This window comes from Melanotaenia boesemani, chromosome 1 (assembly GCF_017639745.1).
Source record: "Melanotaenia boesemani isolate fMelBoe1 chromosome 1, fMelBoe1.pri, whole genome shotgun sequence".
NCBI lineage: Eukaryota > Metazoa > Chordata > Actinopteri > Atheriniformes > Melanotaeniidae > Melanotaenia > Melanotaenia boesemani.
In genome coordinates this window covers 34,458,747-34,580,642 of record NC_055682.1, presented here as the reverse complement: position 1 = coordinate 34,580,642, position 121,896 = coordinate 34,458,747, and the positions used below count along the sequence as shown (strand labels likewise).

Below are 121,896 nucleotides of genomic sequence, written 5' to 3'. Positions count from 1 at the left end.
TTAGTGCACTGATTCAGGTAATGTTGATTGTTATTGCAGTAAGGACAGTATATTCTGGTTTTCTGATGAATGTTACCAGGCTCTGTGGAACTGGGACTAGCCAAATGTGGAGCAACTGCAGATGTACCACTGGGACCGGTGTTAAGCAGAACAGTAGAGGACTTTAGGTTTGTACGTTTATCTGGATAACGCTCTTTCTGCCGTCCCGATCTTTCTCTCACAGCAGTCATTTCTACTTCACTTTCTTGCACCTGTACTTCAAATTCCAACCAATCTGAGAAGTCATACAGCGTGGGCACCCTTATCTGCTGGGATAGGGCATATCGACGGAAGTCTGTTCGAAGGGCATGTGGCAATTTAGATGTAAGTCGAGTTACATGAGAACCACAGTTCAACTCAATTTTCCCACTCTGTCCCAGTTGATCCAGCATCCCCACAAGGGCAAGCAATAAGCAAGGCATCTTCTAGCTTGAGATGGTCAACCAATATTTGATACTTAAAACGCTCTGTAGCGTCAGCAGGTAAAAGATTGTCCAAAGCCAGCTTTAGTCTGGAGAATTCTCTGGGATCATCTCTCACAAAGGGGGGAATTGTAGGTTTAGGCCCTCTGTACATCTTCTCTTGTTTGTTAGCAAGATCACCACAATATTGTCTTTGATCCCCAGGATAAGGAATCTCACCAGGATCAAAGGGGTGATGGTTTACACTGTGGTGAGCTGAATTATGCATGTCACTGGCGGGCTGATATCGCTCTGGTTGACTGGGGTTCTGATGATAAGGTGGCTCTTTACTTGACAGGCTCATAGATGCCACTCCTTGGCTAACATACTGAGTGCTGTCATGCTTGCTCTCTTTGTGACTATGGTGAGGTAAGGAGAATGAATGTGACTGCTTTGGAATCAGAGACGGTTCTGAATATGGGCTGTGTTCTGCCTTCTGGATTTTCTCCTTTTCTTCATCTTGCTGATTCCATTCAAACTGAGATATCATGTCTGACTCAGAGTCTGATAGATGCAGGGAGGTGGCTGCACTCATGGCATTATGTGGTTCCCTGTGGGTGTCACTGGAGGATGCTTGCTGTTCTTGGAGTTGGGCAGGAGGAGCTTGCTGTAGTTTACTTATTACTTCTGTGAGCCGCAACATGTTCTCATGCAGCTGCTTATTCTCCTGTCTTATCTCCCTTATTGCGGCAAGGACAGCGTCATCTTGTGCTTAGTATGAGCTGCAGTTATTCTGTCACCTGCAAACCCATGTGTGGGGAGGGGTGTCATCCTGGCAGGTCCCTCATAATGTTGTGGACGCTGGCTTAGAGAAGGGTAATACCCATCTGTGTGAATAGGGCTCATCACACTGAGTTCTCTATATCTGACAGCTTCTTGGCGTTCACAGTGAATTGGTGCTCTATGTTGACTTGCATACTCCACATTAAAATCCTCCAGGTGCAATGGCCGACGTATCTGTCTTCTGGGTCTAGTACCTTGTTCATCACCCTCCATCACATTTCTAGAAAAGGACATCTTGTTGTCATGGCAACTGAAATCCGGCTCGAAGGACCATTAAATGTTCTGACGTTTATGAACTACAAGGTTCCAGTTTTCAGCCGCCACGGGCATCCGGTCAAGGATGAAAGAGGAGTTCAGTTCCATTGCAATTTCTTTATTGAACTCTAGTTGTAACTGAGTGTGGTCTACAACAAAGAAAGAATGAAGGCAATCAACAACATATTCAGAACAATAAGTACTAAATAGTCATCGCTGTATTCATGTAGTCCAGCAGAGGGCACTAAGTGACCATAACTTAACCTCACATTAACATTCTGTACATAATTCTTCTTTTAGATTCAGTTCAAATTCAAATAGCTCAGTACATGAAATAACATAAATTCGGTGAGCTATAGGCACATTTATTACAATAAAGAACTTACTTTAGTTTCATTTACTCACGCTCAGAACAAGGGGAACTAACTGAGGAAGAACGTTTTACACTTAGCATGCTCTGGCCATATTGCACATAGACCTGCTAAAAGGTGTATTGTCATTGGCTACCCAAGATACATATGAACCAATCCTGTAGGCTTATACTCAGTACACTGTGACAGGTCTTAAAGGGGCACACACGTCTATCTAGGGCCTTTTCAACAGTAACCTTCTTTGTTTTCTATCATCTTTAACCTTCTGTCTTGTGCACATTTTCAGTATGAATTAAAATAATTAAACGAAAAGGCAAATGTTTAATACCATTTCTGCTGTTGCAGCTGTTGCTGTTGATCAACCTATCAGCTCAGTCGTCCACCTCAGCCTGTTAATTTAGTGCTTTGGCTGCATCAGTGATCTGACTCCATCCAGATAAAGAACTTTCAGGCCTGTCTCATTTAAAGAGGGTACACATTTAACAATTTCAGGTAGAAACCTGTGTTATGTTCTCCATTTCATTAATCTTTAAACTAATGTTTATTCTTAATTCCTTTTCTTTGTCTGAGTCTTACCCTTATTTTACCCATCCTGTTTTCTCTATTACTGCTCTGGTGAACAGCCGTTTGCTAGGCTATTGACAATCTTACCATTGACCAACACATGACTTCTTGCTATGAATTGTAGGCATTGCAAATTTAACTGCCATTCAGACTCTCTGTCATTATTAAACCCCTAAAATGCAATGAGCCATCACAAGACAGTGATGAGAAATATATTTACTCAATCATTTTCTCATGAGTTTCGCCTGATGTGGCCATGATGCTGTGGTTTTTAGAGGATGGTAAATCAACCAGTGTTATGAATGGTGGGATTGAAGTCTAATTGGTTCCAGCTTCAATGTCTTCTCCTAAATGGCAATAGTAAGGGCTTGCTACAAAAACTAGCTGTGGTTTCCGCTGCTGTCACAATAGACATCAATCAAAGCCATATGGTTAGATGCCTATCCCACCCATTCCTGTCATATGATGCTGCTCTGAAATCGCTAATTAAACAGAACTGATCAAGATCCGAGGATGCATACAAAAACATGACTGTCATTTCTCAGGATATATTATTTGCCTGCAAGCTAAGGTGCATGTTACTGGCAAAGCCAAGCGGGGCACCATTAAACCAACGTTCAGGTTATGCTACAATTCTCTAATGTTTGCAATCTACTCAACATTATCTAAAAAGACAGATGTTTTACTTGTATGTTCTGTTCGAATGACTGATCAGTAAACCAGTATATACTGATCAGTATATATATATATGTGTGTGTGTGTGTGTGTGTGTGCGTGTGTGTGTGTGCAAATCAGTGGGTTTAGTATTCATTAAAATACCCAGTTGTCTGGCAGATCCACCTGTGATGGTCTTTCTCATTTTTCAAATACACCCAGCCATTAGCAACAATATTTATAACGCTAAGCTGTTCCCACATATTTTTCAGTGCTACAGTTTCCGCCCCTGCTGCTTCAACCACATCCAGAAACCCTCCTAAATATTAAAATTCTGTCTCCCTGACCTCGTTTAGGTAAAGCCTCTGAGTTCTCATTTCCCACGTGTTGTTTCTGGTCCATATTTGCCTCATAGTGCAGTACACTGTTATTGAAAATATAAAATTGACCGAAAGTGACAACCTGTAGTTTTCCTCAAATAATCATTACACATTCATCATTTATTTATTTGCTGTAATACATTTACAACCCTTTAATTTTTCTCAATTTATTGAGAATTTATGGATTTATTGAATTGTAAGGTAGAAGCTTAGAACTGTAAAAGGTAAGCTGTTTTAAGTTGACAGTCAGCAGCAGAGAGGAAGGGGGCAGGCGCAGTAACCTTTTAACATGTTAGACAGAGGGAAAATGACAAGGTCTGACGCCTTACTGCATGAATCACATCTGTGACATTTAGTTCATAGAGAGGCTTTCATGGGAACAAGCAACTAAACAACATCATGGCTTGGAAAAGAAAAGTTCAAGATTGTTGAGGATTTTAGAACTCCCTAAGCACTCAGACAAAAATAATCCAGCTTCAGCACATACTGCACTTTATGGTTTAGGATGTAAGACAGAGGCGTGCAGAATGTCAAGTTCATTTAAGTGCTGCATCTACAGTATGTGACAGGTTGTTGCAAAACATAGAGATAACATATATAAAACATATATTTTTAAGAGTATGAAGTGACTGACTTTTCCTTCTTAGACTTCCCTAACATTTCCTTTACATAAACCAATACATATTTAGAAATGGAAAACACTGCTTGACTTACCAAATAGATAAATATGATTTGTCACACGGCTTAATGTGATCTAATTTGTTAGGATCTGCTAAACTAGACTATCACAAGATACCCTGGGAATACTAAACCTGCTTCTTAGTCGGGGTTCAGGTTTAACGACATGAACGGACAGAAGGAAAAGAACCACATTTTGATGTGTGCTTCGATATTAAATATAGGAATGAAGGCCAGACAGCTGCTTCAGGCTCTGTGCAGGAGACAGAACTTGGTTTAACTTGCCACCATGCTGGAAGGGTTTGGCAGCTTCTGTCATCTCACCAGTAGCAAATATTTTGCTTCTCTTTGTTGTAATGTTTTGTCTAATTTTGGTGCTTTTTGTTCCACAGGGCCACTCTATATATAGCACGGTAATTTAAGAGAATAACTTAAACAAATCCTTATTTCACCTTGTTATGGCACCAGGCCTGGGCGCATGTGTTTAAATATTCAGAGTGCAGCTGTGGCAGTTCAGAGCAGCTTGCCATTTGTCTTGAATATTGAAATTTTTTTTACTATGTCAGTTGTAAAGCTTGTGAAAAGCTTCAAGTTGATTGCTTTGGGGTTTTTAACTGTGTGAATTGTTGTAATTGTGAAATGCTTTAGTTCATGCAGTAGCTTATGTTTGCGAAAAGCCATAAGCTGGATTTATACGGCATCTTCCTACAGTAGGGCTGGTGTAGCTGACGCTGGTGAAATGTGCTCATCCACTTGAGTGTAGGGATAACATTGTGTTGTAGTTCCTCTGCACAAATTCAGCGAGAACAATTTTAGTACTTTGTTTTCTCTTGCATTGGGTTTTCTGATTGTTCTTGTGTTTTACTTTTTTAGTTAGGTAATAAATGACCTTACTTTAGAGAATTGTTTCTGGTCTTTAATGTTACCACTGCCTTGTCCCTAGCTGAACCAGGGATATAACACACCTAATCTGCACCACCTCTAAAAAATACACAGAAAATGTTGGTGCTGTCACAACTTGGCTTGAAATTAATAATAATAGGCTAATAAATAAATAAATAAATAACATAATAATAATAATAAACTCCCCCTTAATGCTCTCAATCACTCTATAATAAATTCATTGAGTAAATTATTTCACTTTTATCAGTGTATTGCTACTTCAAGATGTGAATTTTAGCAAAAGAGTCCCCATAAGCCCATCTACCTGTGTCCCCCCCTCCACCCCAACCCATTTCTTATTGGGCTTAGGTGTAAAAGTCGATGAAATGTTTTAACCAGGTCTTGATTTGATCGGGTCTCTCAGCGTCTGGCAGGGAGAAGATAAGGCTTGTTATCTCGTTCCGACAAATCTGCAACCTCTCCTTGCCCTCCCTTTGACTGGACGAGAGGACGAGGAGAGGAGGATAAAAGTAGATAAAAGACCAAAAAGAAAATTAAATGTCAGAAGGATATTTCAAAGTATCAATTATCAAATATAGCATCATATTGTTTTTAAAAAAATGAATGAATCTGTAAAATGTTTCCTCCCAAAAGTTATGAAATAAGTAATAAATTACAAGAATACTTTTCACAATTCTAAAGCCTGTCTCTTTCACTTCTAAAGTTTTAGAGATCAAGACATGTTTTGGTGTTAAAAATCATTTGGTGATTATCAGGATGTAGCAGGTGGCATTCATGATCTGAGAGCAGGTATATTTACCTGCAGCAGCAAGTTTTCATTTTCTGTTTAACATTATTGACTCATTTGTGATCGTAGAGAAAAACTCTTCTTTACAGTGTTGTTTCAATTAAGGTTTGTATACATTATTTATGCACAGTTATCTGAAAGTCATGCCTCAGTTTCAAACTTAAACAAAAATGATCATATGGCAATTTTGTGGTTTTCTTGACTATATGTATTAAAAAAACTGCATATCCATCCATCCAGTGTTAGCAACCCCTCTGCAGGTGTCCTAGCAAAGCCCAGTGTTTCAGAAAGCAGACATAACATCAAAAATACTAACTGAAAAATATTTTTATGCTCTAAATCAGGGATGCCCAAGTCCAGTCCTTGAGAGCTACTATCCTGCAACTTCTAGATGCATCCCTTCTCCAACACACCTGAATCCAATGAATGGCTCGTTACAGGCCTCGGCATAGTGAATGAGACGCACATGAGGGAATTCAGCCATTTGATCCAAGTGTGTTGGAGAAAGGATGCATCTAAAAGTTGCAGGATAGGATCCCCAGTGGTGGAATGATCTATCAAACTCTGTCTGATCCACACAGTCCTTATCCACTTTTAAGAGCAAACTAAAGACTCACCTGTTTAAGGAGCATTTCCGCACTTAGCTTAACTCTTCTACTTGTCAGAATGAGTTAGAAAGATTTGTTCAGCTCTTTGGCACAACTCAGCACTGAATAAGCTGTGGGCACTTACGCCCAAGATGATATTGTCTGATGAAATTGTGATCTTGTATTTAAACAAAAGACTAAAAAAATTAACTGCCTCTAGCACTACATGACACTACCTGGTTCCAGCTGGACTCACAGCAGTCTGACTACTACTTAATTATGATGTCCCATCCTGTTTTAATTCTTGCTTGTGTTCTTACTCTCAGATGTAAGTCGCTTTGAATAAAAGTGTCTGCTAAATGACTATGGAATAGAATAGAATAGAATAGAATAGAATAGAATAGAATAGAATAGAATAGAATAGGATAACGGCTCTTGAGGACTGGACTTGGGTACCGCTGCTCTAAGTGTTGTCTGTGCTCTATAATCCACTTTATTTGTCCTTTCTTGACTAGCTTCAGATGAATTTTCCATATTGTTCAGGCTCTCTTTTCTGGCTGCCACTAAAAAAGTTATGGAGCCCTCTTGGTGACATTAATAGAGAATGGATTAATCTGTGGTCACATGTTACAAAGCCATGTCTTTGGATTACCGATACTTGGGACCAAGATATTTAACTTGTTGCCATGCATTAGTTATGCACGGAAAGTGATAAAACCGTGGTCATAAGAACGTAAGGGAGTTCCTTTATGGTTGTAGCACACTATGGTTGAGTTCAGAATTTACTTTCAAGTTCCAGGCTTTGGAGTTGTTAAACTGCCTGGTGGAGTAAAAAGAGTATGGAAACAACGTTAGCTTAAAGAAAACTGCCAGGGCACAGGTGGATCATCTTGATCTTTTCAGGTTTCACATGTCTGGTGCTCGAACATTCAGCTCTTTTAGGGATCTTGGGTGGTGGAACGGGGTTTCTGTGGGTCTGACTTGTTCAGGTGCATTTCAAAGATACCAGATTGGGTTTCAATTTCAAGAACAAAGTAATATTTTTGGCTTTTTGTTGTGCTACTTGAAAAATTCCCTGACAATTTTTGGAGTGGCTTCTGTAGGAGGGTTCTGTGCTACGAGTAAGAGGGAAGGTATGGGCAACAGTGTTTGAGTTTCTGATAAGTATCCAAGTACAGTCAGCTTGCTACCGCAAGGTCTCCCAGCAGAATATTTAGTATTTAGTTTCTTATTAATTTTACAATTATCTTCATTTTATGGGTTATCAGTGCAATAAATAAATTATAAACAAATCTTTATGTAGCTTGCTGACTGATGTAATAAGTTTTAATCAGCCAATATGCATAATAATAATTTTACAAGTACAATATTTAAAATTACTACAAGGAACAGTAAAATGTACTTCAATCTAAACTTTAAAGTATATTCTTCCCTTCTCATATTTGGAAACAGGGTAAAATTACCATCTAATATGCTTTTCTTTAATTTACTATTTAACCATCAGCTTTTTCCCACATGAAAAGTCTTAATGAGTATTTCAGAAACAACATTTGACTTAAGGAAATTTACCACGTGAATCAGACACAACAAAATTTCCCAGTCCCTGCCACTTCATGTTTTCTAGATGTTATTTCTTTAAATTTCTCATAAATATTTTCAACTGACCTGTGTCTTACCTTTATAGGAGATACATTTTTCTGGGGTGATGTTTGGTTAAATTAGCATCAAACTAGTGCTAGTCTGCTCCACAATGCAGCCTAATTGCTCATTTTGCATTTTGAGTCTCTCTTCAGTTTGCCAAAACAGGAGAGTCTGTAATCAGGGTTGGGCACTCAATGAGGCGAAGCCAATAAGTCAGTATTGTAGACCATCATTACTGTGCAGCTGCTCATCTGAAGCTTCTGAGGTTTATTTTTTTTTCCTGTTTTGTTTGGTCTCTGAAGATGGAAGAGAGTGTAACTTTGAACTGAAAGAGATGTGCATCTGATGACTCTGTATCTGCTCTCATTATTACATACTATCTGCCCACTGTTAATCTGATTTGTGTGTGAGCTGATTTCATATGATTTGATTTGAGCTAAGCTAGGCTCAGTTGAATCATGTCAATTTTTTTTTCTGATTTTTGTTCTTTTTTTTAAGAGTATGTAGGCAAAAATGTCTCATTTTAATCTAGATATATGAAAAACAATTTTTGGAAGTGCTAATAATGAATTTTAAAGTATAGATTTATTATTGTTATGCAACAAATCCATAATATAAAGTTTAGATTATTTTGATGTATTATGTCTGTTTTGAATCATATGAAGATGCAGTTGTGGAGAGAAATGATTGGTGAGTGGGCAGTGAACTTGTGATGTCTTGATTAGGGAACAGTCTTTGGGATTATTTGACCCACCCGCTTCTCTGATGGCTATCTACTAATGAACCATGGTGTACAGGAGACAAACACTATAATAGCCTATTGACCTTCACAGATAAACAAATTTTGGTTTCGTGGAAGTAACAATTAGACAAGATTTCAATGAGTAAAGATCTGAGATTTTACTCAGTGCTGATCTTGACAGCAACTTTTGATTTGGTTTTAGTTAAGGACTTACTACACTGTCACTTAGTTTTAGTCTGAATCTAGTCAGGGTCATTTGAGTCTAAGGATAGTTTTAATCAACTAAATAAAATATTATATATGATTTTTATACTATACTAAATCTACAGTAGGTGGAGCCGTCTATAAAAATTAGTGTAAGGAAATGCATTATTTTTTAAATCATTATTAACACCTAGGTTACATGACACATCTGTTAACTAAATTTGTACTGCCCTCAATAGACCTCTGTTCAGTCCATAGACTGTATATAAAAGATAGACGGAGCCTCCATGACGTCACCCGTAGGTTTTTGAAGGGATGAACTGAAGCTCATTGGGCAGTTCCCACCGTCACCATCTTGATAGTGTCACGCATGTTGTCATTCCCGGAAAAATCCAAAAATGGGCAAAGAGGTAGAGCTGAGAGGGGGACTGTGAAGGTGGGGGTGGATGATTGACACCCATTAAACTCCGAGCTGCCTGTAGCTAAGAGCTAACCGAGCTAACTCGGAGCTAGCGGTAGCTAACGGTAGCTAACCAGCTAAACAGAGGTAGGTGGGCTAAAGCTAAGGTGTGCTGTTAGCCGGCTAAAAACTGTGGTTGTGCTGCACTCTTACTCCTTGCCGTGGATATTGGATACCTGTCAATCAAAAGGATATGCCCTTAATTATGTCGAATTTCAAGATTAAATAACATCCAAATGGATGAGTTAGAAAAAATTCACCACCCTCACAGTTGACATGAAGGTAAACTTGACCTATTAATCCTAAAATGTATTTTTGTACCAGGCTTTAAACATGTTTATTTCTGCTGTGAAGTTAGTTTTTTTAACATGGGAGTTTATGGGTATTGACTGTTTTGGAGCCAGCCCCTAGCGGATGAGGAGGTTGCCGCTTGGTTCAGTCCCTCCAGGAATTTGTGATGATGCGATCGCCATCTATAAACATAAATTCAGCATGTCTTGTAATTGTAATGTTTTGTGATTTTATTCAATCAAACAGTGTGAACCCTAAACTTTGTCAGATTTTCTCACTGAGGCGGTCCCTAATGAAGGTTAATTTGGGATGCGTTGATATCCAGTTACTAGCCTGCAACATGGTGGTGTAAAAGCAAAATGCTGCTGTAAAATGAAATGCTGGGGCAGGAAAAGTTTGAAGTGCGGATTTCTTAACCTTCACAATGACACTGCTGGGCAATGACACATCAAGGAAGACACATTATAACATCATGAGCGGCTGTAGCTCAGGAGGAAGCGCAGTTGTCTGCCAACCTGAAAGTCGGTGAATTGATTCCAGACTTCCCCTGAGTACATGTCGAAGTGTCCTTGGGCAAGACACTGTACTCTGAACGTTTCCTCCCGATGTGTTAAAGCTCTTTGAGTGGTCTAGATGACTAGAAAAGCTTGATATAAGTACAGTCCATTTACCATATAAATGTGAACATGCAATCAAAACAAGTCAGAAGTTTTAAAGTCTGAATGCTATGTAGTGCTACTTTAAAGAAGCAATACTGAACTGATTTTCTTACTAAGGCGCCCTCTAACAAAGGCTAATTTGGTATCCGTCTTGCATTCTGTCTCTTCTCTGAGCTCTCTCCAGTCTGATGTTGATTCTCATCTTATCTCTCACTCTGTTACTTTCTCTCTTCAGTTTTTTCAGAATCTCCCATAGTGTGCATCCAAAACAGCCAGTGTGTTTATACAGTTGCTAGTGTGTGATACAATGCGTAAAAAAACAAAAACGTAGCTGTGATCCCCGGGCTGGTGTCTCAGCCCCTGGATGCTCCAGGAATGCCTTCTGTTTGCAGTCTAAGTTCTTGTTTTATTTTATTTAGATTTTATTTCTTGTGCGTTCTCTTTAGTTTCTAGTTCTTGTACCCAGTTTGTATTAGACTGTGTTTTGTTACCTGTCTTTGTCCCGAGCTGTCCCATGTTGGCTTTGTCTTATAATTAATTTCCCCATTAGCAGCTTTTTTCTTTTCTCATTACTCACATATATCCACTCATCTAGTCACCCCACATAGTGTACATGCTCCTTGGTTTTTAGTGTTTTTTGCCAGGTCCTCCTTATAGCTTTCCCATGACAGTCAGTCATTGCATTGTCTGAACCCTGAAAATGGGCTGATAGTCCTTTCCAGAATGACGAGCAGCAACAATAACGTATTTAAAACCATTGATGATGTCTTTCCATTATGTTAATGTGAATGATTCAGTCAAGAAAACTGCTCAAACTAATGATTTTATAGATGTCGTCCACCTTGCTAATGATCAGTTAGTGACGTGCATTTGATCATCTGCACCTGATTGCTACTACCCTCAGAATTCCAGTTGAAGCAATGAATATTTAAATTATCTTAGCTTTTAAGACAAGGCTTAGGCTTTGTTGAGGAAATAGTGACTTGATGTAATATGTCTTCTTGTCAATCTGACCTTGCACTTTTAAAGAGCTGATTTGTCTTATGCTGTGACACAGGGTGCACTTTGGTGTGGTGGTTCATACCTGTTGTCTCACAGCAAGAGCGTTTCCCATTTAAACCTCTGCAGAAGCATTTCTGTGTGGAGTTCTCCCTCTGTGTGCTGCTCTAGCTTCATCCCACAGTCCAAAAACATACATGCTTGGTTATTATATGATTCTAAATTAACACTGTGTGAGAGTGAGCTTGAACAGTCGTTTGTCTCTTTTTTTCCATCCTGTCCAGGGCGTACCCCGTCTCACATTTACGTATTCGCAGCTAGGATAGACTCCACCTCTTCTGTAAAGTTGAAAAAGATGGATGTCCTGATAAATCAAATCTAGAATTTATTTTTTATTGCTCTGTTACACACTTTCAACAATCTAAGATGTATTTGCCATATTTTCCCCGATAGATAAGACAAGACAAGACAAGACAAGACAAGACAAGACAAGACAAGATAATATAAGATAATACTTTATTGTCCATCTATCATCAGACAGGAACATTCAGTGTCATAAGGGAACAGCTCTTAAACTTTTTTAGATCTGCATACCATAATTTTATCAATGAATTTATGTGATAATAAAAAAATTAAAGTCGCAAGCGACATCCATCGGGTCCAAGCCTCTTGACCCCGTCACCTGTCTCACACACCTTTCCCTAGCATGTTAGGTAACCTGCTAACATGGTATGTAACATGGTAAAATGTGTAGCAGAGAATCAGAAATGTTGATATACTTATTTAGCATTTTTGCTAGCATGCTAATATGCTAGCTAACATGCTATGTTGCCATGGCAACAGGTGTTGTAATGTGTTAGGGACCCAACAAGTATGAATACTGTCAACTTTGGTGCAGATCCCATGTATTTCTATGGCGAAATGAGCAAACCATGTTTCATGGCGAGAAGGCTTTTTTCTGTGGGTTGCCACGGTAACATGCTTTCTCCTATTAGAAAGATTTGAACAGCGTTTGGTCCCCAACTTGTCAGGAAGCTTCCCACCAAGTTTGGAGTCAATCGCACAAATCCCCTCAGACTAGTTTGTTCAAATACGATGCGTGTAGAGTGAAAAAAATGGGAAAAAAATGGCCGTAAACTCCAAGATGGCGGGCACCCCGTTGCCATGGCAACAGGTGTTCAATTGACTTTTTTGCTCGACTTGGGGTGTTACACGTGTGTGCCGAGTTTCGTCTTCCTACGTCGAAGCAGACTTCGAGGACCCCATTCATTTTGGGGTTTTTTTGGTGTCTAGGTGGCGCTGTTGAGCCAATTTTGCATTGAAGTCTATGCGGACCTTAGAATATCGAAATTTTCGCCGTGCTTGATGTGTGTGCCAAATTTCACAACTTTTCATGGGTGTTTAGGGGGTCATATTTGGCCTCAAAGCGCTTAGAAGGAGGAGGAGGAGAATAAACATTTCAACAACAATAGGGTCCTTCCATACTTCGTATGGCTCGGACTCTAAATAATACCTTGTTCATTAGTTTTTAGAGTACAGCTGTGGTCAGTGGGTTTTAGATGCGTTACTGTGACTTTGTGAATCTGTTGAAACCAGAAAAACCTCCATACATGACTGCCATGCTAGATTAAGACAACTGTCTTTAGTTATATATGCAACACTAAAACAGACCCGTTAACTGTTGTTTTTCCCATCTGTTTCCAATCATTTTTTAAAACAACATGTCAGAAAAACACAGCTTGTGTGTTGGTAAGTGTGTGTGTGGCCACACAGACAGAAGAAGCTGAACCTTTGCAGGTTGCAGATCCCTATCTCATAGAGTCGCTGTTGACTTAAAACCAACCATGATGGATGCAACCTGAGGCAGGAAATGCTCCAGAAATAAAGTAACTCACCATGTTGACATGAATTCTCATGAGGACTGACTACTTGAGTAAAAACCTAGTTTAGACTGCTGTGGCTCTTCAAAAATGGTTGTGGCCTTAACAAATAATAATAAAATAAATAAATAAATGTAAAAATCTGTATTATTTTGCACAGACAAGTTAATATAAATTTTAGATTTTTCTACTTCTGCTATTTTAAGAAACATCTTGCTTTTTTAAATGTAAGCACTGTAATCAAATTCTTGGTATTTAGCCACAATATTCCTAAGAAGGATGGTTTACCTGGATATTGATGGATTATTTTTTATGGAAAATATTATGGAAAATGTACCTTGGTTTTAGATGGGGGATCAACTGAAAATATATACAATGGTTTGATACTCATGCCTGAAATTCTGCTTATCAGTAAGGTTACATTTATGGTAGCATGGTAGCATTACTATGTAATTCTCACCTCATGCAGATGGAAGGATTTTAGGTTTTCAACCAGCACTAACAGGCTTGCTTGCAGTCCTCCAGAAACAAGGCAAAGCTCTCCAATGATTTGAAATCAATAGCTAAATGTTTGAAGGTTTTGTGCAGGGTGTAACAAAGTCAGAGGTCAGTGACTAAAACATCTCTTATTAAAACTGTATATTTTGGTATCTAATCACTTTAGTAAAATGAGCCATTTATAGTTTTTTTTTTTTTTGCTGTGGCCTGACATACAGGGCACCTGCCATATTTGTGCCACCATTTTAGCTCTCAGTCTGCCAAAGTTAACGGCAAGTAAAACCTTTGAATTTTAACACCGCTGTACTGACATTGCCTGATAGATTCTAGAGTATCGTTGGGAATAAAACAGTACACACGCAGATAATGTTGAAGTAGTTACCTGTGGTGTAGTTGTCGCTGCATCTGAGGCCAGTGGATCCTTTTGTGTTATGTCTGGAAGAATACCATTTTTTTTACAACTTGCTATGCCCATCTTGACCGCTAGATGTCAGTAAGTCTTACACACTGAAACTTGCACAGCTCTATTAGCAACTGATTTAAAGAAGACAAAGGGGAAAATACAATGAAGAGCTAAGAAACATGGGTAAAAACCACAGATGGTAGTTGCACTGGACATTATTTCACCATTAAGCAGGTTTTTGTCAACTGTGTCTTCTGTCTTTTCCTCAGCACAGCAAAGCCAAAGGACCAACCAAAGTAGTCCATGCCTCAGACTATTCCACATATTTCTGTGGCTGCAACCAAGTGGCAGTAAAACACGACTACATTTAGATGCACGTTTGCTTAGGACTGCAGAAGCATGTCCCTGCCATGTGTCTGTGTGTAGCTGTTTGGTGTCCATTTTGTTTTCTTTTTAGACACCTTTTTTTTTTAAATGCTCCATTTTTTGTGGATTTCTACAGCAGATGTTCTTGTTTTTTCCCCTTAAAGGTTTAAGGCCTAAACACAGTTTAAGACCTAAAAACTGTATAGAGACTGTGTCATTATTGGTCTGCATGATGCTGGGTTTACTGTCAGGCAGATTAAAAGTAAGAAAGCATGTAAAAGGTTAAACAGTTACTTTAACTGTCACAGTTGTTGCATTTGAGGTAGAGTACATCTTATTGTAAAGGATATAATTTTGCTGTTTTTAACAAGCTTTATACATACATAAAGTGATATAGTAAATATAAACTTAAATCAATATATTAAGATAAATAGAATATTTAATAATATAATTTATTTATCAAATATTAATCATATGAAAACTCCTGACCCTTGTCATTTTATCCCCTTTTGTTTTACTTTAGCACCCTTACATGCACAGAATGGATGGAGGAATAATGGTAAAATTGTTGTACTAGTGACACTCCTAAACTGGTCTGGTGAAATGGTCTGTGTGTGTAAGCTACAACTGGTATAACAATGATGTTGTCAATCAGCTGATTATCTGACGCCAGCATTCTGCTTATCAGCTCACAGTAGCTTTTAATTTAGAAGATTTGGATAACAAAAAGTGACTTGCTGTTTTTATCTGTTTTTCAAAAAAAGACTTGATGCTGATTAGCTGAAGTGGAAACAACTTTGTGTGTTTGAGGGAGCAATAATTAAAATGATGAGACTCACCTGCTGTTTCCTGTAAACAATAAACACATGACTGACCGGCATCTTTTCACAAAATATAATATTGTAGACATTCGCAGAGATTATAGTAATTCCTGAAGAAGAACTCTCTCCATTTTTTTGTGGATTTCTACAGTAGATGTTCTTCTTTTTTCCCCTAAGTGTGGACTATTTCCAATAAATTACAGCAACTAGCAAGAAAGCTTACAGTCCATCACCTTCTGGACACTTTATTTATTACAAACCAGCCAATGGAACAATGTCTGATTCACATTTCTTCCTTTTTTGCTGCCTTCTAAAAGACTGTTTCTCTTCTTTTCTTTACTTTGAGAGTAAATGGAAACTTGACTACTGATGCAGTGCAGAGCTTTCTCTGTTTGATCTTCATGAACAATCAAAGGGTTATGAAAAGGTTAATATACTACAAAACTATCTTTTTTGTTTTATTAAACCTTTAAAGGTTCTGTCTTCCAGAACTTACAGTAAAATGAAGAAAACATTATCGTGACTAGTTTTCCCACTTACAAGTGAATCTGGTTTTTGGATATAGTTGCGTATAATTAATAAAAAATGACAAACTTTCATCAAGGATAGTTGTAAATAAACTATTCTGCCATTTATTAAACTGGAATTATTGCATAAATGAGCCCTGCTACAAACTTTGATGCAGTAAATTGTAGTATGTATTGTCTTTGGTTTTTGATTTTCACTTCTGATTTGTGTGAGCAGTGTTTTTCCATGGAAGAATATGTTTAGACGACACTGGATGGTGGATTTGACTGACTCACCTGATGCATGTTCAGGTAAATCTTGCAGCTGTAAATCAGTTGCTACAAATGAGCATTCCTCAACATTGTGTTGCACTGGGAGGACTGGGAGAGCGTCTGAAGTCAGATTTTTATTGTCACAGATTTTTCTGTATCAAATTATGGCTCGACTGAAGGTTTCTGAAGGGGCAGTCCACAGCACTTCAAAATGCTTTGCAGCAGCTGGATCAGTCAATACACCAAGCTTTGTGCACTGAGAGAGAAAACAACTTCATTACAGAAACAGAACTTTAATAACGAAAAAATATTGTGAAAGTCCAGTTATAAAGGTTGTCAATTTATGTCTATAGATGATGGTCTAGGTGATGATTCACTTCTATAAACTACTTCTAAGGAAGCCCAACACTGGGTGGAGAAAGGCGACTGTGTTTCTTAAAGTTTGTGATGGAAAAACATAAAAAAAAAAAATTAAAAGAAAAAAAAAATTAAATTAATGATAAATTTGGGTTTACATTGTTTTCTATGTAAGACCATAAACAGGCGACAGAATAAATAATCACACACAGAACCTATTTATTTGCTGTTAAAGTGAATCATGCATTCCCTTTGTTTTGGTATGAAGCAATAGGCAGACACATGGCCGGAGTAATCTTACTCTAATCAGAGAGAAACAGGCCTCATCCTCCTGATAATGAAGACCGGACAGACATATAATAAGAAACTTGTGAACAAATGCTTGTCGTGAGCCTTTTGTTTCCAGCATTTTTATTTTTGAGCAGAGTGACAGTAATTCAGTCCTTCCACCGCCTGATGAGAAGTTGGAGGACATCTGACTGTCACTCCCACAACATGGTGGAGGAGAGGCTGGAGGACACCTAAATATCACATCCAATTACAAGTTAATAACAGTACAGTTTTTATTGTTTGAGCATTTCCATCTAGGACATGGATGGATGGATGGATGGATGGGTGGATGGATGGATGCACTTTATTGATCTCAGGCTAGGAAATTAGAGGTTGTAGAAACAAGTGTTAAAGAAAACGATGAAGCAAAAAGTCGACAAGATAAAAGAGATTAAGTATAATAAAATAAGCTCCATCATTAAGCTTGAAAGAGTGAAAATTTGAAGGATGGGAAAAACTGAAGAATGTGCATAAATCCATCCTGACTTGTATCAACACCTTAGACTAGCGGTGTCATGATGTGGGGGATATTTTCTTGGCCTACTTTGGGCCCCTTAGTACCAATGTGGCCTGATTTAACCACCACAGCCTACCTGAGTATTGTTGCTGACCATGTCCATCCCTTTCTGACCACAGTGTAGCATCTTCTGATGGTGTCAAACCTAAGATCATCTCTAATTGCTTTCTTGAACATGACAATGAGTTCACTGTACTTCAATTACCTCCACAATCATCAGATCTCAATCCAATAGAGCAGCTATCCTAAACCCTGAGCCTCAAGGACCACTATCTAGCAGGATTATGGAATGTCAAATCAATTATCATCTTGGTAATGGCACTATTTTTTAATGTTAAAAAACTCATCTGTGGTCCTCATAATTGCTTTTCTAAGTAATTTTCCATGGAAAAACCTCCCCCATCCTTAAAATGATTTGGGTGTGATTCTGCACATTTGTCCTCTTTTAATAAATGTTGATGTATGACGGCCTTATTCCAGTCCTGCCCACATATCCACCCACCAACAGATGACACTGCTAATGCTGTCCTCTTCCGCTCTCCTCTGCTCTAATATTGGGATAATTTAGTTGTACAAGTTTAAGGCAGAGAGTGATTATGAAGAATACAAGGTGCCAGCATTTACAAAAACTAGAATGATGATGTTTCCACATTCTGATGTTTTCTATAGGAAAAATGTACAGTAACAGCAATTAATAATAGAAGGAATTGCCTTCAATATCTTGTCAGATGGTGTTATATGGCTTATACTGTAAAGACCCTACACTTAATTATGATCTACATTGGTAATTTACAAACAATGACTGCAAGATTCATCAATTCATCTTGTATTTTTAAGCCGCAGGCAAGTGGTGATGATCAAGGAAGTCCACCCATCCATTTTCTTGCTGCTTATCTGGGATCAGGTTGCAGGGGCAGCTGCCTAAGCAGGGAATCCCAGACTTCCCTCTCCCCAGCCACTGCTTCCAGCTCATCCGTGGGGGATCCAGAGGCATTACCAGGCCAGACGGGAAATGTAGTCCCTCCAGCACAACCTGGGTCTTCCCTGGGGTCTCTTCCGGAACAGCTCACCAGGGAGGTGTCCAAGAGGCATTCTAACCAGATGCCTGAGCCACCTCATCTGGCTCATCTCGATGCCAACGAACAATGACTACTTTTGGATGACTGTGCTTCTCACCCTATCTAAGGAAGAGCCCGGCCATCCCATGGAGGAAACTCATTTCAGCCACTCGTATTTGCGATCTTGTTCTTTTGGTCACTACCAACAGCTGCTGACCATAGGCGAGGGTAGGAACATAGATTGAGTGGTAAATCAAGAGTTTCACATTGTGGCTCTGCTCCTTCTTCACTACAACAGACTGACATCATTACCGACCCAGAGAGGGCACTCCACCCTTTTCCGGCGGAGGACATTGGTCTTAGAGGTGCTGATTCTCATCCCAGCTACTTCACACTTGGCTGCAAACTGCTCCAGCAAGAGTTGGAGATCACAGCCCAATGAAGCCAACAGAACCACATCATCTGCAAAAAAAAAGCATAGACCCAAACCATGAGACTGCGAAACCAAATCCCCTTAACACCTTGGCTGCACGTAGAAATTCTGTCTATAAAAGTTATGAACAGAATCGGTGGAAAAAAGGCAGCCTTGACGGAGTCCAACCCTCACTGGAAACAAATCCAACTTACTGCCGGCAATGCGGACCAAGCTCTGGCACCGGTTGTACAAGAACCGGACAGCCTGTACAAGGGGGTACTCCATACTTTCAAAGTACCCCCACACACAGTTGTCCCTGGGAGACACAGCTGAATGCCTTAAACTAAGGTAAAATTTGAAAGTTACATCAAAGCCATTTTATGGCACAAATTATAATTTCTCATTAAAAGCAAAACACTATATATGTTAATTCAACGAGCAGACTGTAGGTTTAAGTGGTTTAACCAATACCAGGACAAAAACTTTGAAACTTTACTGTGAAATAAAACTATGCTTTGATAATGTTTACTTGTCATATTTTGATTATTTTTTTCTGGTGAGACACAGATTAGCTTATTATGCTGCAACTAATTTCTGGTGGAGCTCATTTTACGATAAGTTAGGATTTATACACATTTGTTTTTCCACTATGACAGACTGTGTTGTTTCATCATCCAACACAACCTGAAAAAGTTTAAATTTGAAATATTTTTGGATAAACTGTGACATTAATAACAGAGACATGTTTTCTTTCATTCCTTCCTTCAGTCCTTGCATTCTTCATTGCCCCCCCTCTTGTGCTCTTCCACTTTCATCTTTTCATTTCCCTCTTTCCCTATTTCCTTTCCACACTAATTTTTCTCTTTATCTTCTCTCTCCTCCTTGCTGTGCTCCTTCTCTCCCTCCCACCTCGTCCTCATTGCCCCCATCTTTTGCCCCACCTCCTTTCTGTTTTTTCTTGCTCTCTCTCTCTTCCTAATGAAAACAAGGACTTTTGAAAGAGAGAGAGAGCGAGAGAGAAAGAGAAAGAGGGAATCAGAGGATGCTGAAGTGAAGGGGTGGGTTCCTATAAGAGCAGCTGCCTCTAACCTCCACGTAGTCAGAGAAACCACGCGGAGACACAGGGAGGGAAACACTCGGACAAATCTGCACGGACCCCACAGAGGCACCCATAATCTCTCACCCAACACAGGTAAGAAGAGCCCGGGGTGAAGGAGGGGGATTAAGGAGGAGAAAAAGAAATGTGTGACCTTTGACCTCTGATACTTCAATTACTTCTTTTACTTAATCAATTTTTATCTTCTTTAGAAAAATACACAGGTGTTTAATTGAATTGGTTTAATCTATTTTAGTTAAAAACCCTTCTGTTCATGAGGAATTAACACTTTCATACCCTCAGCTGGCTTTAACATGTGTGATGCTGCAATGTTTTTTTGATTTACAATATCTTAAAGATGATAATATGATCTGACTGGAGCAAAAACAACAGAACACATGAGGGGAAAGGAAAAAAGTGATGCTTTTGTGCACTTTTATTAACCCTTTTGGGAATGAGGCTTAATTTTTACCAATGAGATTTTTTTTCTCCATCACCTCTTCACTGTCACCTGCTGGAGCATTGCTGCTTTAATGCTATGACCTTCTAACTCTTAAAATATTTGGGAAACTGATCAAATAATTTAAACTTAACCTATCATTACCTTAAAAATAAACAAGTGGCCCATGACTAAAAGCTTCTCAGACATTTTTTCTGATTGTTTTTAACAAAAGTGATGCAGATATGAAAACTGTACTAATAATTCATTATATTATTATATTAATTAATTAATTACCACCACCACCTCTAAAAAATACACAGAAAATGTTGGCGCTGTCACAACTTGAAATAATAATAATAATAATAATAATAATAATAATAATAATAATAATAATAATAATAATAATAATAATAATAATAATGCTAGTTCCACCTGGACAGGGTCTGTTTTTTTTTTTCTTTTTTCTTAAAAACCAAACTGAAATCTATTTTATACAGGACTAAAAGTGTAGAATATTTGTTGAAGCTGCTTACTACAACTAAAATTGAGGAATCATTTGTTGTGCTTCATTTCTTTTCTCACAAATTTGATTGACCTACGGCGGGGAATTTTACAAAGAAGTTTAATAACATCATTATAATTTACACGTCAGAGACTGCTATCGATTCTCAAATTTTAAGAAAAATGTCAACTTTTGCCAGTTTTCTGGAATTATAATAAGGATAATATCTATTTTCCATAGACTTCAGTGTTTAGTTGTTGAATTTAAGGATGTTCATTAGGTATACATTTCAAGGAACGACCCTATAGCTTAAAGGACGAAGCCTGTCCTATTTTTAACTCCAGTGACAGGCAGGTGGCTTAATAACAGAGCGTGAGATAAAACTACGCCTCATGTTGCAGACTCTAAACTTGATAGACTCAGTGGATCGCCTCTAATGGAGCAGCTACGGATCATGATGTACCATAATGCCCGCCGTTAAGTAGTACCAGTTTGAGTGGGTTAAAAAGGCAGGAAATCACATACACAGCAGAGGTGAGGAGGCAGTATCTGAAGTGCACTGGTATTTCACAAAGAGGGAGGGAAAGGTCATAAATTGCTAGTCCTGATTAGTCATAGTCGTTAACGTCTGATTTACTGCTGCACTCCAGTGGGTTCCATGAATGAAAGGGGAGTTTTCACAGAAAGATCCTGGTTATGTTTACACTGTTGCTCAAGACACAGAATAATGTACGTCGGTTAATCTGGGTAAGATTTTTGCCAGCTCATATCATCAGGGGAACATTTTTAGACTTTTAGGCACATTTGGCTGAAGGTTATTTGGTTTATAGCAACTGTTTCCTATTAAATTGTTAATCATGACAATAAAAACGAAAACAATAGACGAATGACCTTTTATGCAGTGGACACATGCTATAAAATTGACTTGAATCTCTGAGGTTGGAATCTCAAATGAAGCCTACTCTTTGTAGTGATGCTTAAATCTAAGATTAGACTAGAAATCGATTTTAATAAATCTCAGATTGGCTTTGTTGTTGACTGTCAGAACCTCCCAAAATATTGGAAAATCAATGCTAGGTACATGTAGGGAGGTAGAAGGTTAAAAGAAGAAATACATATTGATTTCATTGACTACAATTGATGCATCTGAGCACTTCTAGCTCATTGTTTGCTGCAGCCTCCATTGCTTTATAGAAGTCTGAGATAGGCTACATTGAAGTGATTGAAATATGCAGGCTTTTTAGAACAAAATGTAACAAATGATGGTTTAATGCAGGAAAATTTCACCCTTTAGTAAATGGAGTCTCTATATGTCTTAATAGGTTTGTTTTCTAGTGTTTCTGGACCACTCTGGTTACCTAGGGAAATGTAATGTTAACTGTAAAGTTGTTTGTATTCTTGATTTTCATGTTTTTTTAAACTTTATTTTACACTCTCAAAGCCTTGTAAAGCAGCTGAAAATCTCGACCATAATAGAGCCGGTGTTTACAGATCCTGTTACACTGAGGTGCTACATTGGGATTTGTAGTGTTTGGAGAATTTGTGGTTTTTAAGTTGCTGTAAAGTTGCCATGTTAAGCTAAGAAAACATGACCTAATCTGTGCAGACAGGTGTTATTTAAGACATATGTTGCTCATTATAATGCATACCTACACAGCTAAATAAAAAAAGAAAAAAAATTTACAGACAACTATTGAGCGAGAGCATTGCTTGTTGTTATACATAATGTATGTTGTTGATGATTGCTTAATGAGGGACCACTGATGACACTACAGCCAAATTGAAAGGTCAAGTGTATAAGATGTAGTGACATTTAGTAGTATGAACTAAAAACTGCAACCAACTGAATGCCACCTCATTGTAATCTATCATGTCATGTTGGTTCAGGCTTCACTTAAAAAAGTTTTGCCTTCATGTGTTTTTTCTTTTTTCACTTTAAACCGTTTGTCCCTCTCTTTTTTTTTTTTAATATATATCCTATGTCTCTACCCGCCATTTTTCTCACCATATTTTGGCATTTCTTTATATTTTCATTCTTCCTCAATCTGCCATTTTCTTCTCAACACCTTCCTTGTCTCCTTATGTGTGCATTTAGGTCCTTATTCTGCCCTTACATGACTTATAAAGGCAGAATAAAGCATATAAGAATGGTGAGCAGTTCTAAAGCCAGTGTTGGGTTTGTTCTCTTTGGGGCCACTCTGATAACAGTAATGTGTGATGTGCAAGATTGGTGACCTAAAGTGTCTTTGGATAGGAATTGCTCATTTTGAAGGTGATAAAACACAAAATTCCTTCGTTCACACAATCTAACATTCATGAAATAGAACAAAATTAATTAACTTTATTTTACATTTTTTAAAATAAATTATGCTAAATGTTAAAAATGTAACCTTTATTAAAACTGAAGGGTGTTTCTTTATTGAAAGGGTAGCTAAGACCAACACTTTTCAGGATTGAAAAGAAGGGTCGTTTCATGTAGTAACATCACCCTCAAGTCATGGATTTTCTTTAGAAGTTTTTATATTAATTTTCTGCTCTATTAACTTTATGGTACCATACAAAACCCCGGAGATCAACTCCAAATACTGTTACAATAAATTTTTGAGGTTTAAGCCCTCTGAGCTAAATTTCATCATTTTTGCAATTCTTTTCAAGCTTTCTTTCCTGGACTGGAGTGAAACGCAGGACTAGAGCATTAACAAAACCATTAAAATAGTTGTTACATAATGTAGACAAACAAGTTTTCTTAGTTTTCAAAAGGGAACATATTCTGGTTTTTGCTTACTTGTTTCCACACTGTTCTTTATTTACTTACTTAGCATTTTATTCTGCTCTGTATCAGTATTGTTCTATAATACTGTGAAGTTATGTTGATGTGAATAAACAAATAACTGCTGCAGATCTTTGTAAATATGCAGCTGGAGCATAAATAAATCTGTATTTAGTTTTCCCCCATTTTTTTATTTATTTATTTTGTGCTTTTATTCATAACAAATTAGCTCCTGAGGCTCGTTTAGGATATTTATTATTGTTTTAATGACAGAAACATGGGGCAAAATAAAAATGAAATATTTTCTCCTGCCCATATTGATATATGTATCTTGATAATATTGATCATAATTGACAATTGACAATTAATTCTCCTGCAACAAATTATTTCAATCAGTCTCTCAGGAATTCGTCACTATTAAATTTTGTACAAATACAGAAACAAGTAAAACCTGAAAATTTTTGAAGGTGCCAATGCAGCTACTGCCCACTCAGATATACATGTATGATACATGTATGTATACATGCATTATGAAGGCAGCCATGTCACAACAAAGCAGCTGCTGTGTACCTGTGTGTGTGTGTGTGTGTGTGTGTGTGTGTGTGTGTGTGTGTGTGTGTATGTGTGTGTGTGTGTGTGTGTGTGTGTGTGTGTGTGTGTGTGTGTGTGTGTGTGTGTGTGTGTGTGTGAAAAAGAATGAGAGAACAGCTGCACTGACACACGTGTACATGCTGAATGACAGCACTGAATCACTTTATAAACCAATAAAAACTGTGGGTTGTTCATTAAATGCATTCTGTTCCTCTGAATCGCTATATATTACTGTATCTGGGAAGTGTGCGCATGATACCAATCTTACACACACAACTGCCCATGGCCTGCTCGTTGGCGTTGCTACGACGACAGACATTCTGTGCCTGCTGACTCACAGACTCGGAGCTCACAGAACAGCGAGGGCTCAAAGAACTCCTCGAACAACCAACAAAAAGTCCTATCAAAAATCTTTTGAACCATTAGCACCAGAAGGGTTGGATGAATGCATGTATGTAATTTATTTTACTCTAATGTGAACAGAATTTAAATGGTGACTAGTTTAAACACACGAGAAATTAATTTTGGTCCAAGAATACAGTTTTTTTTTTATGGGTAAAAACAATAGACTTTCTGACTCTTGGAGCAACATAGCACAAAATCTGTAAGTCCCAGCTCTTCAGCACCTGAGGTTAATTTGAAGATGACTTAAATTCCTCCGTTTATATAATTTGTGTATGTACAGAAAAAACTCTAAACGGGTCACATGATTGGGCTAAATTTAGAGTGTGGAGGGATTTTCAAATTTTTCCTAAAACATAACCTATGATTGTGTCAAAACAATAAAAGATATAAAGATGTCCTTTCAGTCAGTTAAAATTGTATTTTCATGACCTGTTTAAACTTTGAATAATGTTTCTAGGTGAAAGGAGGCCTGAGCTCTAAGTTTCCAAATAGGAAAGGTTTTTGGCTCATTTTGCCCTAAATCCTATTCATTCCTATGGGATAAAAAGACCCAGTTAATTACGTAAACACTGTAAGGCTTTTGTACAGCAAAAGTCACAGCACACTATTCTGCATGTTTTGATATAACTTTTTGGGAACAGAGTCGAAGCCGCAGGTGAAATTAGACGACAAAGCTATAGTAATATGTCTGTCTTGTGCTTGTGTCACCCATAATACAGATATTATGTAGATAGTTTGTATTCACTACATTAAAAAGCCAGATCCTTCCTTTCCATAAATTATAAAATTATTTCCAATACAATAGTTCAACAGTTTGTTTTATCCTTTCAGAGGACAATGCATACACTTTGGTCTTACAGAGATGCAGGAAGTGACCAAGGCCTTTTTAACACCATATGATGTACTTCCATAATACGTTAAACATGTTGGCACCTGAGAAACCATTTTAATGTGAATTTAACCACAAATGTTTTGTAGAAGACATAAATAAAACTGCAAAAGTGAGTTAATCCTAAATAAAGCAGATAGATCCACACCTGCCCTCTCTGTCATTTTACTACCTTGTACTACATGCCCCTGTGAAAACTGTAAGACTTTTACCCTGCATTTTCACAAACGTGCTTATAAGGCCTGAGCAGCAGGAACAGGAATGGCATCCTTTGTCTTTAGTGGCAACAAAGAGGTCGAGGTACTGAAAAGACCACTTATTTGAGAAGGAAATCAATAATTTAGAAAGGTGTTATGACTAAATATTTCTTATGTGAAAAGTAATCCATGTACGTTCAGAGGTGACTTTGTAATGTGTTTCTCACTGATTAGTAGTAATACTTTTAAAGAAATGGCTGTAACAGTACTGAGAAAATCAGCATATTGTAGTCCTGAAGTAGCTCTATTAATAGTAATCTTTTTATGCCTTTAGGCATATATGTGTGAAACTCATTATTAAGATGTTCTTATTTATTCTGTGAGGAAACCTTAATGAAGTCAGCAACAAACTTTAATATTAGAAAAATTAATCTAAAGTGCGTTTTAGCCTTGGGCTCACTTCTTACTTCACCTTGATAGGAACAAAGGCACTTCATATTCCTTAAGTAAACTCTTAGAAAGAAAGAAAGAAAGAAAGAAAGAAAGAAAGAAAGAAAGATGATGATTTATGATTTTGTTGGTGCAATATCAAGTACATGTAATCAGCAGAAACCATCTTTGTTCAGGAAAAGGACACAAAACTGTTTTTCACAGAATAAAAAAAATCCTTGTAGTTACTTTATAAATAAAGTTTACTTCTAGGTTGAAAGTTATAGTTACCATTACAATTTTTTGTTCAAATAGTCTTTTAATTGGCCAGAAAAAAACAAAGCAAGTTTGGCGAAAGGTAAATAGGATATAATCCAAGTCAGAGAAACCACTTCAAATCTCAAATCATATGGAGCTTTTTTCAGGTAAACTGGATAACAACTGAGACATGAGCTGAAAGAAATATAAAACCATTCCACATATAAAAGGAAAAAATCCTTCAACATGAGCCATAGTTCAGCAAAACTAACAAAAACATTTAACTGAGTAGCATTTCCACTTCCATAGTCCAAACCAAATGCATTTCATGCCCCCGAAAGTCTTCTTTAATCCATCACCCATCTTTAGCACTGCTGAGTTTGTTGAATCCCTCCACTATACACCTCATTAGATTTATGGATATATGTCCTTCACCCCAGCAAACCATTTTTACTCAAAGGCTGTATTGGGAAAATGGAGGGAGGACATAGAGTGCTGGATCATGGGACACACCCCAGTTCTTTTACAACCTCCCTGAATTGGATGTGAACATGTGGAGATAATCCAAGGATACAATGTTCCTAACACAGCAGGGTCCCTGTCCATCCATTTATGTTGCAGGGTTTTAACAGAAACTTCTTTATGTGTGATTGCTGCCCACTGCTCCTGTGTCCCCGTGTTTCAACACTGAAAAATGAAAACCTGAAAGATGTGACTGCTGGAGCAGGCAGCCCACTTTTCTTCAGGCTTCTTACATTTGTCGACAGCTAACCTTAGTAATATTTCTGGAGGCCAAACTGAAAATGGAAATTGATATCATTTAATTCCAACTTTCCATTTCTGTACTTGCCCTTTGACAATAGTGTATAACAAGAACAGAGCAAGTTGTGTTGAGTCAGCACTGCAGCAGATAATAGCCAGCAGAACCTTTTTGCTTATTTTTGAGTTCCTGTTTGGTTAAAATTTAATGGTTTTTGGTGGATTCTGTTCACTGCTGTAAGAAAGCACCAGCTTCTCTCATATCGCCTCATTTGAAAGGCAGAGGAGCTCCCCTAAAGAGATTCAGCTGATACTTTAGATAGATAGATAAACATGGGACCCTGTGGGGGTGGGGACCCCCTGTTTGGGAAACGCTGCTTTAGTGGGCCAGCCTGCTCATAAGAAATTTTAGATGGAAGCAAATTTAGTGGAAAACATCCCAAATTTTAATTAGTAAAATAATTAATTTGGCTAATACATGAGAATTTGCAAAATCATAGGCAGAGCTACTGAGTTGGTCCTATGAGGGTCGCAGTCCTGCAGGTTTTCAGTGTATCCCTGCTCCAGCACATCTGATTCAAATTAATGAGTGATTGTGCAGAACTTCATAGGCTGTTGGATCCATTTAATTTGAGTCAGGTGTGTTGGAGCAGGGATACATTAAAAGTCTGCAGGACTGTGGCCCTTATAGGACCAAAAGGAGTAGCGCTGGTTTAGTGAGTAACTTGCTGACAAATGATTGGAGCAAGGAATAACAGGACATGCTAAAAAAAAAAAAAGTTTAAACTGGCGCAGGCAGAAAGAAGAGGTAAGAAATGACAGTGCATCACACAATCTCAATACATAAACAAAAATCAATATGAAATGAGTCCATGACCCCGCTGTTAGAATGTGTTAGCCACCTCATAACCATCAATCGACCTTAGGTGAATAGATACATTAAGAAAGTAAATCGATTTACTTTAGGGTGTCTGCCTGTAATGATTTCCGCTGCCTCGACATGTGCAGACAGATTGATTGATAGAGAGCATTTTGTAAAGAGGTTTTATAAAAGCTTTTTGTAACCTTACTCTTGAGACATCTGTGGATATCGTGCAGCAAACTCAACCTAAGAGGTGAACCCAACAAGCAAGGCCAAAATATAATCTCTTTTGTTAAATGTAGTCTTGCAATGTCCTCACCATCATCTTCATTAATAAGATTTGATGTACCCTTATATCAGAGGACTAGAAAGATATTCCTGCCCTGATGAACTTTCTAGCCAAATTTGTTCATTGTAGTCTACTTTTTTATGTGAAAGTCAGAAACCACACATCAGAAATAAGGGGAAAAAAGGGCTATTTATCTCTTAAAGGGAAAGTTACAGTGATCAGAGATAAATGCTTAGGTAAAGAGTATCTGTATATGAAGAATATTCTGTATTTCTAACCCTTCTGACCAGTGAGATAGATCTGCTGCCATGAAATGTGTCAAATCAATAACCAATCTGGAATGTGTGCCAGGTAGACATTAATATTACAACAGAAAGTATAATGAATTTTGAGTGGGCCTGGGACAAGTTGTCGCTCAAAGTGACTCAACAGATGTCTTCTGGCAGAAGACTGAATAACATTTAATTACCTGTCAAAGGGACTCATCAACTAAGAATGCCAACATCATGAAAACACTGTAATTATTGAGTAGCTCATTATTGTCTTTAATCTGCTCGTCCTCTTTGCTGAAAAGGCTAGAAGACATTGTTCAAGACATTTAAATCCACACTTTGAGCTGTTAACACAAAGCTTAAAATAATCTTTCATAGTGTGACCTAAATTAATACAATAGTCTCAGTTTATAAGATTTTTGTTCTTGTGCCTCAGTAGAATTTTTTTTTTTTTTATTATTTTATAATTAATTTATTATTCATTTAAGATACAAGTGCAATGAACTGTTTAACGTGCAACAGTTCAATTGCTTCCTTCCACAGTTCATAAAAAACATGCATGTTAGGTTAGTTGGTCTCTCTAAATTCTCCTTAGGAGTGAGTGTGAGTGTTTGTCTCTCTGTGCTGGACCTGCGATGGACTGGTGACTTGTGTAAAGTAACTCTGCCTCTAGTCTGATACTACCAGGTGCCTACCCTTAAAAGTATAATGTGTAAGAAATACTGACATCTAGTGGTAAAAATGGACATGGCAATTACTTCAAATACTAAGCCCAGTGGCCAAAATTCTTCCACACATAAACATACTGTCAACTGTCCAGTGGCTTCAGATGCAGGGACGACTGCACCTGATTCAAAATAGTGTGCATGAGGGGTGTCTTCTTCTATAGGCCTTTAAGGGCTTTAAAGCTCAGAGAGTTCTCACTTCACCCACAGATGTTTATCCATTAGTAAAAATAATGGCACAAATATGGCAGAGGCCATGTATGGGGACCCACGGCTGATAGAAATAAATGGCTCATTCTAAGAGAATACAAACAAAACAAAGGGATTAGATACCAATAAAAATACAATTTTTAATTAAATATAACATTTTTCTGTTATTGACCACTGATTTTGGTACACACTGCACCTTTTAAACTGTTACCATCTGCACTAACATCCCTGCAAAACTATGAGGCTCAGTCGTGACCATACAGGGGCTCAGTATAGTTGTAGACATAAAATTTAATGTCCTCTCCAGTTCCTGGTGTCCCACAGGGTTCCATTCTGGGCCCTGTTCTTTTTTCCTTGTACATGCTGCCCTTAGGTTCTGTGATATCCCATCAAAATGTGTCATTCCATCTGTATGCAGACAATCTACAAATTGAGTGTTCAGAACTCCCCAGACACACAGTCCATCCAAATGTGTCTGCATGACTTTAAACACTGGCTGTCACAGAACTTCCTATGTCTGAATGAGTCAAATATTGAATTCATCTTCTTTGGTGCCCTCCAGCTCAACAAACACACCTCTGACCACCCACATCAGCCATGCAGTCAGGAATCTTGGAGTGACTTTGGACAATAATCCCAAACTCAATAACCAAATAGACAGTGGTCAGGGCAAGTTTCTTTCAGCTTGTCTGTTGGTCAAAGTCAAACCATTCCTCAGCCAAAAGGACCTTGAAAAAACAGTCCATGCCTTTATCAGTTCACGCTTGGACTATTGCAACACTTTTACATTGGAATAACCAGGCCTGTGCACCGTCTACAGCTCATGCAGAATGCAGCTGCACGGCTCCTCACTAATACCCATAAACATGACCACATCACTCCTGTCCTGTACTCTCAATACTGGCTCCGGGTTCAATTCAGAACTCAGTTCAAAATCCTACTGTTTGTTTTCTGTTCCATCCACGCCCTTGCACCTGTTTATCTATGCGACATGCTGACCCCTCACCAGCCTAGTAGAGCCCTGCGCTCCTCCGAACAACACCTGCTGGTAGTCCCAAGGTCCAGGTGCAAACAGTGGGTTGATCGTGCGTTTACAGTAGCAGGGCTGAAACGTTGGAATTCCCTGCCCCTGGAATTATGCTCCATCACGGACCTGCCCCTGTTTAAGGCCAAACTGAAAACCTATTTTTTCAGATCAATCTTTGACACAACAGTGGTGTCACTTGAGAAACTTGTGATATTTATAATTTATAAGTGTAGTGTGTTTTTATTCTTGTTTATATCTCTGTCCAGCCCTTTGATCAACTAGGGCTGCTGTCATGTGCTTTATAAAGGAAATCTGATTGATGAATTGATGGCTACACCATAAAAAAGATATAGTCTTTTAAAACTCAGTTAATTATAGATTTTTATTTTGCATGAGCACCACTACAGTGTTAGAGAGAAAACATAGCAGACTTAGAGCAGAGGAAATATTATGGTGCGCTTATGTGAATTTGACAGCGTCGTGCTTATGTAAAAAATGAAAACACTCTCCAGAACACATGCACACTGTTTCGCTGTTCAGCCACGCGTGGATAATCCGGCTTTAGGTCGAGGTTTGGGCTGGGAGTAATTTATTTCATATTTCCTATTCTTGATGAGAAAAAGTCAGTAATGGAGAAAAAAAAAGAAGAAAAATGGCTGACACTGTTGATAAGACAGTGTGAGACAGTTTGACAGTTTCTGAGGGCTGAGCTCTGAGTGTGTTGTCTTATTAGACGAGGAAACTATGAATAAGACCAGAATGGTTAAGCTTTACAATTTTAATTTTAGAAGCATCAGAATAGGGATGTTTTTTGCTTAAATTTACCAACATTTACCTACTTTTCAAAGACAATTGATGGATTCAACCCCAGTGTTCACATATTTCTTTTTCTTCATAAGTAAGTGTTAGGCTTGCTTAACTCTATAAACAGACTAAGATAAAATTGGGTCATAGGTTCCTTTTTCACCTGAAAGATAATCTTAATCATCACTCTCAAGTATAATTGATATCAGCAGTGTATTACCACAGACTCTTACAGTTAGAGTTAAGAGACTTTAACATAAGTAAATATCAGTAAATACAGTATTTAAACAACAGGACGGAAAAATAGACTAGTACTCCCTTCATCTGCATTAAAACGTCTGTAATATGTAGTTGGAGCCATGACTTGATTTAGTAGAAATTTTTATTAATTTTTTTAAACAATCAAAGCTATGTTAGGAACTGCCTGCACCAATCAGTCTCAACATTTAAACTACCTGTCTAATATGTTTCCTATGTGCTGCCAACAAAGCTCTGACCTTTCAGCGTAGATACAAGATCTCTGAGGGAATCTTGTTGTATGTGACTGAGACATTGACATCTCTGTCAAGTACTGAAACATCACAGGCATGTGCTTTGGGTCCTATGAGTTGGGGCCTCTATTGCCCATCAACGCTCGATAAGAAGAGTCGGGAGCGTGAAGAATGGGTCAGTGCCACAGACTCTTTGCACATTCTTCATGCCATTCCTGGGGAGTTTTTGTGGCAGTGTTCTGGGCTACTTTTGACACTTATGTCATAGTTACAGCATGGCAAGTGTTTGGTGGGCAAGAAATGGACCAGATGTCTGTTGCCAGCCTGGCTTGGATTACGGCAAGTCTCCTGTTGGCCTCATGTGGTCCAGATGTCAGTTGTTGGCCTTGACTTGGATTATGGCAAGTACTTTGTGGGCCAGAGGTGATCCTATCATGTGGCTGAGTTTTGGCAGCCACTACTGGCTCAATATAAAGCCATACAGATTTTGCAGCTGTAAATAAATGTTTTCAAATAATTTTAGTTTTAATTAGTAAATCAAGTTTTATCATCCTCTAAAGAAAATATTCCAAAGAAATTCAAGTTTATGAATGCGTAGAAAAGATTTGTATTTGTAAAGAAAAATAGAATTGCTTTTGCAAACATCTGTTCACGGATGTAAAGTGAAAAACTGCATGCTCGACACTAAAATCCTGGTCTGTTAGTGGGATTTTAGCATGCTGTACAGATTCAAGTTGCTCAGCCTTTATATTCTGTATGCTTGACACATGAAGCCAGTAATAAGGACTACAAATGGTCTAAATTGTGAGAGTGAGAGATTATTCTATTTTTAGTGTCAAGTCACAGCTGATGACAGGGATCACACCCAACCCGTTTGCCTGAATCCACTGAGACTTGTGGATTGGTGTTGCCTTTATATTCCTGCCTAAATCTTTTTTTGCTGATCTTTTGTCCTTCAATGTTGAAACCCCTCTTTCTTATCAGACAAAAGAAAATTAGGGCACACTTTTATTGTTTTTACACAAGAACACTGATTAAAATGAGAGAGTTGCTGCTTTATGGGTTGTCAAAGATAAAGAATGAACAGCAGAGCAATTATATTTTTATCGGTTTTCAATTAGTCATAATGAATTCCAAACTTCTAAGACCTCATGGAAAAATTTTTACAGAAGACAGATTCATTTAACTTTATTCCACATCAGTATTTACAGATAACGACAACCTTCAGCTGAAAGAAATATTGCAGGACCTCCGACATCCATCCAGTACATGTAAAATTACATGTATTTAAATTCATGTTTGTTTTCTGTCTGAACATTTAGTGTGAGTGTTGCGCATGGTATGTGCATGAGAGTGTGAGTTATGTGTGTGTGTGTGTCACAAGAAACAATGACTCAGTTTTTTGCCAGAGGCATTAATTGAGGCATCAATTAAAAGGGTTAACGAGTTTGTTTAATGAGATGAAAACTCAGGCTGTTTCTGACGTCAGACTCACCAGACTGAGCTCGAAAAGAATAAGGTCAAATGTTTTTATTTCCCTCCTTATCACTATTTGTATTCCTCTGCTTACTGTCATTTAATCAGTCCCTTACATCCAGTTCTTTTCCCTTTCACATCAGCCATTTTGTTGTTTCTCTGCATGTCTATGTCATACTTACTTAAAATAGATCACTTATTTATCTGGAAGATATCACTAGTTTTAGAACAGAACAGTTTACGGCTTTTTCTAAAGGTTATTGGGATTGGGCACCAATATTTCTCTCCATACCTTGTCATCACAGAAGATTTCCCTTAAGCTGTAGAAACGCATACAAACAGGAAGTTAAAAAACAACCCTAAAATTTAAGTTATATGAACTATGATCACCTGCAGTTTCTGCAGTGATGCAACAGCAAATAATTATGTAGGAAATCGAATATTCCATCGATTGTTTCATTGATAATCAAGTAAAGAAGATAAAAAGTATTAGTGCATTCGAAAGTACAAGAGTTTTTGAGGAAACATTATTACTTTAATGCAAATATCATTTATATATACATATATATATATATATATATATATATATATAATTATATTAGAAATATAATTAAAAAAACTTCTTTAAGTATCGGATTACAATAGCAGATAGCAGTAATGCATTTTTAAAATATTGTTATTTCGATTTAAGGATTGAGATAACAGAATATGTATCTTGTTATCTCGAGATAATACTTTAATTATTTTCAAAACCTATAATATAACAAAGAGGTCTTTCTTTGTTAAACTTCAGGAAAGACAATGCCAGGAAGCGACAGAGTAGCACATTCTTTCCCTAATTTAATATAGTAGATTCTCATTGATAGACAGTTACCATTGAAATTAGGTGCTGGCTGCTTTAGTAGTTCATCTTGATCATCTTGAAACCAGAGCTTGTAAGTATGAGTAATATGTTATTATGTCGAGAAAAGGCAGTTTCCTAAAGATTATGAGAAAATTTAACTTCATCCATCCATCCATCCATCCATTCTCTTCCGCTTATCCGGAGTCGGGTCGCGGGGGCAGCTGCCTAAGCAGGGAAACCCAGACTTCCCTCTCCCCGGCCACATTTACCAGCTCCGAAGGGATCCCGAGGCGTTCCCAGGCCAGCCGAGAGATGTAGTCTGTCCAGCGTGTCCTGGGTCTGCCCCGGGGCCTCCTTCCGGTGGGACGTGCCCGGAACACCTCACCAGGGAGGCGTCCAGGAGGCATCCTAACCAGATGCCCGAGCCACCTCATCTGGCTCCTTTCGATGTGGAGGAGAAGCGGCTCTACTCTGAGCCCCTCCCGGGTCACCGAGCTTCTCACCCTATCTCTAAGGGAGAGCCCGGCCACCCTGCGGAGGAAACTCATTTCGGCTGCTTGTATTCGAGATCTCGTTCTTTCGGTCATTACCCACAGCTCATGACCATAGGTGAGGGTAGGAACGTAGATCGACCGGTAAATCGAGAGCTTTGCCTTTCGGCTCAGCTCTCTCTTCACCACGACAGACCGATGCAGAGCCCGCATCACTGCGGACGCCGCACCGATCCGCCTGTCGATCTCTCGCTCCATCCCTCCCTCACTCGTGAACAAAACCTCGAGATATGTAAACTCCTCCACTTGGGGCAGGACCCCATCGCAGACCCGGAGAGAGCACTCCACCCTTTTCCGGCTGAGGACCATGGTCTCGGATTCGCTTCACACTCGGCTGCGAATCGCTCCAGTGCGAGCTGAAGATCACGTCCCGATGGAGCCAACAGAACCACGTCATCCGCAAAGAGCAGAGACCCAATCCTGAGGCCCTCCATACTCCCGGAGTACCCCCCACAGGAGTCCCCGGGGAACACGGTCAAATGCCTTCTCCAAATCCACAAAACACATGTAGATTGGTTGGGCAAACTCCCATGCCCCCTCGAGGACCCCAAAGAGGGTGTAGAGCTGGTCCACTGTTCCACGACCGGGACGAAAACCACACTGCTCCTCCTCAATTCGAGGTTTGACTATCTGACGGACCCTCCTCTGCAGCACCCCTGAATAGACCTTACCGGGGAGGCTGAGGAGTGTGATCCCCCTGTAGTTGGAGCACACCCTCCGGTCCCCCTTTTTGAAGAGGGGGACCACCACCCCAGTCTGCCAGTCCAGGGGGACTGTCCTCGATGTCCACGCGATGCCGCAGAGGCGTGTCAACCAAGACAGCCCTACGGCATCCAGAGCCTTAAGGAACTCTGGGCGGACCTCATCCACCCCCGGGGCCTTGCCACCAAGGAGATTTTTAACCACCTCAGCGACCTCAGCCCCAGAGATAGGCGAGCCAGCACCAGCTACCCCAGACTCTGCTTCCTCATCAGAAGACGTGTTGGTGGGATTGAGGAGGTCTTCGAAGTATTCCCTCCACCGCCTCACAACGTCTCGAGTCGAGGTCAGCAGCCCCCCATCCCCACTGTACACAGTGTTGACGGAGCACTGCTTTCCCCTCCTGAGCCGCCGGATGGTGGACCAGAATCTCCTCGAAGTCGTCCGGAAGTCATTCTCCATGGCCTCTCCAAACTCCTCCCACGCCCGAGCTTTTGCCTTAGCGACCGCCGAAGCCGCGCTCCGCTTAGCCCGCCGATACCCATCAGCTGCCTCTGGAGTCCCACAGGCCAAAAAGGCCCGATAGGACTCCTTCTTCAGCTTGACGGCATCCCTTACTGTCGGTGTCCACCAACAAGTTCGGGGGTTACCGCCACGACAGGCACCGACGACCTTACGGCCACAGCTGCGGCTGGCCGCCTCGACAATAGAGGCACGGAACACAGCCCATTCAGACTCAATGTCCCCCGCCTCACCCGGGACTTGGTTGAAGCTCTGCCGGAGATGGGAGTTGAAACTCCTTCTGACAGGGGACTCTGCCAGACGTTCCCAGCAGACCCTCACAACACGCTTGGGCCTGCCAGGCCTGACCGGCATCCTCCCCCACCATCTGAGCCAACTCACCACCAGGTGGTGATCAGTTGACAGCTCCGCCCCTCTCTTCACCCGAGTGTCCATGACATGCGGCCGCAAGTCCGACGACACGACTACAAAGTCGATCATCGAACTGCGGCCTAGAGTGTCCTGGTGCCAAGTGCACATGTGGACACTCTTATGTCTGAACAAGGTGTTCGTTATGGACAATCCATGATGAGCACAGAAGTCCAACAACAAAACACCACTCGGATTCAGATCAGGGGGGCCGTTCCTCCCAATCACGCCCCTCCAGGTCTCGCTGTCATTGCCCACGTGAGCATTGAAGTCCCCCAGCAGAACGAGGGAGTCCCCAGAAGGAGTGCTCTCCAACACCCCCCCCAAGGACTCCAAAAAGGGTGGGTACTCTGAACTGCTATTTGGTGCATAGGCACAAACAACAGTCAGGACCCGTCCCCCCACCCGAAGGCAGAGGGAGGCTACCCTTTCGTCCACCGGGGTAAACCCCAACGTACAGGCGCCAAGTTGGGGGACGATGAGCAGGCCTACACCTGCTCGGCACCTCTCACCGGGAGCAACTCCAGAATGGAAGAGGGTCCAGCCCCTCTCGAGGGCAGTTGTTCCAGAGCCCAAGCTATGCGTCGAGGTGAGTCCAACTATATCTAGCCGGAACCGCTCAACCTCGCGCACCAGCTCAGGCTCCTTACCCGCCAGAGAGGTGACATTCCACGTCCCTAGAGCTAGCTTTTGCAGCCGAGGATCAGACCGCCAGGGTCCCCGCCTCTGGCAGCCGCCCAGCTCACAATGCACCCAACCCCTATGGCCCCTCCCGTAGGTGGTGAGCCCACGAGAGGAGAGGCCCATGTCTCCCTTTCGGGCTGAGCCCGACCGGGCCCCATGGGCAAAGGCCCGGCCACCAGGCGCTTGCCTCCGTGCCCCACCTCCAGGCCTGGCTCCAGAGGGGGGCCCCGGTGACCCACGTCGGGGCAAGGGAAACCTTGGTCCTTGTTTTTTCATCATCATAAGGGTTTTGTGAGCCACACTTCGTCTGGTCCCTCCCCTAGACACCTGTTTGCCATGGGTGACCCTACCAGGGGCATACGCCCCCGACAACATAGCTGCTAGGATCGTCAGGACACACAAACTCCTCCACCACGATAAGGTGGTGGCTCATTAACATGAAAATAAGTTTTGTAATCTAGAGAAAGCTAAATAATAAACTCATAATGTCAAGATAGTGGCATCAAAAACAATAACTAATGCAATAAATAAATAAATAAACAAACACATATGGAAGTAATTCTACTTCCGATGATTTAGTACCACTATAAAAACAACTGTTAAATAATTATAAATGAAAATGATATTGAAAAGTATAAAAATTAAAATGAAGTGTTTGGATGGGAGAGCCTGACTTGTGAATGGGCGGGGCCCACCTGGCGCCAGTCTGTTTGATGGGCAGACTGGGATGAGGAATATGATGTGCTAACATTAGCAGAAATAGTTTGTGGTTCTATTTCAACAGCATTTTTTGGCATTACTCGTTCAACCATGGTACAAAAATTAAAAACGTCAAGTCACTGCTAATTTAAAGTTGTTACTAGCATCATCACAACTGACAAAATATTGACTTACTTTAAAATGTACTGTGAAATGTTAGTTTAGAGTTGGTTCCACTCTGAAGACTAGTTGTGTAAATGGGTGCTGTCACTTTGATATTGCACTACTGTGAAGATTATTTTTGGTTTTACAATGCACAAAATCATTTTTCTTTTGTTTGGAATGATGACTACATTAATCTTTTAAAGTAGCACTACACACAACTTTCTGGCTTTAAAACTCTGCGTTTCTGACTTGTTTTGATGGGAGAGTGAAATTTATTATATACATTCCTGGAGCCATCATTGCTCCACAGCATCCTGATGCATAAACAACACTTCACAACTTTTTGCCCATCCTGGTGCATCACTTAACAACAGAACTTTGATCTATGGCTCCTTATCATGATAGCATGTGGATATCAACACACTGGTTGTTTTAACACCCACAGTGGCTGATACAGCAAAGAAACACAAGAGAAAGTATTGGAGGAAGAGAAGGAATGAAAGAGCAAAGGAGATGGATCAAGAGATAAGGCAAGAATCAAGACTGACTTTTACTCTGTGGAGAAAGCTCAGAGAACAGACAGGATCCAGATTAAAGCTGAATTATTAGGTGGCACCTCAATGAGAAAAACTGCTAAAGTTTTTTTTTTTTTGCATTTTTTAAATTTCTTTGGGACAGTTCTTATACTAACAAGAATTATTATTATTATTAAAATGTTTGAGAGAACTAGTAACAGTAAAATAGCAACAACTTGAAACAGTAACAAACTTTCTCTTTGGTATTACATATGCAGACCAAGTGGTTGACATGATTCATTTACTTTCACTAATTATTTAAGATTCATTAGAGTAACTGAAAATGTTGTCCTACTGAACAGTTGAGCATGGAGTTACAGGGTTAATGCAATTTTTGTCTTTTTCTCTGATGTTGCTCCTCGTCTTCTTCAGTTTTCTTCATCCTACCACCAATTCTAGTAATGTAAACATGTTGGTGTGAAACACTGAGATAAACACATTTTTGTGGATAAAACAAGTAAATAATATGTTTCATGGACAGTTTTTGTAAAAGAGTCATTCAAATTACTTCAAATTACGTCAGGAATTGTTTCAATACCACAAACTAAAAAAAAAAACTAGTTGACCAAAATCAGAACTAGCACTAAGAAACAATTCAGATTACAAAGTACTTCACATTCAGGATAGAAGAGACATCTGCAGATATCTAGACTTCTGACTTCATAATTCTTATAACTTAACCAAACGTTTACAGGGCTTGACAGAATAAAACACCAAAATCTGATGCCAAACAGCTTTATTGCCCAAGAGGAGAGTCTGTACAATAAAGAGTGAGTTTTAAATAGTTGTACTGAACATGTGTATTTTCCTTTGTGTTGTGCAGCAGACGGAGGGACCATGAAGACCGTGGTGGCTCTGCTGCTTCTCTGTCTGTGTGATCCTGGACACAGTGACTGCCAGGCAGACTGTTTGTCCTGCAGCAAAGTCCTGCCCAAACTCCTCAGTTTCAACACCATGGTGAGGCATACGCACACACACAAACACACACAGTCGTTGCAGACTGTCAGATAAAAGGTGGGCAGCATTAGTAGCAAAAAATGCCAACCATATATAATCGAGAGGTCATTTATCACCTTAGATCAAATTCTTGTGTGGACAAAACCGGACAGCAAATAAAATCACACAGTATCTGCATTGGGGCCCACTTGGTGATGAGATAACTGGAAACCCCTCACGCCACCTTGTTGTATTTATTCTGTCCTCCCTGACTGACTCAACAAATTACCCTTTTGGCATTTGAGTTTTAATTTGTTGTGGCTAATTTATTCCTGGGGAAAAATGTGTGTTCGCCTCTTTGTGCCTGGTGGTGTTTCTCTCTGGCTAATGACATGGCTGTGTCTCAAACATTTTTGCAGGCAGCACACTGGAAGACATTTAAGAGCAGATGGATTAAAACATTAGGCTTTGAATTGTTTTAATGTTAGGTAATTAGGCCATTGTGGTATTTAAAGGGATCTAAACTGAGCTTAGTGAATTCAACACTGTCTAACAAACAGACAAACCCAGTCAACCACCAGAAGGAATCGTATGATTTAACCTCTTTAGTGGTCCATTAAACATTCACATGTTGTTTATTTTGCAGGCTTATTAGTGCCCACTTTATATGGCTTGGGGCACAGCCATGTTCAAAGACTGGATGTTTTGAAATTTGGTCACTACGTGCATACGTACTCCAAAAAAAGTCCAACAATGGGCCAGAAAATGTAGACCTGGTTTTTTTTTATTTTTTAATTTTGCATTTCAAAAGGACAAGTAGACGTGTCAGATTGAATTATTACAATTATCTGATTACAATAACTACCAGTTATTGGATGTTTTTATTTATTTTGTTAGCAAATGTTACTTTTCATTCCCAATCTAATATATCCCTTCTCCATAATGCATCTAGGACTAAAGGTTTATAAGAATTTTTTAAAACATGTAAATATATAGTAGTGACTTCATCCCCTTGTTTTGAACTTATCTTAGAGCTCAAACAAGGAATGTTCTAATAAGTTTTCATTTGATATGCTTTGTGCCTTAAGTGCAGCTCTAATCTGCAAGTAAAAAGAAAAAAATGTATTCTGTAAATTAAAACTATCCTTAATATCTTGAATGGTACGCAGGCCATTTCCATCATAAATATCCCTAAGCAAATGAATCCCCTGCTCTCTCCATTGTAGGAGCTGGATGGGTCTACCCCTAATTCATAAACTAAAATTATTAAAAATTGGAGTGTTAAAGTTATTGGATTTTGATGGTCATGGAAATGGACTCAATAACAAATAATATGGCTGGACTTCTAGTAAATGGAAGAATGGAGAAATATATTGACACAGCATTTAATGAAAGATATTTTGAAACCATCATCTACAGGAGCCCTCAGTGGTATTTCACTTTGGCTTCGTGTCAGACAGTACACGACTTCAAACATTTCTTGGAGTTTTCTTATGAAAATCCTTTCTTAGGATTTCTTATAAAGAATTTTTATTTCTATGGGTAACTGAGTAACAATTTCCAACTCTATGATACGAGTGAACTCCATCAAACTAACTTTAGAAGTTGAATTAAGACGATCTCTTATCTTTGTCCCTAACAGGTGTGTCTCATTGAGTGCAAAGGCAAAGTTTCCCCATCTTTTTCCTGGGACTTATGTCTTAAAGCACTATCGCCACCCATCCCTACCCTAGATGGCACAACAAGGAAAAGATCCCAGGAAGAGGCTGAAGCTCTGTTTCCTGAGGAAGAGGAGCAGATGCAAGATGGTCTGTTACTACCCATGGCATTACAGAGATTCGACCATGTGGCCCGGGCACTCAGCATGAATGAGAGAGATCTGAGTGGAAAGAACAGTCAGCTAAGCACTGCTTATGATTCCCAGAGTCCCCTGTCCCTTGAAAACGAATATGAAGAAGAGGAAGCAGGGCATGAAGGAGAGGATGGTGTGGCAGCAGGTGAACTGGATGATGCAGGACTGAGCATTTACAAGAGGTTTGGCGGCTTCGTTAAAGGAAGGCATGGCTACAGGAGACTGATGTCTCCAGGAAGATCATACCAGAAAAGGTATGGTGGCTTCATCGGTATTCGGAAGTCAGCACGCAAGTGGAACAATCAAAAGCGTTTCAGCGAATTCCTGAAGCAGTATCTGGGGATGAGCGCTCGGGCCACCGAGTTCAACAGCATGTCAGAGGACCTCACCCAACAGAATGAAGTCTAGCAGAGAGCACCTTCAAACCTCTGCCATAAAAAAATTTCCTGATGTGTTTTCATGGATATTGTTTTGTATTACAATGACCAACATGTCAAAGTTTAGGTGGTGACATCAAAGTTGACCCATTGAATCCAGTGTAAATAACTTACCAAGAAATGAGTCCAAAGTCTGAGACTCTATTTTGGAGCCCTAGTTGTGCTAAGACATATGAATAACATTTTCTGTTCTTCATCTCTTTTATTATGGTAATTATCAAACCCCGTTTTGAACATTTCTATCAAACTTGATCCTCAAGAGGTGGTACTAAAAAATTGGACCCCTCTAAACTATATTTACTACCATGTTCCAGTGACCCTTATCAAACTCTGGACATCCTTGCTTTGTCATACTTCTCATTCAATGGCCCAAACTCCTCCTTCAGTCTCTAAATTAAGTCTTTATGTATAGTCCTACAGTGAAATACAGGGTTTATTTTGCAGTTAAATCCATGGATTTCAAACTTCAGCTTCCTGCAGATTTTAGATGTTTTCCTGCTTCAACACACCTGACTCAAATTAACAAGTCATTGTGCAGAACTTGACAACAAACTATTGGATCCATTTTATTTAAATCAGATGTGTTGGAGCAGGGAAGCATCTACATCCTGCTGAACAATATTCCTGGAGGACTGGAGTTTGAGATCTAAATAAAATCTACAAATTAAACCAATAATATGAGTTTACACAATTCTTAAATTTTTTTAACTTCTTTTTTGCCACTGACCTATTTCTATGGCTCACCTTCACTGTTAAAAATGTGTAAATCCTCTTTTTATTATACCAGTGGTTAACCTCGTGGCCAAGTGGACAAAGATTTCTTTCATCAAATTATACCTTTATTTTTTCTTCTTTTTTTATGCTCTTGCACTATCACCTAACCAAACTGGCATTTTGATTAGAAAAATGTCAGCAGTCATACGGTACATGATTTGTGTTAAATAAATTAAAAAGTGTTAAAAACCAGCAAAATTTTACTTGTTAAATGTGTTCCAAAAAATAAACCTGAGACTGGGTAACTCAAGAAATTTAAAAAAATGATTAATAACAAAACTAGACCGCACACAGCAGTCATTTATACTTTATAACGCTACTCATGTACAAGTGAGCATAAACTTTGACTCTTATGTCACACTACGGTACGGACGAGCTGTCTTTGAAATGTGCTGATGTGAAATGTTTTTGTTGCCCAGTATGAGAACTTGTAAATAGCTGAATTTAAAAATGACAATAAATATAGTTTATTATTTCCTTTGTGGCTTGTCATGCAGCAACTGATTCTGTGTCTTGAAGTATTTTGTTCTTTAAAATTTATAGTTTCATTTAGACTGCCATTTTAATGTTTGCGTTTCCCTTTGAGTTAAGCTAAAGTTTATGAGAAATTGCTTTTTGGGAAGGTTAAATTCTTTTGGTTGCTTTTTATCCAAAGTTATGAGAAAGTAATAAATATTCATGGTCCATTAATTCTCATGGGTTTCTTTTTTATCTTTAAGCCATAGTACACAGGTGTAGATTTGAACTTTTTTCTACATTGGTGCATCAAATATATTATTACATAATTTTAAATTCTGGACTAAATGAAAACGTAGTTTCTATAATTAAAACAGTATTTAATATGAGTACTTTATAAGTTCCTATTACATGTTTGTATTACATGTAGAAGGGATGTCAGTGTTCCCTAAAGCATTTATAAAATGTAAATATAAACAAAGAGGCATTATATCATTGTGCTTTTAGACTCATTTTCCCCCAAAACACAGGTTGTTTCCACAGATAAAGTGAAACAAAAAAGGAGACTTTTCTCTCCTCTGTGTCGGCTGTTTAGATAGATTTAATGTGAGACATCTGACTCTTTACAAACTCTAAGTCATCTCTTTCTTACAGGTAAATTTCAGGTGAACTTGGCCTGTCTGGTTCCTTGTCAAGAAAATGATTTAACAACTATCAGGATAGCTGCACCCTTAGATGATATGCTTTTTTATTCTTCATTAGAAAAATATCTAAAAGTGATATCCTGGTCTGAGGTAAGTTGTAAGCTCATTGCAGAAAGATAAAATTCACATCCTCTAATGTGCCGATGTGCAGCAGCTTTGCATTAGGAGTGTCTGGAAATGTTGCTGTGGTTGCAGGCTTACCATCCCCTATGGGTTCCTGCTTTATTTGACAAATAAGAGGAGGCACTTCAGACAAGAAGTTGCCTTTATAAATATTGATGAGAACAAGATAGTGTGTTTTTAACATCAATGCACAAAATATGCTTATTGCCAGCAGGCTTTTTGCACCTCCAAGTGGCCAGTCCTCTGCACAGCTGGCAGCAGAATGACCACAGAAACTAAAATTGTACAGTGTAAAATAACTGTGCCAATAATGTTTAGTTTAACCATTTAACAGCCCCAGCAAGAAAACAGTAGTATAAAAATGTTTGATTGCATTTTTCTATTTCCTTGAGACAATGATAAGAACATTTAATGTTTTTAAACAAATGGTTGAGATAACAGTTAATGACATTGCAACAATACCTAAATGATCAGAACTTGAAACAGTAAAGGGATAATATATACTTACTTTTGGCATTACATACCTAAACCAAGTGTTAGAAAAAATTATGGAAGGTTTCTTTTCAGATTTTTTTTTTTTTTAACAAGATTCATTATAGGCACTAAATTTTTTTTCTTTACCAAATAGCCAAGCAGGCAGTTAAAGGATTAAACAAGTGGTGGATAATATTTTTCAGATAATGAATTAAACTGAAATATGGGCACTGTATTCTATCTGCTACTTTTGCTACTCTTTCCAAAATGCACATCGAGGGAAAATTATATGAGCTAAATAATAGCTATCTTGTAGCTATCTAACCTTCCATTTTTAATTGAAATATATATATATATATATATAAACCATTTGTAGCAGAATTAGTTATCTTTATGTTGAACTCTCTTGGCATATTTTAGACATACTGCCTGGGAACACTGGTAACAAAAGATCTGGATGCTCACTCTTTTTTTTTAAAGATGCAACAATCTGAGTTAATTCATTTTTCACTCGTTTTAATCATTTATTTGATTATGCCAGAACAATTGCTGATCTGATGAATATATATATATACATATATATATATATGTATATATATATATTCATCCATTCATTCTCTGTACGATTAGTCCATGGGCACGGGTTTAGTAGTTTAACTTGAAAATTTAAACCGGAAGTAGCGCTTGAAATCCAAGCTTGTTGGACATTTCACTACTATTACTGTCACTGGTTGTCACTTCAGTCTTTTAACTATCACTACGTCTGGCTTTGATTGATTTGGTGAGTTTAAGGTGGCTGCAAATAATAAGTGAGACGCCAGAGAGGAGTACTGAGTTTAGAACGTCAGTTAGCAAAGTCGGCAACACTAGCTAACCTCTCGGTAGCATAACCTACGCAGTGTAGCTGCAGTACTGTTACCCCTTATGCTAACTTTAACCTACCAGCACCAATCGCACAAAAGATCAGGACACTTTTCATGCAACTTTGTAAATCAGGTCAGCAAAAGTACTTTGCCTCTAAGTTGAAGTTTTTGGGCAATTTAAACATGCAGCAACATACCGCTAGCTTTAGCTTAAGATGCTGCTAAGGATATACTGTAGGGCTATGGGTTGGAGCTATCAGCAGTCTGTAATATAATCGTGAATTGAGGGAGTGTTCCATGTTAACCTTGCTGGTCCTCCCAGGCCCCGTTAGTTAAAGAGTGTTAATGCGTTTTTAAAGTTAACCAATGTTAGTTGAGCTAAATTCAGAAGCCTAATTGATCCTAATCCTTTTTACTTAACTAAAAATTAAACTAAATAAGGAGGGGATGAGCATCTTCTAACCACCCACATAGAAACTTGTGTGACATTTGCAGTTTTGACGAAACTTTACTTGTAAAGCTGTACGTGTGTGTGTGTAGTTGCAGAAAACACAGTTATGTGCAGCTGTGTGCGGAGCTCCAGGGCTCTGTCCCCTGGCTTGCTCCCCAGGTTGCTGCTTCCCCAGAATGGGTTGAGGTTGGCAGGCAGGGGCTTCAGGACCTCCCCCCAGTGCATGGCTGTCGGCGGAGACTCCCAGCTGGTTCCTCTGCCCAGCCAGGCCCGGGTTGTGATCTGCGGAGGAGGAATTGTCGGAACATCAGTGGCCTATCACCTGGCCAAACTGGGCTGGACTGATATCGTGCTACTTGAGCAGGGCAGGTGGGATAAAATATCTAAGCATTGTTTACTTGGGAATATTTTCAGGCATAGACATAGCAACCATTTAACTAGTTGACCTATGGGTTAGCTCTTATGTCAACTGGCTAAGTTGGCCTTGAGAAATGTATGTTGCATAAACAACATTGGAGTATTCTGTACTTTTAGCTGTCATCAACAGGCTGATGACAATAGGAATGACTGACATTTCCCTTCGGTTGGGATATTTTGAACATTTGTAACTGATATTTGATCAGTAATGAAAATTGATAGATTTTTTTTATTGCCCTGCTAATCTTAGATTGGCTGTTTTAATCCCACCTAGGCTTGGCGCAGGAACAACCAGACTGTGTGCTGGCATTGTAAGTGTGGCTAAGCCTATTTCCATTGAATGTCAGATGGCCAACTACTCCAATAGTCTTTACCAGCAACTGGAGGGAGAGACGGGGCTTAAAACAGGTCAGACACACTTGTGCTACTAATGAAAGAAAAAGATGTAAATAAAGTTTTCAAATGTATTTATTGATCAGTGCGGTTTGCATCTTTATCCTCTGTATGGTTCAGCCTATAAGATTTGTTCAAACAGACATTGAAGGGAACCATGTCTGGTATGTATTGCAGGATATGTGAAGACAGGTTCCTTGTGTCTGGCGCAAAATCAAGATCGTTTTATCTCTCTTAAGCGGCTGGCATCAAGACTGAAGTAAGATACATTAATCTAGAGATAGTGTCAGCATCTGTATGGGAAAAGAGACCCTTAAACATTCTGCTTCATTTCTCAGGGTAATGGGAATCAGCTGTAACATAATTAAACCAAAAGAGATGGCCAAACTCCACCCCCTTGTTAATATTCATGACTTGGTGGGGGCACTTCACCTCCCCTCTGACGCTGTGGTCTCCTCACCTGATGTTAACCATGCACTAGCTGTGGCCGCTGCAGGACAAGGTAACTCCAGCACCCAACCATTTCAGGTTAAAACCAGCTACTGTTGCTTCTCTTTTGTTTATATTGTTGTCTGACCTTCCTAGCTTCCTTTTCGTTTTTTTATTTGTACCTTCCTCATCCATCTACTTGTCTTCCTTATCCTCTCCAGGTGTTCAGATACTGGAGCGAACCAGTGTTCAGCAGGTTGTGGTGGAGAAGGGCCACGTGATGGCGGTGGAAACTGACCGTGGCTCCATCGAGTGTGACTATTTTGTCAACTGTGCTGGCCAGGTAAAGCTCAGAGTAATGTACATTTTGTGATACTGTTTGTGATGCATTAATATGGCTCAATGCCAGCTCTGATATGGGAATTATTGTTGGCATCGCTGGTGTATGAATGTGTGGATGAATGTTCGGTGATGGTCGGAGAGGCCGTAGGCGCAGACTGGCAGCCACGTTTCCGTCAGCTTGCCCCAGGGCAGCTGTGGCTACACACGTAGCTTACCATCACCAGGTATGAGTGAGGAGTGGATGAATAATGGATTCACACAATGTAAAGCGCTTTGGGTGCCTTGAAAAGCGCTATATAAATCTAATCCATTATTATTATTATTATTATTATTATTGGGAAAAACTTTGTCAGTTTTTCTTCATTTCTGGCACTTCATTTACTGTGACATTAAAGGGAGCAGCTTTCTGTTTTAGTTTAAATCCACACTAAAACTCACCTCATTTGGTGGGTTTATTCTGATGTTATTTGACAGATAGTTGCATTTACTCTCTGTTTCTGCTATAGTGGGCTTACGAGCTGGGTCAGGCTAGTGAGGTGAAGGTGTCGGTTCCTCTCCATGGCTGTGAGCACTTCTATCTCCTCACCAAACCTCTCCAGGAGCCAGTTTCACCCAACACACCAGGTCTCACTAATCAAACACACAAACGCTTACTTTTTGCTTCAGTTTTTAATTGATTTTAATCTCCATCTTTTTGTGTTGGTAAAATGACTTGAGAGTGAGCTTTTACATATTTTGACTTTATCAATTGTTTTTTTTTATATTTTTCATTGATTTGCTGAGTTAGTTTTATTAAGTTTATGCTGTAACTACTTAATTTATCTTGGGATTGATTGAGTTCAGTTCAATTACTTTAGTATTTGCTTAGTATTTTTTAGTCCACAAAACATAAGGAAAGACTACTAAATGAGCTAAACAGTTTAATCAATTCTGATAATTTGCTCCAAGTGGAATATAAAAACTTCACCCTCTCTTTGCTAAGATTTCACACATGAGGACATAATTGGACAAAAAAATCATGTGGTTCTTGTTTGGTCTTTTAAATTAGGTAAATACAACCTCAGATGAACAAGACATGACATATATTTTTGTATTTAATCACACCTGGGTTTGAGAGAATCGTAATTTCAATTATGTTTGTCCTGTACATGCTGCAGAATTGAAAGTAAAGCAGACTTTGACTTTGACATTAAATTTGGCCATGGTTTGTTTAGATAAAACTGAGCCAAAATACAGAAAATGTGTTTGACAAAATAAGTAGAGCCAAGGATTCAGTAGCATTGATCAACTTGAGGGTATGAGTTTTTTTTTTTTTTGTATGCGATCATCTGCCTCTCACATCAGTGGCGTCACATTGGACTTGGTGACTATAAGATGTGCAGGTTCTGTGGCTGAAAACAAGCCCAAATCATCACCCCTCCACTACCGTGCTCGGCAGCTGGGATCCGGTGTTTGTGGTGATATGTTTGATTTTAGCCAAACATGGTGCTGTATGTTAAGACCAAATATTTCCATATTGGATCGTAAAGGACATTGTTCATAAATCTTTAAGTTTGTTCAGGTTGTTGCTGCCAAGTTCCTGTAAAGGAGAGGAAGTTTTTTTTCCTGGCAACCCATACAAACAAGTTGATCTTCAGTTAAAGATGGTGCAGCATCCACTTATGGAAAGACTGGCATTTGTTATGAATGTTTTTCACTGTAGAATAATGGATGCTGCTGGTAATGGCTTCCTAACCCTTCCCAGATTGATTGAAACAAAAAAGGTCTTTCTTTTTATAGATGCTCACATCTGCTAATGATCAGCTAATCCCATGTGTTTGATTATAAAAATTTGCCTTTTCCTTCAGACCTGACAAGGACCAGACGATTTTTGACTGATCTTCTGAAACATGAAATCTTAGGATAAAGATTCTAACTTCTTTTTTGTCAGGACTACATGATAATTAAAGACAAATCTTATAAAAGTGTTAAAGTTTAGATGAGGTTGCCTAATGGGGCATGGTTCTCATCTCCAGTGGTGATTGATATGGACGGGAGGTTATATGCAAGGCCATGGCAGGGAGGCCTCTTGTCTGGAGGTTTTGAGAAGAACCCCAAACCCATCTTCACTGAGGGCCGCAACCAGCTGGAGATCCAGAACATGCAGGAGGACTGGGATCACTTTGGTAAGGGAGAAGAAGCTGCTTTAAACTAACTTTTTATTTCTTTGTTTTACTAATTTTTTTCCATCTGGTGCCTGCATTCATGGACACATTTGATTAGTTATTTTTATTCATTGTGAAACTGTCCTAATGTGCATTAAATTCAGTCACACATGTAATGTTTGGGAGGCAGCCATGTTTAACCCTAATAGAAAATGTTGATAGTCAGGTACTGATGAAAGCTCTGAATTTACAACTATGTGCACAGATACAGAAGAGATGTAAAAAAAAGGTAGAGTACAGTGTCTCAAATGTACTTTATGTGAGTTTAGTCATTTATAACATTTTCAGATGTCTCTTAGGCAAGGTAAGTTTATTTGTTTAGGCCATTTTATATACAAGACAATTTAAAGTGCTTTATATAAAACTTTAAAAGCATGACAATGGGATGCAGGAAGCATTAAAAGTGTGTTTAAAATAAAATTTAAAATGGAATAAAAGTCATGTGTAACAAATGATTTGCGGCACAAGCTACACAAGCTGTGAAGAGCCTGTATTCACTGATTTCTCTGTTGCTGTTCTGTTTTTGTTTTTTCTCTTTTATTTCCCGTTGCATGTATGTTTACTAATGTTGGTAGTGACAATGATAATGCTATTTTGTTGTTACTATTTTTTCTGCCTGTCATTATTGCTGTCTCAATCACTTCCGATGGATGTCCCAAATGTTCCAGGGTGGGCTACTGTTGCTAGAAAATGTTGATATGAGCACTACTCTATGTATACTTACCTTCTATATGTTCAACTTTGTACATGTACTGTACAACTGGTGCTCAATAAAAATAATTATAAAAAAAAATGGAATAAAAGAAATAAAAAATAAAATACCTAAAATAATTTAGCTTTATATTAGATTTATTCAAAGACTGAATTAGTCTTTTTCTTGCCTTTGTTAAAGTTCTGAGATGCAACATTGTTTAAAACATTTCTAAGTCTTTTTTTTAGGATTGCAGACAGAGGTTCTCTGTTCTGTTATTTAAGATGCCACACTGCACATGAAAGCTCGCATACACATAAACACACACCTGTCTTTTAGCCTTGGCCTGACAGACGTAATGTGAGAGTCTTTGCACAGTGTGACATGCTGTCATAAGACAGTTTATTACCAGCCAAACCTTGACTGCAGCCTCTCAAACAACTAGCTGATATTATTACAGCTGTAACAAAAAGTTGTTTTATCTGTCTGTTGTTAAGCATCAGAAAAGTTTTCCCCTTTTAAGTTTAACTGTTTAAATCCTCTAACTGGGAGGATTAGGTATAATTAAACTGAATACTTTTAGATTTTTGAAAAAAGAAGTTAAAGTTCTGCTGCTGTGCATTTTCGTTAACAGCTGTAAAGTAGCTGAAAACTTTAGAGCAGGGATGTCAAACTCCGGTCCTTGAGGGGCCACTGTCGGTCAGAGTTTGATATTTAGGGTTCATGTGACTTTAAATGTTTAGAAATACTCATTCTGACTTTTTCCTATTCTGGTCCGACTTGTTGGTTAGTCTGAAAAAGCACTGGTGCACAACATTCATGTTTTAGTCTCCTAATCCTGTCCTGTGCTTCTACCCTCAGAGCCGATGCTCAGCGCCCTGCTGAGGAGAATGCCAGGTCTCGAGTCTGCTGAGATCCATCAGCTGGTCAACTGTCCGGAGTCTTTCACACCGGACATGCGCTGCCTGATGGGGGAGACGCCGGGTGTGTCTGGCTACTATGTGCTGGCAGGGATGAACTCCTCGGGCCTGGCCTTCGCTGGAGGAGCTGGAAAGTAGGTAGAGCATTTTGCTAGATGAAGGAAGCTGGTAAGCACTCAGTTCTACAGCCAAGAACATTTGACTGAAAGTAATTTTACCCTGGAAATATGTCAGTCACAGCATACTAATTACATTGATCAGGACTGTGATGGAGGCGTGCTGAAATACAGTGCATTGAGCCACAAACAGCAGGTTGTGCGGTTTGGTTTGCAGGTACCTGGCTGAGTGGATGACTTATGGCTACCCCACAGCTAACGTCTGGCCGCTGGACATCAAACGCTTTGGCAACCTGCAAAGCAGCCGAACCTTCCTGCGACACAGAGTGATGGAAGTCATGCGTAAGTAGAGATTTATTTACAAATGTTTTTTTCTTTTTGGTTGTTCAGGATTGTTTTTTAACCAGATGCTTTTGACATCTCATCCTCAATGTACAGTTTAAGTAGAACGCTTTTTTTTTGCCCTGGTGTTTAGTTGTTGTTGTTTTTTTTAAGTCTTGCAGTTGTATAAATATTTATTGTGTTTGTGTTCATGTGCAGCTTTGCTGTATGAGCTGAAGGTCCCTCGGTGGGACTTTCAGACTGGGCGCCAGCTGAGGACCAGTCCTCTGTACGACCGTCTGGACACCCAAGGGGCTCGCTGGATGGAGAAACATGGCTTTGAAAGGCCAAAGTACTTTGTTCCTCCTGGGAAAGGTAAGTATTGCAGATTAATAAAACAACTATCTCCATCTCTAAACTTTTCAGAGAGGCTGAATAATGAAGATTAGCCGTAGAAGACATTTACTTTCGGCACTGTTGTCACGTAACATAACTGGTTTACAACAGATTTCCTAGAATTTGTATGGTTAAAGGAGTTTCTTTACCCCCCATTTCTCTTATCAGCAAAGGGTAGTTTAATGACACTAAACATATTTAAACAAAGAAAACAATGAGATTACAACACAAAGGCACCACAGCCATTGACCAACACATAGTATATGTTTCAAAACTAGTTACATACATACAGTTTGCCTCTGGGAAAAATAAAGTATTTTTCATAAATACTAGAAAAAGCAACAAGAGCATTTTGGAGATTATTACGAGATGGGATTTTGTCAGTAAACATGCAACTTTAATTAGTAAGTGAGCTAAAACAAGTTGAAAAAAATGTGTATTGTCTCCTTTTAATGTAGCAGAGTGACCTGAGGCCATTTCCTCTGTTTAATGTCGGTTTTATCACAGATGGCTTCTTTTCCTCTGCTCTCAAACAATCTGTCTTCTCTGTCCAAAATGTTCATATTACTGTCCTCAAATGAGTGTCCCTTTCTTTAAGATGCAGGTAAACTGCTAAATCTTTACCTGAAGAGCTGCTCTTCTGTGTTGTGCCATATGATTGTTGAGTGGTTGTTTGGTTTTTTCTGTCTAGAGGTGAGCGCACACTTCGCTGCACTGGACTGCAGATACAACTCTGCGTATGATGTTTCAGTGTTTTATCTTTGGGATGGACCAGTTTCTGCCTCACTGTTTTGCTGGGTCTGAAATGCACAGGAATGTTGTGTTTGGAGAAGGTTCTTCTAGGTTTTTCAGACACTCCAGCTGGTATAATCTTGTATAGATTTCTATATCATTGTGTTACTTTTGGAGGTTTATCTCTCATCTACTGGTGCAAAATACATAGTCTAGCTAGTAACAACAGTTTTAATTAGTGAAGTGTATTTTGATCAGTTAATATTAAAACCTTCTGGTGAAAATCCCAACAGGAAAAATTCCTGCTCAAGTTTAATTTTTAAATATAAATTGTATATAGCACTTTGTTTCCAAAAATGTGCGATCATCAGGCATTACTGTATAAAAGGAAAATGTATTTCTACCTCCTTTTGACAATTTTTATATAAAGAAGATATGTTACAGCTGCGTTTATGCATTATTGTTTTTCTCTCACATAGTGTTGATTTTATTAATACTATACATGTCCAGGCACTGAACTTTCTGATAAAATAGGGAAATTAACTTTTTGCTATTATTTGTAGTGACATATCTTTTTTTTTTTTATCAGCAAATTTACAAGATGTGAATATAAAGTTTCTAATTTGCAGATGTGCAAAAGGAAATTGTAGAAAATAATTAAGATTTATATTAAGCTGCTGGAAGGATGTAAGTGCCTCTGTTTTAATATCCTTATCAAACCAGTTTTTAAAACCCATAAATTTCTGACCCAGGTGTAAGAAGGTTATTTTTATTAACTGGTTGGAGAGAAAAAGAAAAGTTTCTCAGCCCATGATGGACACATCATACCATGATTTGAGTCTGTTAACACAATTTCATTATTGTTAACTGAGCTCGGAAAAACGTGACAAAAAGATTTTTCTAGCTATTATCAAGTAAGGGATTTCAAACAGTAATTTGTCTACTGTTCGGACAGCAGTTTAAATGATGATCAGAGGTCTGTAGGGATTTCAGGAGCAGTGTGAATGTAGATGGAAAACTGTATATTGAATTTAATCAATCTCCGGTTTGTATGTCTTTGCAGATTTGCTGTCTCTGGACCAGAGTAAGACCTTCTACAAACCAGACTGGTTCGACATTGTTGGAGCAGAGGTGAAATGCTGCAAAGAGGCCGTCTGTGTCATCGACATGTCCTCCTTCACCAAGTTTGAATTGACTGTGAGTGACGATGAAGTCCGTACTATGTCTCAGTCGTCAGTAGTGGACACACCTGTGGCAAAATGTTTGGAAAAATGCTGCAGTTCATTGTTAACTACCTGACTTTAACCCTTCCCCAGTGTAAAAAAAAATATGTTGTAGCTTCTGGTCTGCTCTGATGTCTCAGTCCACAGGGGACCAGGCTTTGGATCTGCTGCAGCATCTGTGTGCCAATGATCTGGATGTTCCAGTTGGACACATTGTCCACACTGGCATGCTGAATGAGAGAGGGGGCTACGAGAATGACTGCAGCGTGGTCCGTCTCAGCAAGAACAGGTTTGAAACGCTTGTGATATTAGCATAGACCTGTAGTCTACAATGACATAGAAATATTGAAAAAAAGTCAACCTGTTTGTTTTGTTTTCCAGCTTCTTCATCATCTCTCCGACAGACCAGCAGGTCCACTGTTGGTCCTGGATAAAGAAGCACATGCCCAATGACCCACATCTCCACCTAGAGGACGTCAGCTGGAAGTACACAGGTGTGCCCAGCAGAACCGTGACTGGTGGGGGGGGGTGACATCTTCATCTAGTGCCCACACAGATGTGAAAAGATGCAATAAAAACACATCAACCACCAACACAGTCATTTGACTAACCTAGTTTTAGCATCTGCAAAACACACACCAGAGGAGCTGAGGGTGGAGGGAGGATGGTTAATTACATCGTCTAAATGTTATTTTAATATAGTAATGGAGTTACTTTAACTCTGAGATGTGAGCAATTCTAGGCCACACACACAGAATAAGACTCTGAACATGGGAGTGTCTTGTGACAGCAGATGAGTTTAGCTAATCAGAAAGAAGGTTTTTAGCATTTCCAACTCTTACCCTTTACTCACAGCTTTAAATCTGATCGGACCACGTGCAATGGATGTTCTGGCTGAGCTGTCGTATGTTTCCATGACGCCTGACCACTTCCCCTCCATGTTCTGTAAGGTGAGAAAGAAGAGCTAGCTAGTTAGTTGCTCTTTTTTGTCCTCATGTTTTCAAGAACATTAAACAACTATGTATGTGTGTGTGTGTTTTTACAGGAGATGAGTGTGGGCTATGCCAATGGCATCAGAGTGATGAGTATGACACACACTGGAGAACCAGGTTTCATGCTCTACATCCCTATAGAGGTGCGGCCTACACACTCAAACACAACTTAATAAACATGCCACAGAATGCTTGACAATCATTTTTATGAAAAAGAAAGTATGCCCACAAATAATTGTTCAAGTTTTAACACTAAAGGACAATAATAAATCATCTGTTCTTTTCCAGCCCTTACAATTAGAAAAAACAAATTTAAATTAAATAACTTTAGAAACTAAACATAATTGAAAATGCAGAGTCATCGTGTGAAAAACTAAGCCCACCATAAGGAAATATAAGCGTAAGCAGCAGCCAGGTGTAGGGGCAGATTTTCACTGCAGCAACTGGACTGCTGGTTTATCCACTAGACAGACACGTGGGTTTTGCAAGCAGCGTCCCAGGGCGACAGATTGCAGCTCCTCTGCCGGCCCCAACCCGCCCCAGGGGTCAGTCACAGACCCTGTGAAAGCCCATATTTTGGCACAGGAGATAGGCAAGGCAAGTTTATTTGTATAGCATTTCATGTACAAGACAATTCAAAGTGCTTTACATAAAACATTAAAAGCATTACAGCGGGGTGCAGGAAGCAATAACGAGCATTAAAAACAAAAGAAAAACAGAAGAAAGCTAAAATAAAATGGTTAAAATGCAAGAAAAGAAGTTCCAGTTTGAGGGATTAACAGTTGTTTTGATAAAAGGCCACAAATAGAAAAGTGTTTAACCCTAATTTAAAACTGCTGACAGTTTCAGCAGACCTACAGTTTTTTCTAAACAACAGGATTATAAAAGCTGAACGCTGCCTTTCCACGTTTAGTTCTGACTCTGGGAACAGAAAGTAGACCAGACCCTGATGACCTGAAGGATCTGTTTGGTTCATCACGAACCAGAAGATACTGAATGTATTTTGGTCCTAAACCATTCAGTGTGAACTAACAGCAGGATTTTGAAGTTAATTCTTTGACAGACAGGAAGCCAGTGTAAAGATCTGAGGACTGGAGTTATAAGATCTACTTTCTTGGTCTTAGTGAGGACTCGAGTGGCAGTGTTCTGGATAACTGCAGCTGTCTGATGGACTTTTTAAAAAGACCCGTGAGGACAGCATTACAGTAGTCCAGTCTACTAAAGATAAATGCATGGACAAGTTATTCTAAATCCTGCTGAGACACCAGTCCTTTAATCCTTGATATGATAATGGGCTGACTTCACAACTGTCCTAATATAACTGCTAAAATTCAAGTCTGAGTCCATGACAACTCCCAGATTTCTGGCATGGGTGCTAATTTTGAAGTTAGCTGTTTGAAGCTGAGTGCAGACTTCTTATCTTTCTTCCTTGGCTCCAAAAACTATTTCATTTTTGTCTTCATTTGTAGACAGATATGCTCTCCTGTCCTGGATTTAAGAGGACTGAACAGGTTTCTAACGGTCTTATCATTCTGAATGCTTCATACAATAAATGTCCTACCGGCCATCTCTCCAGAGGAGTGGTACACGTCAGTAGACATAAAGGATACTTCCATGTGGGATCCCGATTCAACATAGAAAATACCTTCGCTTCGCCTTTTAGGGCCAGGCCTGTTAATTCACCATCCTTCTATTCGGACTGTCATTGGCTCCTCATTTGTTCACAAGGTGCATGAGGGCAGCTCTGACACCACTGCCTGGCGGGAGTAAATATCCCCCCGTACCTCAACGATGGCTCATCTGTACCCCCTCGTCCTAGGAGGCAGAGGTGTTGACAGCCAGGGTCCTTAAGCACGTTGAGGCACTGGGAAGGCGTGTGGCTCAGGGGTGACGAACATGGCGTTCCTCCCCAAGGCTCAATCCCATAGCCATACCAATGCGACTATTGAACTGGATGTGTTCCACCCGCCTCCATTTCAGTCCAGGGAGGAGGACATACAGCCTCACAGCCTTAGAGGCCTTGCACCTTTTCCAGGTTTTACTGCCTGGATGTGGCGTGTGCTCACTGGCATCAGTCATGCTGCCACTGGGCTCGTCCCACTAACGACTAGGTGGGTCCCCTTTTCCTTGTGACAATGCTGGTATGAGTCATCCATTTTGTTTACTGCCACTGGAAGTCAGGAGGGAATGAAACATTACAGGATAACTATGGTTCTGTGAATTCCTTAATGACTGCCAGTCATGCTGGTTACTCAGAATTCCCGTCCTGTCTCCCAGAAAAGAAGAAAATTCTGGTGTAGGCCACTACGCCCTATTTACAGACTGGGTGCACAGGTGGCCTACACTTTATGCGAGTGACTTTATTGTCATAAGATCTTGACCTGTGCGGAGCGTGAGGAGACATATCCACTTTGATTACTGGTACTGGCAGTCATTCAGGAATTCACAGAACCATAGTTACCAGCGTAACTTGTGTTTTCTCAGTTTGCTGTTTTGTCTTTTTTCTAATAAAATGCTAAGGAGGAAAGACATCAGCAATGATTTTAGAGAAACAGTTGTTACTGCCACTCATTGTGGGAGGGGTTATGATAAATATCCTTTAGACAGATGCGACCCAAGTGGAAATGTTGCACACATATGCACAAACAGTGCTGAAAGGGTTTTGGCTTGGGCTTTTTTTTTGTGTTGCCATAGAACCTGACACTCATCCAGTCAACCATGAAGTCCTCTTTGTTCCACAGTATTCTGCAGCCACATGTGAAGCCATGTTTTTGTCAGCTAAAGTTTGGTTCACATTAGATCATTCAACAGGACATTGATCCCACACATAACCAGTCTCTGGCTATGATCAGATTAGGCTTTTTTAATGTCCTGATATTGACAGTGGATGTTCTTTTCTTTATTATAACTACTTCAGGTCAAACTATAATAAAAACACAGTTATGCAGATCTGAGAATCTTCTGCTTTCTGTACGATGATAGAAGTTACTGTGAGGATTTTTCAGGTGTATAATGAATAGAAAGGACTCATGCTTGTGACAAATTAAATGCTATTACTGTCATCTCTTAATGTTTGTGCATTTGTCTCCCACCAGTATGCGCTTCACGTGTACAATGAAGTGATGTCAGTGGGTCAGAAGTATGGCATTCGTAATGCAGGGTACTACGCACTGAGGAGCCTTCGCATTGAGAAATTCTTTGCCTTCTGGGGTCAGGACCTGGACACCTTCACCACCCCGTTGGAGTGCGGACGAGAGTTCAGGGTCAAGTTTGACAAGGTCTGTTAAACTGGGGCGTTTTTTTAATGTGTGATTCCACATCAAATCACCTTCCTTGTAGCAAAGTGATTTTGGTGGAGCAGATATTCAACAGAAATTGTTGCTTTTTATTTCATTCACTTTCCTTTTCATGCTGGGGCTCAAACCAACCGTCTAAATGTGTTTATTTAACTTTCCTCACCTTCTGCTAAGAACGGTTGTAAAATGCTCCCTCTTCACCCAACAATGCGAGTAAAACGTACCACATCAGCTCAGCATCGAACTTGTACTGTTTGCAGGGATTTCATGGAAAATTTTTTTTCAAGCTGCACCTGCAGGCACAACAGGTGGTACTCTAAAATCAGCAGCTGCAAGTGTATTATCAGTCTCATTTTGAAGGAAGAGGAACGTCAGATGTCTCTGTAATGTCAGCACAGCATTAATGAAAGGACTGCTCTGGTTTACACAGGCTGTTTTTCAATGAGCTGTACAGGCTTCATACCCGTTGTTTACCTATCTTCATTTTATTATCTTTAACTTCCCCCTTAATGTATTTCTGTTTTTTTACTCTTCCTCTTTCCTGTCTCCGCCAGGACACTAATTTCCTTGGTCGAGAGGCGTTGCTGCAGCAACGTCAGGATGGTGTGTTCCGGCGGTTTGTCATGCTGGTTCTGGAGGATCATGACACCGAGATGGACCTGTGGCCGTGGTGGGGCGAGCCCGTCTACCGTAACGGTGAACTGGCTGGAACAACCACCAGCAGCGCCTACAGCTACACCCTGGAGCGTCATGTGTGCCTGGGCTTCGTGTCTCCTCCCCCAGGAGCTGAGGGGCTCCCGACACCCATCACCCCTGATTTCATCAACCGCGGGGACTACGAGGTGGACATTGCTGGTCAGCGCTATCCAGCCAAAGCCAAACTGTACCCCTTCAGCTCCCTCTTCACCCAACAAAAACGCCGCAAGGAAGACATGGAGCTCAGCAATCTTCAGGGAAAGTGAGGCAGAGCTGTGGAAAAGCTCCTTCTGTGACACTCCTTCAGTTCACCACATCTGCTCCTGCTCTAACCTCACAGTGCCACCGACTTCCTGCCTTTACAACTCCTAATGAGCAGGCTGGATGTGCCAACACTTCTTGTTCCTCTAATATTGAATCTCCATGTTGCATCCTGTGCTTTTAAAGTGCAATATTTAAGATGCACCAAATGAGTCCCCTTCTTATCAAATTCTGCTGCAGTGTTTCCGCCCTCTCCGTTTCACACTTAATCAGTCCATACACTCTCATGGCTGCTTTATTAAGACAGACCATGTTTAAGTGCCTTTATCAAGGCAAGATCAACACCAGATGTTGCAGACAGTCTCCCTTTTCTTTCACTTTAACCCTTCTAGATGGGATTCAGACTGACAATCTTCTGGTTTGTCAGGGCAGGCAAAGTTTCCACGCTGCATTCTGACTGAATGAAACATCAGTGCCAGGGTGCAAAACCAGACGCGATTTTATCGGCTGTATATTTTCCGCTGTACAGAAAGAGTAACTTCATTCAGATAGTTTGTAGTTTCCACTCCCGAGAGCTTCACACTATGTAAGTGATGGATGTATTTCCAGATGAGGGAAGAATATTTTGTAAGCATTCAAAGCCGTGGTTAATTATCGGTAAACCAGAGTTTGTGTGTGCGTTTTTTTGTGTGTGTGCTGCTCATTACTCCTTTTTTCGTTGTTTCATAAGTCTTCAAAGTTTTCCTAAAAGCTTCACTGTAAAACAAAACGGCTCTTCCTCGACAAAGTCTTTATTATCGTCTTCATCCGTGAGCTGCTGTGATAGTGTTGCTGTGTGCAGACTTGGTGGTTATGTATTTCTAGCAATATAACCCAATTTGTTATTTATGTTTTGTGGTCGTCTTGACGCATTGATGCACTTTTGACGCTTTGGTTCAGTTTCATTGATGTTTTGTTGAATGTGTGGGCGATAAAGCATTGATGAGGGAGTCTAGTATATCTTATGATTCATTTCAGATGTTTGTGTAAACGAAGGATTTCACTGCAATTTGAAATAAACAATGTATTTTTGTATATCTGGTGTGTGTATAAAATCTTTTTTAGTATTGCACTTTTTCCTTACCAGTTATCAGCTGGATTAATGACTGATTATATTATGTAGTTTTCCTTCCGATGGTTTCTCATGTCAGATGCTTTGCAGACAAATGTAAATAGACTCACTGGTCACTTCTTATGTACACCTGTTCAATTGCTTGTTAAAATAAATATATAATCAGCCAAGCACAAGGAAGCGGCTCAATGCATTTAGACATGTAGACATGGCCAAGACAACTTCAAGTTTAAATAATGAGCATCAGAACAGGAACAAAATGGGATTTAAGTGACTTTGAATGTTGCATGGTTGATGGTCTTAGTATTTCAGAAACTGCTGATCTACTGGACAATCATCTCTAGGCTTTACAGAAAACAAAGAAAATATCCAGCGAGCAGCAGTTGTCTGGACCAAAATGTTATATAGCTTTGACCCATTATTCTGTTGGTCCCAGGCGAAATGTAGTTGCTGACCCCTGCTTTAAGATGATGATAGGCTTTTTAAGAAATGAGATCCTTGGTCATTACGAAACTAAAGAGTAACTATCCAACAGCACCTAGAATTTAACATTTGGAATTTTGCAAGTTATACATTAACTTTTTTCTTCAGTGAGAGAAAACGTTTAGTGCACCACGTATATAAGGGCTCCCTCTAGTGGACAAAATATGGAACATTTTTGTCTCAAAATGACACCTGTTTTTGAATCTCAAATTCATTAAGATGTGTACATGTAATAAAAGAAAGAAATTTTGATTTATAAATGTAGAAGCTGAGATACAAAAGTGCACATAACCTTCCATCCTAATAAAGTAACAATGCAGAAAAAATGGCATTACACATATATACATGGTTGTTACATTATATATATATATATATATATATATATATATATATATATATATATATATATATATATATATATATATATACACTGCAATAACACATCCTAGATCTGAATGAATGAAATATTCTTATTAAACACTTTGTTCTTTACATAGCTGAATGTGCTGACAACAAAATCACAAAAATTATCAATGGAAATCAAATTCATTAACCCATGGAGGTCTGGATTTGGAGTCGCACTTAAAATCAAAGTGGAAAAACACACTACAGACTGATCCTATTTTGATGTAATGTGTTAAAAACAAGTTTAAAATGAGGCTCAGTAGTGTGTGTGGCCTCCACGTGCCTGTATGACCTCTCTACAATGCCTGGCATGTTCCTGATGAGGTGGCGGATGGTCTCCTGAGGGATCTCCTCCCAGACCTGGACTAAAGCATCCCCCAACTCCTGGACAATCTGTGGTGCAACGATGAATGGATGAAGCGAGACATGATGTCCCAGATATGCTCAATTGGATTCAGGTCTGGAGAACGGGCAGGCCAGTCCATAGCATCAATGCCTTTGTCTTGCAGGAACTGCTGACACACTCCAGCCACATGAGGTCTAGCATTGTCTTGCATTAGGAGGAACCCAGGGCCAACTGCAGCAGCATATATCTCACAGAGTCTGAGGATCTCATCTCGGTACCTAATGGCAGTCAGGCCAGCATTTAAGTGACCAAAACATCAGCCAGAAAAAGCATAGGAACTGAGAAGTGGTCTGTGGTCACCACCTGCAGAACCACGCCTTTCTTGGGGGTGTCTTTGCTAATTGCCTATAATTCCCACTTGTTGTCTATTCCATTTGCATAACAGCATGTGAAATTGATTGTAAATCAGTGTTGCTTCCTAAGTGGACAATCTGATTTCCCAGAAGTGTGATTGACTTGGAGTTACACTGTGTTGTTCAAGTGTTCCCTTTAGTTTTTGAGCAGTGTATAAAATACAGAATTAATTTCTTTGCTTTATGTAAAAGTCCTCTTGAACTTGAAAAGTAGAAATTTGATTATTGAGGAGACATCAGAAATGCTGGTGTTACTGCCTTTTAGGCTGAACATTACAGCTGATATTTTATTCCTATAATACAAAGAGCTTCATGCTCAACTGGAAGGTGTTTTATCATGCTCTTTTCCAGTACTATATACCGTGTATCATACTGGACTGATCTTAAACCAACATTTTACTCAGAGCTTTACTAAAATGTATTTTTATTATTTAAGACAGTAAAAATCATGAGAACTGTGTTCACACAAGAAAGATGAATCGGCCTGGTGTCTTGGATGCAGTTTTTGGAACTTTTCAGGTTTACCTCAGGTACTCATCCTTCTATCAAAGTCCCTGGAGAAATGTTTAAAACATGACTGGAGTCTTTATTTGGCTCATTATATTATTTAATAAAGCTGCACACATTTTTTTCCAATAAAGTTTTCTGGTTGATGGTGACTGTCAGAATGAAAACCAGGTCATGAGAGCAAGAAAAACTGCAGACCTCTGAGCTCCATTTGCTGCTGTGTTACTCTGTTTTCTGGGTCTGAGTCCACACTGGGGCGGAGTGGTTCAGACTCTGGGTCAAGACGCAGATTTGGAGAAACAATCAAGAACATTTCTGTAGTATTTACAGTGCCTAAAAGCACAGCCATCTCCATCACTCTCAAATGGTGGACAAAGCCCGTTTCCTGATCCAAATTTTCTTTGTAGAGATGGAAGATCTTAGTGAGGCAACCCAACTGCAGCATACCACCAGTCAGGCTGAGGTTGAGTAGCCAGACAGCAGGTGAACCTTGAAAACTTTAGCATCTACACCTCATCTGATGTAACAAAGATTAAACCAACCTACTGTGAAGCATGGTGATGGTAGCATCATACTGCGGAGTGTGTTTTGAAAACGGGGATTGGGAGACCAGCCAGGATAGAAAGATGGACCAAAAAATATCCTGTTCAGAGCAATCCTGAGCTTTGCAGAGGATTTCAGTTGTCTATGCTAACTAGTTGAGCTTCAATGTTTCCCTTTAGAAGGATGAAATAAACCCCTAAAGAAGACATGTGCTAAGCTTTTAGCTGATATTTCTGTTCATGTTTGGACATGGAATACCCAAATCCCCTTGTCAAATAAAATTTTAATTTTCAAATCACCCCAAACCACCTTGCTTTGTCATGCAGATGTAAGAAAAAGAGTGAATTATTGAGTTAAAACATAAAAATGATCTTTGGCACCGTTTTGTGTGAAGCCTCGTGCGCTTTGCTTTTAAAACTTTATTTTGGTGTGTTTTCCTAAACATTGGTTACCTAATGAAAATTTGAGGTTTATTAATTAGCAGCAGATGACTCAGGCACCTGTTCTCTGCTCATTAATACTTCCATCTGCAATTATTCTCCCAAAATGCATTACATAAGGTCAGCTCTGAGCCAGAGAAGTTACACAACACTTTATTAGCATAATACATCTCAACAGCTTCCTCCTGTTGCCAAGCTTTCTGGCACTCAGACATCAAGTCCTTCTGGCTTTACGTGGGCGACATCCATTGTGTGGCACGGGGGTGTTGTCAGTGATCGATACCACCTCCAGGCCTGCCATCGTCAAGCCTTTGATTGCAGACTGTGCAACAGAAAGACACATTTAGTCTTTAAGAAAGAAAGAAAGTCTGACTCCTTTAATTATCCTTGTTAAAAAATGAGTGAAATTAATTAGTGACAGGTTTGTTAGTGCTGGTCACCCACACTGAGATCAATAAGAGGACAGGGACACCGTCACCAGATGTAAAACAAGTTTTGATGTCATGTAATTATTCTGTGATCCTAATGTTATATTTATCTATAGTGTAAAGGCACAAGCGCATCCCATGAAGACCAGCTATTTCAGCACATCTCGATAAAGATCGACAAAAAAGAAAAAGAAGACGAATAAAAAAAACAATTATTGTGAGAACAAGCTGGGGATATATGCTCACAGATCAGGGTTGAAATCACAAGCTTGATCCCAACATATATTTATTTAATAAATAATGATTCGATTTTTACCCGACATCAAAAATTGTCACGTTACAATTTCCATTTGATTAAATACTAGTGATTGATATGCCATTATCAGACTAAAAAAATAGTTTCTTTAAGAAATACCCAAAGTTTGCTGTCAGCAGCTGTGCCTAATCTTTCATGTATTTTTTCATTTAAACATTCTTGATGCAGTGATTTTAAAATATATCCATGGTTAGTTTTTGATCGACACCTAACTTAAAAAGGAACAACCGAGAAGATTCTAGACTGCAAGAAAGCTCACCGTGCCGCACCTGCCAAGCCAACCCCGAACTCTGGAAATTAGCTTGTGCAAACTGGTGCAGCAAATATCCAAAGACAATGTGGAAACAAGGCTTTGCTCTTTGGATATCTAAAGTTATACATGCAATCAGTCTATTTATTAAGAAAACAACCCCAGCCTCCACTGTGCATCCTGAGCATGATCATATGCGAGAAGCGTGACCTGCATTTTCAGTTGTTTTTAACAGTATTTGAGGTTAAAATGTAGGCGTGTAAATAAGTTTGAATCAATACATAATATTAATTCAGTGGATGATGATTTGATGTTTCCAGATATGTTTATATTCCACGGGTTCTCTCTTAAGCACGTCCTACAAATGATTAACACATCCATGTTTGATTGATATTTTTAATTAGGACCGTTAAATGGATGTGTTACGACACGCTACTCACAGAGCTGACTGCTGCGCCAGATGTAAACACTAATCACCATCTTTACAATTATCAGTTTATTGGACTGATATATGACACCCCCATTGTGGTCTGACACAGCACAGTAAATCCAAATCCTGTGACATAATCCTCCTACTGCCCAACATACCAAAGGCTGCAAAACAACTGACTCCATCACCATCCTGTTCACTGGGAGGTTTATTTGTCTCAAATGGACACCACCTCTCACCCACCCGAAATACTATAGATGGATTGATGAAGCTTAACGATGGTGTAGGCTGGATGGGATCGTGTTTTCCCTGTGAGATTCTCCCAGAGACTTTTCATAGAGCCTGGCTGCTGCTTGTTGTATTTCTCAGGTAAAGTTGATGTAACTGAAGAAGTTAATTAATGGCAAAGATAATTTCCTTTTGCTCCATCTTATGTGTTTTTCTTTTTTGCATTGTTTGAAGGGGGCAGGTGGATACAAAAATATAAAAAAAATAAATGGTTTAAATAGTATATAGGAAAGGATTGCAAAAGGGATGAAGTGTTCATCCAAACATATGTAAAAAAAAAGCTGAATCTCCATGGGATGCATTAACTTGATGCTTGCTGGTAAGTGACTAAATTTGCAAATGAAATGGACAAGAAAAGAAAAATGTGACCTAAATATACGACCATGTTGAGTACAGCTGTAACAAATAATCAATTTATTTTCCAAAAACAAATAATCTTGTTAATTTAATAGAAAAAAAATGCCAAAAAAAAAAAAAAAAATGCCAAAAAAAAAAAAAAAAAACGAGTTTATGTATTTAATTGTGTTGTAGCACTAACTAAAATACAACTGTATTTATACATGTTTTATACTTTCATGGGTGAATTCAGTCTTAGTCTCAACAATTTAGCATACAACAAACGTGACATTGAAGGAGGTGTTAATCCAGACTAGACCACTTTTATGTTGAGGGGTGGAATGGTCACAAAACATTTACTGTGTTAACATAACATATCCATACACCCTTCCTGAATTAAATAAAAGCGTGCATAAATAAATAAAGATTAGCAAAGATGATGAAACCACTCACCAGACGTCCAGGACCGAGACCTTTGACCACAACACGGACAAACGTGACTCCCTTTGCTGCTGCTTTCTGTTTGGACAAAAACACAAATAGCAGAATCCGCCTGACTTCAGACCGGTCTGATACAGTCAACACATGGGTACAATTACATCAGCACTACTTAAAAAAAAAAAAAAAAAATTCTACAGTAAACAGCCCTACTAACCCCAAGCAAGACAAGCATGAGCTTCATACTCACAGATGCAGCAGATATGCCAGCAGTCTGAGAAGCTACAGGTGTCGACTTCTTGATGTTCTTGAAGCCTTCTGTCCCGCAGGACGTCCTCACTATAGACTGTCCTGTGCTGTCTGTTACCTGAATGTGTGTGCTGGAGTAGGACAGAACAAGGTAATGGGTGACTTGCTCACAAGAGATGGGCATATTCATTATGGTTACCCTGACACACCAGTCAGAAAAAGCTATATGTGCTATCATGTTATGCAGCCAAGTTTAAGAAACCCACAGGGCTCTACATTGTGTTTCCCTGCCTGCTTAAAAAACCCAAACAAAACTATCAAATTTGCACCCAAAGCCCAAATGCTGCTGCCTCAGTATGCCTGATCCTGTTTGTGTTATATGTTGTTATTGTCTAATCATGGACGGGTTGTACTGGAAACACAAATTTCCCTGAGGAATTCCAAAAGGGATTAATAAAGTATTTCTGAAATTAGCTTGGAAAATTTAAAGCTGTAATATTTCACTTTGCATGTCCCACTTACTTGTTGTATGTTGCTTTAATGTGAACAATAGGTAACTCCTCAAACTTCTTTCCAGCCCATCTCAATGCGCTGTCCTGCCCCGGCAGAGGGGGGATAGAGCTAAAAAAAATTTAAACTTAAGATGAACATTTATTTCAAATACCAAAAGAAAACGTATATAATCACGTTAATAATATGATGGCACCGGGGGAAATGACAGACGTGCGTGCATGAGTACAGGGGTTGTCTGACCTGAAGTCTTTTCCTGATTTTGCTTTGGACTCTTCTGCCTTCTGATGTCTGACAGCACTGCTACATATTGCTCGCTGCAACGGAAGTCCTCTACTTCCATACCTAAACACGCATAATATTAGAATTGTCCTTCTTACAGAAATAAACCAGTCTATTAACTAAATTTTTGTATTCGCTGTGACTGTTGTGTCAAATAGGCATAATGTAGCGTTCTATGAAACAGTATATAAACTTAATCAGAGCTAACCCGTTAGCTAACGTGACATGTAACCCATAAAACACTTACAGAGAGATTCCTGTTGTATTTACTGAGGAAACCAGCTGCCGACAAGCGTTGCTTACGGAATTAACTAAAATACAACTGTATTTATACATGTTTTATACTTTCATGGGTGAATTCAGTCTTAGTCTCAACAATTTAGCATACAACAAACGTGACATTGAAGGAGGTGTTAATCCAGACTAGACCACTTTTATGTTGAGGGGTGGAATGGTCACAAAACATTTACTGTGTTAACATAACGTATCCATACACCCTTCCTGAATTAAATAAAAGCGTGCTATTTTATTATATAAAACTACATATATTTTTGTTTAGCGTACAACTCTATTTTATTATTTATTTCTTTTAAGCGAACATAAGTGTTACACCCACTTTTACAACAATAGATTGTTCGTTTTTCTGCACTGAATTGTGGGTAGTCTCTTGAAAGCGTGCAGCATTCAAGTAATTAAAAAAGATCCGAACATTTAAACAATTATCTAATTATTTATTTGCTTGAATCCCAAAGGAACAACTGATCTGCTTTTATTAAATATTAGTTACATATTTATATTTTTTTGTATTTCGATATATTGAAATGATTGCATTTTCAAGCTTACTTTCAGACAGTCTAATTCGTAGTTTTTAACGCCACGACTTTTATCCAGATACATTGAACGCAACAGAAGAAGATGGCTGCCCCCTGTAGAAGGATGGCGAATCGGTCCTTGTTACAGTTATTGTGTTGTTCTGGCAGGACATCGGTCCTGCACGTGGGATGTCGTAAGTTTTCAATCGGTCCTGTTTGCCGGGGGACTCATGAGTCTAAAATGGTAGCTGAAAAAGCGAGGTCTCCTTGGACTTTGACGGCGGCGGTGTGCTTGCAGAGGCTCCCGGTCATTTCAGCGGACTGCAGTCCGATAGAGCAGCAGTTCAAACACATGATGCAGCAGGTGATTTTGTGCCTAAAAAAACCCCACAAAAATTTAAATGAAAAACGTCTCTAGAAAATGACTGATAGACTTGTTATTGCAAAAGATGCAAAAAATGTAGTGCTTTAGCGCTACTACTTGTACTTACTATTTGAAATGGTGTGTCAGAAGTTGATCTGTTATGAATTTGAGTTGACATATTTTTGTACATTCTCAGGCAAAATCTGTAACACACACACACACACACACAAATCAGACTACAATAACTAAAGACTAGCAAAATAGCGGGTATTTAACGTTTGATGGCAGTGAGACAAACTAAGACAGATATACGATATTATTATTAATACTTGCCACTTGATTTATTGTGGCAGAATTCAACATCTCATTAGGAAAAATCAGGGCATACATTGTAGTAAATAGCTTAGAGTTCAGCTGATTCACTTACATCATGTTGTTTATTGTTCTTTGTCAATCATATTATAATACATGTATTTGTTGTCAGTTGTGTTTTTGCCGTAGGATGTGGTGGTGTTATCAGCCACACTGTTCTACCAAAATAACCATATAATACTCTGAACATGAATCCCGAGATTTGAAGACATATTTGAGACTGAGACAGAGACTGACTTAATTTCAGATGGAGCTGGAGAAAAGCCTGCTGTCGGACCACGAGCTGCGGCTGTTGGAATATGCGGAGAAGATGAGCCGTAAGCAGTCAGAGGACTATGACTCGGATGAGGAGGACAGCCATGGTCCCCAGGAGATCATGTTGGCTCAGGACTTGGAAGACATATGGGAACAGAAGTTGAAAAGCTTCAAGCCAGCACCAAGAGTTACAGGTTAGTATGGGACAGTGTGGCTATGACTGTATGCAATATAAAAGACACTTTATGGTGTACTCTATTACAAATACAGATTTTTTTTATCCTAAATTGTATGTGCTTTAATAAACAATAAAAGCAGAGCATTAATAAATGAGGTCATGTAAAGGGATTTCAATGATCTGGGTTGAAAAGTGAAATTATCAGAGAGGTCAAGACCTTTTGACATTTAAAATCTCAATTTCCACATTTCTCTGTGTGGCATTTTCAAAGTTAGCATAGACACAGCTGACAGTCCCGTCTCCTGTCTTTTTTCCTTTGTCCTGCTTAGCTGATGTAGATAAGGACCTGACCTCTGCGGAGCGCTGCCTGGCTGATTCGCTTGTTCTTCTAGCTGAGCAGCAGGTGGGTAGCGAGAAACTGTGGCTGCTGCCTCAGGCTCCCTGGAAGGAGGGAGAAACACTTCGACAGACTGCTGAGAGAGCCCTCGCCGCCCTGTCAGGTAACACAAGTTCTTATGGTTAATACTAAGCTGCTGAGGACTCCAATTTATTAGACGAATTTAAATTTGATCATTAAATCAGACATAATGTTATTTATTTGTTATCAGTCATTTTTTTAAAATAAAACCATTATAAGATTTATAAAATGTGGGGAAGTAGGGCTGGGCAATTAATCAAATTTTAATCGCAATTACGATCTGGGTTTTCAACGATCATAAAAATAAAAAGGTCTGATTATTTTTTGTCCTTCGATTTGTGCTGTTTTCAAAACGAGCGCAGCTGTCATTGCAGCGCTTTGCTGCAGACTCCTCCCACAGCCCCGACCGCTTTAGTTTTATTCAGAACGAGTTGCAGACACTTGGACACACGGGAGGCGGCGTCGCTCCTTCTCCATCATTTTCTATGTAAACTTGCGCGAGGAAGCGAAAATCGCTGCCCTCCTCCAGCCAAGCGACAGGCGACAGTCATGCATGTAAAAGGTTGCGTTCGTGCACACAGACGTGCACACGGGGGCTTGCGACGCAACACAAAAAAATAGAAAAATGTTCAATTTTTGTGAGTCGCAACTAAATAATCCACCAGCTCCCAGAGTCACAGAGAGACAAAAGTTATAAACAAACAGAACTTTTTTTCTTAATTAACACAGTGAACAATCCGGGATTTAAGAAACTCATCAACACTTTGGACAAACGGCATCACCGCCATCTCAACACCATTTTAGTGGACTGTCTCTTTCTTCCCTGTATGATGAGTGTAGTGAGGGTGTTGTGAAAGATGCGGTGACAGTCCGATGTTTCGCCACCGCTACGGACCTGTGGTAAAGCCGCACCAGAGCCATATAGAAATGTCGCGCTACATTTTATTGACGCAGATTTCAACGTGAAAACGAAATGTCTCCAGACTATTTTTTTCCCAGATCACACCAGGCAGAACATAGCTGCTGGTCTGAGACAAACAATAGCTATGGGGACCTGGTGGAAAGAAACTAGTCGACATTACCACAGTTAACGCTTCAAATGTCACCCCCCCCATCCCACTTCTTATCTATAATCGTGTTAAATAATCGAGATCTCAATTTCAATCAAAATTATCGTGATTATCATTTTTCCCATAATCGAGCAGCCCTATGGGGAAGTGAACTATGGAATAGCAGTTATAATTTTCACAAACTAAGATGATGATGCTTTGAATCAGAGCTAGTAACATTTATGGCAAAGAAAAGCCTCAAATGTTCAGATCTGAAAAGTTTGAACCTTCAAGTAACGATTGAATCAAATAATGACAATTGTGGCTTGAAAAAAAGGTTTAATCACCATTAAAAACCAAAAAAAAAAAACATTTCCAGAGAAGTGTAAACATTTTTTAAAATATATCAAATATTTTTATTCAACACAATCACAGCTGCATCCAGAAATGTAACCTGAAATTATTAAATGAGGAACTGAGGCTTATGTCATCTGTGTAGAATGTAGTAAATCTCCACTTTTACTTTTCCATCCATCCATCCATTTTCTTCCGCTTATCCGGAGTCGGGTTGCAGGGGCAGTTGCCTAAGAAGGGAAACCCAGACTTCCCTCTCCCCAGCCACATTTACCAGCTCATGCGGAGGGATCCCGAGGCGTTCCCAGGCCAGCCGAGAGATGTAGTCCATCCAGTGTGTCCTGGGTCTTCCCCGGGGCCTCTTTCCGGTGGGACGTGCCCGGAACACCTCACCATAGAGGTGTCCAGGAGGCATCCTAACCAGATGCCCGAGCCACCTTATCTGGCTCCCCTCGATGTGGAGGAGCAGCTGCTCTACTCTGAGCCCCTCCCGGATCACCGAGCTTCTCACCCTATCTCTAAGAGAGAGCCCGGCCACCCTGCGGAGAAAACTCGTTTCGGCCGCATGTACTCGCGATCTTGTTCTTTCGGTCACTACCCACAGCTCGTGGCCATAGGTGAGGGTAGGAACGTAGATCGACCGGTAAATCAAGAGCTTTACCTTTTGGCTCAACTCCTTCTTCACCACGACAGACCGATGCAGCGTCCGCATCACTGCAAACGCCGCACCGATCCGCCTGACGATCTCCCACTCCATCCTTCCCTCACTCGTGAACAAGACCCCGAGATACATGAACTCCTCCACTTGGGGCAGGACCCTATTGCAGACCCGGAGAGAGCACTCCACCCTTTTCCAGCTGTGGATCCTTGGTCTTGGACTTGGAGGTGCTGATTCTCATCCCAGCCGCTTCACACACGGCTGCGAATCGCTCCAGTGAGAGCTGAAGATCACGGCCCGATGAAGCCAACAGAACCACACCATCCACAAAAAGCAGAGTCCCAATCCTGAGGTCACCAAGCCGGATCCCCTCAACACCTCGGCTGCGCCTAGAAAATCTGTCCATAAAGGTTATGAACAGAATCGGTGACAAAGGGCAGCCTTGGCGGAGTCCAACCCGCACTGGAAATGATTCTGATTCACTGCCGGCAATGCGGACCAAGCTCTGACCCTGGTCGTACAGGGACCAGACAACTCGTACAAGCGGGTCCGGCACTCCATACTCCCGGAGTACCCCCCACAGGAGTACCCGGGGGACATGGTCGAATGCCTTCTCCAAGTCCACAAAGCACATGTAGATTGGTTGGGCAAACTCCCATGCTCCCTCAAAGACTCTGAAAAGAGTGCAGAGCTGGTCCACTGTTCCATAATCGGGACGAAAACCACACTGCTCCTCCTCAATCCGAGGTTCGACAATTGGACGGACCCTTCTCTGGAGCACCCCTGAATAGACCTTACCGGGGAGGCTGAGGAGTGTGATCCCCATGTAGTTGGAGTACACCCTCCGGTCCACCTTTTTGAAGAGGGGGACCACCACCCCAGTCTGCCAGTCCAGGGGAACTGTCCCCGATGTCCACGTGATGCTGCACAGGCATGTCAGCCAAGACAGCCCTACAGCATCCAGAGCCTTAAGGAACTCTGGGCGGACCTCATCCACCCCCGGGGCCTTGCCACCGAGGAGCATTTAAACTACCTCAGCAACCTCAGCCCCAGAGATAGGAGAGCCAGCACCAGCTACCCCAGACTCTGCTTCCTCATCAGAAGACGTGTTGGTGGGATTGAGAAGGCCTTCGAATTATTCCCTCCACCGTCTCGCAACGTCCCGAGTCGAAGTTAGCAGCCCCCCTATCCCCACTGTACAGTGTTGACGGAGCAATGCTTTCCCCTTCTGAGCCGCTGCTTTTACTTTTTGGTGCAACAAATTATGACATCGCTGTTAAAAAGTTTGCCGGTCATCTTGTTGATAAGATAAATATTTTGCACCCAAATACAAGCAAAAATCATACATGACTGCAATACATGAGGAAATAACATTTCCCATCATTGATGTTAATGTGTCTCTGCCTCAAGGCAGAATGGATGAATCAGAGTGAATCTCTGATCAGGACTGATCAGCTCTGCACTGCAGAGGCAGTATCTCTACAGGTTATGCATCAGTTTGATTAAATAAACTTAATATATGTGCTACTTGACTGAAGCTTTTTTTCTACCATTTTATTATCATTAAATTCTTCCATCTCATTAAAAACTTTCCTTTTGTAAATGTTTGTGCAGAAGACTTAAGGTGTAGTCATTTTGACTGTGACATTTTAAAAAATATTATTTGAAATCAGAAATTATAGTTACATAATTATAAGATATTGGTTTCACACTAATGTAATACTTTTAGATTTCAAATGAAATTTTTTGTTATATGATAGTTAATAGTTTATGCACTAAAATATCTGTAGTTGAGCATCAAGATGATAACCTGCAAACTCTTTAAAGGCTGAATAATTGAGATTTTTTCCTTAAAAATAATTTAAAATGTTCTCATTTGCTGCGAGGGATAAAAGGAAGCTTCCCTATAAACTATCTGTCTCCTACATCAACAATGTCTTTGTCAAGTTTTTCTCCTTCAAAATAAGAGTTCCATGCTGGAATAACTTTGTTGGGTGCACCGTGTTGCTCTTTCCAACTTCCTGGTTCCTTAACCAATCATATGCGACTCTGCACGGTTGCCTAACAACAACATGGCAACGTTTGGTATTTTTTGTCGGCAAAAGAGCAGCAGCGTGCAGGTATGGAAGCTAGTAAAAGAAGCGGACCAGAAATAGTTTCAGAAAAACCTAAAAAGCCACGGCATCCTGCCAAAAAAGCAAACGACCAAAAATGGAATAAAACGAAGATCAGTATTGGAGAATCTTTTGCAGGGTGGAGAAGTCTGAGCTGACATAGTTTCTCCTCGACAGGTAAACACCAGAATTTTGCTTAAAATAACCGAAAAGTTTATCTTGATTTACAAAGATTTTAGTCTAATTTATTTCTTGGCACTCATTAAATTAATTTGTGTGACTGTGTGGATGCATTAGTGGAGTAAATTGGTGGCCTGTTAGTTTACAACAACAAATGTAATGATGTTTGGGCCAAGTGAAAACTGTGTTTGTCCTTATAAACTTATGAAATTACTATCAAATTAATTTATTAAGTGAGACTAAGGGAAAACTGCCGCTGCGTGGCTTTTGTTGATTAATGTAGCTTACACTCTATTTTATGCTAACGTAAATTAGCGCGTGAAATTAGCGCTAGCATTGCAAAGAATGGCAACTTACTGTGTGTGTGAATGATCTTCGCTCCTCATCATGATGTTTGCTGGCGCTATGTTCTCCGTCCTTCATATACTGTATAAAAGAACCGTCCTCTCACAAACCGGCAACCTATGCGAAACTCTCCGAGGGGGAGGGGGGAAGAACTCTTCCATGTTTTTCTCTTTCGACTGCAGTTCTGATTTGAAACACTAGGTGTCAATACTACTTGTTTTGCCTTCAACAGCAATGTCATAATTTGCTGCACAACAAAGTCAAAGTGGAGTTTATTTGCAGCTGACAGGCTCATGTAGTTAAAAAGTATCTAACAATATACTGAGAAAAGGATGCCCACAGAGATTGATCAATTTTATTTAATTTCTTTCAGTCTCAATCGTGTCCTCCCTTCAGTGCCTTCTTTGAATGTGTTCATTGGGGCAGAAAATGATGTTAACTGAACAGAAACAACATCAGTTCTTGGCAGGGTTCACCATTTATTTCAGCAACATAAACCAATATATTTATCAGTGATAAGACATGTTCACGCTCAGGCTAATTACTTAGCTGATTTTTTTCTACTTTGGTGAAGCATTTGAATTTTATAGGCCATACCGGCTATTTGAGCAAGAGTACACAAAAGAGGAGCTCCGAGAAATTAAGCAGAGATGTGACGTTTACCCCCTGCAACAGCTTAACACCCACTTAATTTCAGTGAGAGTGTTTCTTCAGTGACACTTCAGTTCTTTCTAAATTGCTTTCAGACACCGCTGCTAACGATCTGAACCTGTTGATTGCAAATAGAACAAATTCAGCGTTGCAGAGCATGACATCGAGTCTTATTATTACACTGCAGGTTTTAAGTGGCTTGTTGTGGGCTTTCTTCTAATAACCTCACAACTTCTCAGGTTTATCTGATCTTTTATATTAAACTACATATGAAAAAGCTAAAATCATAGATTACGATTAGAGTATGATTAAAGTTTTGCTTTGTTTTTTTTCCAGTGTGGGACACACCTGTCTCCCACCAGGCTGTCCATGAACACAAGTAATCTGGTAACTGAGGGAAGCTTTTGAGTTACCATTCATGTCCTGAATATCCCAGTCTCTGCTGTTATAGTGACCTACTTCTGTTATGAAGATCATTAAAGTTTGATGCCATCTGAAGTTGTAAAGCTCAGTCGTCTTTACTATCAACTGCAATGTGGTCTAAAAACCGTTATAACCTCTAACTTGCTACTCATTAGTAGATTAGGATCATTTTGCTAAAGCTAAAGCTGCAAATGTTTCCACTGACTTGGTAAAGATAATTTACATTACAGATAATTTAACTGTCACTTTCTTTGCCTGTTAGTTGGATCAAGCTAACTAATAGTAACTAATAATAAATAAGAACTAATAATTCGTCCATCAGTCACTTTACATTAAGAATTTCCACATTAACATGCTGCATCTGGAGGAAAGTTTTTATTTAAAGTGTCTCACAGCAGCAGCAGCAGATCCATTTTTAATATAGCTGGACTCAAAGGGAACTGAATCTCTAACAAGGCAGTGTTGGTGTTTCGCTCTTATGTTGAGCCAGCTGGGACCATGGGGATTTGCAAGACATGAGATTAGATTAAAAACTGTTGTTGTCACAGCAGAGGATGACAGAGTTTGGGGGGGGGGATATAACACTAATTAGAGCAGTCAAACACTCCTAACCTAGATGAATGCAACAAAATTCATTTGTGGCAATGAACTTGATGAATACATAAATATCTTTATTTAGCTCACCTTTCATCTCCAGCTGACTGAACTCACAACTTGTCCTCTTGCTTTACAGCTGCTGGTACCAAAGCAACTTTCCTCGGCAACGCCCCCTGCGGAGTGTATAAGTACAAACTGCCCAAAGCCGCCCGAACGGAGAGCTTAATTGGAACAAAGGTGTTCTTTTTTAAAGCCATCCTGGCAGACAATGCTCCGCCCAAAGCTCCAAACGCTCCTTTGCTATGGGTGAAGAAGAATGAACTACAACGGTATCTGAAACCAGCGTACCTCATGAAGGTCGACCGCTTCATCCTCGAGCTGTGACTTCTCAAGTCACACCAGGGACTCGATGAGCAATATTCATGAGGCTTAGAAAGTTAACCTTTGTTGCTTTTCTGTCATCTTGTATCATTAAGTATCCTGCTACATAATAAAATATTCATGTTTCATTAAATGAATGTGAAGACTTTTTTTCATATAATAATAATAATAATAATAATAATAAACTATTAGAAAATACACCTTAAAATTGTATGAAGACATCTGAGGAGGAGATGTGTCAGTCACAAGTCTGATACACACTTTATCACAATTAAGACCATGTCCATGTTCCAGTTTCCTTCTAGTTTCCTGAAGGGGAAGTTTGTTTGAAGGCTGTTCTACAAGTAACCAACATGTAGTTACAGAAATGTCATGCACTCCTCATTAATACACCTGAGTTTTCTACTATTTTAAATTATTAGGTCTGTTCTGAAAAAGGCCAACAGAGACACTGAACCTCACATTGCCCCAAATACGTTCATCAGTGTGTGACTGCAGAGAAAAAAAAAACTACATGCAATCTGCAGAGTGCTCGTTTAAGATAAGGAATGCTGCGAGTGGATAAGAAACACAAAAGTGCATTCTAGATCCTGAACAAGTTTAATAAAGGTACTATTTTATTCACCATTTGGCAAATAAGAGTGTTTATCAATTATTAAAATTACCTAAAAAACAATACATAAAACTATAAAATTTATGTAGTATCTTTAGGGAATTAACATTAAAATTAGCTTTTTAGAAAGCTAAGCTAACAGTGGTTTGGCTTGCCTAGCTGTGGCCCAAACGATAAGGTTAGCTTTTTGATGCTAAATTACAACACCAGCAGTAAAATATGTCTCTTGAGATAAAAAAAAATTGTGATGTGGTTACAGCATAATGCACAAAGAACGCTGTCCACCATGGTGATGTGGCTAGTAGGACTGAATAGAGCAATTTTAAGACAAGTTTATATAGTAGATATTCTCTGAACAGGGATCGTGGATGTTAGCATCATCTTACTGAAGTTGCGATCAGAAGCTGGGTACACTGGTTATTAAGGGATGGACATGGTCAACAACACATTCTGGTAGACCAGTGTATTGCGGCATTATCATGCCAAAATCCCGCGAGAGTAAACGAGATCCCGCGCGAGAGGAATTGAGATCCGCGCGCGAGTTCCACGGGGCGTTGTGGAGATACGCGCGCGAATGAAGCAGTCCGAGCGCGCGTGCGCGCGCGATTTCTCCGCGCGCGCGGGCAGTATCTCCCCTCGCCTGAGTTTGCTTGCTTGCAGGGAATATCGGAGCCCTCGCGCGGACAATGCTCGCTGGCTCGTGCTGCTCACTCGCGGTAAAGTTTATTGGCAGTAGGTGGGCGGGGCCAGCAGGTTTTCTGTCATTACACACGATTGGCTACAGTCCCTGTCCTCTGTGATTGGCTGACTCACTTGGAAAAGAGGAAGACGAGGAAGCGGGAGTCGTCTCGGTGTCTCGGCCACATGGCAGATCATCGGGAGGTAAGTTATGCTGCATATTTTGCAACACTAATATTATTTCTGAAAAAGCTTATCATTTCTATAGCTCTTTATTTCGTTAAAATATACGAGGAACTTAATTTACATGGCGGCTGCTTTCTGCCAACAGCTTATAGTTGTAAAGTTGATGTAAGCTAATGCTAGCTGCCTTACCAGTCCTTGATTTGGTTTCGTCTGTTTGGTAGGAACAGTTGCAAGTCGCTGCCAAGCGGATTGTAGAATTACTTAAAACTGCCCTGGCTAACGAAGCAGACCCATCGTCACAAAATCGTAAGTGTATTGTCAATATTGTGTAAGATTATTTAGTAATGTCAGTCCATAAAGATTCCGTTTCATTGTTTTTAATGGTTTCACATTAAGCAGTCACTAATGCCTACTATCAGCCTGAAGAGCATCTCAAAAATAAAAGATCTGATGTCTCAGCAAAATCAGGAAAAAGTAGCCAATGCATTCATTTCCATGCTTCATTATTACAACAGTTTCTTTACTGGCTTCCCTAAAAAAAAAAGAAAAAACAGACAGCTGCAACTCATTCAGAATTCTGCTGCCTGACTTCTCACAAGGCCCAGAAGCCAGTTCTGAGGTCTGTCGCAGTCTGTCAGAGGATAGACTTTAAAGTTCTGTTGCTGGCCTATAAAGCACTGAAGGATTTAAGCTCTAAATACATCAATGACCTCCTGATCCAGTAGGAACCCACTAGACTCCATAGGTCATCTGGATCTGGTCTTTTCTTTTATCAGTTCCTGGAGTCAGAAACAGACATGAAATTGCGTTCAGCTTCTATGCCCCAAAGATCTGGAACTTTAGGGCTGGGTTTAAAAAATCAATCAATCAATTTAAGAATAAAAAAAAAAAAATCAATCGATTCTGAAAATACCAAAATTGATTTTATTTTTTTTTTAAAGAAAGAGCATTCTTTTATTTGGCCATTCTTTTACTGTAGTGTTTCTGTTAACACTGTATTCTGTTTAACATGTGACGTTGATTATTTTCACAAATAAATGTTATGTATGTGACATGCCAGTGCTTCTGTACATGTTTTAATGGAAACCTGACTTACACACTGTTGAAAGGTTGCTTCAGCGTTTCATAAAAATTGCTATCTTCAAATGTCTAATATTCCAAGAAATATTGATGTGAAATGATTATCTGAAGATGAATTGATATTGAATCGAATCGAAATTAATCTAAGTCAAATAAATTTTTGCTCTTGTGAATCAAATTGATTCAGGAAATTTGGAGTGATCCCAGAAAGCCTCAGATCAGCTAAAACACTATTTAAATCCAGGTTATAGACTGCCTGTTCTAAGCTGCATTTACATAGATTTCATGTATTTCATTTTAAATCATGCATTTTATTCTTTTACTTTTCATCATCCACTCCGCACAGAAGGAAACCGGAGTCCAGAGCAGATGTGGCAGATTGGACTGATGAACACAAATGTTGTTCAGCCTGACATACCAGAGGTATTGCTTAAACCTTTCACTACATGATAAGTTTGCTTGTGATTGTCTTTTAAGGTAGTTTAAAAAAAACAAACATATACTGTTATTTGACTGAAATGTATTTATAAAGCACTTTTCATGCATACATAGCAAAAAGTGCTTTACATATTAAATTCAACAATGTTTTAATTAATTAAAAAATCTCTCACACAGTTATAAAAAAATAGTTGTGTATGTGTGAGTATCTTTTGGCTGTACAGGGGCAATTAAAGTACTGTTACCTTTACACTATAGAGGCTTTGCACTGAGAATGGAAAAAGAAAATAAAATTTTCTTTTATACAGTGGTAGGATATTAAAATTATTTAAACATTATAAAAAAAACACTTCACTTTTTTGGCTTTCTAATTTCCAGTATTAAAACATGAATGTATTGTACTTCATATGTGCATGTTGCAGTCTATTTGCGCCTACACTGAGAGAGAATGGAAATTAAAAATAAACAACTCCTTGTTTAGGAGCCCGATGTTGACTGGGAAATGGCGGCAGACTACAATGGAGAAGATGAGGATGCAGGAATAGTTGTCCCTGAATTTGAGTGCCCTTTGACTCCAGAAGACCTGTCTGAAATTCAATCATTACTTGAGGAAACTGATCCAGAAACTCCAGTCAGGGAACTTTACCTTCTTTGTCGTGAGTATGTAGCTGCAAGATGTAGCTCTTAACAAGTCGACATGGAGGCAGTCAGCCTGTGACCTTGTTAAGGCATTATGGAAGTCTGTTTCTTTCTCTTAAAACTGCACAGAGGAACTGGTTTGCTAATTTGAAAGACATTCACACAACTGTATGTGAAAGGTAAATATGGCATTCAAGACTGATATTCTTGTTTGTTTTAAATCAGTTTGATTGTAATTCTTTCATGCTTTTTATGCTTGATGTTTTTTGTAAAGCACTTTCAATTGCTTAAACTGTGTGATTTGTAAGTAAATACTGGATTAAAATGAAACAGCTTAATACATCTTTGTTCAACTGCAATATTTAAATTTACATTTTTTTAAAGTGGCATCAAAATCAGGTTTTAAAAGAATTAAGAACTTGGACATCTGTGGTCCTCCTTCATCTCTACTGCTGGTAACTGACTGCAGGTAATGTTGGAGTGGCTGATTTGTCTCAGCCATCAGTTTTTTCTTCCCAGTACAATGGCCAAACGCAGTATATGGGCTGTAGCTAATCAAAAGTAGACATGGAGGAAGCCAGTTTGTGGCAATGGAGCATTGTGGAGGTTCCTGTTGCTGCAAAAGCAGTAAAGTAAAAATAGTCCATCACACTGATCATCAAATTAAAAATATTTATTACAAAGGGAAATTTAACAATAATGAATGTAACACCACTTTTTTGTATACAAAAGATCTAAATTGGGCCATATTATGAATTAACTGCATTAGAAGCAAGGCCAAAGAGAAGACAGTTGAGTAAGAAATTGTTCAAAAACATAAAAACAAATGTACACACAATTCTTGTAACTTTCATTAACCTGCTACTGTATTGGACTTGTTAAACAATGATCAAACTGGGTGGTTTTTAAACTTTTAAACTTTAATGACGTTTTCCTTGTGGCATCTCCAACAAGTTATGAAAATGTCATCAAGACCTATCCATAACTCTTTGAGTCATGTTGCTTATTAACAAACGAAAACAAAGGTTGGGTAAAACTTCCTTCATGGAGAAAATAAATAACAAGGGGCGCATTGGAAGCCGCTGGTTTCTGGGCAGCAGCTTCTCTTTTTAAGTGAGAGCCAATCACAGAGGACGGGGACAGTAGCCAATCGTGTGTAATGACAGAAAACCCGCGGGCCCCGCCCACTTACTGCCAATAAACTTTACCGCGAGTGAGCAGCATGAGCCAGCGAGCAGACAGTCTCCGCGCGAGGGCTCCGATATTCCCTGCAAGCAAGCAAACTCAGGCGAGGGGAGATACTGCCCGCGCGCGCGGAGAAATCGCGCGCGCACGCGCGCTCGGACTGCTTCATTCGCGCGCGTATCTCCACAACGCCCCGTGGAACTCGCGAGCGGATCTCAATTCCTCTCGCGCGGGATCTCGTTTACTCTCGCGGGATTTTGGCATGATAATGCCGCCATACCAGTGGTTCCCAGCTTATTTTCTTTGAAGACCTCCTTTTTACAACTTCCAAAAAGCCGTGGACTCCATCCACCCGCCGTGTGCTGAAACCGTGCATGCCAAGAAAATATCTCCCACAGTATAACATCACCAGCAGCCTGTACCGTTTATACAAAGTTGTATGGATCCATGCGTTCATGTTGTTTCCACCAAATTCTGAAAGTACCATCTGACTGTGGAGCTAAAATGGAGACTCATCAGACCAGCAACGTTTCTCCATCTTTTATTGTGTGAATTGTAGCCTCAGTTTCCTGTTCTTATCTGACAGGAGGCGCGCGGTGTGGTCTTCTGCTGCTGTAGCCCATCTGCTTCAAGGTTGGACATGTTGTGTGTTCAGAGATGCTGTTCTGCATTCCTTGGTTGGGTTCCAGTTGCCTTTTTTTTAATCATCTCGAACCAGTCTGCCTATTCTCCTCTGACATCTACGAGACATTTTGGTCCAGACAACTGCTGCTCACTGGATATTTTCCTTCTTCAGACCATTCTCTGTAAACCCTAGAGGTGATTGTGTGTGAAAATCCCAGTAGATCAGTAGTTTCTCAAATACTCAGACTACACAACCAATCATGTTGTAATAACATATATACTATATATATATATATATATATATATATATATAATCTAAAACAAAACACATAAATCAAAAGATAAAACAAAGATCTGGCTTGTGATTGGACAGAACTAAAGTCCCCTTGCAGCTGCAATTAGATGTGGCTTCCTGTTTAAAGTATGTATAATATTTATTAATCTGTAGCACACTGTGGTCTCTCTTCACTATCAACCATTGACCATTATATTACTAGACCGTTACCTGGTCAAGCCCAGGGCAAAATATGCCTTGTCATATTTTCTTGTCATTTCTTTGGCAGTCAAAATTTCTGTTGTCAATTCATCATTATTTGCCCATTGGTACTTCCACAAATTTGTCCACATTTTGCTAGCAGTCAAACACTAAGTTTTATTTAGCCTAGCCTAGCCTAGCTTTATGAAGCATGTGGCAGACTTGAACAACCTGAAGAAGCATCCATAAATCCTCTTAAAACACTTCTTAGAGGTTTTCTCTGCATCTTCTTTCTCACAGGAAGTGACTTTGTCTGGTTTGCATGTGGCAGACGGTTTCTTTTAAGAGCAGCTGACTTGTCTTTCTCATCAGCAGGAATATTAGGATTTTCATGTGTCACATCAGCTCGACTGTGGATGGTGGCTTGTCTTGAACTGGTTGCTGTATGTTTCTGGTAATATCAACTGAGTGTGAAGTTATTGATAATGGTTCTTGTCTTGGTATACACAGCTTTCTTGGAGTCATATTTACAGCTGGATCTCCCAAAGAGCTTCACTACTGACTTGTCATTGCTTTTAGTCACAGTTCTGAGTGCTGTTGTTTGTTCTTTTTCACAGGATATTACTTCATCTGTTCTGTTCCTGGCACCATGTTTTATACTGGCAGCAGGAGCTCTCGTGTTTCCCACTTTACTGTCAACAGTGACACTGTCTGCCTCCTTAAGGCAACACTCTGTCTTTTTTTTTTTATTTTTTATTTTGTTGAGGTCACATAAGGGCCACTTCTGGCACCAGAAAGGTGTTTCATATGTATGTAATGTTTTCCTTGGGGTGATGTGTTTGCCTGGATCCAGCAGTAGCATCTGCTTGAGGATGTTTCTCAAGACTTGTGTATCTTCATATTCATTGCAGTCTTCTGTTCCAAGCATTATCTTCGTCAGGTCACCCAGTGACTGAAATCTAGTTAATACCTTAATGCTGCTAAGTTAATCTCCTGTTTTTGTCTGTGTATTCAGCTGGTGTTTTCAGCCTCTACAGTCACTGGCTCAATAAAGCAGCCTGCCTCAAATCCTTCATTCAGTAAGAATTTTCCTAGCTGACAATGCAGCTGAACAATCATCCTCATAACCTCATATTTACAATGTGTGGGATACATGGCTAAAATTACAAAATGGCCAAAACACAGCCAAGAGCCCACACATCCACACCTTTATCTAGTGAAAGTTACCTCTTGGGGGCTGCAATGGTCTGACTGTTGCTCTCCTCCCACAATAGGGATGCCTCAGCAGCATGACCAAAATCCATCAGCTTCACCCTGAAGGGCTGTGACTGATGGTCGACAAGCATTATGTTGTCTGGCTTAATATCAGTATGAACCAGGATGATGCTCTTCGGTGCATTCAGAGCCACCAGCAGGTGAGGAGCAATCACTCTGATTTTATACATGTGCTGAAGATTAGATTCCTGTCATGTCTTTAAATCTTGCCTGCCCAAAAATAATCTGGATTTAATAAAGCAAATAGCTAAGAGCCTTTTATTGGATACTTACTGCATGGATGATGATGTTTCAGCTGGCAACAAGTTATTCAACCCAACCGATTCAGTGAGCAGCTTCTCATTTCTTAAACAAACATGTCAGAAATAGATGTGAAAAAGGTGTTTCAGATGGGTCAAAACACTGACACCACCACGTAGAGAAAACATCTTAGGAGATACAGAAACTATTAAAATGAGGTTAGGAACTGTTTAACATATTATCAAAAACGGGACAAAAACGTACAATACAAAAAACAAGCCAGAACAAATCACAAAACAACCAAAAAGCAAACAAACAAAACAAACTAAAACACAATAACAAACGCCCTCCCACAAAAAGAAAAAACAGAACACATAAGGGATGTTCTATTTTACAGTTACATACATATATACACATGTACACACACATACACATATAAATCTATATTTGTGTATACACGCCTGCAAACAGAGACCATTGATGGACAGTCGTGTAAACATTACTACCGAAAAATATGACAAAAGTAAGTAAAAGATTTAAACAAAGGACTGTCATTTCCAGGAAATGTGCCTCCTCCATCTCTCACAAATCTCATCAAATTTACCTTCTTGTCATCTAACAGAAAGTGATTTTTCCATTCTAAAAATACATCTTACATAATATCTTACCAGTTTTCAATAGATGGTGTGATTGGTTTAAGCTATTTTGCCATTATTGCCTTTCAAGCAGAAAGTTAATTGCCTTGCCAAATATTGTCAATAGTTCTAAATATATTTCTTGTCGAAAAGGTGATATTTTTGGACAAGCCCAGAATAGGTGGAAATGATCAACTTCTTGAGATCTAGTTTCACAAACAGCCTGTTGTTCCAGTATGATGGGATGTCTGGACAGGTGTAATAAAGTATCTGACAAGGCACTTCCAGCCAAACATCCTCCATGAATTTCAACATGATATTTTCCATTGAAATGAGCAAATCTCTGACCAAAATTCTTCAGATATTTGGCTGTTAGTTTCCTTTTCCTTTGGTTCAATATATGTAGTATTTCTTAAATTTGTTCCCTGTAGAATCCTGAGAGCATCTGCCTTATATGCACTCACCAGTCCTTTGAACAAATTATTTTCTTATATTTTGTAGCCTGCTGATTTAAGATTACTAAAATAGTGGTGGATCTAAAAAATGACTATTTTCTAACCCATGTAGTCTTTTTAATGTCTCAAAGTCACACATTTCCTCTTTATGAAAAAAAAAAAAAACACAAAAGATGAGAAGCCATTGTCAGCCCATTTCATGTTATCTGAATCTAATTTATTTGGAATGAAATCGAGGTCATGGGAGCACCACCCAAGGAACTTTTTTCCTTTGAACAAATTATTTTTAGCAACTAAATCTAGTCATATTTTCAAAGGTAAATTGGTTGGTTTATTTACCTTTCTCTCAGTCTAGCTTGGATAGGAACAACCTCTTAAATTTTCTTTAGTTTTGTAAATGTTTTTTTTTGGCTAATTCAGCATCCATCTTTCATTCTACCTCTTCTTTGGGCTCTCTCCAACAACTGAAAGTCTGTCCTAAGTACACTCTTGTCTTCTCTATTTCTCTATCCTTTTCTCTTTTTCTTTTCGTCTCTTCATCCAAGAATGTCCTCTTGCATTTCTTTGCGGAATCAGCCATGGTGTGTGTTCAAAATGGCCAATGTGTTGATATCAGTTGCTGGCATGTTACATGGTGCCGTAAAGCCAAATCCTGTTGTAAAGTGCTGCCTAATAAACGTTATTGTGCCATTAAATGAGTCAGAAACACACATTGTTTAAAGTCAGAATGTTGCATAGTGCTACTTTAAGCGTGTCATGAGAGAGCAGCATCACCAGAAAAAAAACATCCTGACACCTTAACAAATCCTCTACTGCAACATCTGTTCCCATTTTCCGTACACCACACACACACAAAAAAACTGGTTAATAAAAAAAAAAAAAAAAAAAAAAATAAACTCAACAGACCAAAGCAGAGATTTTCAGTCAAGTGTCCATGCCTTGTGTCTCTTGGGACAAACAATTCTTTTTCTTTCTGTAGGAATTTGACCATGAAAGCCTAATTTACACAGTGTCCCCCTGAACAGCTGATGTTGAGATATTTTAAGCATTCTTGTCAGAGGGACTTTTAATTGGTAACTGAAATTAATTCATCCACTGCAGTACAGATTAGCCTTGGTCTCCCTGTCCTTAAACAGTCCTCATGAGACCAGCTTTCTTTGTGGTGTTTCATAGTTTTTGGAACTCCACTTGATGACAAATTTAAAGTTCTTGCAGTTTTCTGGACTAACTAATATTCATGTCATACAGTACTAATGACATGCTGTTTCCACATTAACCACAGTAACTCATGTTGAGGAAACTCGTCATAAAACCATCGATGAGAAATTAATCTGTAAAGCTCCAGTTATCTTAATGTGATTTATTATAATGCAGCAGAAGAACAGAATACAACAGAGTACAAGAGTCTGTAGGAGGTGTTTCCAACTCATTCCTTCTCCAAGAGTTTTTTACCCTACCCAAGGCCTCGGCCCACACCCCTCTCAGCCAGTCCCTGCAAGTGTTGAGTGCGTGGACAGTGTGTGCAAAAACAACAGTTCAAAGTGGTCTAAACCAGTGATTCTCAACCTGCAAAAAAAGTGGTCTTCAGTGGGTCACGGGACTTTACCTGCGCTAAAAACATTGCCAGTTCTCCCATTCATTTCCCGAGATCCGGCTCTATGATGTTGGCGTTACCAATAGATATATACAAGTAGATGCCGCATTCGGGCTTGTCAGTCACGTCAACATGTCCGCCATCTTGGGCTGGGGTTTCAGACCTGATCAGATCAGTCAGACTGTGTGTGTAAAACCAAAATGCCAGATTTTTGTGCTGCATACGGATATTCGGATGAAAGAAACACCAAAACCAAGAAACAATAGATAACATTTCACAAGAAGTGTTATTTTATTATTTAACTGTTATGAACTTGTTGAATTTGACGTATTTCTTAAGCTAACATAAATGAAACCAGCTTATGTCAGGACAAGAAAATAAAAAATTGTTTTTGTTAGTAAGACGATGATTACAGTCAGATGATTTAAGTGGCAATCACCCACTTTTTATAATTGTGCTAAGTAGGACATGTCATTCCAACATTATCTATTAAATCAGTTTCATGGTGCTAACATTAACTTTAACTGTTGACCTGTAGCAACAGAAGAACTGAGAACTGAGCGATGTTCAGAAGGATTTGTTTTGTATGTTTTGTATGTTTCCAGAAGACAAATGGAGGGTAGGATAAATGGGTAGCAGCCTTCAGGAGGAGAGACTTTGTACCTGTAGTAGTACAAGTTCCTCAGGTTGGCCTCTCCTCCCTACTCTATGATTGAATGATTGATTTCACCTGGCTTGGTAGTTGATTATAAAAAAGGGTAGAGCCAGGACCGCAAACCCTTTTCATAATTGCAGCACCTACGGGTTTACTTTGGTTTCAGCAAGTTCATTACCTGGGAAGGTGACTAAGAGGGGACTGGAACCCAAAGCTGAATTGGGCAGCCTGCTACTGTTTTTGTTTTGTTTGTTTTTATAGATATATTTAATTTTATTTTGTTTGATCCTGTTCGGGCTTCCCTCCTCCCTCCATAGTTTAGAAGCGACTGGTGCTGCCTCTGGAGTTGGTTTAGTAACTAATCATTTTTTTATTAATTGTGAGCCACTGTTGGGGATCTGGCCCTTTGTTTATTTGTGGTTATTGGTTGTTTTATCACTTGGGGTTTGCGTGTGTGTGTGCTTGCGTGTGGGGGAGCATTTGGTGATTTTCCTTTTGGTTTTTAAGTTAAGGTAGGCCCGCTCCCCACCAGTACGTTTGTTTTTTTTAGACTTTTCCTAATCTGATATATTCTTCTTTCAGAGTATCCAGAGGCGGTACCAGGGCTAGTGAATGCAGTTCAGTATTGAAATGGATCTGCTGGAATAAAACACTTGTATTTGATGCTACCCCTCTGCTTTGCACCACCTCGTGTCACATACCGAAGGACTGTCCAGTCGTCTGCAGCCGTCATTTTAACCCAGTGGACTTTAACAGGACTGGACAGTCAACTCATTTAAAGGAAGGAGTAATACCATCCATTTTTAATCTTCCTGACCATCTTCACAAAGTTAGTGTCATGACAATTTCTCATGTAATCCTAATATTTCACTAACACAATGGAGTCTCCTTTAAATGATAATAAAATTCACTATTAGAAATGGCTCCTTTTGAATGAACCCTTCAGTACTTACTCTTACAAATTTCTCTGTCCTTGAATTCTATGTTTATTTTATTTTCTTTGACTTGTATAAAAACGTCTGTTTTATATTGGTGATGTGTTCTTTGGTACCTTTATCAGGTTCATTACTTGTTCTTCTTGTCAAATCAGAGGTGACAAGAAGAACAGGTGTAACTCTAACTGAGGTATTTTGTTTTGGGGGTATTTTGGTAAATTTTTCATTTAGACAATCCTTTCCTTTTAAATGAGTGTTTATCTGTTTTTTTAATTTAGTTTTTTAACTCATTCCTTTATTTTTATTTATTTATATTTTATATTAGTCATATTATAAATATATTGTAACTCCGTATGCCATCACCATTATTATTTCTCTGAGTATCGCAGAAAAAATTCAGTTTGCATGTGGGTGTGTCTGAGTATGTGTAAGTGTATGATATACAATAATAAAAATAATAATCTGTTGTATTATAAATATGTGTGACTTTTCTAATAAACCAAACCAATTAAAAATCGTATGACAATTCAGCGAGTTATGGTGATTTTAATCGTTGATAGACCTCTGCCTCTATTGACTAATACAGTAAGTAGAGGCGGCTTACCCCTGCCCAAGATGGCAGCCGCATTGATGCATCGTTCCTATGGACAGCAGGGTCATAGGCAACATCTATGTGTATATATCTATGGCCGTTACCAATCAGTTTGCAGTGAGCATGACTTTAATTCTTGAAAGGAGAGTGTTTTTATTTTAGTATCTAAGGTAATCAGAAGAAATCACAACTTATACTTGAATCTTTTTGTTTGATCTATTTTGAATTTGTGGTTAAAGTCTGTCATACTGGTTGTCACAGATTCAGTGAGTATTCACAGCTAATTTTATTTTATTTAACATTTAAAGACAATTAAAAAGAACAAGCTTTCATTTACTTCTCAGTTGCGCTTTTTATGTCATGCCTTTTGCAGAAACTGAAACTGTTAAAAATGGCTGTTATAGTAATATTTTCTTATGACAGCCTCATGCCTAAAGTTTAATTAAGTGATGGAATAGTTTAACTAGTACAGTGTTTGTTAAATATTCAATGCAAGGTTAGTTTATATATTTCTATTTTGTTTTTTAACTTCTTAGTCGTTGCATTTTTTTAAGCCATGTTTGTGCATGTAAGCATCGTTAATTCAGTACAATCTAAGGTTTAAACACTAAATAAATCTGAGAAGTTGAAATTTTTTGTCACTTTGGCTCACGGATTGTCATTAAGGGGTGATAGGTCTCTAAGTCAGACCAGTTAAAAACCACTGGTCTAATCTAACTCTAACCTCACTAAGACTGCAACTGTAGTCGGACTACAGCCTAAACCGACCTTCGTCTGGAGTCAGACTGGATTCTGCAGAGTCTTCACAAACGCAGTATTAGTGCCATCTGTCTGGCACTACTCTCAGATGAAACTTAACCTTAGAATTAATGTGTCATTGCATTAATATGAAGATAAATGTATAAGAAAATGATTAGAAAATAAATTTCTCTAACACTCAACACATTCAGAAAATGAGAAATTTTGGCACAAATGGCAAATGGCAAAACCTTATTGTATTTTTTATTTTATTTCTGTGCGACCATGTACAATTGCAAACATAAATGTTGCCATTTGATGCATCGTTCCATACAACCACACAAGTACTATATATGGTTGCAGCCTCACCCACCAACCCACTTAGATACAAACACAAAAGGTAAAAATTTGGGATGAAATAAGTCAGCGGTTACAGATTTGGGTGGTCTTTAAAAACAGTTTCAGGTGAGATTTGAAACATTTTGTGAAGCTGCAGCTCTTTTTATTTTCACTTTCCGCTGTGTAGAGGCTTTATAAGAAAAGGCGGATACTGGTGGACTGAATCCTTCAGCAATTATCTAAAGCTGTCATCAAAGACAAAGTGGCTTCCTTAAAGAATCAGGAATGAATGTATTGATCATTTGGATGTCTTTAATGATTTCTAATGACTATAAAATGGTCACGAGTAGATTCATCTCAACTTTTGACTGAAAAATGTTTTCACTCACAAGCTGTTTATATTGGCTAGTGAGTTTGAAAGGGGCAACAATTCAAGCAAACACAGATAGGAAATGAATGAATGAAATACAACTGAATGAAAAATACTTTATTAATCCCAGGGGAAAATTATAACATATAGTATATACAAGATACTGCATTTAGCAGCATGATGCAGGTTCTAATGGACTTCACTCTGGGAGTGGGGACCAGGAGGTCCAGTCCACTGACAGGCTGGTTGGATATCCACACTAAAGCTTTAGCAGCAGACGGGCTTCCACTGTAACAGGAGATGGCAGCATTAGTACACCAGCCAAAGAACTGTATAGCTAGGCTTGTGTAGTGACCCTAGAGGGGTACTGCAGAGTGTTTCTGATCAGCTTGGCTTCGTTTTACACATACTGAAAATATCCATCATAGCAGGTTAATGTTCCTTTGCAATAGCTACGATAATTCATCTTAGGTAAGAGCATTCTGGTGTTCTCAGCCCATTTTCTGCCTGCAATCAGACTGTTCTTTCTATTTGTGTTCACTACGACAAGGAGTTATTAATGTTGTGAGGATTGGCAAGAGATTTTTTTTCCTTCGTTATTTTCAGGATTTGCTGAAAGTAAATGACCCAAGTTGTTTTTGAGAAAGGCTGAGAGCAATTTAGCCCAATTGCACTGAGATTGTGAGGGTTAGAGTTAGAGGGTTAATCGTTAAGGGTCAGAGGAGGCAAACAAAAAAAGAACCATTTCTAACTGTTTTGACAATCTGGTTTGTGCACAAAACTCATTGTTCTGAGAAGCTGACAATAGTTTGCTATTGCTCTCAGTCCAGTTGTGATGCCTAATGGGAAATCAATATAATTACATGTACAAGACAAATAATGGTGTCTGCTTTTATCTCGGACGTGAGTCTTATGAAATCAGCTTTAATTAGCAGAGAGAACACTTGTGACAAGTTATATGTGTAATTTCTTCAGCTGCTCTGGATAAACTCTGTCAAATCTCAGAAAATAAAATAGAACGATTTGATTGGGAAGGGTCCAATTGTAAAGTTAGACTGAGTTTATAAAAAGTGTATGATAAAAAGCCAGGACAGTTAAATTTCTGCTGCTTTGATTTAGATCTTTTTCAAACATGGCAGTTGTGGCTGCCCCAAATTTAAAGAAGTGCAACACTAAATCTGAATCTCAGTATAGACAAGTTAAGTAGTCATCATGAGTTCTACTCGCCCAGATAAAGGCTATACTATCCCTAATAAAGATATTATGTCATTATTATTGGTTTGACCAAAACATGGAACAAAACTAACTAGTAGGAAAAATCTTCAAAATCTGTAGAACTACATTGTGCAGACCTCCGTCCATCCATCCATCCATCCATCCGTCCATCCATCCATCCATCCATCCGTCCATCCGTCCGTCCGTCCATTCATCCATCCAGTCATTTGCCATTCTGTCGAGCTACATGTCATCCACACATTTGCTGTGAAAACTCGTTACTAATGTAATGTTATGCCTTGCTGTAGATACAAAAGATGGATGCAAAAAAGGTTCAGATGCTATTGTTGTTTCAGTGGGCAGTTGCAGCCTTTGAATGTAAGATGCAACACAGACCCCTGTTGAGAACCGTTAAATGTGATCTGTTCTGATGTTGAAATAAATAAGTGAACAATGTGGTTATATGCTGAGTGTTATTACATACCTGCAGTGCTACTACAGCAGTAGCGCTGTTAGCAATAGCCACAAAACCTTAGCCATCTAATTTGCCTATCTGAATAAATATTAACTGTTCTCTCGAGCAAATTGTCATTCACAAATTTGCTGCATCAGCATCCTTTTTGGAATTGTCTTTATGGCCCAATCTAATCTCCCTGAAAAGAGACTGTTGGGACAAATGATTCACACTTAAAGGTATATAGTGCTCATGTGCACCATTTTAGTGGACAGGTACAATACCAGTCAAAGGTTCAGACATACTTTCCCATTGGATTTAATGGGAAAGTGAGTCCAAACTTTTGACTCATACTGTATGTCTAAATGGCTGCATGAGCTGATCACATCTGATATGTATTGAATCTTAATTTAATAAGATAGAATGGGTAATGTGAATGTAGGCCTCTTCATCCAGTTAGATAGCAACAAAGCACAAGAATTACACATAGATGAAAGGTCTTGTAGTTATTTGCTACTGAAAAAAGTATAGGGGGGTTGATAAATTCAGAGGATGAGATTAGCATCTTAGAGGCAGCAGATGGATGCTTTTAAACCCCTGCCTCAGCTTTGGAAACACTTGCACTCAGGGCAGAGGATGTTAGCACTGCAGCAACACTGTCACACTTATACTGGCCTTGTTCTCACTGGGGATTCAAACTGATTTTAAAAGAGCCACAGATTTTTTTTTCTTTTTTTTAACCTTATTCTTTTGGTTTTTTGAAGTTCAATGAGAGGAGTGAGGCACTGCCAGACAGAGGGACTCAGCTCCATTGGGGTGACCTGTTCTAATAATAGTACAATCACTTGTCACGGTGTCAAGCACTATCAGGTGTTAAAGCCTCCACCAAATGACAGCCATGGTGGATTTGCAATATGCTTACTTGCTGCACAACAGTTCTTATTAATTAAGCTAAGATACAATTCTTTCTTTTTTGGCAGCAGTTTTGCAGTAAAAATGGGATCAGAGCAGAAAAGCACAATCAAACTCCTCCACCTTACTGGTCAGTGTCATCTGTGGTTATAAACAGTACCTGACTCCTGAACACACCACCCATGCATAGAAAAGAGGGCAGCTTCAGAGTCAACCTAACTATGTGAGAATAATGGCAGCTCCACATCTCCTCTTACTTTGCTAACGCTCTAGCTCTTTTTTTCTTATTCTTTTTAATGCAAAGCCTTTTTGAATTAGTGGGATATAAGTGAGCCCATCATTCACAGCAGCTCACGAAAACATTTGATAAAGAAGCTTATTAAGATTCTTTATGTAACACACAATAAAGGCTCAGAAACATGCAGGTAAAAAAGTGCAGCTCTGAGCAAGAGTCCTGGATTCTGTCTGAGCCGGACTACTTTAAGCGCCTTAACTGGCCTCCTTAGTTCCTCTCTCCCAGCATGTGGTTCTACCAGCACTGCAATGTAATTCTTACCTTTAATCATACAGGGACAGTGAGCTAAGCATGCACACTTTCAGCCCCATCCTCTTTGCCTTTGTACAGCTGCACACACTGATATAGACATCTGCTGAGGGAGTTTTTCCTTTCAACCACCATTTAAGAATATTCACTCACCACTGCTCTTGCTTCCTAAGCACCTAAGCATCTTACTAGATAGTGCCAACAGTTGCAAAATAGTATAAAAATATATAAATATGTACAGAATAACACAATACGGCTCCTAGTGCAGGAGGTATAAGCCAGTTTACACACTGTGAGCAATCCCTTGCTGGAAACAAGCACAGTATTCTGTAATATGCAAAAATAGGCTTGCATCAAACAAAAAAATCAACCAGGTGTAGGGAAATATGACCTGATAACATTTCTTAAGGCTATAATAAGAATCCCACATCTGCAAAACATTAAAAGATCTGAATGCACTCTGATGTACACCATCATTTTTCTGTAACATACATAAAGTAAGTTAATTTTTATTTATTTAGCACCTTTCAAGATAAAATCACAAAGTGCTTCACAAAGAAATACAAGAAAAAAAAAGAAAAAAGTAACACAACAAAAGCTAACCAAAAGCAAGTTTTAAAAGATGGATCTCAGGCTCAGAGGAAGTGAGTTCCAGGGAGGAACAGCTGTTACAAAGGTTCTGTCACCTTTAGTTTATAACCATGCTTGCTGAACAACCTGCAGACCCTGATCACATGACCTCAGAGACCTGCTGGAGACATGTGGCTGCAGACATTTTCTGGTATAAGTTGGTGCTTGACCATGTAAATGCCTATAATAATAATAATAATAATAAAAAAAAGAGATTAACTCTGTAGTGGATGGGGAGCCAGTGCAACTGAATTAACAACAGGGTAACATGGCAATGCTTTTATAATTTTCTTAGGATCTATGCAGCAGCGTTTTGTACAGTTTGAAGATGATACAGGATTGTTTACTCAGACAAGTAAATGACTCAGAGTGGCAATATTTTTAAATGATAAAAACAGGAGCGAATTATAGACAACATAACGATCCAGAGACCAGGGTGAGTCCAGAGTTACACCAAGGTTCCTAACTGAAGGTTTAACATAAGAGACAAGTGGGTGGAGAGATTCTGTCTAAGGCAGAAGAGTATCAGTATGTTAGAAAAGGACTTCAGTTTTGTCATTGACTCGAGACATTACGGGTCAGTGGAGGGAATACTTCGAAGACCTCCTCAATCCCAAAGACACATCTTCTGACGAGGAAGCAGAGTCGGGGGACCCTGGCGTGAGCTCTTCTATCTCTGGGGCTGGGGTCGCTGAGGTGGTTAAAATGCTCTTCAGTGGCAGGGCCCCAGGGGTGGATGAGATCCACCCAGAGTTTTAAGGCTCTGGATGTTGTAGGGCTGTCTTGGCTGACACGCCTCTGCAGCATCGCGTGGACATCGGGGACAGTTCCCCTGGACTGGCAGACTGGGGTGGTGGTCCCCCTCTTCAAAAAGGGGGACCACCGGAGGGTGTGCTCCAACTACAGGGGAATCACACTCCTCAGCCTCCCTGGTAAGGTCTATTCAGGGGTGCTGGAGAGGAGGGTCCATCAGGAAGTTGAACCTCGGATTGAAGAGGAGCAGTGTGGTTTTCGTCCCAGTCATGGAACAGTGGACCAGCTCTACACCCTCTTCATGGTCTTTGAGGTGGCATGGGAGTTTGAACAACCAGCCTACATTTGCTTTGTGGACTTGGAGAAGGCATTCTACTATATCCCCCAGGGACTCCTGTGGGGGTGCTCCAGGAGTATGGACTGCCAGATCCCCTAGTACGAGCTGTCCGGTCCCTGTACGACTGGTGCCAGAGCTTGGTCCACGTTGGACTCCACCAAGGCTGCCCTTTGTCACAGATTCTGTTCATAACTTTTCTAGGCGCAGTCGAGGTGTTGAGGAGATCCGGTTTGGTGGCCTCAGGATTGGGTCTCTGCTCTTTGCAGATGGTGTGGTTCTGTTGGCTTCATCAGGCCATGATCTTCAGCTCTCACTGGAGCAATTTGCAGCCGAGGGTGAAGCAATTGGGATGGGAATCAGCACCTCCAAATCCAAGACCATGGTCCTCAGCTGGAAAAGGGTGGAGGGCTTTCTTTGGGTCGGGAATGAGGTCCTCCCGGCCCCGATGCAGTGATGCAGACTCTGCATCGGTCTGTCATGGTGAAGAAGGAGCTAAGCCAAAAGGCAAAGCTCTCGATTTACTATTGGATCTACGCTCCTACCTTCACCTGTGGTCACGAGCTGTGGGTAGTGACCGAAAGAATGAGATTGCGACTACAAGTGGCTGAAATGAGTTGTCTTCGCAGGGTCTCCAGGCTCTTCTTTAGAGATAGAGTGAGAAGGTCGGTGATGAGGTGGCTTGGGCATCTGGTTAGGATGCCTCCTGGCATGTGTTGGGTGCACTTCCCAACGAGAGGAGGCCCCGGGGAGGACCCAGGACATGCTGGATGGACTACATATCTCGGGTGGCCTGGGAATGCCTTGGGATCCCCCCAGACAAGCTGATGAATGTGGCTAGGGAGAGAGAAGTCTGGGTTTCCCTACAGCTGCCCCCGTGACCCGATCCCAGATAAGCAGAAGAAAATGGATGGATGGATGGATGGATGGATGGATGGATGGATGGATGGATGGATGGATGGATGGATGGATGGATGGATTTGATTATTCCCAGATAACTGAGTTTGATTGTCAGGTACAAAAACAAAACAAACAAACAAAAAAAAACCCCCAAAAAACTTTTATCTGAGAATGTCTTTAATATTAAAAAAATAGTTGGTGTTACATAATTAGCTGCAAGTGAATCGAATTTAATCAAAATTGAATCAAGATAAGCTGTTTTACAGCTAATCAAATCGATTTAGGAAATTAGTGACGATATCCAGCCCTAGTGTTAAGAAACTGCATTAAAAGATCTTGAAATATACTGAAGTGAGAGTAGCTATGAAAGAAACAATAAAGGCCCCAAAACAGACCTTTGTAGGACATGATAAACAAGGGATGAGGAAGAGGAGCTGAGTTTTGCTGCAGCCACAGAAAACGATTTTTCAGTCAGATATGAAGAAAACCATTCCAACTCAGATCCTGATACACCAAGCAAGTATTTCAGCCTATTGAGCTTGATGCAAGTGTCAATGGTATCAAAGGCTAAGGTCAAGGCCAACATCAGTAACACAGAACATTCTCTTGCATCACTATGCATCAGGATGTCATTGGAGACTCTAAGAAGGGCTGTTTTAATGGAGTGAGTCCTACAAAACCCAGACTGCAACTTATCAGAAATGCTGTACGTGTTTTCTTACTTTGTTGTGTAGAGAATGCAAAGAATAGTCCATCAACTTGTGCTGCATTCTTACAATCATCTCCAGAGGCACCAGGCGTATCCCCAGCACAGTAATTATAAGAGCTAGTTCTGCAGATCTGTGGAATGTAGAACTTCATCACTGATAGCAAGAAGGCAATAAAGAACAATTTTCATGGCATGTAATAACATAAACTAGGATGAAAAATAAGTCTTTGATGACCTTGAAAGAAAACAGGAATGCTTTCAAGCCAGCTTTTGAGAAAAATTAAATGTACATGTACTGACAATTGTCACCTGTTTGGCATATTACTATTTCAACACTGCTCACTGTTTCTACTCAAGAAACTTTTCCACCTCAGATTGTGTTATTTCCGGCTACTTTCATGACTAAATGTCTTTCTTTTTGTAAATAGAAAACTCCAAAAAGTTGAACCACATAAGAAAACAGATTTGTATCTGGTGTGGTTTTATTTTATTTTTATTTTTTTTTGTATGTGTCTGTAGTTTTTGCTTGATGCATACTACTAACACTTTCAGTATTATTTAGACTTATTTATTTTTGTTGAGGGCTTTGCTGGGCCCTTTTCAGTCCTATTTAGTGACTTTTATGCAAAGGTCATGTGAATGTTCAGTATTTTAGCCATATGTTAGAGAAAAATTTTTAAATTTCTTAGATGTCGCCATGGTGACAAATACTGCCCCAAGATTATGCATCACACAATACAGGAGACCGTCCTCCTTAAAACGACCCCTGGGTCATTTATTCATGGAGACACCAATGACCTACAATATAATTATATTCAAAGAATAAGTGACCTATATTGGTCATGAGAATAATTAATAATCATAATAGCATCCATTAAATGTGTTATTTAAAAAAAAATCAAATAAACCTATCAGCTAATTTGGACAATTTGTTTTCTAACATATGAAGTTATAAAAAACTGCACAAAATCTTACCATCCAATGCTCCTCTTTTTTCCATTGCTAACAATACATGTTCACAACAGAGCCATACAGCAACAATAATTGTAGCAACAACACAATATCTACAGCACCGACTGCAACTTGAATTGACCAACATCATCATTACACAAGTGTATACAGTGCTGGCCAGATTTAATCAAGTACCTTTATTTAAACACAATATATTCAAAACAAATAATTTAATGAAATTTCCAAAGTTAGAAAACACCAATAAAATGTTTTTCCTAGGACAAAGTTCTGGCACATTATCAATAAGTCTCAACTAATTCTTTGAGAAAAACAGAACAAAACAAAACAAAACAAAAAAAAACAAAAAAAAAAACAAACAAAAAAGAAAAAACAAACAAACAAACAACAACAAAAAACAGAACAAATCAGAAAAAAACAAAGTTCAACAAAGATCTTGTTATTCTTGTTTTAATACTGAAATATATAAAGATATTTCACATTCATCAAACGGTTAAGATTAAGAAGAGAAACTCAGAAAGACCGGTCGGCTGGTGCAGACTGTGAAAAAGGTCATCAAAGGTTCAAATGAAAAAAATGGGCAGAAAGAGATGTTGTTCCCAGAAATTATTTTTCATAAAGCTTTGTTTATACATTTGTTTCAGAAATTTCAATGTGGAATTTTACACTTGTGCACGAACCTGATTTCCTCGATCATTTTAGCCGTTGGATACGACCACTTCCTTACTTAGTGATTTGCATATAAAGACAATATTTGCACCACAACAAATAAGACATAACGGTGAAAGCACCAGCAAAGAGGCTGCACAATTTTACAGAACGTGAAGCTCAGACACGCACCAGTGAGGCAGAAGAAAGGAAATCTGTTCTTGTTTTGCAGTCTCAGTTCTGGAATCGAGAACAGAAAGAAAAAACTAGCTGAATCTGACTGGAAAAATAACATAAACGATCAGCTCTGCAAGTTCAGAGCCACAAACCCTGTGAACCATGTTACTCTGGGTCAGAAGCAGGTTCTGATGTAAAGTCATGCGTTTTTCATTAGGATGACAATCTGAAGCACACATTCACACAACACAAAGAATGGTTGAAAAAGGTGGAGTGATGGACTGTAATAAGTCCTGACCTAAATTCCATTGAAAAAGGGTAGAAAGAGCTGAAATCGGCTGTTGGAAAAATGACTTCTATAAACCTGAAAGCCTGAATGGCTGCATGAAAGAAAGAAAGAAAGAAACTACCAGCAGACAAGTGCAAGAAAACTCAATAGTTTTAAGGGTCAGTCCAGCTCTACACTGCCTTCCTATTATCTTATTAATTAGAATTTCACTATATTAAAGAGTATTATTGTTAAGTGCCTCCGAACATGTTATTACCTTAATCACAAATTTGCACAATAGCTTCTAAATTCTAAATTTCTAGGAGTTAGGGTGGCAGGCTGGAGAATGGGTGGAGGTGGTTGGTGGGGGAGACAAGGTGTGGGCAGCTGTGATGGCTGGTATCTTTGGGTAAGCAAGGTGATGTGAGTCATCACAACCTTTAGCCTGCAATCCATCAATTGCAGAGACACCAACACAGAGAGGCAAACAGAGATAACATAAAAAAAAAAAAAAAAAATATTTACACTGACCCATTACTCTCTCTGAGGACTGTTCAGTTGCAGAAATGCGTTTGTTTTGGGAAAATGTCTTCATCTTCTTTTCTTAAGTATAATTTGATAGATGAAAATTGTGGTTTCATATGTTGTAAATGACAGTAGCTGCATTGAGAGTGCTGAAGCCCAATTTCACCTGATGTATACTGAGAATAAAACGGTTAAGAAATTAATTAGAAATTCTCCTTATAATAAGGTTTTTTGTTATATGAAATAACTGTTTAAACTGATTTTTAAATGTAACATCTACATTTATATTAAATGATTTATTCAATGTTTTTTTATCCAAAGAGAGCTCCAAGTGAGGAAAAAGATTCAGGCTTTTATAGCAGATAAAAGAAGAGACCCCGATGTGTATATTTAATTCTGAATAAACTATTTATACTTCAGTATGGAGTAGGTATAAAAGGATAATTCATCAATATTTTGAGGGAGAAAAATACCTCAATTAGTGAACATACAAGTAATTTGTATCAGTGTATTGTGACTATTATGCTGATAAGAAACAAAATCTTGTTGCATCCATCCATTCATCCATCCATCCATCCTTCAATCCATTAGCTGCAGCTCATCCGGAGTCGGGTCGCGGGGGCAGCTGCCTAAGCAGGGAAACCCAGACTTCCCTCTCCCCGGCCACATTTACCAGCTCATGCGGAGGGATCCCGAGGCATTCCCAGGCCAGCCAAGAAATGTAGTCCATCCAGCGTGTCCTGGGTCTTCCCCGGGGCCTCTTTCCGGTGGGACGTGCCCAGAACACCTCACCAGGAAGGCGTCCACGAGGCATCCTAACCAGATGCCCGAGCCACCTCATCTGGCTCCTCTCGATGTGGAGGAGCAGTGACTCTACTCTGAGCCCTTCCCGGATCACCGAGCTTCTCACCCTATCCCTAAAGGAGAGCCCGGCCACCCTGCGAAGAAAAGTCATTTCGGCCACTTGTAGTCACAATCTCATTCTTTCGGTCACTACCCACAGCTCGTGACCATAGGTAAGAGTAGGAGCGTAGATCAACCAGTGAATCGAGAGCCTTGCCTTTTGGCTCAGCTCCCTCTTCACCACAACAGACTGATTCAGAGTCCGCATCACTGCAGACGCCGCACCGATCCACCTGTCGATCTCCCGCTCCATCCTTCCCTCACTCGTGAACAAGACCTCGAGATATGTGAACTCCTCCACTTGGGGCAGGAGCTCATTGCTGACCCGGAGAGGGCACCCCACCCTTTTCCAGCTGAGGCCTTCACTGTGCCTAGAAAATCTGTCCATAAAAGTTATGAACAGAATCGGTGACAAAGGACAGCCTTGGTGGAGTCCAACCCTTACCGGAAATGATTCTGACTCACAGCTGGCAATGTGGACCAAGCTCTGACACCGGTCGTACAGGGACCAGACAGCTTGTCCATACTCCTGGAGTACCCCCCACAGGAGTCCCTGGGGGACACGGTCGAATGCCTTCTCCAAGTCCACAAAGCACATGTAGACTGGTTGAGCCAACTCTCATGCCCAGTCTCCATGGTAACTCCCTGAAGAGAGTGTAGAGCTGATCTACTGTTCCATGACTGGGATGAAAACTACACTGCTCCTCCTCAATCTTCAATCCGAGGTTCAACGTCCTGATGGACCCTCCTCTCCAGCACCCCTGACTAGACCTTACCAGGGAGGCTGAGGAGTGTGATCCCCCTGTAGTTGGAGCACACCCTCCGGTGTTCCCCCTTTTTGAAGAGGGGGACCACCACCACAATCTGCCAGTCCAGGGGAACTGTCCCCGATGCCCACGCAATGCTGCAAAGGCGTGTCAGCCAAGACAGCCTACAGCATCCAGAGCCTTAAGCAGACCTCATCCACCCCCGGGCCCTGCCACTGAGGAGCTTTTTAATCACCTCAGCAACCTCAGCCCCAGAGATGGGAGAGCCAACACCAGGGTCCCCAGACTCTGCTTCCTCATCAGAAGACGTGTTGGTGGGATTGAGAAGGTCTTCGAAGTTCCCTCCACTGACCTCACAACATCCCAAGTCGATGTCAGCAGCCCCCCATCCCCACTGTACAGTGTTGATGGAACACTGCTTTCCCCTCCTGAGCCCCCTCTTGAAGCCATCCTGAAGTCATTATTCATAGCCTCTCCAAACTCCTCCCATGCTTGAGTTTTTGCCTACACGACCGCTGAAGCTGCGTTCCGCTTAGCCTGCCAATACTCATTAGCTGCCTCTGGAGTCCCACAGGCCAAAAAGGCCCGATAGGACTTCTTCTTCAGCTTGACAGCATCCCTTACTGCTGGTGTCTTGCGGCCACAGCATGACCAGCATCCTCCCCCACCATCTGAGCCAAGTCACCATCAGGTGGTGATCAGTTGATAGCTCCGCCCCTCTCTTCACCCGAGTGTCCAAGACATGCGGCCGCAAGTCCGACGATACAACTACGAAGTCGATCATTGTACTGCAGCCTAGAGTATCAAAGTTCAAAGTTCAAAGTTCAAAGTTCAAAGTTCTTTATTTGCCATTTGTACATAAAACCAAAAAAGTCAAGGTACATTGGAATTCTTGTGCAGGGCTCTTTCAGAGTCACAGTTTAAGTAGTAGGAGAGAAAAGATGAATCAAGAATAAGTGAACATTGTACACATTAGAAAATAAACTATAGTAAAAAATGTATAAATATAAAATATAGTATGTAGCCATACTATTGTACACTATACAGCGCTGTACAAGAGCAGAAGGTATTGTGAGATAGAGGAGTGGGTAGGGAGAATATTGCACATGAAATTCTCAAGCAACTGAACACTGATCAGAGGAACTGCACATTATACAGGAGGGGATATAAAAGACATCATCCTGTTTCACAGGTGATGATAGTGCAAAGTGCATATGTGGACACTCTTATGCCTGAACAAGGTGTTTGTTATCAACAATCCACGACGAGCACAGAAGTCCAACAACAAAACACCACTCGGATTTAGATCAGGGGGGCCCTTCCAGTCTCGCTGTCATTGCCCACGTGAGCATTGAAGTACCCCAGCAGAATGAGGGAGTCCCCGGAAGTGCTCTCCAACACCCCCTCCAAGGACTCCAAAAAAGGTGGGTACTCTGAATTGTCGTTTGGTGCATAAGCAAAAACAACAGTCAGGACCCGTCTCCCCACCTGAAGGTGGAGGGAGGCTACCCTTTGGTCCACTGGGATAAACCCCAATGTACAGGTGCCAAGTCAGTGAGCACCTCTCACTGGGATTAACGCCAGAATGGAAGCGGGTCCACCCCCTCTCAAGGACAGTGGTTCCAGAGCCCAAGCCCTGCGTTGAGGTGAGTCCAATTGTATCTAGCTGGAACCGCTCAACCTTACGCACCAGCTCAGGCTCCTTCCCCGCCAGAGAGGTGACATTCCACGTCTGTAGAGCTAGCTTCTGCAGCAGAGGATCAGACCGCCAGGGTCCCCACCTCTGGCAGCCACCCAGCTCAAACTGCACCTGACCCCTAAGGCCCATCCTGCAGGTGGTGAGCCCACGGGAGGGGGGGCCAAGTCACCCTTTTCGGGCCCGACCGAACCCCATGGGCAAAGGCTCGGCCACCAAGCGCTTGCCCCATCTCCAGGCCTGGCTCCAGAGTAGGGCCCCAGTGACCCATATCCGGGCAAGGGATACCTGGGTCCGTGATTTGTCGTAATCATAGGGGTGTTTTGTTGCAATTCTTTTTTATTCCAACTGTTTCCATGCAGTCCCCTTCAAGGCAGGATTGATGTGCCTTTATTCTGTGTCTGCATCTTTACAGAGGTGATATTTGTTAGTCAAAGTTCATGCACCAGTGATACGCTTCTCAAGATACCTGTTAAGTTTTTGTCACCCATCCAGGTCCATTAATACTCTGAACTTTTCTTTAAAGGTCCCATAATATGCAAAATGAGAAACATTGGATCATTAGACCCAATTCTGGGTCAAATTACTTCAAAGTGCGGATCCGTCGATTATATACGTCATCATGGTGCCAAGCACTGCCCCAATTCAGTGAATTTGAAGGAGCCGCTGAATCCACCCTATAAATCCACACTTCGTTGGTCTCAAACGAAGGCTGCTGGTGATAAATCCTTCGTGGGCTCTTTTCTCCCAGAATTCATTTTGCACAAGACGAGGGTGAATGAGTAACCAAGCTTAAAATTGTATGCTTCTTTAGTAAAAACGTGACAGAACTAAGTACATTAAAAACATGTTTGCTAAATGGTGGCATTAAATTTCTGTAATATTTGATATTTGTGGATTTTTAAGGGGTTAATGAAGTGTGAACCAGTTGGAAAACAGGCCGTTTTTTCTTTTTCTTTTTTATTTAATGAAAACTTAATAATTTCAGAGGTTTAAAGGTCCCATATTATACACTTTATTCCCAATCTGAGACCATTCATTAATATCTAAATGAAATATTTTCGCCATGGTATGGACAAATCGACCCTCAGTTTGAGTGCAGCGACTTCTCTTCACCTCCCTCTTTTTAGCAGCTTCAGAAATGTGCCGTTTATGGTGGGCGGAACCCTGGTGGAGCAGCTCAGCTGTTGGCTCCGCCCATCGCATCGCCCGTCATGAGGTGATTGACAGGTTAATATATTTTCAAGCTATCAGACTAATAAGGCCGAAACGATAAAATAACTGCCAGCTCTTACCTCTCCAGCTGTGTCACGGACAGTTGGTATTGAACCTGGCTTCAGCTTCAAACGGTTGGCGAAGCCTGCTTTCCATGCCCCCATGTTGTGGAAACAGTCCTCTTTGAAATGCTGGCCACAGACATGCAAAACCTTTGGAAGTTTTCCGGGTACATTTCCTCCAAAAATAAAATTAATCCACTCAGTCCTCGTGGGTTCAGTGGATGGAAGTAAAAAAACGTTTTCGTGTTCATTTATGCAGCCACAAACAGAACAGTGCTTCTGTCGCTTAGCCATGTCCGCTAACGAGGGTTGCCGAAGAGGGAAAAACACTGGGCGCTAGGTGATTTTTAGAGGGCGGGCTTTGAGAGCCGGTAGACGGGTCCATCGCTCTGTGGGGAGTGGTTATTGTCCCTTATGACGTCATAACGTACACGCTTTCAAACAAGCTCATTTCAGCGCTTACTTCCCTAGAGGTGGAGCAGGGGGGAGAGAGAGCGCCTGAAAGAGTTTCACACTTACGGGTCTCCTACACATGCGGGGGGACCAGTATGACTGTTCCAAAACCATTAAAAAGTGAATTTTGCATAATATGGGACCTTTAAGTGATTCAACGTACTACGTTGTTGCCATCGGAAATTTTCATTGGCTTCTTTAGACTGTCCCATTTCACAAACGTTACGTGGACTATGCAGACTGCATAGGACACTCTGTAGCCTACGTAGTCTGCACTGTGCAGACCCTGGATTGGGACACAGCTAAAGTCCAGTTCAGCTGCATTTGTGATTCATATACCAAAAAAAACTACTCAGCTAAGATTAACAACAGTCCATCATTAATTTCAGTCAAGTGTTCAGTCAATATTGAAAAATTCAAAAGCTTTAAAAGTCTTTTCAAGTACAGTCTTAAATTACATCAAATGCTCTAATACAACTTGCCCCAGAAAGGGAAGAGCTTTCCCTCTGCTGTAGAGGATAAGTTCATTAGTTACAAATCAAAGAAATCACCAATCAACGCTCCCCTAGGCCAGAGTCCCACATCAATGCTTCCCAGATTTTAAGCAGCAGACCAAACTCTGCATCAGCAAATGGAAGGAAGACTGTGGTAATCAGGCCTTCACAGTCTAACTTCAGCAAAATAAAAAGAAAAGACCGAGACCATAAAAGAAAAGATGACTGCTTGGGCAAAGAAAGATAAGAAAATTATATCAGGCAAGCAGAAATTTAGATTTTTAGAATCCTTCAGTTGCGTTTTTGAGACACAGAGCAAAAAAAACAACAACAACAACAAAAAAAGACCATTAACCCTTTGATGCATCATGTCCACTACAGTGGACACCTATTAAAAAGCCATTTTCTAGTAAAACATACAGTTTAAACAAATATAGTATAAATTAAATAAATAATTAAATATTTACACATACACTGTAATTACTAGTGTTGGATCAGTGATAAACAATAAAAAACAATGAAAATTTATACTATTCTATTATTCTATTTTCATAGAACATTTATAGTATATAAATATGACAACATATTATATGTAAAAAATATATAATACAATATAATATACAATATATTAATATTATAAAATAAAATTATTTTTCTACATATTTGTATAGAATAGATAAAAATAAATAAAAAGTTAAATAAGAAAAAGAAAATAAAGAAAAAGTTTCACTTATCATATTTGATATAACATTTGATTGTAGAATTAAATGTATTTAATGAGAAAAAAAAATTGTGGCACTGTTTTTTTTTTTAATAATTCAGGCATCAAAGGGAAAAAATGAAGGAAGGCATCATGAAGAGTGATCAGGAAAAACGCTACTGTACAAATGATGCTACAAATGTGTGTCAACTTAGAGTGTGTACATTAAAGGGGTCAACAATTTAAGAGACCTCAAATGTAGAAATTTTGTGAGAAACATTTGGTTGGTCAGAAAAATGTTTCTATGTGCTTCAAAGAACATTTAGAAAAGTTTTAATTAAAACCCAAAAAAAAAGACTTTTTTTCTCTGTTTCTACACAGAGGTTTACTGATGTTAACTTTCAAATGGCTTTTAAATCTCTGGAAAGTTCTCCATCAAAAGCTAGAAGGAAAATTTTTTACTCTTTTCTGTATCTGCAAATATATATTTATAAGAAATTTAGAGACTTTTCATGAAAAAAATTCTTTCTAAAACTTAAAATTTTGTTATTAGAGCTGCAAAATACAACCAAAACTGTTGGGTTGTGCATTGCAAAACCAAAGACACTAAAGGGTTTGAGAGCCACAGAGGCAGCTTATTCCTCTCATATTTGATCTATTGGTAATATAAATATAATGACTTGTGCTTTAAATTAATTGATGGTAGAAAGAAAATCTTTCTGATTGCAAATTTTTATTGGGCCTTTGTTATTTCTGCTTACGGCTGCAGTTCAGCAAGTTGCATCAAGCTTTATGAGGAGCTATTCAGTATAATCCTACATCATATGAGGGCATAAGATCTGTCATAAATGTGATTTTTCTAGGGCCATAGTTTTTAAAGTGGACATTCTTTTTAGGTTGAGTTTATGTGTTCATTTATTGACATTTTGAATGTGTGACAGAGTTAGTACACGTGGCTGGTGGGTCTTTAGATAAAGCAGTGCAGTAAATCTTAAATAAATCATTTCATATTTCTCTGGTTTTGCTTCATGTGAGTCGAGCTTCAGCAGGTCTGTGTTTGTTAGAAACGAGAGATTGTATGTGGTGCTATCGGGATGGAACAGTTGGAGACGGCAGACGCTCCTCCTGCTTCCTCCTGTCCTAGTCTCCACTCTGCAGGAGGAAGCTTTGGTCCTCAACACCTCTGTTTATCCTTCCTTCTCACCCTCCTCCTCCTCATCCATCTTTCCCTTCCTTCCATCCAAAGCTGTGTCTCTGTCAGTCATGTGGATGATGAATATTGTTCATTGTGCTGTAATGTGTATTTTTATAGATTTGTAGAGATCTAATAAAAAATTGCTAATTATGTTTATAATCCATTTGACTAATTTTTCACATTTTATTGATCTCTTCTTTTTTCTGGTGTTTCTTCTTTACCGCTCCTCATCCCTCTCTGCCTCACCCGTTCCATGACACACACACACAGATCCGTTCATACTGTGTCTGGCAGGCAGACCTCCGGCCTGCAGGGCAAGTCCTCCTCCCCGCCACCCGCTGTTTGGTTCTGCCACCTCCTTCAAAATCGCCCTGATCTGCACCCCTTTTCCCTGGGAGCTGTCAATCTCAAATAGACCGCAGAGTGGGGTTGGTGGTGTATGGGTGGAGACTGAGGATGGATGGACTACAAAAGGGGTGTCAGGCTTGGAGGCAGGGTGAGGAAAAAGAGAGTGTGAATGAATAGCAGGAGGTTTAAGGTCACATCCCGCTGTGCGGTAAGATGGCATCGTGTCAGGGTGGACGACCCCTTTGCTGACACAGCCCTCCTCCATCACTAGCACTCTCTCAACACACTCCTTCTCATCTTCCTCTTCAAGCCTTTAGGCCATCTAAGTGGCTGTTGGGGCTAGCGATTCACCACCAACTACCAGCTGGATGTGCACATCATCACAGCTCCAGGTCACTGGTAGCATATGGAAGGAGGTTGGAACAAGTTTGTGGGTTCAACGCCGAATAATAATGTAAAAAATGAGGAGAGGGTGGTGTCTAACAACTGCCAACACAAAATCTAATGAAACCCCATCAAATAAGTGCTCTTTATAAGGTTTGAATAAAAAAAAAAATCAAACCTTTCACACATGCACTGACAACTATGTTCATTGATTAGTGTGGATACTTATTATTTTGTTGTCCCCTTCCACAGACCTTTCTGATGACTATCAATGGTCCTTCAGGGATTTGAGAGCAGTTTCTCTGTGGCAGCAGCTCTCCTCCTAAAGTCCCCTGGGACCCGAAGGACAACAGCTGCTGTTGCAAGGCCCGAACATCTGGCAGAAAAAGGTAAGAAAGTCAAAGTCTTGTCCAGAAGGTTGTTAGAGTTGCTGGCACTGTGGATCATGTAAGATGGAGCTGCCATTGTTAACAAAGACTGCAAACAGCAAGGCACACTGCTCCCCAGACAGTGGAGTCATCTGTATCTTTTTCTCAAAGTGCTGCTGAACATTTCTGGATTGATGAAAGACACAGCGGTTTCGACAGGAGGCCTGAGGGGCTTTGTCTCACTGTGTTGAGTGCCGCATGCATAGTGGCAGTCGTGTATGAGACCCATTTTATAGTTGCCTGTCTGGGCTGCTGCTTTTGAACTTCTTTGCCAGTCATGGATGGTTAGAACATTTAGTTTCCATTCATGTTTTTTACTCTGATGGCATGTTAACGTGAGCCTTTAACATTCCATCTGAATCTATAAGGTCACAAATCATCAGAGTGAAGAGATGAAAAAAAAAAAAAATACGGGACGTGTCATGACGAAAACCTGTTACAACATGAAAGATAAGTTTAATTAGTTCAGATGCAAACAGCGAACAGGTTGTAAGTCACTCCCATCTCCCGTGAGGATTTTCGATGAGAATAAAATCCTGCTCAAGAAATGTCCAAGATGACATGGATGATCGGGTTTGTTAGGAAAGAACTTGATTGGTCTGCATCTCAATCCAATAGAACTCCTTTAGCATGAAATAGAACAGTCTGAGCCTTTTTATTTAAAATCAGTATCTTGTATAAATAATTTAGGATGGTGGTGGTGGTGTAATGGTGCAGGGGATAATTTTTTGGCATACTTTGTACCCCTTAATAAAAACTGAGCACAAGTTAAACACCCCGGCCTACCTGAGTATTGTTGCTGATCTTGTCCATCCCTTTACGACCACAGTGTGCCATATCCCAAAGGCTACTTCCTGCAGGATAATACACCATGTCACAAAGCTCAGATCATCTCCAACTGCTTTCTTGAACATGTCGATGAGCTCACTGGACTTCAACAGCCTCCACAGTCACCAGATCTCAATGCAGTAGAGCATCTTTGGGACGTGGTGGAACAGAAGATTCTCATCATGGATGTGCAGCTGACAAATCTGCAGCAACTGTGTGATGCTGTCGTGTCAATATGGAGCAAAATCTCTGAGGAATGTTTCCAACACCTTGTTGAATCTTTGCAATGAAGAATCAAAAGTCCAATGCTGTACTTGCAGTGGCCTGTGAATAGTTACTTATCACATATGACGGAATAAGTGAATTCAGATACATTTACACATGAGTTTAGTTTTTAATTATTCTAAAAGTTTATTGCAAAACAAAAACAACATTCAGACTTTAGCACAAAAGAAGAATGAAGAAGCAGAAAAAAAGTAATTCCCCTCACTCTGAGTGGCAGTAATCACAGAACACCCGTGGGCCACTTTCAACTCAACAGAACTTTAAATCACCTGAGTATAAAAAAAACAGCTGGACCACAAAAAAACATCATCTCCAGGCATTTACTCTTAACTCACACAATGATTTCGAATACAGATTGTGGTGATATCACCGGTTGGAAGCTTTCATCCCATCATGCTCTATGCATCATTATAGCTAGTCAATGCTCTTCCAGCCATTTTTATTTCATTTACTCTTGTCAGTACTTAGCCCTCCTCTGATGGAGAAGTTCCACAGGAGGTTGCTGAGTATACATTCCTAACAGAATCCCTTTTCAAATTAAATTTAAATGACCCCCTCAGCTCATAACCAAAGGCTGTCCTGACAACTTAATTCATAATTCAGTGCTGAGCCAGGGCCTTGAGGGCTGTAATGACGGCCTAAATGGAGGAGAGATGTTACTAAATGGGCTGTTTGTTTGCACCTAAACCTCTTTACAGGCCACAAGTCCACAGCTCAGCACTGTGGTGGTGAGGAGGAGGAAGGGCGATGATGAGAGGAGGTGGAGGGCAGAGTCAATTTGCTGACCATCTGCTTTCATGTCTCAGGTTGCCATTTGCAGCTTGACCGCACTGAGATTTGGGGAGGTTTTATGTGTTTTTAGAGCATCTTAACACAGTCAACAGGTACTTGAATCAGTTAATAGGAGGAAAAGCCTGAATCTGTCACACTCACTGTATCTGTGAAGTCTAACAGGTGGAAAATGAAGCGCTGAAAAAGGAAAGCATACAGTAAAGGATGTGGAAAAGAAAATGGATGCTGTGATGTAGATAGTGGTGGTAAAGCAACCAAGAGAGGAGATAGAAAACCCTACAGTCATACCAGCTAAAAGAAAACAATGATTTTTATTTAACCTTGATTAATAAATGATTAATTGATCATGCCAATAGAGACCACACTGTTTTAGTGAAGTCAGAAAAGCCAACAGCTTACAGTGTTACATATGCATTAATTATGCATCAAAATATATAGTTACAATTTCCTATTAGTATCTTTATCAGAAAAAGGGTGTAATATTTGCATGTTTGAGTGGAAGAGAGAAATAAATTATACTGTAAATAGGTTTTATGTACTTAATAACTCTGTCTATGTATGTGAAGGTGGATCAAACGATAAAACACTTGAATATTTATTCTTGTACCAAGCAACATGGTGTTAATTCTCAATTTAGTAAGAATAATTCATACAGGTAATTGGATTGAAAAAGCCAAAAGCTCCCCCCCCCCCCCGTTCTCTTCTTGTTACCCTGTAATTACATAGTACTGGTACAGAGGCAGCTTATATAATATAGAAAGCAAAGTTCTTCCCTTGTTACCCAGTAATTACACAGTGCTTTAGGAGGGCTGGACCATTCGTTCTCAGACCTTCTGCTCTTAGTAATTACAAGGTAACAGTGAGCTTTCTCCTTTTCTTACTGAGCAATCACAGCACAAACAAATCATCACAGTAGACACTATTAAACAAGGCTGGATCTATAGACAAAAACAGAGAAAGATTTTTAGTTTGTAAATATTTACAATCATAAAGACCATACTACATGAACTTCTGAAGACACAGTCAGAAAGCTTGAAAGAAAACTTAAAAAGGAAGTAGACCAATTAATCAGCCGGCTGCTTATAGCCTTGTTCAAAATAATTGCTATCGGCCAGAGTTTTGCTGATAAAATGCTGATATATTCTTGACTTTCTCATAAAACAGTAAATGTCAAGTGTCAGAGTCATGCAGAATGATGTCCTGTCTCTCCTAGTTTTACTGTCAGAAAATACTAGAGCTCAGGCTATAACAGCAGCTTTCTGCGTGTGTTGTAGAGTAACATAAGTTAAAGACTGTGACCATTATATGTTTAAAATGCAACTCTGGCAACATGTTTTGGCATCTACGAAAAGTGTCTGGTTTTTATGTTGGTTCATATGAGTCATGACTTCATGGCAAAGAAAATAATGGAGTAGAGAAAATGTGATTTAACATTAAAGGGCATCAGAGGGCTGCATAAAAATTGTTTTGCCAGTAACTTCACTCATTATATTGCTTTTAGCATATACCTTTGGTCTAAATCTAAAGATAAAGTCATTAGTATAACTGGTAGCTATATTAATGCATGCTCCAAAGAAAGAAAAAATCACAATGCAAATTTAAAATAAAATAAATAAAACAGAAGTTATTTTATTCATACCTTTTTTGTAATTAATCGCCTAATTAATTTAGTTATCAGAATATTTTTCTGCCAAATATCGGAATCGGCATCAGCCTCAAAAAATCCATATAGCTTGGGCTCTAAAACTAAACTACCAAAAAAAAAAAAAAAAGAATCTTCTTAGTATACTGTTTTGGTATATTTTTTTTTAAATAAACTAAACTGTTGAAAATTACATCTCAGTTCAGTTCCCTTCATTGTCATTGGACAGTAAACAATGAAAATTTCTCTTGTGGCATGTTTCTGGACTGTGGGAGGAAGACAGAGTACTCGTCGAGAACATGCAAATTCCATACAGAAAGGCCCCACCTGAAACTTTTCTGTTTTAAAGAAAACAGTGCTAACCACCACACCAGTGTCCACCCAGGTCAGAACATCTATCGATTCATCACAACAAACCACAAACTACTAAGAAACTGATTGGAAAATCTCTGCTCAATTATTACCAGGTTTGCTGGCAGCCCTGGTCACACAAAGCACTACAAAGTTTTCTGTCATCTTTCTCAGAGCCTAAAAATACCCAGGTGGCTGCTAGCTAGCACTAGCACAAAAACTAACAGATGAATTCTGTGCAGCGTCAATACAGAGGTACATATTTAGCTGCCAGTGCTCAACTTCGCTTGCTTGGCAATGCCAAACTACCAAACATGTTGACAAGACATCCATCTGACCAAAATCTTGATGGATGATGCATGTTCTGTAAAAGATAAGACTGATTGTGTGTTCAGTTGTCTTCGGAACGTGTTTTTAGGGAATTTTTGTAGGAAATGACAAAGTAACCTCATTTTTCTGAATGCAGAACTCACAAGTTGCAGAGAACCCCAAGATTGAACGATGACCCATTACCACCTGTAGTCCTTTGTTATCTTTGTGTGATTTTTTTCTGATATGTTTTGTATCCACTAAGGTTTTAGTGTAAATGTCACTGAGTTGTTATTGATTAATATAGAGTTAAGTTTTGGTTGTTCATGGCTATTTTGGAGATGTCCAATTTTCTGATAATGTGCAGCAGCAATGCCAACTGCATGGTAAAAACGTCTCTCAGATGCTCAGAATTATAAGACAGCTGGAACAGTTGGCGCAAGCTAACTATCAAATTTCTTGTGTCACTACACAACAGGGTCACAGTCTCAGTCGCAGGGTGTCACAGGGTAAGCAGTGGTAAAAATGACAGAAAACTTTTGACAAGAAATGGTGTAGTTGGATTAGGGGCCAATTATATTCTCTAACAGTCACAGAGTTTATAAAACTTGATTTAAAATTCATAAAAAATTTACAAAATTCTGGGCTTAAAGATACTATCAACTGCAGTAGGGATGGGAATATCCCTTATTTATTCGATTCCTTATCAGTTCTTTAATCAATTCTTGAATTATTGAGTTCAAATGGGTATAGTTGCAATAACTCTTTAATTTGAAGTATACACCAAAACTGTTTTATTCCACTTGAACAAAATTAAAGCTATACTTAAAAATACGATTGCAATAATCAACTGTTGCACATTAACAGACTTGTGCAGAAAATTAGCCCGTTTGCCTTTTCAGGAAGGATTTCCACCTCTTTTCAACCTCATATCAAGCAGGGATCAAATGGTTTGTTAAATCCTCTCTGTTTGGGTGGGTGTATTTTGAGTTGAGAGTCTTTGTCATCTCCCTACAGAAAATGTTATGGGAATAAATAAAACAGAACTGTAATAGTTAAAAGAATACTTTGATAATTTCCATTTTTAGTTGAGCCATGCCAGACAACACGTATGCAGCATATTATCCTACCGAAATTCATGGACTTGCACCGTAGCAAAAGGGTGCAAACCTTTCACCACAAATCTAGTAACTGCTCAGTGACATTCATTTAGTTTAGCCTCCGTCATTTTGCTCTTCCCTGCCTTGATGAAAGGGGTAGCTAAAGGCGTGTGAGAACCTGCTTCTGAACCAGCCTCACTCTGGCAGTCCTCATCAACTTAATGTTAATATGAGATGGGTGTTATTCATACAGTATGGCTCTAAAATTATTACAGGACCTAGAGAAAATTTAAGTTACCTGTGACATTTAGGACTAAAACGCTGTAAGCTCCCACTCGAGAGTCAGCGTCTGCCTCGACGCCATCTTGGCTATGTTCTGAGCCAAATTATGCAGCGTATGACGTCATCACTCAAACGTGTCAGATGCTTTGGAACGATAAGCTTAATTGTTAGACAGGCAGATTACACAATTCCAGGGAATGAAAACTACTGGGAACCTGCTCACTACAAGAACCACCTGTACTGCTCAAGATACAGATTTCAGACAATTATCATATAAAGTACATTACTTAGGCTGAAGAGTTGTTTTTAACCAAATCCCAGTCTTTAGGGGTTTCTGAGCATATATCAAAGAAATGGCCAGCATGTATGGACATGCTGACAAGGTTAATTACTGAACTTGTATTTTTTTCAATAGAAAGGGAAATGCATATGCATAAAACAACCTTTCATGTATACTGTTATGTTGATACATATCTATATATTTATTTGATCTGCGGCCATGTACAATAACTATAAATGGCTTAAAAGTACTTTAATCTCTTTCTGTTCTCAGCAAAAGCAAGTGATCACATAGATATCAACTTTCTTGACATCTCTGCTTTGGAGCTTTACTCTCTAGATTATTAGAGTGCTGCTTTCTTTCCCCTAACTGTCTGCATATGACTTTTGCTATCTCAGAAATCTTACTGGCAGCAAAAATGACTACGTGAAGCAACTGTAGCTTCATTACCTCACTGGTATGAGCTTAAAATGTGATAATAATTAAACTGACTGACTTCAGAGCTTGCAGATTGTTATCCCACAGCAACAATAGAAATCACTGACAGCAGGTTTCCTCTATGCTTCAGGAGGAAGACTTAACAGCTGAAGCAAATGGTTTGTCAGAGACTTTAGTTCACTAATGTTTCCCTAGAACCACTGGGAAGCCTCGGCTTAAACGGCTCAAACTGACAAACAGCATCAGTGTACCATCACATGCCTTAAAAAGACCACAAATGATTTGGAATGTCGGTATATTTTTCAAACTGGAAATTTTGTACAATCAGCATAAATTGTATACATTTAAACCAGCATGTCTGATTTTTTTTTACTTACATATGAACCTCACGTATGACCCACAGAATGACTGCTACCCTCCCCGAAGGCCAAACAGTCAAATTGTTGCCCAGGGCTTCACTGAGGCACTGACATCCCGGGGCTGAGCCTGAGCCGTAGGGTCTGCATGACATCTGACAGTGGAACAAATAAAGCAAGGTCCACTTAAATAACCACCTGGCACTACTCAGCAGCTGGTAAGTGGTTTCTGGGTTTACTGTTTTGTTGCCTATGCCACATGTAGGACAGCAATTAAAATTGGAATTAAATGAAAGAATAAATTGGTGAAAAAAAAGTGGCATATTAAATTTGAATTTGTTTTATATGATGCTTAAAATATTTAATTCAGTTAAATGTAATGTTACTCTACATTTCAGTTGACTGCTCTTGCTCAAAGAGCAAAGATAATAGGATGAAATGAGTGACCTGTAGGCGTTTGTTATAAATAGTGGTGGATGCTTCACTGTAGGCATTCTGTATAAAGACGAGAGGTCTGGCTGCTGCTCAGGAGGAACAAAGAGCACTGCCTGCTCGGTTTCAAGCACCTGGAAGAATCATCAGTCAGGTGGGATACTCATCAAAAGATGATAAGCAGCACAAGGCCATCTCAGTCAGTGTTGATGGGCAGAAGCGACACTTAAGGTGCTATAAAAGGATCCTTCAAGCCACTGCTGGAATTCATTGAGCCTGACGGGTTACTGTAAGTGCTTCCCATGACCAACCGCAGCTCCCTTACACAGTCTACAAAAACCTGATTGGACAAAACGTATCTCATAAACAGCATAAAGATGTCAGTCACAGCACATCTTGATAAAATATAAAAATTAAAAATGACCTGCTAAAGGACAGCCCTGCTGGTGTTTCAATGCTGGCTTATTCACAGTTTCAGACAGAGTGCACCAAAGCAGATAAGCCTAAAAGAACAGCCGTCACTGAACATATAAGGGCAGAGCAACACATTTTTATTTCACAGCATTTAATCTGAGAAGAAGAAGAAGAAGTAGTACAAAGAACTTCTGCTGCTTTATGCACTTGTATATTAAGAAAAACAATCACTGTATAGTTCCCTGAGGTCCACTGAAATTCCTCCATTTTTCTTTAATTTTATTCTTTTGATGTCTGTGATCAAGATTTCATACTGGAATGTCCAACAATATGGGTGGGAGGTGCAGTACGTTAGATTTACCTCGAATGATCCGCAGCCGAATTAAACACCCACATCCAGAGGCAGAGGTTACAGTGTCTCATCGCATGTATCAACAGACTCATAACTTTTATCCTGTGGGGAAGTTTAAAAAACACAAACAAGAATCAGAAATGATAAAAAATAATGTCAGACTTTGAGGGATACAGTGTCAAATGTAATGATGTCTCAACTGAATTGAATTGAATTGAATTGAAATTAATTGAGTTGAATTGAATTGAATTTAATTATAAAGCACCAATTCATAACGAAGTCATCTCAAGCTTCTCTACAGACAGTCCAATTCAATATGTTTAATTGCAGTCCAATAATAAAACTTAAATCCACATAAGACCAACTTCTAATGTTCACATAGGCCAATTCATAAAAAATAATCTACCCTTTGATTCAATCCCCCCATCCTGAGCAGTGCGTGACAGTGGAAAATAAAAAAAGGCTCATACTGATTATTTAAAAAAAAAAAAAAAAAAGAAATCACAGCATGCACCTCTCAGTTGTGTGTACATCTTTTAAAGAATATCAATATCACATTAAACTATATTTTCCTCAGTAGTTTATTTCTTTTTGTGAACTGCACAAAAACAGATCATTTTGTTTTACAGTTATTACCCACCAACAATCTCTAATTGCCAAGAATCTGCACAAGCTTTTACTGAAATGACTTCCATCCTTTAGTCAGTATCAAATGGATCATGACTGCACAGTTGAAATGGGCCTTTTGACAACAAGATGTCAATCAAGTTGAGTCTTACCTGCCCACACACTCCAGTGGAGTAGTGTATTTAGCTACTTCAACAAGGACACTTATGTCATATGGGTGTGTAGGGTTGCTGAAGGTCAAGCCCAACAGTTATTTTATAAGATGCTTTTTATAGATGACAGTTTCTTGTTTTCTGGCTCTGTGTTAATGGACTGGTCACCTGTTCAAAGTGTATCCTGCCTCCCAACCTATCAACTGAAATGGTCTCAGAGTTGCATCTTCTTCCTACTCCTTTTAGTTTTTTCCATCTCCTTCACTTTTAACCCTTTTTTTTTCTCATATACAATCCCAGTAGTTTCAGACTATGATATAAAAATCCAGCATCCAGCTAGGGCTTTTGGGATTTACTTGCAGATGGACACACCATGCAATACAGGCTCACACAAGTTATTGAAACTGGTATGAAAACTTAATTCATAGATTCTCATTTAGTAACACAAATGTCTCTTAGACACCAATATGACTGCAGTATTCAATAATTTTACAGTGAAATGCATTTAATAGGTGAGAAATTCTAAATTTGGAGGTGGGAGGAGGTTGTTTTCATTATTAAAATATGGCCGATGGCCATTTTAATGATGAGTAAACATGGATAAGTGCATAATAATAATAATAATAATAATAATAATAATAAATTTATTAATTAATTAATAAATTAATTACTTTATTTCATTAACTGATTACCAGTTCATGGAATTTAACTTTTCACGTGATCTAATAAGTATTACCAAATGTAAGACAGTTAGGCCAGACTATAAAAACACTGGTCACTGGCAACATCCATGGATGTTATTCTATTAGCTGAAAAGAAGACTGTAGTCCTCAAGCTATCAGCCAGTATTGATGTTATGCTGATACTGTATGTGTGTATCCCTACTAAAAACACATGTTTAGGGTTAGATTTCAAAAACAGCTTTTTTAAGGGATGTGTTAATTAGATATCATTTAGACTCATGAATTTTTTGGCCTGTCTGGTGATGCCCTCCCACTGAAACACATTACTTTAAAGTTGTGCTGGGTGATGCTAAAAGCCTTGTCTGTACCTGACTGACTCTTGCTCCATATATTTACAACTCTTGGCTGGACCCAACAATTAACACCATTTCTCTAATAGCCTTATTTGCTCTGCCCCTCAAGTCATACTTATCTCGTCTACACCACCGTGTATTGTTGAATTTACTCTGTTAGCCATAAATATTTGTCTAGCAATGAAAACCAACAGATTGCAATGGATCTTTTCTTTGATTCAGTTCCCTATCATGCGCATGTATCGGGCAACAAAACAAAACAAAACAAAACAAAACAAAACAAAACAAAACAAAACAAAACAAAAGATAAACAAAACAAAGAAAAAACTTTAACAGGAAGAAAAACCTCCAACAAAACCAGGCTCAGGATGGGCAGCCACCATCCTCAATTGGTTGGGGGTGGAGAGAACAGGAAAAAAGGGGTCAGCATCACCATAACTTAGCAAAGTTACATGCTGCACCTTTAATGTTGGCACTAAATTATACTTCTGTTCTAAGGTCTAAGGCAGGGCTACTCAATTCGGTCCTACGAGGGCCGCAATCCAGCAGGTTTTCCATGTATCCCTGCACCAACACACCTGAGTCAAATTAGGTGGCTCTAACAGCCAATCAGGTTCTACACAATGACTCATTAATTTGACTCAGGTGTGTTGGTGCAGGAATACATGGAAAACCTACTGGATTGCGGCCCTCGTAGGACCGAATTGAGTAGCCCTGGTCTAAGGTCTAACCTTTGAACAACAATTGATAATAAACACCACTGTTTTGTCTTATGGTTATTTTTTTATGTGATCATGTGTGTAATTTCTTCAGCCTCCATAAGGGCCAATCGGTCTTAACTGGTTCTTTGACTTTTTCTTATTCATATGTGCCAAACAGAAGTGGCTCAGCCCCACATCAACATGTCCTGACACAGATCAAACTAGAATCAGCTGAGTGAAGACAGCAATGTATGTTAACGTGGCAAGTTGCACAATGCCGGCTTGATGTGTATAAAAACACACTGATGCAAGCCCGTTTTTTCTCATGGCAGACTTAGAGGCACATTGACAACGCACCAACACTGAACCCCACCACCTGTTCCAGCTGTGTTTCCATGCATGACACAATAAGAAAAAAAAGCAAATCTGTTCCAGCTTGAAAAGGTACTTGTTAAATACCTTACGGTAGCATTTAATTCAGTCTTTTCACATTCAGCCTAGTTCTTCACATAATTTTTTGGAATTGTAATTGGTTAGTTGATTATTTCCTAATGAGTCAGAATCTTAGGAAACAATTTCAGTTCACCAAATTTTGTAGTCCCCCCCCCAAAAAAACAAAAACAAAACAAACAAAAACAAACAAACAAACAAACAAACAACAACAAAAAAACAAAAACAAAACAAATTGCAGCAAATTTGTAATGCCTAAATAAAATTTAGTATTTTACCTGACTTCAACGACTATCTAAGAAGGGCTTAAAAGGTGAAATAAACACAAACATTTCAGTTTATCCTTCTATATAATCTTCAGAAAATAGCAAAATATCTCATAAGCTTCACATACTTTGGATGTCAAAAACTGTGTGTGTGTTGTAATGTGAGTAATACGTTAGATCTGTGTTTATTTAATAAAAATATACATACACTGGTTCTGGTCAATGAATGCTTTGAAAATAAGCAGTGAGCCATGTCTCTGTGTGCTGGTGTAGGATACACAGTGAGTGTAAAGGTAGAGCTTTTTAAAACCTTGTATTGTGTTTTGGGTCACTTTGACCCATTTCTGCTTTTGAGTTCCCTGGATGGTGTTTACCCTTTCTTTTTTCTTTCAAATGAATTGGCTTTCTCCTCACTGTCGCTTCTTGGTGGAATTGCTGCACTGAATTTGTATGAGGTTATATTAACCTTTATGGTAGCATGACATGAAAATGAACGAAAGCCCAGTAGTGGAGTTTCGCTTTTTATTGGCAGGTTGAAATAAGTATGCCAAAATGAGCTATTTTATGTTGCAAAGTAGCCAGAAAACTGCTGATAGCTGTGATCCACATTTAAGAATCTCCATAATTACACGATATCCTGAGACATTCATGCTTTGCAGAAGATAGCTCTCACAGACTTTTGTGATCTTTTTGCTTGTGAGTCAAACATCTTGAGAAGTATGAGATTTTATTAATATGAAAATCAAATGAAAACTGTGAATAGTATTAATGCCTAGATTTTTACTGATATGATACTTTTGCCACCTGCAAGGTGAATTCTTTATTTTTCAAGAAATGTTTAAATGAGGGAGGATCACATTGTGGCCATCTCACAGCAACATTTTTTTCTGGTTCAACTCTCAAACCTGGCCCTTTTGGTTTATCTGTCTGCAGCTTTGTTGGTTTTCTCTAAATTGTAATTCTGAACGGACTCAAGTGAACTGTGCCACTGTGCCAATTTCCCACAAGGATTAATTACAACAACTACTGTGGTCCTCTGACTTTTCATATAGTTGCCATCTTCAGATAGAAAATAGCAATTTGTCAGGAATCTACAAAACTGACGAAACAAAACTAAATTACTACCAGCCAGATCTTATTGATGCTAAATATGATATTAGCATGCAAATACACAAAAGTATGAGCTGGCTACCTGTTAACTGCCTTTCTTCTTGGGAGCTGACAGTATGCTGACATTAGCTTTCTTCTTAGTTGCTCCCATACAAAATGTAAATACAACATAATGAAATTGCTGAACTGGGTATAATGCTAGATTGTCAATTTGCTATAGTTTATTGTTATAACATTGTAAACTCTGGGAATGAAAAATGAACATTAAAGCCCCAGTGTGTCAGAATTACTCCCATCTGGTACAGTCAGTTAGGTGGGTTTACTGCTTGAGTTTCTGTCTTGGTTTCGGGTTATTGTTTACATTGCTGGTGTTGGGCTCTGTCGTTAGCACCTTCTCTCTACAACTAGTTGAGGCCATGACGCGGGTCACACCGACTGTGTACTGCTCAGGGCAAAGCAGATAGAGGCGGTGATTTTGAGGAAAATCCCGTATAAAAGAGAGAATTTGTTTAACTTCAGCAGAACAAGCACTGATTTCAGTCAGGGTTGGTACAGTCAGTTAGGTGAGTTTACTGCTTGAGTTTCTGTCTTGGTTTTGGGTTATGCACTTATGCCCAAGTTGATATTATGTGATGAAATTGTGATCTTGTATTTAAACAAAATGACTGAAAAAAAAAAAAAAAAAAAAAAAAAAAATTATGCACTGCCTCTAGCACGACATGACAGCACCTGGGTCCAACTGGACTCAAAGCAGTCTGACTATCACTTAATGACGATGTCCCATCTTGTTTGAATCCATGCTTGTGTTGTTCTTACTCTCAAATGTAAGTCGCTTTGGATAAAAGCGTCTGCTAAATGACTGTAGAATAGAATAGAATAGAATAGAATCTAGTGGTGGTCTAATATAATGCAAGCAACCGAGTAGTGCTCTCTGGAACCTCACCGTTTAAGCGCATTATTACAACTACGGAAGCCACAGAGAGTCATAAATGTAAAAATGTCAACATCTCGCAGAAGTTCGAGTGTCCTGTCATATGATGAGGTACAGAATGATGCATGATTCTGTTTTTTTTTTTCTTTTAATGCTGATAAGTTACATGGAGCATGACCTCCATGTATTTGGTACCAAGCTACTGCTAATAGCTAATGTTATCGTGTGAAATTGTATTTCAGTTGATTTATCAAAGGAGGTCATATTGATTCGAAATAATTAATATCTGAGAGATATTTTTGGGTTAGAGTGCTTGCGGTTCTAGTGATTAAATCATGACGAGAAACTGGTATGACTTTGGTCTATTTTGTTTGACTAGAAAGAGGACAATTACCCCCACCCTCATTGACAAATCAGCTGAAATAAATAATAAAACAAGAGGAAAAGCTCTCAGAAAATACGTCTGAAAGAAGCACACGGTCGCCTACTGGTATGACTTCTATGAGGAGTAACAACAATTGAAAGCTTTTGCAATGGAGCTTTTCTACTGTAGGCTAAGTGACAAATTAGCTGTTTCTGCCGTTTTATATTGCAAGTAAATGATCCGACTTAAACAGGAGGATAAAGTAGTTGCTGGACTACCCTGCCCTGTTTCTAACATAACGCCAAAATAAACTTCTCTGTTAGATTGAATTAACTTACTTATCCAGCAGAAAGCCTGCAACCTCTGTATTAGCTTTGAAGTCCCTCTCCGTCATTAACTGCCTCCATCTGGTAAATGCTACACCAATGTACACTCTCATTTTCTCTTGGTTATTATTTCTTTTTCTTTTCTTGGCTATTTCTTCCTCCGTCTCATGGGGCAAAGAGTATGAATGGTCCTCCATTTCAATGTAAACTGGCAGCAGAATGATCCACTGTTGTCTTTACTTACTTATACCCCCCCTCCCTCCAAAAAAAACACGTGGGAATTTGAAGGTAAAATGTGTAAGGCTAAAAAGTTTGTCCCCTTTTGTCTGCCGTATTCAAAGATGGCGATTGCTTTTGCACTGTAAGCAAACTCCACCAGGGTTAACTTGGAAGTTAACCACGACCCCTGGTTTTTCAAGTGGGCCACAGTTCGCTCCTTTGGTTAGCACCAGTGTGAATGAGCATTCACACTGCGCCAAATAAAGTGTGTTATCTGTGGAAGTGGACCAGGGTTTGTTTATAGTGGACCAAACAGTGTAAATTTGCCCATATTCTTCTAAAGCTCTATTCCTTGCTTTTATTTCAGCACAGGTGGGTCTGACAAATGACAAATTTGAGGCTTATAAGCAGTTAAAAAACCTCTGGTTGCTGTATCCAACAAGTAAAACCTTTATGACGTTAAATGATTAAAATAG

The 121,896-nt window shown here is 39.5% G+C and overlaps 4 protein-coding genes and 1 long non-coding RNA gene across 6 annotated transcripts; 3 read left to right on the top strand and 2 right to left on the bottom strand.

The window, feature by feature from the left end:
- Positions 1–19,999: 19,999 nt before the first annotated feature.
- Positions 20,000–43,178, top strand: pnoca (prepronociceptin a). Its single transcript, XM_041986884.1, has 3 exons — positions 20,000–20,074; positions 39,347–39,480; positions 41,102–43,178. The coding sequence occupies exons 2-3, from the start codon at positions 39,361–39,363 to the stop codon at positions 41,717–41,719; spliced, it is 738 nt and encodes a 245-aa protein (XP_041842818.1). The 5' UTR covers positions 20,000–20,074; positions 39,347–39,360; the 3' UTR covers positions 41,720–43,178.
- A 1,781-nt stretch (positions 43,179–44,959) lies between these two features.
- On the top strand, positions 44,960–60,098 carry pdpr (pyruvate dehydrogenase phosphatase regulatory subunit). Of its 2 annotated transcripts, none has more exons than XM_041988173.1 (18): positions 44,960–45,060; positions 45,683–45,962; positions 46,285–46,418; positions 46,581–46,662; positions 46,742–46,905; positions 47,054–47,175; positions 47,681–47,798; positions 49,190–49,339; positions 50,931–51,123; positions 51,323–51,447; positions 51,646–51,801; positions 53,618–53,751; positions 53,918–54,066; positions 54,159–54,271; positions 54,633–54,727; positions 54,823–54,912; positions 57,865–58,047; positions 58,620–60,098. In XM_041988173.1, the coding sequence occupies exons 2-18, from the start codon at positions 45,700–45,702 to the stop codon at positions 59,025–59,027; spliced, it is 2,679 nt and encodes an 892-aa protein (XP_041844107.1). In that variant the 5' UTR covers positions 44,960–45,060; positions 45,683–45,699; the 3' UTR covers positions 59,028–60,098. The 2 variants fall into 2 exon arrangements, with proteins under 2 accessions (XP_041844107.1, XP_041844098.1); XM_041988164.1 differs by lacking the exon at positions 44,960–45,060 and adding an exon at positions 45,073–45,275.
- A 3,309-nt stretch (positions 60,099–63,407) lies between these two features.
- mrps11 (mitochondrial ribosomal protein S11) lies at positions 63,408–67,253 on the bottom strand. The gene is made up of 6 exons (XM_041988376.1): positions 67,045–67,253; positions 66,759–66,860; positions 66,528–66,626; positions 66,007–66,136; positions 65,772–65,837; positions 63,408–63,592 (listed from the first exon to the last, which is right to left on the bottom strand). Exons 1-6 carry the CDS (start codon positions 67,131–67,133, stop codon positions 63,485–63,487), a joined length of 594 nt encoding a protein of 197 aa, XP_041844310.1. The 5' UTR covers positions 67,134–67,253; the 3' UTR covers positions 63,408–63,484.
- Positions 67,254–67,351: 98 nt separating this feature from the next.
- Positions 67,352–76,076, top strand: mrpl46 (mitochondrial ribosomal protein L46). The gene is made up of 4 exons (XM_041988365.1): positions 67,352–67,973; positions 68,593–68,794; positions 69,108–69,278; positions 75,704–76,076. The coding sequence occupies exons 1-4, from the start codon at positions 67,713–67,715 to the stop codon at positions 75,949–75,951; spliced, it is 882 nt and encodes a 293-aa protein (XP_041844299.1). The 5' UTR covers positions 67,352–67,712; the 3' UTR covers positions 75,952–76,076.
- On the bottom strand, positions 67,901–68,665 carry LOC121641964. The gene is made up of 3 exons (XR_006010821.1): positions 68,583–68,665; positions 68,101–68,176; positions 67,901–67,985 (listed from the first exon to the last, which is right to left on the bottom strand). It is a non-coding gene; the product is annotated as an uncharacterized LOC121641964 (long non-coding RNA).
- Positions 76,077–121,896: the final 45,820 nt, after the last annotated feature.

Bases quoted from the DNA above. Each gene is read 5' to 3' on its own strand.
- pnoca (XM_041986884.1), top strand. From the start codon at position 39,361: ATGAAGACCGTGGTGGCTCTGCTGCTTCTCTGTCTGTGTGATCCTGGA. The intron at 39,481-41,101 runs GTGAGGCATACG...TGTCCCTAACAG, and splicing joins TCCTCAGTTTCAACACCATG to GTGTGTCTCATTGAGTGCAA.
- pdpr (XM_041988164.1), top strand. The intron at 51,802-53,617 runs GTAAGTATTGCA...ATGTCTTTGCAG, and splicing joins CTTTGTTCCTCCTGGGAAAG to ATTTGCTGTCTCTGGACCAG. The intron at 54,728-54,822 runs GTGAGAAAGAAG...GTGTTTTTACAG, and splicing joins TCCCCTCCATGTTCTGTAAG to GAGATGAGTGTGGGCTATGC.
- mrps11 (XM_041988376.1), bottom strand. From the start codon at position 67,133: ATGTATAAATACAGTTGTATTTTAGTTAATTCCGTAAGCAACGCTTGT. The intron at 66,137-66,527 runs GTAAGTGGGACA...GTCCTACTCCAG, and splicing joins ATTAAAGCAACATACAACAA to CACACACATTCAGGTAACAG. The intron at 65,838-66,006 runs GTGAGTATGAAG...TTGTCCAAACAG, and splicing joins CTGGCATATCTGCTGCATCT to AAAGCAGCAGCAAAGGGAGT.
- mrpl46 (XM_041988365.1), top strand. From the start codon at position 67,713: ATGGCTGCCCCCTGTAGAAGGATGGCGAATCGGTCCTTGTTACAGTTA. The intron at 67,974-68,592 runs GTGATTTTGTGC...ACTTAATTTCAG, and splicing joins TCAAACACATGATGCAGCAG to ATGGAGCTGGAGAAAAGCCT. The intron at 68,795-69,107 runs GTTAGTATGGGA...TGTCCTGCTTAG, and splicing joins GCCAGCACCAAGAGTTACAG to CTGATGTAGATAAGGACCTG.